The sequence below is a fragment of the Podarcis melisellensis genome (assembly GCF_964234715.1).
Source record: "Podarcis melisellensis genome assembly, chromosome: 15".
NCBI classification, from domain to species: domain Eukaryota; kingdom Metazoa; phylum Chordata; class Lepidosauria; order Squamata; family Lacertidae; genus Podarcis; species Podarcis melisellensis.
The window spans coordinates 12,586,699-12,728,802 of NC_138532.1; the positions used below are offsets into that span (position 1 = coordinate 12,586,699).

At 44.9% G+C, this 142,104-nt stretch overlaps 6 protein-coding genes across 7 annotated transcripts in view; 3 read left to right on the plus strand and 3 right to left on the minus strand.

Annotated features, from left to right (window-relative positions):
• Positions 1-1,372: 1,372 nt before the first annotated feature.
• PANX3 (pannexin 3) lies at positions 1,373-19,109 on the minus strand. The gene is made up of 5 exons (XM_081891076.1): positions 17,948-19,109; positions 14,424-14,566; positions 12,290-12,504; positions 8,947-9,602; positions 1,373-1,668 (listed from the first exon to the last, which is right to left on the minus strand). Exons 1-5 carry the CDS (start codon positions 18,126-18,128, stop codon positions 1,634-1,636), a joined length of 1,230 nt encoding a protein of 409 aa, XP_081747202.1. The 5' UTR covers positions 18,129-19,109; the 3' UTR covers positions 1,373-1,633.
• Positions 19,110-20,892: 1,783 nt separating this feature from the next.
• On the minus strand, positions 20,893-34,020 carry RPUSD4 (RNA pseudouridine synthase D4). The gene is made up of 7 exons (XM_081889700.1): positions 33,819-34,020; positions 30,532-30,697; positions 29,244-29,445; positions 28,927-29,020; positions 27,776-27,926; positions 27,024-27,121; positions 20,893-21,988 (listed from the first exon to the last, which is right to left on the minus strand). Exons 1-7 carry the CDS (start codon positions 33,981-33,983, stop codon positions 21,767-21,769), a joined length of 1,098 nt encoding a protein of 365 aa, XP_081745826.1. The 5' UTR covers positions 33,984-34,020; the 3' UTR covers positions 20,893-21,766.
• Positions 34,021-34,155: 135 nt separating this feature from the next.
• On the plus strand, positions 34,156-42,867 carry HYLS1 (HYLS1 centriolar and ciliogenesis associated). Its single transcript, XM_081889699.1, has 2 exons — positions 34,156-34,379; positions 41,492-42,867. The coding sequence occupies exons 1-2, from the start codon at positions 34,171-34,173 to the stop codon at positions 42,426-42,428; spliced, it is 1,146 nt and encodes a 381-aa protein (XP_081745825.1). The 5' UTR covers positions 34,156-34,170; the 3' UTR covers positions 42,429-42,867.
• On the minus strand, positions 36,977-48,015 carry PUS3 (pseudouridine synthase 3). 2 transcript variants are annotated; one of them, XM_081889697.1, is made up of 6 exons: positions 47,938-48,015; positions 46,749-46,837; positions 40,083-40,471; positions 38,477-39,045; positions 37,634-37,824; positions 36,977-37,438 (listed from the first exon to the last, which is right to left on the minus strand). In XM_081889697.1, exons 3-6 carry the CDS (start codon positions 40,458-40,460, stop codon positions 37,122-37,124), a joined length of 1,455 nt encoding a protein of 484 aa, XP_081745823.1. In that variant the 5' UTR covers positions 40,461-40,471; positions 46,749-46,837; positions 47,938-48,015; the 3' UTR covers positions 36,977-37,121. The 2 variants fall into 2 exon arrangements, with proteins under 2 accessions (XP_081745823.1, XP_081745824.1); XM_081889698.1 differs by lacking the exons at positions 46,749-46,837; positions 47,938-48,015 and adding an exon at positions 41,197-41,471.
• Positions 48,016-51,395: 3,380 nt separating this feature from the next.
• On the plus strand, positions 51,396-73,883 carry DDX25 (DEAD-box helicase 25). The gene is made up of 13 exons (XM_081890993.1): positions 51,396-51,618; positions 54,263-54,307; positions 55,300-55,360; positions 59,530-59,592; positions 59,997-60,132; positions 62,574-62,666; positions 64,057-64,159; positions 66,307-66,421; positions 68,383-68,560; positions 70,349-70,586; positions 71,921-72,083; positions 72,164-72,352; positions 73,594-73,883. The coding sequence occupies exons 1-13, from the start codon at positions 51,508-51,510 to the stop codon at positions 73,653-73,655; spliced, it is 1,557 nt and encodes a 518-aa protein (XP_081747119.1). The 5' UTR covers positions 51,396-51,507; the 3' UTR covers positions 73,656-73,883.
• Positions 73,884-89,855: 15,972 nt separating this feature from the next.
• Positions 89,856-142,104, plus strand: part of VSIG10L2 (V-set and immunoglobulin domain containing 10 like 2) — a 67,706-nt gene continuing 15,457 nt past the window's right edge. The window contains exons 1-9 of the mRNA XM_081890895.1: positions 89,856-89,963; positions 105,922-105,994; positions 123,580-124,022; positions 127,716-128,063; positions 130,963-131,238; positions 134,392-134,667; positions 137,717-137,977; positions 139,622-139,882; positions 141,241-141,531. Of these exons, the coding sequence (XP_081747021.1) occupies positions 123,944-124,022; positions 127,716-128,063; positions 130,963-131,238; positions 134,392-134,667; positions 137,717-137,977; positions 139,622-139,882; positions 141,241-141,531 (1,792 nt within the window). The 5' untranslated portion in view covers positions 89,856-89,963; positions 105,922-105,994; positions 123,580-123,943. The remainder of the gene's footprint in view (positions 89,964-105,921; positions 105,995-123,579; positions 124,023-127,715; positions 128,064-130,962; positions 131,239-134,391; positions 134,668-137,716; positions 137,978-139,621; positions 139,883-141,240; positions 141,532-142,104) is intronic.

The window sequence follows — 142,104 nt, forward strand, 5'->3', positions numbered from 1 at the left end:
TAAATGTGTAGAGTGACTCTGTTCCTTTTGGGTTGTATTGCGTATTGCAATACCCTAATTTGTCACTGGGCTTCAACTTCAAAAAGGGAACATTAGGATGTACATCCCTTTCTGTCACCATGGGGGGGAAACCTGGCTGCAGCCAAAAGCTGTAGAAGTTTCTCCAGTAGCAGATCCTGAGTAACTTGACTTCACCACTGAAGTAGAAGTGATTGCATGTCTGCTTTGCAGGAGCAGAGAGCCAGCCTTTTGCACGCCAAAGAACTGTGACTGTTCCTGTTGTGCTAACCAGAGCAGAAAAGAAGGAACAGCTTGCTCTTGTTGCTGGGTTCATTGGATTTGAGCACATACACGGACTGCTGCTGAGTAAGGTGTTTGGAGGAGCAGATGCACAGCTTAAGGATAGCATGCAAGCAAATATGCTTTGGTTTATTTCCCTTCCGCTGTCTGCTCTTGAGATCAGCGTAAGTCTTGTGATTGTGCGTGTGAAACAATCTTTCAGATTTTATACTTGAAATCCCCCCCAAAAAAAGTCCTCTTGGTTATTTACCAGGGATAGGCTATTAGTTATGTTTTTTTAAAATAATGTTTAAAAACATTATAATTTTTTTTTCCGCACCCTAAAACAACTGTCTTATAAATTATTAAACTTTCCTAGATATATTTCTGGTTCTGTTTATAACAAGTCATGAGATAATGGATTCTCAGCTACAGTGGTACCTCAGGTTAAGTACTTAATTTGTTCCAGAGGTCCGTTCTTAACCTGAAACTGTTCTTAACCTGAAGCACCACTTTAGCTAATGGGGCCTCCTGCTGCCGCTGCGCCGCCGGAGCACAATTTCTGTTCTCATCCTGAAGCAAAGTTCTTAACCTGAAGCACTATTTCTGGGTTAGCGGAGTCTGTAACCTCAAGCATATGTAACCTGAAGCATATGTAACTTGAGGTACCACTGTATAGACTGGACTAGTGTTTAAGATGGAATATATGGATTACTTTGTGTCCAGGTTGATGTGATCCAGCTGGTAGCATGGTTTCTACATCAGAACCAGGTCAGACAGGAGCACGGTCCCCCACTGATCAGTGTGACATTAAATTTAATGATTAGTTTGCAGAACGAACACAGCAAGGGAGACAAATCGGCTGTAGGTAAGGTGAACATTAGCATACAACATAAGAAAGCCACTATATTTTTTTTCATGGACACGCTGTTACACCTTCAGCAGGTTTGTAGCATATATTAAACAGGTGAATCACACTTCCTATGGTGGAAAAATTTGATCTGTCTGCAGCGCAACCTAAAAGGCCCAGGACAACTGGCAGCCTAACCTTATGAGTACATTAAGCCTCAAACAATACAAAGACATTTGCCAGCAGCTTATAGCCAGCGTGCAAGAATCGTATTCCAAATATTAAATTCTATGGACTTTGTACCCAATAAGCAAGCAAGCACTTAGGATGGTGCAGTCCTGTACCAGGAAAACATGATACAACTTAGAATCGCGATGAAAGCACACAGCACATTGCTGTAATAGGATGGGGGCACCGGCTGTCTTTGTGTTCTAGCACTGTTCATCAGTCCCATTTCCTCTGCCATTTGCTGCCCTGCCTACAGTCCGCTGCCAGTTGGGCGTGTCAGTCTTCTTTAGATTCCAAGGCAGGCTTCATTTCTAGATGCAGGAAAGAAAAGATTGTGTCAGAATGATGCTGTATCTTACAGACAATGGACAATCGACAGGTGCCATCCCTGGAGAGGAAGAGGAGGAAGGCAAGTGGGCTCGGTCAGAGCACAAAGTTAGAGCCATGCTCTTGTCTGCCTCTTCTTTGCACCTGATCAGCTCAGGAGACCACAGATGAAACCAAAGCCAAGCAGGATCTTCTAAATATGGAAGTGCGCAGTACAAGAGCACCCTCTTTTTACAGTATATGTACTGTGCATGCAAGTAAATACACAAATATCAAGGAACCAGGTAGCACAGGGGTAATAATAGATAATAATAAATTTTTATTTATACCCCGCCCTTCCCGGTTCAAAAACCGGAGGCTAACAACAAATTTAAAACACTTAATTGATGCAACAAAAAACAGCATAAAATACCATATAAAACGTGAATAACAATAAATTCAGAATTCAAAAATCAATTTAGGGGGGAAATCCATCCAATAAACATTAGATGATCACCAGGGCTAGATGGCTAAATTAGTCCTATTTGGGCCAGCGTGGAGACCAGGGGAGAATTAGTTGTGGGATCCCAGAGTGGGCAATCTTCATAAAAAGGGGAGAGGGAGGGAAGGAAGGCGAATAAAAGATCAGGCTAAGTTCAAGCTGAAAGCCAGGCGGAATAGCTCTGCCTTACAGGCCCTGCGGTAGAGAAATTTGGATGTTTGACGGCATCTCCCATCACCCATAGCATGTCAAGGATGGTGAGAATGGTAGTCTGGAGGTTCACAGGTTCTCCACTAATGATGTAGCACATAGCCTGCCATTTCCCATGTTACAGCAGTATAGTAACATGTGCTCAGGTGCACATGGTTCCCTTGCCTGCCTCCTTCATCCATTGTACAGTGGTACCTTTGTACTCAAAAGACTTGGTTCTCAAACACCTAAAACCCGGAAGTACTGTAAGTGTTCCAGTTTCTGAACGTTTTTCAGAAGCCGAACATCCAATGCAGCTGTCGGCTATTGTTTCCGTGGCGCCTGCACCAGTCAGAAGCTGCGCCTTGGTTTTCAAACATTTCGGAAGTCAAACGGACTTCTGGAATAGTTTAAGTTTGGCGCTTTTGTTTTTGCTATTTATTTTGCATATTATTATTTTTTGAGGCTTTTTCGGTTAATTTATTTTTGTGACTGTGTGGAACCCAGTTCAGCTACTGATTGACTGATGATGTGACTGTGAAAATGGATAAAAAAAACCCATCCAAACAATGACTATCATCAGTGCAGTTATGAAAAAAAATTAATTTTAATTTTAATCATCTATGATACTGTCTTATTTATTTTATAGTACAGTACATTGATTCTTGCTTTCATTCTTTGGATCAGTGGTTTTGTCAGATAGTAAAATTAATGTTAAATTGCTGTTTGAGGGATTGTTTTTAAAAGTCTGGAACGGATTAATCTGATTTGCAATACTTTCTGTGGAAAAACGCACCTTGGTTTTGGAATGCTTTGGTCTGGGAACAGACTTCCGGAACAGATAAAGTTTGAGAACCAAGGTACCACTGCCTACTTGTAGCGCTCCTGTGAGGAAGGTTAAGTAGACAGAGAAACACTGGCCCCAGATCACCCAGTGAGCTTCATGGGTGGAAATCTGAACCTGGGTCTTCCTAGCCCTAGCCTGATAGTCTAAACAAGGGCTGGATCATCTTTTTCAGCTGCCTTCTCTTATGGGAACCTTCGGAAGAATTCGTGCCAGTGGTAGAGAGAAAAGCCAAACAGGGTGTCCTGAAAAGCATGTTATGGGAGTCAGGGACTATCTATTCTTCCAACAAGCTGGCAAAGCACTAACTGCTCAGCTTTTCAATTGCTTAAAGAAGCCAGAACGACCTTCGCTTAGCCAAGCCTTTTCATTTTTTAAAAAAAGATATTTATTAGAGTTTTCAATTTTAATACAATAAAAGTCAAAAAGAAAAAAAGAAAAAGATAACAAAAATACAAAAAATTAAAAATAATTAAAAACACACAAATTTTCCATAACTTATTTTCCTTTAACTTATTTCCCAGACTTCCTCATACCTCCCTTTTTTGTATTCCAATTCAAATTGTTAGTTCAGCAAAGCCTTATCAATAAGCTTTAACCTACTTCTAAACCTTTTTTCCATATTCTCTTAAACATTACAGCTGGAAACCACTTCATTTCTACCCGACATCATTCTAACATTCATTGATTTTGCAATATTTCTGTAAATAGTCTTTGAATTTCTTCCAATCTTCTTCTGCCGACTCTTCTCCCTGGTCTCGGATTCTGCCAGTCATTTCTGCCAATCCCATATAGTCCATCACCTTCATCTGCCATTCTTCCAGAGCGGGTAGATCCTGTGTCTTCCAGTACTTTGCAATGAGTATTCTTGCTGCTTTTGTAGCATACATAAAGAAAGTTCTATCCTTCTTTGACGCCTTTTCAGCCTGCACACCCTACCAGGGAGAGGCAACTAGCCTTAAAAAAATAAAAATAAACCTCTGTCACAAGTCCCAGAGAAATAGCAGAAAAAGATTCTCCTCAGTTGGCATTTGCTTTGCTGCTGGCAGAATCTTGCCTTCAGCACGGCAGCAGGCGGCTACTGGCGTAAGCTTTTCAGTGACACATTTGTTCACGCTACGCTGTTCGTCAACAAGACATCTCTCTCCCACTAAGAGCTACCGTGAGAGTGATGCTTTTTTTAAAAAAAAGTCTGTATATTTAATGTATAATACAATGCAGAAATACATATACTGTGATTTTTGTAAGGTTACAGCAGACTAAGCCCATCACATGGATGTGCATTGTCTTGATATTTATCATTCCAAAACATAAGAAACATTTCCCCATTCATCTGTTTGGCTGATTCGTATGTGTCCTTTGAAGGTACTATGTTAATTTTATCATTGTTCCAATAGGCCATACCTTATCAGTCCAATCAAATAAAGATGGTGTATTGCTCTCTTTCCAGTTTTTTGCTGTTATCACCACTGTTCCAGCTATTACTAAATTGATAACTACTTCCAGATTGTGGTTTTTAAGAGGCCTAAAAGTTCAACATTGGGATGGATCCAGTTAATAATGAACGATTTCATATCCTCTCCTTTTCCTCCCTGTATCTTGCTGCTCACCAGTGATCTGTTCTCCTGGTGTTCCAGGAGGGTTTCCTGAGCAGGTACAAGTTTTTAATTTGTTCTTCATGTTTAACACTCATATTCATAGCTGTGTTAGCAGTTTTATCTATTGCATCTAATAGGGTTGTCGTGTGTCCTCTTTTTCCAGGACATGTCTTCTTTTTCATAGGTATGCAAGATGAGAGTCGTCATAGGGATCCATTGTTAAGTAGAAGTCGCCAAATGTGTCCTCTTTTTTGGTCTTCAAAATGCTCTACTTTTTCCCTCCAGGGTTTAAAAGCTTTATCAAACTTATCTGCGAGCTCTGGCATAAATTGCTGAAGATGCTTCATAAACCCTTCAGCACTCAGGGGGTGGGGGGACAGTCATTCACACCTCCAGCACCAACTAGCAAATTTTGAAAAGCTAGTATCATTAGATCAAGTTCATCACTTTTGTGGAACTAATCAATCTAAATTGTGTCAATTGGATTTTGAATAAATTGTTAATGTTGTTAAAAGAATTCTAAGGTCTCAAATATAGAATAAAGGTAAAGGTACCCCTGTCAGTTAAGTCCAGTCACGGACAACTCTGGGGTTATGGCGCTCATCTCGTTTCAGGACGAGGGAGCCGGCGTTTGTCCACAGACAGTTTCTGGGTCATGTGGCCAGCATGACTAAGCTGCTTTTGACAAACCAGAGCAGCGCATTGAAACACCGTTTACCTTTCCGCCAGAGCAGTACCTATTTATCTACTTGCACTTTGACGTGCTTTCGAACTGCTAGGTTGGCAGGAGCAGGGACCAAGCAATGGGAGCTCACCCCGTCGCAGGGATTCGAACCGCCAACCTTCTGATTGCAAAGTCCTAGGCTCTGTGGTTTAACCCACAGCGCTACCCGCGTCCCGTAGCAAACATAGACAAGGTGGTAAACAAAGGATTTTGCACACTTAAACGCGCTGTTGCTAGCTGGATTGCTTGTGTTCAGCAGAACAAGGTTTTTAATAATAACGGGGACTAGCAGTGTGCCTTCCCTCATTCATAAAGTGGTACCTCGGATTAAGTACTAAATTCGTTCCGGAGGTCTGTTCTTAACCTGAAACTGTTCTTAACCTGAAGCACCACTTTAGCTAATGGGGCCTCCTGCTGCTGCCGTGCTGCCGGAGCACGATTTCTGTTCTCATCCTGAAGCAAAGTTCTTAACCCGAGGTACTATTTCTGGGTTAGCGGAGTCTGTAACCTGAAGCGTATGTAACCCGAGGCACCACTGTATTTCTCTTTAAAGATGAGGTGGGGCATTGCTGCATCCAGGGATCATGCTGTTGCTCTGTGCTTTGCTGCACGTAGCCTTGGAGCTGCACTCTGAAAGGAAACTGTTTCCCCCAGTTTACGAAAAGCATGGCAAGCAGTCACACTGCACTGGGTTTTTCCCCTTCCTTGGCACTTGCCATGCAAAGTAAATTTCCACAGCTTTCCACAAATTCAGGAGGGCTTGAAACACCCTGAATCCTCTCTTATACTCAACTTCTTTTTTTAAAACAGCAACAACAAACAGTAGCTGATTATGAAGCAGTTGGGATACACACTGTGGGCCCCTATTGCACGAGTTTACACAAGCAAAGTCAAACAGTATACTTATGTAATTATCATGTGGCACAGAAGAACGTCTCTTCAAGGCCAAAAGGCAAGACTTACCCTGAGCTAAAGGCAGTGCTTTTTTCTTTAAAAAATAATGTTTAGGGCTACTCTCATTTTGACTCAAGAAAATCGCCATTTTATAGTTCAAATCGGGGGGAAATAAATACAGTGGTACCTCGGGTTACATACACTCAGTGGCATAGCGTGGGGGGTGCAGGGGGGGCCGGCCGCACCGGCCGCAACATCTGGGGGTTAGGGGGCGCAAATCCACGGGTTAGGGGGTGCAAATTACTTGCTTTGCCCCGGGTGCTGACAACCCACGCTACGCCACTGCATACACTTCAGGTTTCAGACTCTGCTAACCCAGAAATATTACCTCAGATTAAGAACTTTGCTTCAGGATGAGAACAGAAATCGTGCGGCGGCAGCAGGAGGCCCCATTAGTTAAAGTGGTGCTTCTGCTTAAGAACAGTTTCAGGCTAAGAACAGACCTCCAGAACGAATTAAGTACTTAACCCGAGGTACCACTGTATAGCAAATGGACAAAAGTACAAAGATCCACAAAATGTTTAGGGATATGTGTACCCCTGCGTGCCCCCAGGAAAAAAAAGCATGGGCTACAGGCAGGTCCCAGCATAAGCTTTAAAATAAGAAAGCAGTCCACATTGTTTGCCAATGTTTAAACCCACATGGTGCAACACAAATAGAGGAATTTGGCAACTTGGGCAAATGATGCACATAGACTTGCTGATTTTGCACATAATACATTCGTGATGTAAAATTGTGCCCTCTTTTTGTCAATCTCTCTTAAATTTCTAACTGAGGGACATGTGGAGCTGCAAATAAGGATGAATGGGTGAATTTCCCTTTCTCATTTTTCCAGTCTTAAATTCAGTGCTGAACATTTCCATGTCATTTTTTTCAAAGTCCTCACTGAAATTCATCGGTGAATCTCTCCTAATAGTTTGCATGCAGTTTTGTGTGAAGTTAACTTTGTATAGCATTTAAAGGTGCCCACAGCTAAGTCACGCTTTCAAAAATGTTATGTGAACCAAAACATAACCATCTTTTGTAATTTGTGTTTCTCTAAATTTTGCATTTCTCCAGTCCAGTAATGTGTACAAAAATGTACATACAAGGGTAAATTGTGCAGATACTAGTGAACATAACATTAAAATATGCAATATCTTCTGCAGAATTGCATATGGCAAAAATGTCTATATTTGAATAAACCTGCTGATGAATTTTCATGACTACTTTTTTCACAAATTGCAAACAGATGTGAATATGTGGAGAACTGAATTTAAAAATGGAAAGATGAGAAACTGAAATGGACAGATTTGTCCATCTCTAATAAATCTATCTGGTCACTCCTTTCTTTTCTTTCTAAATTGCTAGCAAAAACTGCTCTGTTTACCCTGACTTTTGATGGTTAGCAGAAATGTTTTGTTTACTTGGTGCCTGTTTTGGTTGGGAAATAAAAGTGTTTCAGCTGTCTAATTTGTGGCAACTTGTTTTATGAGAAACTTGCTGCTGCACAGATGGCATGTGTATCTTTTGGTCTTAGTGATTTCTTCTTAGCTGCCCCATTCAGGGGAGAAAGTATGCAAATATTTTCATAAAGTAATGACTAAATAAAGCAGTGTGCTAAATTAGACTTCCTTCATAGTAAACAAAGAATGCTAGCAGACAGGGCTTTATATCACAAAAGGGTCGTTCAGATCCATTTTTTCTGCATGCAAAATTAATTTCCTAGTTCCCATGCATTCTGTTTTGTTCAGGCTATAGCTATGGCTATTATTCCACCGCTTGTTATCAACTCCAGTCTGGGCCAGCCCACCTATTGGGCAAGGTGAGTTAACTTGAGCGGGAAAATCCACAGGGGCAGCAGAGAGCTAACAGACTCTCACTGGAGACTGTCAAGCCTATTAGTCCAAGGACATGTAGAGCTAATAATAATAATAATAATAATAATAATAATAATAAATTATTTATACTCCGCCCTTCCTGGTTCAAAAACCGGGCTCAGGGCGGCTAACAACAAATTTAAAACACTTTAAAACACTTAATTATAAAAGCAGCATAAAATGCAGTATAAAAACATGAATAACAATAAAAATCAATTAGATAATCCCCAGGGCTAGCTGGCTGAATTGATCCTACTTGGGCCAGCGAGGAGGCCAGGGGAGAATTAGCTGTGGGGCTAAGGTGGCTACACAAAAAGCACAATGGTTGCAAGATCAGCTTGCAAGTTGCAAAAGTGACCAGGGGGAAAAGTTGGTGGAAACCTTAATTGGGAACACCTTCATTCCGAGAATGGCTGCTTTGTTCTTTTGCTGTGATCATTAAAGACTCTTTAAATGGTAAGGGACTCTTTTCGCTTTGTCCTGCTTATCTACGGCCAAAGGAGGGGAGGAAGCTGAGTCCCCGATGCCTGACAAGATATGAACAAATCTGAGTTGTGCTGTGGTCTTTGTCCACAAATGTTAGAAGGCTTGGCTTTCTGCTGGTATCACTTACCAATAATTTCACTGTTGTGATGAGGCGAGTTTCCATTGGCACAGAGATTGTGCTTAGGCTTCGACATCTCCAGACCAGCCAAGAGGGTCATAAAATCCACCACCGTGTCAATGTCTTCCTTATCTGCCCTGACATCCCTCAGAGTGCACAGCACGCTCAGCCTGCTGAAGGACTTGACCTCCGAGATGTTGGCGCGCAGGAACAGCAAAATGATGTTCAGGTCGTTCAGAGGGCAGGTCAGCATCTTCCTGCTGAGGAGGTCAAAAGCTGGCAGCATCTCGTAGATGGATAGGAGCCGCTTGTCCCACTGGCACAACTGAAGCAGGTGGTAGATGACGACGGGCCCCAGAAGGACGTACACGCACCCGATGCAGATGCTGGTCACCTGGAAGACGGTGAAGAAGACGAGCTTGCAGGGAACTGAGCCTGGGATGTGAAGCTCATCTCTAAGCAGGCCCACCTTGATGGTGCAGCTGAACTCATCTTGGAAAAAGACACCCACATGGAAGTAGGCCAAGTAGAAGCAGGTGGCAGCGAGGAGGAAGAGGAGGAGGAGGTTCCTTAGCACGTAGACCCCAACGAGGTAGTAAGAGCGCTGCTTGCAGGTGAGGTATCTCTCCAGTAATGGGAATTCAAAATAGCGTTCCCTGCGAGCCCTTGGTGAGAGAGAAACAAGGACTGTTTACCGTTATAGCTGGAAAAGAGCTTGGATCTATAGATCTGGTCAATCAGTGGGGCTCTGCCTTACAGGGGAGAGAACATGATCGAGGAGAGGCTGCAATGGTTAGACAGGTAATTTTAGGCTCTGGAGTTTGGACTTTAATGGTTTTACCAGGCGGGTGGTGGTGGAATTCTTTAAATCAGTGGTTCTCAAAAGTTTTCCCCCACAGACTACTTGAAAATTGCTGAGGGTCTTTGTGGACTACTTAATGTGTCATCCCCCCCTTTGGAAGTTGCAGCAATTGTAATTCACTGTGCTCAATGCTGTATGTTTTTCCATTGTATTTTGTTGCTTCTTTTGCTTCCTATGTTGCATTTTATTAAACAGTGATACCTTGGTTCTCGAACTTAATCCGTTCCGGGAGTCTGGAACGTTCAACTCCCGAAACCGTTCAAAAATGTTCGACTCCTAAAACCGTTCAGAAACCAAGGCACAGCTTCCGATTGGCTGCAGGAACTTCCTGCACTCAATCGGAAGTCACATCAGATGTTCGGCTTCCAAAAAACGTTCGCAAACCAGAACACTCATGGTGTTCGGGAGCTGATTTGTTTGACAACTAAGCCATTCAGGAAGCAAGGTACCATTGTATTACCATCTGAATCCTAAGGATTTCGGATTGTAATACCATCAAATGCAATATAGGAAATAGAAGAAGCAATAAAAATACAATGCAAAATCAATCTGGATATTTAATGTGGACTCACTTAAATGAAACTTGCAAACCACCAGTGGTTCACAAGCCACAGTTTAGGAACTGCTGCTTTATATTGTTAATTACAATCCTATCATTATTGTTATTATTAAGCCAATATATTGTTATTAATATTAATCCAATTTCTTACCCACCATTCACCATAAGAGTCCAGGGTAGGTTACAACAATTTGAAAAATACAGTGTTAAAAACAGTTGAAAGTAAGTTACAGTCGCAAGAATAGCATGGTAATGTCTGCTGCTTCACTTATATTGCACATTCAGCCAGTTGAGGGACCTGAACTTCTGTCCAAAATCACTTCCGGCAATTGCTCTCTAGGAATTTCTCGGAGAGGGAGATGCCAGGGACTGAACCTGGAACCTTCTGCATGCAAAGTGGGTGCCCAACCACCTCGACTACAGGGGTGCCAACTTGAATAAAATATTGCGACGGTGGGGTGTGTCATTTTACATTTCTTAGTGCAAAAATTATTGATCTGATGTGTAAGAGATCTTTACTATTCTAATTAATTCAAGAGGGTTCTGGGTTCTTCTGGAAGCTTCTCTGTGTGAAAGAAAAAAGCAGAAGGTTCCTTATGTTTGGGTTATTCCTTCCGAGAAGCTGAGTACAGCTGGCTTAAACTAGTTCTGTTATCTCTCTCTGTCAAGGTCATGCTGACTATAATAGTAAGGCCAGAAGCAGCCTGGGTTTCACTTTCTTTTTCTATCTCTGTTTCCTTCTGGTGTGGTGTTCTGTATATAGTATGCTTAGTGTTAAGGTTTAATTATAAGTTATTGTAAGTTTAAGTTAAGTCTGCTGCAACTGGATTTCTTATGGAGAGGGCCAACCCTGAATGTATTGGATTTGTGACCATTTTGCTCATTTGCCTTCAGTAGCAGTAAAGCTCTGCTTGATGAAATACAATTGTCTCTGGTCTATTTTTTGGGAATCCTGCAACTTGTTTAAGTTTTTACTCTGCTAACTATACATTGGAATCTACTCTGGATCTATACTGAGTAGAATTCCATGACAGGGGGTCCACATACGCCATTTGAATGACAATGTCCATCAACTCTGGGGGCCCCTGGCACCCTCAGATATTTTATGGGGGGGCTGAAGAGTTCTTGGCCCCTGGGAGTTGGCCCCTGTGCTCGGCTACATCCCTTCTTCTCAGCCATCTGTTTGTCTATTTTTTTTATTGGAAATTTTATTTATAACATAACCCCCATACAGAAATCCACCCTCATTAAATGTAAAAAAAAAACATACAATAAGCATAACATACAACAATACAAACAACCAAATAAAAGGCTTACTTTATCCTGTATCTGGCCTCCTTATTTACATCTTATAAGCTGTTTCCTTTATGAATAATTATTAAGATTTTTCTAATTATAACTTAAATATCCACAAAGTCTCCTGCAGACATTAATCGAAACAAGTCCAGGTATGTATTTTAGGGCACTGTTTTGTGAAGTATTCTCTGCATTTTCCCCATACTTTTTGAAATTCTTGTCTAGTGCGACCTCTAATTGCCTCTGTTAATCTAGCCAGTTCAATATACTCTAACAGTTGTCTTGCCATTCCTTTTTTGCTGGCACAATTTCCTTTTTCCAGTTTTTAGCAATTAGGATCCTTGCCGCTCCTGTGGCATAGAGGAATATTTTCTGATCTTCTTTTGCTATACCTATGTCCATTAACCCTAGTAGAAATGCTTTTGTATTTTTCATAAAGTTATACTTAAACATTTTTTTAAGCTCGTCATATACTATGTTCCAGAAGCTTTTGATTTTTTCACAGGTCCACCAAACATGTATAAGTGTCCCCTCTGTTTTACCACACCTCCAGCACAGATTTGTTTTTGTCTTATACATTTTAGCTATTTTGGTAGGTGTTAAGTACCATCTCTCAGCCATCATTTTGAGCTTACTTGTCATATTCCTCCCATAGCTCTTCTGGGTCGGTACCAGACTGTTGTAGTTTCACCATGTGCTGCACTAGGCGGATGGAACGGTTGTAGGATTTGTCCAGCTCATCAATGATGAAGAGCAGGTCGCAGTTCAGCGATGAGGCAGCTGCATATCTCCAGAGCAGAGAAGGCAGGTACATGGCGACTGCAATCACCAGCAAGGAATATGGGAAGACCTAGGTGAAAAGAGAAAAGTACAGTAAGAACTGATGAGGAATCGGGGGTGTGGGAGAAAGAAATACGTGGTATTGGCCCAACTTATTTTTCTAGAATACTCTTCTCCAGGAGTTCTTTACATCTTGAAAAGGGAAAAAGAAGAAGCTTGAAATATACTCGGAGTCGAGAGTGGATTTCATGCTCTTTATTCAGCTCATAGTGGTGAGGAGGAATGGAAGTTCCCCCATGTAAAAATATACATTATTTACACAATGGGCCCCACGTGATTGGCTAATTCCGGGATTCACCTGTAGGCCAATCAGGTTGCAGATTCACTTCCACCTGGAGCTGGATTGGGTGGCTCCTGTGGACCAATTAGACTGCTGCATTCTGGACCCTATTGTTCTAGGACCAATCAGACTGCTGCATTCTGAATCCTATTGTTCTAGGACCAATCAGACTGCTGCCTTTTGGATCCTATTCAACTCAGTACATAACAAATCTAATTGCATAGAGAAAGGGGCAGGGCCCAAAAAAACAAGAAGAACATACGTTTTAAAGAAGATTGGAAAACGTTTATTGAATATATGGAGGGAAATTGTGTGCACTTGAAAACACTGGCAGCATTCAGATAAATTCAAGAGTGTAAATACGTTTTGATGGATGTAATAATGGAATACTGAATGGCTTGGTTTTTATAAAATATGCAGGGATTTATGAGATGTAAAATGAACCATGGAAAGAGCAGAAGGGAAGTCATGGATATTTTAGGGATGTTTAAATGAGTATTCTAAATTGTAAAACAGAAAATGTAATAAAAATTATATATATTTATATAAAAGAGAAAAGGGTAGGGCCATACTGCTGGCCCCCACCACAGTCTTGTATTGACAGTCTTGCCTTGCCTCCAGCCCCCATGTGATGAGTCCACACCTTTTGCAAGGTACCCCTACGTGTGAGCAGCAAAGATGCTTCCTTTTCAGATATCTGCACTTAGTGTAAATAATGGAACCTTACAAAAAATATACTGAGAGTGTGCTAGAACCATGTTATTCAACCTTGGGTCCCCAGATGTTGGCCAATGTTGTGCCCTCCAGATGTTGTGCATCAGCTCCCATCATCCCTCTCTATATAAGATTCCTGGTAAGATCCCTTCTTGTCCCTCTTAAAAAGAATAGACATGGCAATCTTATTAAAGTGAATATAAAAGTAGTTTACTCACATTCATTCAGTTCACATTTTGATCCCTGAAGGCAGACTTACGTTACAAAAGTATATTCATATGTGGAACTAACAAGGGAGTTAGTTCCTAAGTGACTGCATAGAGAATAACAAAAAATGGAGAAGAGAGGAGCACAAAAAATATGGTGTGCTCCTCTTCCTTGCTCTTGTTACCCAGGCGGACTAGGCCAGATTAGACCATGCTCACATCTAGTCACATGCAGAGGAAGTTTGTTCCAGCTCAGGAATGTTGTACTTGACTGCAATGTGTTTTACATCCCACAAATAGGACCCTCATGGGGAGGATGGGAGTCCAGAAGATTTCTTGGAATCTTGTTTTTATGATTTATGTTTGATATATCACTGTGAAATTTTAAGTTGAAAAACCATTTTTTTTAAAAAATATATAGTAAATATATCATATTTTTGCTGTATAAAACTCACTTTTTCCCTCCTAAAAAGTAAGGGAAAATGTGTGTGCATCTTATGGAGCGAATGCAGGCTGCGCAGCTATCCCAGAAGCCAGAAGAGCAAGAGGGATTCCTGCTTTCACTGCGCAACGATCCCTCTTGTTGTTCTGGCTTCTGTGATTCAGATTTTTTTTTCTTGTTTTCCTCCTCCAAAAACTAGGTGCCTCTTATGGTCTGGTGTGTCTTATAGAGCAAAAAATACAGTAATAACCCTTCCTTTGAAACACTAAGGTGCCCCACCCTGATACCTTGAGGACCCAGAGAGATCTGGATTGAGAGACTCCCATAGTATCGTAGTCATGGTGAAGCAAGGAGTCCCAGCACACAGCGTCAACGTAGGCCGATTGCTTCCCTGTGAAGTTGGCGGGAGAGAAGCAACTGATCTGGGAGCCTGGAGGGGAGAACAAGGGGGAAACAGAGCCATTAGCCTCCAGGGCCGTTTCTGCAGGTACTTCATCCAGCTGTTCCATCAAACTGCAGGGAAGGTGGATGCTGCTTCATTCCAGCAGTAGCAGCCTTGTGACTCAAGCAAGCAGATGGTCTTCCTGGTCAATGAGGAGAATGAGTCTGGTTCTCCCAGCTAATACTCCTCCTGATCAAACTGCTCCCCATCATGTAACCCCCACTGTGTTTTTTTCCTTTTAAAAATGTTTGACTCAAGGAAACCACCATTTTATAGTTCAATTGGGGAAAATAAATACAGTGGTACCTCGGGTTAAGTACTTAATTCGTTCCAGAGGTCCGTACTTAACCAGAAACTGTTCTTAACCTGAAGCACCACTTTAGCTAATGGGGCCTCCTGCTGCTGCCGCACCGCTGGAGCAAAATTTCTGTTCTCATCCTGAAGCAAAGTTCTTAACCTGAAGCAATATTTCTGGGTTAGCGGAGTCTGTAACCTGAAGTGTATGTAACCTGAAGTGTATGTAACCCGAGGTACCACTGTACAGTAAATGGACAAAAGTACAGTGGACTCTCGGGTTGCGAACGTGACCTGTGTAGGATGCACGTTCGCAACCCACAATGTCCACAACCTGCAGTAGTGTGTCTGCGCACGCGTGGGTTGCAATTTGGCACTTCTGCACATGCGCAAAGCGCAATTTAGCACTTCTGTGCATGCACGACCGCCAGCACCTGGAAGTTACTCGTTCCGGTACTTCCGGGTTTCAGAGGTCCGTAACCCAAAAAAACACAACCTGAAGCTTCTGTAACCCGAGGTATGACAGTACAGTGGTACCTCAGGTTAAGTACTTAATTTGTTCTGGAGGTCTGTTCTTAACCTGAAACTGTTCTTAACCTGAAGCACCACTTTAGCTAATGGGGCCTCCCGCTGCCGCTGCACCGCCAGAGCACGATTTCTGTTCTCATCCTGAAGCAAATTTCTTAACCTGAGATACTATTTCTGGGTTAGGGGAGTCTGTAACCTGAAGCGTCTGTAACCTGAAGCGTATGTAACCCAAGGTACCACTGTACAAAGATTCACAAAATGTTTAGGGGTATGTGTACCCCTGCGTAACCCACAGAAAAAAAAGCAGTGGCTGTGTTACATTAGCACAACCAGCCTTTGGTGACGGCCAGCCCATGGAGCGACAGTTCACATGCTGAAGTTCAACACTTTGAGATTTTATCCAGGCCATTTCAAAGGGCGAAAAGTGGGGGTCATGCTGGGGCAGAAAGAGAGAGCTTGCTGGATTTAGGGAAGCAGGGGCAGCAACCTCAGGCGAAACAGCAATGTGCCGCACGCACCCAACCCTTCTGCCGCCACTGTAATGGTCTGCTCTCGCCACACTCGGCGAGAGGGGGAGCGTTCTGCAAGGCCTTCCTGCTCATCTTCTCCGCTACAGGGGCCCTGCAGATGTGCTTTTACAGCAGAGTAAGGAGAGGAATTAAGGTTGCTAGTATTTCCGCATGCTAAACGAGAACCTACAAAATCTGCAGTTCCCATACCAATACATGAACTGAGACAAAGCACTGTCACACAATTTGCACTTCTAATTTTGAAATGCAATTTTTCCAGCCATAGAATGTGTTCCATCCATAGAAAGGTGCATGTGAAAATATATTGATTGATTGAATTTATATAGCCGGAATTTATATACCCGAAGGTTTCAGAGCAGTTCACACAAAAAATCACAATATATAAAGTCAAAATAAGAACAATAACCCCCGAAAGAGCCACTATATAGGATATAGTGAAAAATAACACAAAAGTGTGTTCTATTGGGGAAAATTCTGAGTAAACATGTATGCCATTGCATCATTAATCTTTCTGAACTCTGGGCTCCCCTTCTGAATGTATGCTACCTTTTTCACATACAAACCCTTGCTGCAACAAATTGTCAACCATCTGTTCCCCATGCAACAGGGAATTGCAAGGTATTACTCAGCCTAAAAATTGGGAAATTGCTTTAGAATTTATACAGAACGTCTCATTGGTCCTGAAATTGATACTGAATCAGCAAAAAATAATATTTTTGAGTATAATGGATTCTTCAACATCTGTATAGGAAGGCAGTGTCTAACACATATAGATGTTGGGGTGTAATGTTGAGAGTCCCCTTTGAGGCATATGATGTAGGCTTTTCCAGCGATATATTCCTTTTGGGATTGAAGCGGTATTGGCAAAATCCTTTATATTTGCAGGTGCCTGTGTGCCTTTAAATGATGCCTCTGTGGTACAGGGCTTAACAGATGGAAAACAAAAGTGGATTTTGCAAGCCCTTGTGGTGGCTAAGACACTTATACTTCCAGCCTGGAATAGTACATATCCATTATCTCTTACATAGTGGTCCGAGAACCTTACTAGACTGGCTACATTTGAACATATTTCATATACAGGAATAAATTCCATGTGGATTCCTATTTGAATACCTGGAGCTTTTACATTAACTTGCATGCTTCATTTAAGATTTGTGTTCTGGTGGTCACTGCATTCACAATGTGAAATGATGGTCTATTATTATTACGGTAGTATTATTTTCTTATTGTTTCTCTTTTTCCTTTGTCTCTTTTTCTTCTTTTATTTCTATTTTTATAAAAAAAATCTTATTAAATTCGCAAAAAAAATTTAAAAAAGGTTTTAAATTGGAATTGGACCAGAGTCCTAAGGAAGAGAGATGTATAAATATTTATACAAATGTTTTCTTAATTATCATCTGGTGGAGCCAAAATTTATTGGCTGAAGTTTCCAAAATTTGCACGTAAAATTTCAGAATAAAGTTCGTAGTTCAGTTATGAATTTTTATTTTCAAATTTGAGTGCTTTAGGCTTCTTGACATAACTCTGGCAAGTGCTGAATACAGAAGCACACAAGACATGAATAACTAAATAGTATTGCACCCCAACTAACAAATACTAAAATCAAGTATCCCAGTGCATATATAGTCCATAAACAATTTAGTGAATTATCTAGCAAACATCTGAGTGCAGAAAGAGCATCTAAAGGTGTTCAACTTCAATTTATTGCATAAAAGTTTTTGGAACAAATGAATTTCAGCTTGAGAACAGAGCAGGTTAGATTATGAATATTCAGAATCTTATATATTCATATGAATATTCATAATCTATGGTTCAAAGGCATTTTGGACTAGAGACAGACTAGGGTGCATTTAGTTCCCGTTGTAATCAATGCCACTAAATTTTTCACATCGATTTTAATTCATAGGCCCAAAGTGCAACTAACGCAGAGTGGATACAGCCCAGTGAGACTATATTTTAAGTCGCTTTAACTAGGACCCTGGAAGAAATAGTAGTAATAGTAAAGAAGTTAACGTACCCGATGAAAATTCCCGTGCAAATGACAGGGACACGAGCAGCAAGGGCAGCCCCACAGTGACAAACTTCACAATGCGGTCACACGAGAGCTCCAAGCGAAGCCCCTTTGCCCTGGAGCCATTCGGATCCGGAAGCAAAGCATCTGAGAGCATATACTCGCCCGCCGTGTGTGCGATCGACATGGTACTTTTTGGCTGGGCCAAGCACAGGCAAGAGGAGAAGAGGCAGCTGCTGCTATCGCACTGCTCACAAACGGCATCTAAAAGCTTGACGTTTGCCTTTGCCAAACTGAAAGCTTTATTTGCAGAGAATTAAGCACCGGACAGCTGCAAATGACAGCCTTGGATGTTTGCGAAAGGGAAGGGTAATTACAAGGCAAGCCGGTTTCTTACAAAGCAGCGACTGCCATCGGCCCCAGAAATAGCGCAAGCAGCATCGGAGCGTTGCGATTGCCGGGGACACCATGTACCTCCGTCTACCACAGGCATAGCATGGCAAGGCTGGGTCCTTGTGGTTTTACATCTCTCTCTCATAAGCAGATGTTATTTCCAGCAAGCATCTGCAGGAATGTGGGGCTGTGGATTTGGTTTTACATGCAGGAACACGCAGGGGTGGGCTTTCGGGGTTAGCTGACTAGTGGGAATCGTGGACCACGCTTGCATTTTCAGAGCACAGCAGTGGCTTAATCACACGCAGAACACCTGCATTCAGGGAGTATTTTTAGCCCTGTGGGGTATGCAGTGGGATTGGCAAAGCCCTTTCCATACTTGATATTAAAAGGCACACTTTGTGGATTTTGCAAACCCTATAGCTTCAGGTCTTCAGTAGTAAATTGAAAGCAGGTGATCTGGAGAATTGATCCTTGGGTGGAGAAGATCAGGGGAACAAATGCAGCCTTCCATCCTCTCTAACTGATCTGTGGGACTCTACCACAAACACTCTCTTCTCAGACCTCCCTCTGCTTTGCAGGCTCCTTGACTGTTTTTGCCTGGCTGGAATGAGCCTTTTGATGGCTGGATGGGAGGGTTTAAAGGGGGGATGTTTGAATATGAAGAAATGAGCTTACTGTGCAGAGACAAAATTCATATTTGTCCCACCCACCACTTGTGCATATGGATGCTGGGTGATTGTTCAGATGTGGCTCTCAGGCTGAAAAGGGTTCCCCATCCCTGGGACAGCAGGATAAAATGATATTTTTGAAGAAGAGTTTGGATTTGATATCCCACCTTTCACTCCCTTTAAGGAGTCTCAAAGCGGCTAACACACACCTGAAGAGAAGAAGAAAAGGAGTTTGAATTTGATATCCCGCTTTATCACTACCCTAAGGAGTCTCAAAGTGGCTAACATTCTCCTTTCCCTTCCTTCCCCACAGCCAACACTCTGTGAGGTGAGTGGGGCTGAGAGACCTCAAAGAAGTGTTACTAGCCCAAGGTCACCCAGCAGCTGCAGGTGGAGGAGCGGAGACGCGAACCCAGTTCACCAGATTACGAGACTATCGCTCTTAACCACTACACCACACTGGCTCTCTCAATCAATTTCGATTGATTGAAATATTAGAAAGCAGCTCAGTTTCAAACCTTTGCTCTAGCCTGAGGCAGCACTAAGCACTACTACTTAGCATTTCTCATTATCATCCTAGCTACCACCCTGTAAGGTGCCAGAATTATTATTCCACCCTGTTGCAAATGGGGAGACTGAAGCTGAGAAAAGGTGACTTGCCTGTAGCCATGGCAGAGGAAACAACTGGGAACTTCCAGATTTCTAGCTTAGTCTCTTAACTGTTCTACCAGCAACTACCAAAGCTAAAGCAATGTCCCAACCTACCCAAACGTCTCTCTTTACCAGTAGAAGTCAATGATGGGCCAGGTGGCTCTAATGCAATATTTCAACACTTGCAATACCCTGTCAAAACATTTGGAGAGCTCAGCCACTGCCAGCTACATCCAAGCTACACAGGCAGAGATTCATAAGGCTAAGCCATTTGCATAGCTGGCTTCTTGCAATGAGTACAAAGGCATCCATCCCTTCTGAAATATCTACCACCTCCCAGTTCTGGTTAAGACACTGGTTTTCAACCTGATATTTGCAGCATGTTTCAGTGTCCTACCAAATCTAACCCTCCTGCAAAACTCTCAAGTGTGGAATACCTTTTCCCTAACCTATGCTCTCCCCCCTGGTAATCTTTGTCCTGGACATGTACACTGTAGGGTATGAGATGAAGCATGTCCTTGATTTAATCAGGACACTGAATTACATGCCTAATATCAGCACCAGCAGAGATTTTCATAGGAAGCCACAACTGCTGATATTCAAAAACTACTATTAAAAACACATCTCTTAGAACACTGTTCATCAACTGGTGGGTTGCAGCAGGAACACTACCATTCTGTAAATGGATGCTAGAAGATTAAGAGATGAATTAAAGTTTGGGTTAAAAGTCAGTCCTGGGTCTGAAAAGGTTGAAGATACATTTTTTGAGAAGACCAAATCCAAGAACCCTTCAAGGTGCCTTGTAGTTTTAAGAGTTGCATTTTCTGTCCATCCATTAGAACATGTTGCTATTGTTCAACATATCACTGAAAACACTCTTAAGGTTTTTCTTTCTTTTCAGAATTACAGCTAACACTTCATTGATGGATTCTGCAGTTCCATGGAACGGTTCTGTGTTACTACAGAATATGTCAGTCATCAATATGTCACCTTGCCCCTCCCACCTAAAACAAGAAAGCTATGTAAAATTATGCAAGTGGCTGGGATGCTAATTGCTTGAATCTGGTAGCTGCCACCAGAAAGGCATCTTTTGTCTTTGTATTTACAGCCTTAAATGCTACAATTTCTTATTATGTTTGCAACTGCATTGTAGCCACAGGTATCCTATATTTTGTGGTAAACAAAGCACCAGCATGCAAACGTGAACTTAGAAAAAACATTTGGAATACTTAGGGCTTTGGGAATTTTTTTTATTGAATTAAACAGCAGTTTAGGAGGAAATGCAAGAATCGAAGAGGCTAGACATGGTGCAGCAGCCAGTTTCCATATTGCACTAGGGCAGAGGTTGGAAATTTGTGCCGCCCCCTCCCCCCAGCTCTTATTGGTTCCATATAGTATAGTCATAGATGATGCGAGCTGTCGTCCAGCAAACATCTAGAGGCCCACAGGTTACCCACAAACCACAGGTTGTAGGTTTGGATGCTCAAATCTGGACACAACACTAAACCAAAATATAGCTTAGTTCCAATAGTACACAGCAGCAGGAGCAGGAGCAGCACTTCTGTCCCAGAACCCACTCATTTGTATTAAGCCATGGTCTGGCTGAGTGTTACATGTGAGAAAGTCTAGCTGTCTAAAGCCAGCACAGGCATGATTTGAACCCAAGGGCTTCTCAACGTGTAGCCGACTTCCATCACTATTACAGCAGCAGAACAAACTCCAGACTGAGTCTTTCTTCAAAAACCCCGTTACAATTACATCATGCCCATTCTGTCAATTTCTTCAAGCAAGAAAGTTGTTTGTGCTGGGCTGGGTTTCAGATGCCTCGACTGCTGTCTCCATCACCATGTCTGTCACAGGACTACTGAATCTTCAAAAACCCCTGTCTGAAACCTACTGGGACCCCCGTCTTCACTTCCCATGGCAGCTGAATACAGAGCCTCAGCACTTGCCACAAAGATTCTCTGGACCGATGTAGGCTTCTAGGAGAAGCAAATCTTGCAGTTCCATGGTTGGCCACTTCAGAGTCCAAAAAGCTCCGCACTTAGTGGAATTCCAGGAACTAGGAGGTCAAGGAAATCAAGTTTCTCCAATAAAGCTACACAGGCCGTCATTGCTTTGGTTCACTATTTCGTATTTCTGGGAACTCCAGCTTCAGTCGCTGTAAGGAGCGAATGAAGAACAGGGGTGGCTTGCAAACCAAGTGGATTTTATCTTCTTCGCTGCTGTTTTTTGCAGGCAGAGTGAGTTGGCAGGCATGGAGGTGAAGTGGCAGGTGGCGAGCTTTGACTTGTTCCAAGCCCAGCCTCTTCAATGCAGCCTTTGGAAGCTTCTGCAAAAAAAGGAGGAAAGAAATGGTTAAATGGTGAATTCCAGGGGCAAGGACTTCTTAATTTTCCACTTTAGATCTCCAAGTGTTGGGAGGTGGAAATGCTCTCTTGAAAAGGGCAAATGATGTAACAAAGTTTTTTTCTCAATTTTCTGAGAGATGTTGTTAGAAATCGACCTGGCAAGGGACCAGAATAATGGGTCTTAATGCTTTCTTGGAGATTTTGAGGATCAGGAATGATAAAAAAGAAAAAGGGTGTGCTTAGCCATGATTAGTGGTTGGCCGCTGGGGAGAACTGGACAATTACAAACAGTTGATTTGTTCACATGGATGCATGGAGTAGAATGTAATGAACATTCTGTGCATTTGGCAAGAGATTCTCTTCAAAATTTGCAAGTACAGTGGTACCTCGGGTTACATACGCTTCAGGTTACATACGCTTCAGGTACGGACTCTGCTAACCCAGAAATAGTGCTTCAGGTTAAGAAATTTGCTTCAGGATGAGAACAGAAATCGTGCTCCGGCGGCACGGCAGCAGCAGGAGGCTACATTAGCTAAAGTGGTGCTTCGGTTATGAACAGTTTCAGGTTAAGAACAGACCTCCAGAATGGGACTTCCGGGTCGGCGCCATCGCCGAATGGCGGGCTCCCTCCGAGCTCCGGAGGGAGCCTGCTCGGCAGGGGCTGGGTCCTACCGCACCGGCGATGCGGGGACCCTTAAAAACCACGGCCACGGAGGCCGTGGACATGGAGACTCGGCTGGCACCGTCAGCGCCCTCTCGATTCGTGAAGGAGCCTTTTTAAAGGCTACGGATCGGGTGCCGGGGAGGAGCGTGGTGCTTTGAGTCCTCTGCTATCCCTGCCGAGCGCAGCCGCATGCCATCCGGCGGAGAGCGCTGACTTCTTCTATTGAAAATCTGGACCCAAAAGAAGAACCCGTGAGTAATTGGAATATGGACTAAAAAGAGGGATAAATTTTTAGAATTTGGAGCGAACGGGGGAGGTGGAAAAAAGGAAGTCAGCCCCCCCCCCCAAATTGTAGAAGAGCCAAAACAAAGGACTGGATAACTAAGATCGAGAGGAACCTTATCTTGCCGAACTAGCAACTTCGCGAGGGAAATTTATAAGATTGAGCCGGAGGAGAAAAGTGGAATTCGGATTAAAAAGCAACCCCCCCGGAATCCCTGGAGCGATTCGTGAAAATGCCTGGAGAAGAATAACGGAGGTTTTGACAGCTGTCAAAGAGCTGTCAAAACGGAAGAATGAAATTGAGACTTTGTTATGAGGACTTTGCCGGTTACATTTGTTATAAATTGGAGATAAATTGTTTCAAACAAGGATTTATAAGTTATTTGGACTGGCGGATGTGATCTGGAAGGGAACTTTGTTATTGTAATCCACCTAGAGGAGTTGAGGGACATTGCATGTGTTTTCGACGGGAAACTTGAACAGTTGGATAGAACTTTTAATCTGGGAAACTGCAGAAATGGAACATTATTTTGTCTACAGAGGCCTACACTTTACTGGAAACAATGGATTAATCTGTTGAAAAATGAAAGGAACATGATGTAATGTTTTGCTCCTGAATAACAAGCCTCTGTAGAGACACTAGAAGCTTTTGGAAAAAGAACATTTCTGTGAGGGAACAGGGAAGTAAAAAGGAGGAGAGTGATTGACAAGAACAAGGAAACAACAAGAACTGGACAGAACTGGAGTGGGAACATTAGGGATATCCAGATTTGACAAGCTTGTGGATATAAAATTGGAGTTTATACTCCTGGATATAAAAATCTGGATAGAAGAAATGGGCCCCCTTTGATAGACTCCTTCTATGATTGGACATCTGTAATTTAAAAAAAAAGACCGGTAAAGAACCAGAGGGATGTGGGTTTAGTGAAATGTGGGTTCATCAGGAAGACATTAGAAGTGGAGGGATAGGAGGAACGCAACAGGGAAAGAGGGGAGGGAAATTTGGAATCCAAAGGTTGTAAAATTATTGTTTGTTTTTATTCTATTTTCATCTGTATTATATTTGAAAGGGGGGAACTCGTGGAAGGGAATAGGTCGACCTTAGGGGATGGAAATTTGGATAAATTGAGTTATTGATGATGAGTGTATTTTGGGAATAAGAATTTGTTGAATATTATTGCTTTTTTGGAAGATTTGGAACACAAGAGGGGGTGGGGAGGGGAAGTCCTAGATATTGGAAAAAGTTTATGAATTGGATTTTATTTGTTTTAATTTGGAAAACCTTAATAAAAATTATTTAAAAAAAAAAAGAACAGACCTCCAGAATGAATTAAGTAATTAACCCAAGGTACCACTGTATGCAGCAGATACTTTTCAGATTATACAATGTATAAAAGGAAATAGTTTATGGTTGAAGTGAATTAAAAAAGAACTAGGTTTTTGCAATAACGGTCTGCTCTGTTCTAGCTATTAGTGCTACTCTGTATTTGATTTGTAATAATAGCAAAATTAATATTAATATCATAAATGGTACTGCTCCCTCTTCAAACAGATCAATAAATATGCACCTTGACAATTCTAGAAGCACTAGAGCCTGCAGCATGCAGCAGGCACATGCCAAAGGATGCAGTGAATGCCCAGTTGGATTAGTGCTTCACAACAACTCAGACTAAAAGCTCTTTTTGATTCAGCCATAGCAGTGCTCTACAGATTCCAAGTCGGGATGGCAGCATCTCATCCAAACTCCATGCGGGAAATCTACGGCTACAGAATCTCCAAGAGTCGACAGTCAAACCTCTATATGACGACTACCAGCAATTACCCTTCAGGTAACTGGTTCCAGAGATGAACTGCTCTTCCTGTCAATACATTTCTCCTGATGTTCAACCAAGATCTACCCTCCCGTAATTTAAGGAGCCTTGTGGAATGGTCCCTCCCTGATGGGTGTCCTGGCAGGTTTCAATGTGTTTTAGTGGATTGTTATTCTGTTGCACGCCCCCTGGATAAAGGCGGCATATAAATAATTTTTTAAAATAGCTAAATAGCTCCATCAGGCCTCCTCTCCTACAACTGTCACCTGGTTGCAGTCATTCCATCAGGCTGCCTCAGTGGGAAAGGTGGGAAGCAGGGCTCATTCCATCAGCTTTGCCGAAAGATCAGCTCCATCAGTCACTTCCTGACCCTCATCTATTTCTATGCCAGCTGGTCATTATAACTACTATTTAAGAATTGTGAGATCTGGCTTTTAAAAAAAGAATATAAGTCTGAAGGCAGGGACTGTCTTGTTTTAATGTAAGCCGCTCTGGCAAGCTTTTTGATTGAAAAGCTGGGTACATATGCTCTAAATAAGTGAATAATACACTCCTTAGATCTCGCCCCAACTTCTTGGGCAGCAGAGAGCAAGCCCCTGCAGTCTTCTGTGTGACAGCCGTTCATGTAGACCAGGGGTGAACACCTGGCAGCCTATGAATTTTTATCTGCATCCAAGTGGTCCTTTCAAAACATCATTGATACACAGTAAAAATTCAGCCAGGTTTATGTAGCCAGTAGCCTGAGGCTACTAGTTCCTGGTACTCTCCCTACCTAAAGCATTTAGCAGCAGGTGCAAAGGGAGTGGTTCTTTGGAATGGACTGGAATTTGAAGCAGATGACAACCACCTCAGGGCAGGAGATCAGTCTACCAAATTGAGACCCCTCCCACCATGTTTTGAAATGGATAAGAATGCAAGCCAGGTTCCTTTCTAGAACTTGGCTGAGGCTTGAATCCTGAGCAAACTTACTTGTGGTTTAAGGACCTTTGGCCATTATGAGCCATACTTCCAAGTAGGGTTCGAGATTCAACCAGTCCACTATTTGTAAAAACCTAATGTTTTCACAGCACTCAAAAGATCATACATAAACTAATTTGATACTTATGAGAAGTTTAAAAACTGATAATTGTTCACAATAATAGTTCATCCAAAGTAAAACATTGCATGTAATTCTTAGAACATTACCACGTATTTTAAGTCATTTCTGATTTAATACAGTGGTACCTATGGTTACAAACTTAATTCGTTCAGGAGATCCGTTCTTAACCTGAAACCGTTCTTAACCTGAAGCACCACTTTAGCTAATGGGGACTCCCGCTGCCGCCGTGCGGCCACTGCACAATTTCTGTTCTCATCCTGAGGTAAAGTTCTTAACCCGAGGTACTACTTTTGGGTTAGCGGAGTCTGTAACCCGAAGTGTTTGTAACCCAAGGTACCACTGTAGCTAGCTTTTAACTGATTTAATCTGTTGTATGGGTTGATCTTGCTGAACAACACTTGGAGACAACTATAATTAAGCAGTATATAATTGAAATAAGTTAAACACATAGTAATACTACATAAGGTTTTTTTTTTTAAAAAAAATGTGAACAATTTGCTGAACAGTTCTTCTCTTTCACTTTGAACTTGAAATGCCAGGGTCAGCCTACATTTGTCCAAAAAAGGGGTAGGGGAGGAAAGTGAAAACAGAAAATTGTTAAAAACAGTCCTGATAAGTAGGCAGGACTGTTCAAGGATCAAGGAACACCTGCCAATATCTGACCAGTGTGCCAATCTAATTTTCAAGTAAGCAACATAGGGACGTGGGTGGCGCTGTGGGTAAAACCTCAGTGCCTAGGGCTTGCCGATCGCATGGTCGGTGGTTCGAATCCCCGCGGCGGGGTGAGCTCCCGTCTTTCGGTCCCAGCTCCTGTCCACCTAGCAGTTCGAAAGCACATCAAAGTGCAAGTAGATAAATAGGTACCGCTTTATAGCGGGAAGGTAAACAGCGTTTCCATGTGCTGCGCTGGTGCTGGCTTGCCAGAGCAGCTTCGTTACGCTGGTCACGTGACCCGGAAGTGTCTCCGGACAGCGCTGGCCCCCGGCCTCTTAAGTGAGATGGGCGCACAACCCTAGAGTTGGACATGACTGGCCCGTACGGGCAGGGGTACCTTTACCTTTAAGCATAGGTGTAAATTGACAGCAGAGGCATAAGAGGCCCTTATTTCATTCTACTGTCTTCTTTCACTGAAGAAGCTCCGTTCATCATGCTTCTCTTACCTGTGGTGCAAGCTTGTTCCAATGGGAGTATTTATGGTCTCCAAGGACTGGACAGCCTAAGCCATAGGCCAAGTGGACTCTGATTTGATGCTTCACTCCTACGTACAGGGGGAAGGCAAAGAGAAAAAATTAAGCACACATGCATACAAAGCCACAACCACCAATACACCCGTCTGCTCATTCTTAGCAATGGGCTCCCATACTAAGTTCCATTTGCAGTTTGCTAGAAATGGCGGAGGAAGGAGGAGAGAAAGGGCGGCTGCACTCATCTACCTCTGACATTAAGCCCCCAAAGGGAATGCCATTCCTGCACCACTATCATAGTATGAACAAATCGCTGGTCGTTAAATTAAAAGCTTATAATTCAAGTGGCACATTCATGCCTTCCTTTTTCAAACAGCAGCCTGTATTTCCTACATGTACTTCAGCAGTGATATGCTTTTCTGTTTGCACAATCTCTCAAAGAACAGCAGGGCTTCACCCTGAAAAGCAACACGAGTCATTTCAATAAATAAAATAAAATATACTCCTGCATGGGTAAACACTACTGTATGCTCCACCAAAAGATTTCAAGATGACCAAACTTGCTCTGCACTCAATTGCACAGAACAAGGGGCAAATAATAATAATAATAATAATAATAATTTTTAAATGCCCAAATAAGAAAAACTGCCAGGCTTAGAGATGCTCAGGAAGGCTTTTAAGTACTCAGTGCTGATGGCATCACTCTGCAGAAGTTCCTGAGGCCTTACCTGTGACTGGGTGCAGTTCAAGGAGGGAACAAGAGGAGGAGCTACTCAGCACTCGGTACTGGGTCACTGCCATACTGGCATCTCTGTGCTTGCGGACTTTGAACATATTCCCATCCTCAGAGGACACACGATAGTTTGGCGCAAGTGTCATCTAAGCCAAAGAGAGATAAATAGATGTATCACGCCGTAGAGGTCCATCACTCATTATCCACCTTCCAGCACTTGGTCACTTAAGGATCAGGCAGCATCAGTGAATAGAAGTGCCTTTTACCAGTTGTAGCTGGTACAAAGTTATGGCTGCTCCTGGACTGGGAGAGTATGACCCTAGTAGTTCAGGCACTGGTGACTTCAAGACTGGTTTACTGGCATGTGGAGCTTCCCTTGCTCTTGAGATGGAGTGCAGAATGCTGCAGCACAGTTGCTGACAGAAGTGAGGCCCTGTAAGCGCAGACACCTCTGCGCAGAGAGCTGCACTGGTTGTGCATTTGCTACTGGCCAAATTCAAGGTGTAACTATTACCATATAAAACTCTTAACAGCTTGGGAATTTGCAGGATCCCTTTACTACTCTATATAAAAAGGTAAAAGGTAAAGGACCCCTGGACAGTTAAATCCAGTCAAAGGTGAGTATGGGGTTGCGGTGCTCATCTTGCTTTCAGGCCGAAGGAGCCAGTGTTTGTCCACAGACAGCTTTCCGGGTCATGTGGCTAGCATGACTAAACCATGATGGAAACCAGAGTGCACAGAAACACCATTTACCTTCCTGCCACAGCGGTACCTATTTATCTATTTGCACTGGTATGCTTTTGAACTGCTAGACTGGCAGAAGCTGGGACAGAGCAACGGGAGCTCACCCCATTGTGGGGATTTGAACCGCCACCCTTCTGATCGGCAAGCCCAAGAGGCAGTGGTTTAGACCACAACGCCACCCGTGTCCCTATATGTGCCCACCTGACTGCCATGATTTGTGGAACCGGCACTGGAAAGCTGTTGCAAATCCAACTCACGCACTGTGTTGAATTTCCCAGGAATAAAGCTTAAATAATAAATCAGTGCCTTGGTGCTTGAGAGAACTGGAAAGCATCAGAAAGCCCTCCTGTGAAATAGTGTGGTTAGAAGAGTCAATACACTGCTGACAGGAAGCAAACTCACTTTATAGTGCAATTGGTTGCCCTCGGCTTCCTTCTCCATTATGGGAATATCCACCACTCCCTCTGCTGGCTTTGGTTCTCCAATGCAGATTGCCCTACCAAGATAACAAGTGATGAACAGTGCCATATATCAGCTTGTTACAGCCATTAACTCTTCTTTCAAGTGGGAAAGAAAATGAATTCAGCACTTCATTAACAGGCATTGTCCCAGAGATGCAGTTCTGAAGGGGCTACTGGCTTATAAGAAGTCGAAGTTTCTTATAAAGCTGAAGGTGGGAGTGGGGAAGAGTATATGAACCCCAGTAATGTGTCTCATACCAGTATTTTTTCTCCACCTGTCGGGTTTTGAAGAGCTGTTGGATCTGGTGTGCGGTGTCCTCATCGCGGGCAAGCACCATCACTCCAGTTGTTTCTTTATCCAGCCGGTGACAGAGATGAAGGGGTTCAGCTTTCATGCCATCCAACATCTTTGCCAGTACTGGCAGCACATCAGTGATGCACATTTTTACCTTGGGGCCACCTGGAAGGAAAGCAGAAACAGCCTTGATCACATTACCTCCAAAGAGCAATTTCTTTTCCCTTCGCAACTTCACCTGCAATGTGTGAACACACCAATATCACAGATCTAAAAGGATAATTTTCCTGAAGCCCAGATTCTCACAAGCATCTCCTAACCAAATTGGAAAGACTGCTGGATGTCCACATAATTACACACTCATCTGTTCAATTATAGCCAGAAGCCAAAAGCTGTTACTTGAATACCAAGAAAGAGTGTGCAAAAACAGCAACTGTATATGGGGAAATTGAGACGTGCTGTATTTGCTTTGTTCTCCTTTGTCTCTCTTCCCTAATAGAAAAAAATAGATTTTTTTGTGTGGGGGGATGGATTAACCCCACACCCAATTGCATTTCCCCAGGAAGGAGATAGTCACATACCACAGTTGCTGCCTCTGTAGTGTGTACCTTTCCAGTAGAAGTAGAAAAGACTTACACAAGAGAAACACCTCCTGAATTATTATTTGCAAGCTGGTCTGTGTAGCACTCAGAACACAGGTGACAATGGCAGAGGCAGCTCCAACATGTGCATGGAGCATTGAGGTTTCATTGTTTATAATGTAGAAGGAATGACTCTCTGGGAAGACTAAAGTTAATAAGACACTAGTCCGGCAATCTGGGAATCTCTTAAGCAGAGGACGATGAGAGAAAACTATCCTTTTGTCATCCCCTCACCCACAACATCTAATTCAGAAGGTTATACTGCCTCTCAGTATCACTGAGAGTAGGGTAACTAGGATTCTGCTCCACAGGATGAATTCATATTTAACCTGTCAAAAAGCCAGTACAGATCTCAAAAACAAAAGCAATGACTCTGGTTAAGTCATAGAGGAGATATCTGGATAGTTAGCAGGGCTCTTTGCAATGAGGAACCTGTGGTCCTCTAGATATTTCTGGATGACAACCTCTGACCATTTGCCATGCTGACTGAGGCTGATGGGAGCTGAAGCCCAACAACATCTGAAGGGCCATAGCTCCTCCATCCTCTCTTTATAACTACCAATCCACTATAACAGTCTTTCAGTAACATCACACTGCTCATTCTTCTCACCATGAACAGGAAGGCCATAAGGTTTGTTAATCACCACAATCTCTTTGTTCTGGTAGAGCATTCCATTTTTTAGTGCCTTGGCCAACACATTAGGATGAACCCGCTGCAACTGCTTCGTTAGCTGAGCAAGTTCTTGCACTCGCCGTGATACTCTATCTTTAGGAACCTTTGAAAGAACAGGGAAGAAAGAACAGAGCAGTTCATTAATCCTTTATTGTATCATTTCTGGTGTCACAAAATATGTATAGGCATGCATGTGCAAAAAGAAATAAATGGTTTTTAAAAAGGTAAGAATGGAAACTACTGATAATAATAATTTTTATTTATACCCCGCCCTCCCCAGCCAAGGCCGGGCTCAGAGCTTACAAGCAATAATAAAAATAAGTTAAATGATTACAACTTAAAAACAAAATAAAAAATACAACATTAAAATACTGAAACATTAAAATATTAAAATGTAGCCTCATCACAGGAGAAGGAAAAGAAAAAAGAAAGAGAGGGAGGGAGGGAATCAAATTGGCTCCAAGCCAAAGGCCAGGCGGAACAACTCTGTCTTACAAGCCCTGCGGAAAGAAATCAGATCCTGCAGGGCCCTGGTCTCATGAGGCAGAGCATTCCACCAGACCGGAGCCAGAGTTGAAAAGGCCCTGGCTCTGGTTGAAGCCAATCTAACCTCTTAGGGCCCGTGCAGCTTGAAAAGCACTGGGTGAATATGCTCCCATGCCAGAGACCCTGTGAGGAGCCTCGCTGCAGCATTCTGCACCCGCTGGAGTTTCTGGGACAGCTTCAAGGGCAGCCCCGCGTAGAGCGAATTACAGTAGTCAAGCCTGGAGATGACCGTTGCATGGATCACTGTGGCCAGGTCGGGGCGGGAAAGGTAAGGGACCAACTGCTTGATGCGGCGAAGGTGGAAAAATGTTGCCTTGGCTGTTGCTGTAACTTGCGCCTCCATGGAAAGGGAGGCGTCAAGGATTACACCCAAACTCTTAACGGAAGGCAATGGTACTAATTGGGCCCCTGCAAGAGAAGGGAGTTGGCCCCTCATCCCCATGCCATCCCGACCTAGCCATAGGACCTCTGTCTTCGAAGGATTTAGTTTCAATCGGCTCCCACAAAACCATCCAGCCACAGCTTCCAAGCATCTGGTCAGTGTGTTCGGAGCCGAGTCGGTGTGGCCATCCATCAGCAGATAGAGCTGAGTGTCATCAGCATATTGGTGACAACCCAGCCCAAAGCTCCGGATAATCTGGGCAAGGGGGCGCATAAAGATGTTAAAAAGCATTGGGGAGAGGATTGCGCCTCTGGACACTCCCTAATCAGCCAAGACAGGCACGGATCAAGGAGGCAGGTGGTGGGCCTACCAACTTGGAGGAATCTATCCACATCAGCAGGGAGTATTCGATCGAAATGGTCCAACACTGGACCTGAAGTCAGTTGAGGGGCCTCCAGTTCAGTCACTGAATCTAAATTGGCAGGGAGGTCACGGCGGAGCAACAGGACTTTCTCCGCAAAGAAGCTCGCGAATGCCTCACAGCTGTGGGTCGAATTTGTGCTTAAATTTGGTTGTCCTCCTAAGGACGTTATTGATCTAATTATTCTAAAAAGTTGTGCCAGGCGAGAGCTAGCGGATGCAATGGAAGCTGCAAAGTAAGATTTCTTAGCAGCTTTCATAGCCATGTCATAGGCTTTCATAAGCATCCTATAAGATGTTCTTGAGGCTCCATCACGAGTCCGTCGCCATACTCACTCTAGCCGTCTAAGATCCCGCTTCATTTTCCGGAGCTCCTCAGTAAACCAAGGGGCCCAGTTTCGACGGGGTCGCAGAGGGCGCTTAAGCGCGATCTCATCAATGATGATATACAATAGAATTCTCTCTCTCTACACACACACACACACACACACACACACACACACACTAATTGCTAGGAAAATAGAACCACAACTGGAAAACATAAATCTCTGCCACCAACTTGCAACAAGCAAGTCAATTAAAGCTGTGGAAGAAGAGGTGGAATGTTTGTTTATTTTCCCTCTGGCCATTTCCCCACAACAAAACTCCTCCCTGTAAGGTGCTTTCCCCATGTGGGTGGAAAAGCATGGGGGTGGTCTTTCAGAAAAGCAGGCACTGCAGGAAAGGAAAAACAGCCTTCCACCACTCAAAAAAATAAATAAAAATAAAACAGATTCCACCACTCAAACTAATTCAGGTTACTATCAGGCTACAGCAGCAGGAGTTCAGACCTCTCCACTAAAATTGTTGGAAGATCAGCTCTATTAGGCTCCTCCTCTCCATGAGCATTTTAAGAAACAATATCTAACTTTAACAAAAACCATAAGAAGCTGTCTTTATGAAGATAACACCAGACATATGCCAACTTGGTCCCTGGTCACTGTACGCTTATGCCACGATGAACTTGTGTGACTTTTAGCTGGAACACAGGAAGCTGCTTTATATAGAATCAGGCCATTGCCAGCATTGCCTGCACCGACTGGCAGCGGCTCCCAGGAGTTTCGGACAGGGTACATTCTCAGCAGCCACAATGACCTAAGTAGAACTGGATTTTTTTTTAAGAGAAAGGATATGCTACCCCAAGCAATACCATGTTGGAAGGTATAAAACTGGAGTCTGCATGCAGTCACATCGTATTATTTTACGAAAGTTGCCTTCAGCTTAAAATAATTTACTTTGTTAGCTATATATTTTGCTTCCCCCATGCCCCATCAAGGCAACAATAAGGCGGGGTGTGTGTGATAAATGATGACATAAATTATCATACATAACAATTTAACTACAAAAGTTAAATTCAATGTTACAAACAAAACCTATGTTTAGGTTTTGCCAAGAGCTTGAGTGTTTACACGATACAGAAGTATAAAGGTTGAATATTTAGGAGACCACTGTAAGCAGATGAAAACATTAGCAGGAGTTTAATATGGAGAGATACAAAATATGGTCATGAAATAATACGCAGTTGAAAATGTTGACAAAAAGACCCATGGAGGGGGTGCTGGGAAGTCTCGATATTCAGAGAAATCTCTAAATGTGGATATGTACTTGGTATTGTTATAACTTTACGCCTGTAAAATCAAATAAAAAAGACTTTCAAAAGAAAGAATAGAAGTAAAGGTTGGGAGTTCCAACCTCAAATTGCACACAAGTGCATAAGGAACAAAACCGCAACCCCTTTAAGTGCTGCTGAAGAAAGCTGCATGCTGGGAAGTGTAGTCTTTCCTTCCCGGAGCAATGCACTCTGGGAAATAGAGTCCCAACTGACCAACGGACTCACCTCGGCCTGCTTTTTTTTCTGCTCCTGCTTCTCGGCTCGTATTTTCTCCGCCAGCTGCTGGGCGCTGAGAGGGGCGGCCGCGCCCTGGCTGTGAGAAAAGGCCCGCCGGCCTGCTTTCAAAACGAGTCGCAGAGCGCGGCGAGGGGCGCCACCCTGAGCCGCCATCTTGTTTAGGGCTGTCCGAAAAAGGCAAACGGAGCCCGGATGTGGGCGTGGCCTGCGCCGCCCTCTCCTTTCGCTCGCGCGCTACCACGGCGGCAAACCAAGCAGGGCAGGGCATTAGAAGAGGTTCCGGCTAATCTCGAGCAAGGGTATCTCCAATGAGATAGCCGTGCGGCGTTCTCCGTATCCAATGAAAAGCAGTCCTTACGTGCAGTGGGTGGGAGAAGAATGTTGGCGCACCAATGAAAGATGGCGGAACGGGAGCGGACCAATCATGGAAAGAGGGCGGACCTTGCTATTTCCTTTTCGGTTTGAACAACGGCAGTTGTGCGGCGGAGTAACCGTCGCCGCGCGAGGGGAGAAGGAGTCGGAGCCGGCGGCAGCAGCAGCAGCGATCAGGTATTAAGCGAAGGGCGCAGGCCGGCGGAAAGCGCACGTGGCCGGTCGTGGAAGATGCGCGCGCATCCGCTTCTGGCCAAGCCTTGTCCTCTCTCATTCCCCCCCCCTTCCTTTTTAAAATTCTCACAAGAACTTTGTGAGGTAGGTTAGGCCGAAAGATACAGTGGTTGGTTCAAGGGTGGTCCACTGAGCTTCGTTGCGAAGGGGGGCTTGAACGGTAGCTTCCTATGCCTGCCTCTGGTAAGTCAGGGTGGGGAATCTGTGGTTCTGCAGTTGTTGGTACTCCAGCCATGGGGATGGGGGGGGGGAGCTGACCCCCTCCCCCCTGAATCAAGTCAATAAAAATATATATGCTTAACTAAAAGTCGAAATAAATCAGAATATTTGAAATCGAAATGATCTCTGGGGTCACTGGGAGGATGTTGGGAATCCCAGCCAAATGGGTGGGGTATAAATAATAAATTATTATTATTATTATTATTATTATTATTATATTAGTAGTAGTAGTGGAAGACAGGAGTGCCTGGCGTGCTCTGGTCCATGGGGTCACAAAGAGTCAGAAACGACTAAACAACAAGTAGTATTTATTATTACATTGGTTCCCAGTACATTTCCGAGCACAATTCAAATTTTGATGCTGACCTTTAAAGCCCTTAGTGGCCCTGTCCCAGTATATGTAAAGGAGCATCTTCACCTCCATCGTTCAGCCCAGACACTGAGGTCCAGCTCCGAGGGCTTTCTGGTGGTTCCCTTGCTGTGAGAAGTGAGGTTACAGGGAACCAGGCAGAGGGCCTTCTCGGTAGTAGCGCCCACCCTGTGGAACGCCCTCACAGCAGATGTCAAGGAATTAAACAACTATCTGACTTTTTGAAGGCAGCCCTGATTAGGGAAGTTTTTAAAGTTTGGAGTTTTATTCTGTTTTTAGTGTTCTGCTGGGAGCTGCCCAGAGTGGCTGGAGAAACCCAGCCAGATGGTCAGGGTATAAATAATAAAATTATTATTACTACAGTGGTACCTCTGGTAACGTACTTAGTTCGTTCTGGAGGTCCGTTCTGAACCTGAAACTGTTCTTAACCTGAAGCACCACTTTAGATAATGTGGGCTGCCATTGCGCAATTTCTGTTCTCATCCTGAAGCAAAGTTCTTAAACCGAGGTACTATTTCTGGGTTAGTGGAGTCTGTAACCTGAAGCGTATGTAACCCGAGGTACCAATGTATTATTAGCAACCTGATTGAGTAGTAGACAAGGCAAACAGAGGAAGATGACAGGTGCCCCGCCCCCCCAATATAAATCATGGCTTTGCCCAGGACTCCAGCTGCCATAATCTTTGATGGGTGGATGAGATGGAGCACAGCATCACCCCAAGAGCCACAGGGTCCCCATCCTTTCTCTAGTACCACACTGACCGCAGCATTAGCTCTGTGCCTTTAAAAAAAAATAAAAAAGCCTTCCGTTTCCAACCTAGCATTGTACTGCTGTAAACACTCATTGCTTCTTCCAAAAAAGCCTCTCCTGGGAACTGTAGTTTGACAAGGGTGCCGAGAAGCTGCTAGGAGACGCTGGTTCCCCTCAAAGAGCAACATTGCTCAGAATAACTTGGGAAGAGAAGCCCAACACTGCAAGCTGGAACAAACCCTATGCTCTCAGATTTTACACACGCTAACTATTTAAAGGGATGTCAAAAGAGGATTAGTGGTTCTTTTAAGACCCACTAAAAGTAGAAGCAGTGGGTTTAAATTACAGTAAGGTAAGCTTTAAACTAAAGCTGCAATCTTAAAATATATTTCCTTACGAACAACTTCCACTAAATTCAATGGGGCTTAGCTCCAATTAAACTTCTGTAGGATTGTGGCCCCAATGTAAACTGGCATAAGGTATACTGGTAAACTGCAGTAGAAAGGGATTGACTAGATGGTATGGTGTCAAATCAATTAATGCAAAATTAATAATAATAATAATAATACCAATACCTTTATTGTCATTGTACAACCTGTGTACGATGAAGTAATACATGCAAATGATCTTTTTCAAGTGAATTTTAACTAAAGTAACTATTGAATGGCTGCTATGCTTTCTAATAGGCCACAGCGTATCTGTTCATCACATCCCTGACTAGACGAACTGTTCTTTCTCTTTTTCTGAGGTCCTAGTAACCTAGTTAGTCCAGCTTTTCCTAGTTTTTATTTTGCTCCTTTGTTCCTATCACTTCATCCATATGGAAGAGCAGGATGAAGCTGAACATAAGGAAGTGTAGAAAGAGGTGAGTCCCAACCTAAAGACGCTACTACTTGTTTATTCTTGTAAATAAAAAAAGGCAGAACACCCAGCTCCGTTGATATGACAAGGCTGATTCACATATCCAGTTTGTGATGTTGTGGCCATATAAGAAGACCCTAATCTGGGCCACTTACTCCTCTCCATATAGTTACCCACTTGGTTTATAGATCTGTTTTGGCAATGATAAATTGCTTACAACAGTTCTAAGAGCTATAAACGCTTTCAGTGGTTGTAGCAGTAGGAAGAGAATGTGGAGCTAATGAAGAGATTTGCCTGTATTTTGAAAACAATTTCACACCTGCTTTATGCTATTATTTAAAAAAAATGTTTATTTCTTAAATGCAAAGCATTTAGTGGTATGCCTGTGTTCTTAAAAAGAACAAAAGTAAATAAGGACCCCAATAGGTTTGCATGAAAAGAGATCTGGAGATAGCTGCTTGGAGATAAGAGATGGTGTGGAAACTTCAGTCTGAACTCGTACAGACTCTCTTTGCAGCATGTTCTGGAACATCTTTGTCTGTCTCCACACTTTTGCTGTGGCTGCTCCTAGCTTCCATCTCTTCATCTGATTCCTTTTCAGAGTGCTTTGTTTTCTTAAGGTGTGGAAGTTCAATGCGTCCTCTACGCACAAAGTAACTGATGCGAGACTCCAACCCTTCACATTTGGGGCGATCCATTAATGGCTTGTAGTTTCGGGCTTTTGCTCCCTCGATTAAGGCACTGATCTGATTGTTGACCGGGGGCTTCAGCTCTCCCCACCGAATTGTGCTGTTGCTTGAACCTGAAAACATGACAAGTGCCAACAGGTCAACAAGTCCTGTGTAGCATATTATTATTCACCAGTTGCTTCTATCCACTTTTAAATTACCCAGTTCTGTACCCATATATGTAATCACTAGAATAGTGCCTTAGAGCCACACTCATACCTAGCAACAGTGAATACTGTTAGAATTCTACAGAACTATGCATCTCCTACCTGTCTCTGTAGGCATCTCAGCAAAATCAAGCCCTTTTAACATGCTACGCAGCATATGAGTTTTAACAGCATGGTTGGCCCAAAGCTGCTGTAAATGAGTGACATTAAATTCCTGGACATTGCGATCATAGAGCCACTGGATATTTTCAAATTCACAGTCATACAAAACCAGAGGAAATTCCACTGCCATGCTGCAAGAAAAGGAGAAGATAAGGTGTTAAGGAGCTTAAATCAGATGCCTGTGACTTAAAACAGGGAAGTACATGCATAAGACTGAGTAACAATCTGATGTGAAACAAAGCAGTGATTAATCTTTATAGTGTTAGATTCCCATACACATAAGGCAATTGGTGTTGATCTTTCTGTGCCAGTAATGGGAGTGCAGTTTTTAATGCACATCTATAGCTTCCCTTTCCACCCACTTTTCAGCATCTTGATGTGGTTTTGCCTGCAGTCCAATTGTATTATGGAGCAGTGGCACTGGAAGAGCTGTACTTAAGAGCTACAGAAATCCCAATTATGTTTGCCAGGGCTTTGCTAAAGACTGGCATGCGTTTTCATAGGCAAGACTATGTCATTGGGAGTGATGCAGCAATACACTGGTTAGACTTTAAGGTACCACAGGGGTATGGTGATGGCTCAGAGCTCAGTGGCAGAACACAGGCCTTGCATACAAAAGGTCCCAGGTTCAATCGCTATAACCTCTGATTAAAAACGGCTCTCTGGTATTAGGTCTAGCAAAGACCTCTGTCCAAGATTTGCATCCACTGCTAAGCTTGTTTCACGTCTAACAAATATTATAAAGGTTATATAATATATATTAATTTCTTTGCAAATATATACCTGTATTGTGGTTTTCGAGGGTTGTTCTCTACATCTAGCAGCACATCAATAATCTCTGGCTTTTCCATCCTTTGTCCAATCAGGAAGAGAATAGCCATCATGCAACGGACCTGGTGGTAGAGGAATGCTTGGCCTGTCACTTCAAACAAGTACATTTGGAAAGGGTTGTGCAGCTCTGCATCCTCTGCTCTAGCCACGGGCTTCACCTCTGCAGTAAGAATTGTCCGTTGAAAGTTGGTCACACCGTTGGCTACATCCATCTTGCATAGATTACGAAAATCATGGGTCCCCACGAGCTTCTGAGCTGCAGTATTCATGAGAGCTACATCTAGATCAGCACGAGGGAAGAAATAGCGATAGGTCCTTTTGAGGCAACTAAACCTAGCACTGAAGCTGGGATCTACTGGGGCCCAAGCCAGTACCCGTATGTCATGAGGGAGCACTTGATTCAATATGTGTGTGTAGCGGATCTCCTCTGCAGTATTTGTGGCTGTGTCCTTCGTTGCACCCTCGGGTTTATTTACTGCTTTATCCTTTGACAGGTTTGAGCGGAGATCTAGGGAGATAACCTGAAACATTGGAGAAGGATAATATGGAGTAAAATATGCAAAAACAACACTATAGACAGTATCTGATGCCCTCATTCCGTGACACCCCCCCCCATGGGCACCTTGCACCGTCCACAATCCTTGTGCAAACTGTACAACTGACTTAGCGCTACTTTGGATACAAACCTAAGGGGGTAGATCCCAAGTTAGCCATATTTGGAGTAGACCCATTGAAATTAATGGGCATGAATAAATTACCGTATTTTCCCCTCTCTGCACAGCGCCCCTACAGCGAAGCGGGAGGAGAAATGGAAGGGGCTCTGTTTCTCCTGCCGCTTTGCTTAAGGGGTGCTGCGCAGAGAAGGAGAGAATAATTTGTTTCTTGTTCTCCCCCTCTAAAACTAGGTGCGTCTTATGGTAGGGTGCGTCCTATATAGCGAAAAATACGGTAGGTCCATTAATTTCAGTGTGTCTGCTCTGAGTAAAACATAGTTGGATACACCACTAATATTTATTTTATTTTTCATGGAATCCATGAGAATTCTCCAAATATGATGGTGTTGGTGTAGCTTCCTCAACCCTAAACCTGAAATGATCTGGTGGTAGGTTTTATCTTGCAGTCCAGGATAACTCAGGCAACAATCTTTTACACCAGGCATGTCCAAAGTCTGTCTTGGGGGGGCCTAATCCGGACCGCCAGAAAAAGCTCAACAACTTTGGTCAGCCCTCACACATGTTCACTTTATCAAATCTGGCCCTCTTTGAAAAAAGTTTGGGCACCCCTGTTTTACACACTTTCCTGGGAGGAAGCCTCATTGAATGAGTTTTGATATCAGCATATCTAATACCCAGTATTCAGCACCACACCACACCTAAGAACTATTTGCTAAGTGGGAATATCACAGAAGGTAATGCTGCTGCCCCCGCTTTAATTCACATTCTGTTATAGTGCTGAATCCAAATCCCCCCCTCCCTCACCCTCTGAGCAGGTTCCCTTATTTTCTGCTGTGAGCTGAGCAAGGTTGGTTTCATAAAAATGGAGGTTAGACTGAACTCACCTGTCCAAAGGCACTGACTCCCTTGTCAGTGCGCCCACAGCGGTGATAGTTGGAAGTCTGTCTGCTGGCCACCAGCCGGGTTTTGCTGAGAGCCTCAAACAGCTTTTCTTCAATAGTATTGTTGGTGTTCTCCTGGCTAGCAAAGCCCTGATATCCCCAGCCCAGGTAGGCTATCTTCAGTGCCACGTGTCTCTGGCCATAAGCGCTAAAATCAAATGGCCTCTGCTGCCGTTTCTTAGTCTTCCCTGCTGCTGAGAGGTCGCCTTCTGTGCCTGCAGTCTGCTTGCTCTCCAGCTTTTCTTGCAGCCTCTGCACCATGTCTTCCAGTTCCTGGACTCTCTTCAGTAGCTTCTCTGTTTCTGCTCCATCTCTGGCCATAGTGAGAGTCCCTGGGAAGGGAAAACGAGTTTCCACAATTCAAACTTTTGTATTTGCTGCTAAAGGAGAGGCTATTCAGCTGGGGACTGTCAACTTGCTATCCAGCTTTATGCTTTTATTTTCTACCTATACTGTGTTGCATATTTGAACGTAATGAAATACTTCCAATATTGAATTGTGAGTGCATGCCTTTCTCCATTTACTGATAAATTCATACTAATTCCCAGGGGGCTTTCGGGACATGTTTTTTGTTTACATGGAATGCAAGGTGTAGGGGACAGAAAGGGTTTGCTCTTGACACCCATGGGCTACTCCTGCATAAGGAAACCCTGCATATAACACAGGATTCTGGGGTTTTGTTCTGAAGTTCACATATTTCATGTGAGATACTGATCCACCCTGTTGGGTCTCGCAGTTCCCAGTGTGAACTGAATGTGCACCATAAAGCATACTTAACCTCTGGGAAGAAGATTTCAAGTTGTGGGCAAACTGCCTTTCAGGGATTCAGATCCACCATGATTGATTCTCATTGTAGAATCTCTGATACATTACTAAGCAGCCTCATTTGAAACCCACTAGTATAGCTAATAACTGTAAGACTTAACACGTTCTCCAATGTAACGCAGCAGTATTCAGGATTTTTATTGTATCCTAAGCTGACTTAAGTGAAAGCAAATTCTTGCTAGAAATAGGTAAATGACTATTCAATCAGTGAATAAATTTAGTACAGTGGTACCTCGGTTTTTGAATGTAATCCGTTCCGGAATACCGTTCAGCTTCAAAAATGTTTGGAAACGGAGGTGCAAAGGGTGGCCTGCAATTTCAATAGAGAAAATTGGGAAAAACTCAGCGGAAGCCGTTCAACTTCTGAGGTGCATTTGAAAAGAGAAGCATTTACTTCCGGGTTTTTGGCGCTCGAAAACCAAAACGTTCAGCTTCCGAGATGCTCAAAAACCAAGGTACCACTGTACTTAAACTTGTTTTGGGTAGATATAGCACACTGTGTGAGAATTAACACCTCTCTCTTTCAGAACCAGTGACTGCACCAAGCCAAGAGAAGCAATGGAAACATTCATGGGACTTGATCGTCCCCGCTGGGCCTCCATGAGCCATGAAGATCGGCTCAAAGAAGCTGCAATGGCATTCATCCGCCTCTGCGCAGAACAGGGAGAAGGTGATAGCCCAAGGAAGATGTGTTTTGCACCTCAGCTGGACCCCTACACAAGAGCCTCAGTGGCCTCTTTGGTCAGACCCACACTTCCTGTGAAGATTAGGCATCTTAATTCAGGACCCACCTTGCAAGCAAAGACTCCCGAGGAACCCAGAGTTGCCAGGAAGCCTATAATAAAAAGGAAAGTTCTGAGGCGAAGGCCTGATGGAGAAGTAGAGGTGACGGATGAGTCCATCACCAGCACACCAGAGACCAGCAGTCAGAGTGACCCCGAGTATGGGGAGTTGAGTCAAAGAATGCACAGTCTGAAGACTCAGCAAGAGGAAGAAGAGTCAGAAGAGGAGAGTGAGCCAAGCATTTGCCCAGAGTCTGAGACGGCTTATTCCTGGAGAACTACAGAGAGCCAGAGCCAGAGCTCGCAAAGAGAGAGCCAGAGCCGCAGCAGCACATCCTATGAGCAGGACTTGATTGTTGCTGGCCACCCAAAATCCTTCATATTACCAAGATTTGATCAGCTAAGCCGGAACAGAATGAAGACCGACCGGGTAGCCCGTTACTTGGAGCATAAGCATGACTGGGAATCTCTGCGGCTACCAGGGGAAGATCCCAGGAAAGGGGTGCGCTGGAGCATCCGGGAACAGATGCTCTGCAAGTCAGAATTGCCTCCTAGGGCTCAGCACATTTATATTCCCAACAACTACCTGGTGCCTACAGAGAAGAAGAGGTCTGCCCTGCGCTGGGGAATACGCTGTGACCTGGCAAATGGCGTGATGCCTAGGAATACCTACTCCTCCTAGAAATGCAGAGGTCTCTATAGCGTCATCCACAGGAGCATGCCTTGCTTAGCACAGCCCAAATATCCAGCTGCTCCAGGCAATCAGCTAAGCTATTCTGTTTCCTTTGAAACCCTTTCAAATCCTTATTGGTTTTAAATCTGGCTTTCAGAATGAGTGTTCCCACAACACAAAAGGATTTTACTTATTTGTGCTTCTTGAATAGTTGTCCCATATAGGATCATTTAGAGATTGATATTGCCTCCTCAGAAGCCAGGCAGAAGATGAACCAAAGTTTACTGAAGTATATGTCAATGAAAATAATCTTTATTTTTATTGCAAGATCTTTTAAACCCACTTCCTCTTACTAACGCAATCATCATACTTCTGTATGATGTTGTTATTTTTAAAGAAAGTTTAGCTTCTAGATGTATGGATTAAATTAAAAGTGTGTGGTATAAAAGGATTGCCTCTAATTTCTCTATTGACTGGTTAATTTGTTGAGAAAGTAATATTTTATCCAGAACAGAAGGCAGGTCAAAAGCTTCACCTCACTTATCAATTGTTTGGAACTGCTGTGCTACATTGTAAACAACTCTTCGCTTTCAAGTAGGTACAGTGGTGCCTCGCAAGACGAAAAACCCGCAAGACGAAAGGGTTTTTCGGTTTTTGCGACGCTTCGCTAGACGATTTTCCCTATGGGCTTGCATCGCAAGACGAAAGCCCATAGGGAAATCTCGGGGACCTTTTTTTTAAATGCTGGCGGTGGGGAGCAAAGCCTTTTCCCCCCCTCCGGACTTCAGAAGAGGTCCAGGAAGGCCGGCGGGGGCGAAAGGCTTTGCTCCCCACCACCAGCATTTTAAAAGCGGTCCGGGATAGCAGGGAAGCGCTTCCCGCTATCCCGGACGGCTTTTGAAGGCAGGCAGGGGGGGCAAAGACTTTTGCCCCCCCGCCCGCCTTGGGAAGAGGTCCTGGACCTCTTCCGAAGGCGGGCGGGGGGCAAAAGTCTTTGCTCCCCCCTGCCTGCCTTTCCGGGAGACTGGGAAGGCAGCGCTGCCTTTTCCGCTCTCCCGGAAAGGCAGGCAGGGGGGAGCAAAGACTTTTGCCCCCCGCCCGCCTTCGGAAGAGGTCCAGGACCTCTTCCCAAGGCGGGCGGGGGACAAAAGTCTTTGCCTCCCCTGCCTGCCTAACCGGGGGCTTTTAAATCGCCCCGGGACTGTCCGGGGCGATTTAAAAGCTCCTGGACGGCTTTTGAAGCCTCCCCCCGCCGCCCGGCATCGGGGCAGGAACGCCTCCCCCCGCCGCCCGGCTTCGGGGCATCGTCCCGATGCCGGGTGGCGGGGCAGGAACGCCTCCCCCCGCCGCCCGGCATCGGAACGATGTCCCGAAGCCCGGCGGCGGGGCGGGAAAGCCTCCCCCCGCCGCCCGGCTTCGGAACGATGTCCCGAAGCCCGGCGGCGGGGCCGCGAAGCCTGGGCGCGCTGGCAACTCTCCGCAAGGAGCGCTCCCGCTGCTTGCGGAGAGGTCCGCGAAGCCTGTCCTGGACCTCTTCTGAAGGCAGGCGGGGGGCAAAAGTCTTTGTCCCCCCTGCCTGCCTTCCCAGGGGCTTTTAAATCGCCCCAGACAGCGGAGAAGTCCTCCGCTGTCCCGGGCGATTTTAAAATGCCGCCCGCCAGAAGAGGTGGGGGAAGGCGGTTTCCATAGGAACGCATTAATTGATTTTCAATGCATTCCTATGGAAAACCGTGCATCGCAAGACGAAGAGACTTGCGGAACGAATTAATTTCGTCTTGCGAGGCACCACTGTATGTGGTTCTTATTCCATTGAGAATATTGTCTTGGTTCGTATTTATTTATTTTTTAAAACAATTTTATTGAAGGTTTTTAACATGTTAAGCAATAAAATCCAACACATTTATAAAACAATAAAAATATATCAAAAAAGAGAGTAATAATGAAATACCTATATACAGGCAACTCCCAATTTAGGCGCCAAACCACTGATAGTGGAGGGATGTAGCACAGTGGGCATCCACATGCTCCCCTATAAACCAGAATTACTTGTACTAAGGTTCTCATGCAAAGTGCTTTTCTTCTGTTCTAAGTTTCTTTCCCCACTTGGAAACACTACGGATATAATGAAATATGGGTTGCATATTGGAGAAGACAATGGACAATTGGAGAAGATTTTAATTATGGCTTGCTGCAAGCATAAGCACCAGTGAACACACTGAAACGTCTGAGTACAGTGGACGCTCAGGTTGTGAATGTGATCCGTGCGGGATGCACGTTCGCAACCTGCAGTCGTGCGTCTGCGCATGTGCGGGTTGCAATTCGGCGCTTCTGTGCATGCGTGACTGCCGAAACCCAGAAGTATCCCGTTCCAGTACTTCCAGGTTTCAGCATGTCTGTAACCCCAAAAAAGCAACCTGAAGCGTCTGTAACCTGAGGTATGACTGTATAGTGGAACGAGGAAACTGCTTTAGCCAGAAGGCTGCTTTTCCTTCTGGATAATATACCAGTGGTGGGTAGGGCTGAAGGGGAGAAATGGGCAGAACAACTAGTCCAAATTCTATCTTTGTACAATGGGCTAATTTCTACACACACCTGCACACACCTCTGTCCTTTATTCAGACTAGAGATGGGAAGGCCTGGAAAACGGGGGGGGGGGGGAGAGCCCGGGTTTTTCCCAGGCCTTCCTATCAGTATTGTGGCATGATTTTCATGGGTAATAACTCGTTGGGTACATGAACTGCCAGAATCTGTAAAACTTGAGCTAGTTAACACTTTTTCTTCCCCTTAATGTGAAATTACAGCCTGTTAGCTTAATGTTTTTTCCTGGTAAACAGGTGGAAACTGTTAACAATAAAATTACCAACCGTATAGAAGTCTTGCTGATAGCTTCTGTAAGGGTAAGTCTTGTCTACCTAACCATTTTAGAGTTCTGCGAGAGTATTATGCAAATGGGGTAATCTTGGATGTGTACCTGGACTTAACTGGTTAAAGAACACTAAGCGGAGAGTAGGACTTATTGACAGTTCTAACAATGGAAGGATTTAGTAAGCAAGGTTCTCCCAAGATCTGTAATGAAACTTCTTCATAACTCTGGAATCAGGGAGCAGTGAGGTGGCCAAGTTTGCTGATGACACCAAATGGTTTAAGGCAGAGCTTTCCAAACTTTTCACACTGGCGACACACTTTTTAGGCATGCATCATTTCATGACACAGCAATTCAGTTTTGCATCATTTCGCGACACAGTAATTCAGTTTTACTAGCAAACCAAAGGTTAAACTAAGCCCTTTCCCAGCCCGGGAGGAGCATTTGTGGGACCCACCTACACACAGCAGCCGACACACTAACATGTCACAACACACAGTTTGGAAAGCTCTGGTTTAAGGTGATTAAAACCAAAAGGGATTGCCTGGAGCACCGGAAGAATATCTCCCTATTGGGTGAAGGATCATTAAAAATGCATAAAATCTTAGTTGGAAGGGATCCCCTAAAGGTCCAATCCCCTGTAATACAGGAATCTCAACTAGATTATGACAAGAGTCCACCACATCTTGCGGGAGTCCATTCCACTGTCAAACAATTCTGTCAGAAAGTTCTTCCTGATGCTTAGTCAAAACCATACTGCATGTGTCAGCCCTTGAGATATCTGAAGATAGTTATCACCTCTCAGTCTCCTCTTTACCAGGATAAACATACAGTGGTACCCCGCAAGACGAACGCCTCGGAAGATGAACTCGCTAGACGAAGGAGTTTTTCGTTTTCTTAGCCGCTTCGCAAGATGCATTTCCCTATGGGCTTGCTTCGCAAAACGAAGCTTGCCCCGCAAGCTCCGGGGATAGCGGGGAAGTGCAGCGCGCCTTCCCCTCTCTCCCCGGACCCCTTCTGAACCAAGGGGCGGCAACGGGGAGAAGCGATCTTCTCCCCGCCACCCCTTGCTTTAAACAGGTCCGGGGACAGAGGGGAAGGCGTGCGGCGCTTCCCCTCTGTCCCCGGATGGTCTCCATAGGAACGCATTGATTGATTTTCAATGCATTCCTATGGGAAACCGTGCTTCGCAAGAAGAAAAAACTTGCGGAACGAATTAATTTCACCACTGTACCCAATTCCCTCAACCATTCTTCATAAGGCTTGGTTTCCAGACTCTCTTATCATCTTGGTCGCCCTCCTCCGCACATATTCCAGCTTGTCAATATCCTTCTTAACAGAACTGGATACAGTACTCCAGGTATAGTCAGACCAGGGCAGAATATAGTGGGACTATTACTTCCCTTGATTGGTGGAAAGTGATGCATACTGATGCAAAAAACCCCAATAACTTCACATGTACTCACAGTGTCTGAACTGGTGTTAACTGGCCAGGAAGGAGATTTGAGAGTTGTGGCAGATAGCTTGAGAAAGATGTTTTCCTATCATGCAGTAGCTATGAAAAAGGCAAATTCCATGTTAGGGATAGTTAGGAAAGCGATTGAAACCACTAACAGGAGGCCCTTATACAAATCCATGCCCCAACCACACTTGGAATAGTGTATGATTCTGGTTGCCATACCTCAAAAAGGCTCCTGCAGATCATGAAAATGGCAACCAAAACGATTAAGGGAGTAGAACAACTCTACCATGAGGAAATGTTACAGCATTCCAGGGTTTCTAGCTTATAAAATGTGGGCATGATAGAGGTGCTAAGATTCTGCAAGGTGTGGGTAAAGCAGTTTTTTCTTTCTACTATGTCAAGACGATACTAGAACACAAAGTCAACTGACACCAATTCTCTACTGACTTTTTTTAATTAAAGAAAACAAGTATACTATAAAAACATTAAAATATACAGTAATTGGACAATTGGACACACTGGCCCATGAGAATAGACATGCATTTTAGTGATTTTAGCATTGGTGAATCGAGCAGCCTGACCCTGTGTACTTTTATTCGGAAGTAACTGCTATTGAGGTCAACGAAGCTAACCTGTTAAGGATTACAGCAACATCCTAGATGCATCTTTAATCGATGGGATTTCAAACCCTGCACCCAGTGAGTGTGTGTGGCAGAAGATGAGCCCTGTTGGATCAGGCCGATGGCCCGTCCAGCCCAGCATCCTGTTCTCACAGTGGCCATCCACCTGCCTACGAAACGTCAGCAAGCAGGACCTGCGTGCTCCCCACGTGCGGTTCTCAGTACTTCGAACACGGGTAATCGTGGCTCAGGGTTTGAAGTCGGGCCACTAATTTCGTACAGAAACGCCCAGTGCAAGAGCTAATCACGGAAGGCTAATCAGAACAGGCCAACTAGTAACACCCCCCTCCAAAAAAACCCCCCATATATAGTCTAAGGGTTCAGAATTGTTATATGTTACAGCGGTGGGGGAGAGACGGGCGATCCAACCATCACCGCCTTAAGGCTGCCTGTGAAGGCGATCAGCTTCACTAAAGGAGCGATCCTAAAGGCACTTACTCGAGAGTAAGCCCATCGAACACTGTGGGATTTGCTCCCGTGTTAAAACATGCGCCGCGACCCCCGTGTTCCTACCTCGGCAGCTTTTACGCAGACGTTCGTTGAGAGCAAAAGCCTCTGAGCACAGGCATGCCGCCCCGTCCACGATTTCTCCGCAGGAAATGACGTAAAGGCTTCCCTTTCCCCAACACATGACACAGAGATTTGTGGGAAATGTAGTCTTTCTCTAGAAAGCGGCCGGATTAGCCTTTTACTTCCAACAGCAGGCAGCCAAATGTTTTTGGAAGGTTACAGAAGGTTATCCAGAACGGGATAGCCCTCCCCTCCTTGTTTGACCCCATGCCTCTGACATGGAGGCTCCATTTAGTTATCATGGCTATGAATCATTGAAAGCTTTATCCGCCATAGTATGTAAAGTCATGAGCTACTGAATTGAGATGTTAGGCAAAATATTACTATTTTAATTCCCGCCTCAGGGGTTGCTTCTATTTCAACAATAATTTAGAGTGTCCAGGGTGCTTCTTTAGAAGGGTTCACCACAGCTTATTGCCATACCACCCTGAACATGCGCAATCTCGGACCATCATTATACCCTCACAGAAAAGTGCTTGGAGTTTATTCATTTATTTAAAAATAACTAGTAATAGATACCAAAGCACTGTATTCATAAAGGTAAAGGTAAAGGTACCCCTGCCTGTACGGGCCAGTCGTGACCGACTCTAGGGTTGCGCGCTCATCTCGCTCAAGAGGCCGGGAGCCGGCGCCGTCTGAAGACACTTCCGGGTCACATGGCCAGCGTGATGAAGCTGCACTGGCGAGCCAGCACCGGTGCCGCACACGGAAACGCCATTTACCTTCCCGCTATAAAGCGGTACCTATTTATCTACTTGCACTTAGGGGTGCTTTCAAACTGCTAGGTGGGCAGGTGCTGGGACCGAACGACGGGAGCTCACCCCGTCGCGGGGGTTCGAACCTCCGACCTTACAATCGGCAAGTTCTAGGCACTGAGGTTTTACCCACAGCGCCACCCGCGTCCAACTGTATTCATAGCCAACATCTAAATGTTCAAAATATTCCAGACCAGGCCAATTATCAGGTTCATGTGTAAGGCCCATTAATTTCAATGGTTGTGAGTAGAAGTATGTTGAATACAACCCTTGGAATATGAAGTATGGTGTAGAAATTTCATAACAATATCAACGTTTTTGGGTTTTTTTAAAAGGAAAACCACCATCACCACATAGAATCACTGAGTTGGAAGGGAGCCTGAGGGTCATTTAGTCCAACCCTCAACAATGCAGGAATCTCAAATAAAGCATCCATGACAGGCCATCCTGTTAATCCGACCTCTGCTTAAAAACCTTCAAGGAAGGAGGGTCTACCATCTCATGTGGGAGTCTTGTGGGAGGCTCTTACTGCCAGAAAGTTTTCCTTATGTTTAGTCGGAATCTCCTTTCTTATAATTTGAAGCCATTGGTTCAAATTAATGACATCAATGTTCCTATTTTATTTTTCAAGCTTATGTTTGTCTGTCTGTTTGCCGATGCCTTGGGCAGGCTTGGTCTAGAAAGGGGTGGGTGGGTGTTTCTAAATATATACATTTAACTATTACATCTACTCAAAAGTATTATTGTTTATTAAATTTCTATACCACCCTTCATCCGAAGACTACAGGGGTGGTTGATAATAATAATTTATTATTCACACCCCTGTCCATCTGGCTGGGTTTCCCCAGCCACTCTGGGTGGCTCCCAACAGAATATCAAAAACACGATAAAACATCAAACATTAAAAACTTCCCTACACAGGGCTGTTTACAATACAGGCAACCAGTCAGAGGGCCTTCTCAGTAGCGGCGCTCGCCCTTTGGAAAGCCCTCCCATCCGATGTCAAGGAAACAAACAACTACAGGTGAAACTCGAAAAACTAGAATATCGTGGAAAAGTTCATTTATTTCAGTAATTCAGCTTAAAACGTGAAACTAATATATGAGATAGACTCATGACATGCAAAGCAAGATATGTCAAGCCTTTATTTGTTATAATTGTGATGATTATGGCGTACAGCTGATGAAAACTCCAAATCAACAATCTCAGAAAATTAGAATATTGTGAAAAGGTGCAGTAGCTATTCAATCCATAGCACTTGCAATGGGTTTCTGAGTCTTTAAATGGTCTCTCAGTCTGGTTCAGTAGGAAGCACAATCATGGGGAAGGCTGCTGACCTGACAGTTGGGCAGAAAGCAATCATTGAGACCCTCCATGAGGAGGGAAAGCCTCAAAAGGTAATTGCAGAAGAAGTTGGATGTTCCCAAAGTGCTGTAGCAAAGCACATTAATGGAAAGCTATATGGAAGGGGAAAGTGTGGGAGAAAAAGGTGCACAAGCAGCAGGGATGCCAGATGCTTGAAGTCCAGTGTGACATTTCCACAGTCTGTGTTGATTTGGGGAGCCATGCCATCAGCTGGTGTTAGTCCACTGTGCTTCATTAAGTCCAGGGTCAATGCAGCTGTCTACCAGGAGATTTTGGAACACTTCATGCTTCCTTCCACAGACGAGCTTTATGGGGATGCCAACTTCATTTTCCAGCAGGACTTTGGAACCTGCCCACACTGCCCAAAGTACCAAAACCTGGTTCAATGCCCATGGGATTACTGCGCTTGATTGGCCAGCAAACTCGCCTGACCTGAGCCCCATAGAGAATCTATGGGGCATTGCCAAGAGACAGATGAGAGACATGAGACCGAGCAAGGCAGAAGAGCTGAAGGCTGCTACTGAAGCATCCTGGTCTTCCATAACACCTCAGCAGTGCCACAGGCTGATAGCATCCATGCCACGCCACATTGAGGCAGTAATTGATGCAAAAGGGGCCCAAACCAAGTACTTGAGTACATATGCATGCTTCTACTTCTCAGAGGTCCAATATTTCTGTATTTGCAATCCTTGTTTTGCTGATTTCATTTAATATTCTAATTTTCTGAGATTGTTAATTTGGGGTTTCATCAGCTGTACTCCATAATCATCACAATTATAACAAATAAAGGCTTGACATATCTCACTTTGCATGTCATAAATCTACCTCATATTAGTTCCACCTTTGAAGTTGAATTACTGAAATAAATGAACTTTCCCACTATATTCAAGTTTCACCTGTATCTGACTTTTAGAAGACATCCCTGTTTAGGGAAGTTTTTTTGTTGTTATCGCATTGTTAATATTCTGTTGGGAGCCGTTCAGAGTAGCTGGGGAAACGGGGTATAAATAAATTCATGATTACCAATTATAAAAGCACAAAAAATACATCCCACTGAAGCTCCATGGGGCGGGGAGGGAACCTACACTCAAATAAGTGCGAATATGTCTTTAAAACGCGTCTCTAACTAGAGATCAAACGGACGCGCGGGCGTTCTAGAACGCCCGCGGGCCCATCAAACGACCCCCTTCGAACGCCCGTTTCTCCTCCGCCTCCTCACTTTCCCTGTCTCCATGGCAACCCCGGCCCCGCCCCGCCGGGTATAAATATTTACCAGTTTCCCATCTCCCCCGCCCCTTTCCCTGCCTTCACGCGAGGCTCCCGCGTCTCAGGGCCTCGTGCTGCTGCGGCGACGCCTCGCACGGCCGGCGCACTGAGATTGCCCGGCGGGCGGATGGACCAGTGGGCAGAACGGCGGCTGGGCGAGATGTGGCCGAGGCGGAGCAGCTTGGGGAAGGGGCAGGAAGCGAGTTCCCGCGGGGTCGCCGAATCTCTGCCTCAGAAAGTAAGGGAAGACGCCAGGGACTAGCGCCTTGAGTTCCTTTTAAGTTCTCCTAACAGCGTCTTGGAGCCCTCGTTCTTCCCCCTCCGCCTTTTTTTGCGTGTTCTGCCCCGCAGTCCTTCCTTCCTCCCTCCCTCCTCCTCTCTCACACATGCTTGCTGGAGATGGAAGCCAAAGCTGACCCCCAGTTTTATATAGGGGCTGGTTTGCTGCAGAGAACGAAGAGGGCTCTCTGCAAACGCTGGAAGGTCCCTTTTTAAAAATTATTTCCTCACGTGTTAAGGCTGTGCTTCCTGCTAGCTCCCACAAAGAGCTCTTGTTGCAGGGTCTCAATTTGCAGGTTTTTAGGGACAGACGTAGCTGCCCTGTGTCATTAGCTCAGGTCATTTGCACACATACCTCAGTATTGTCTACACTGACTGGCAGCATGCTCCAGGGTTTCAGGCAGGGGACATTCCTAGCTTTACCTCCTCAACCACTGAACTATGGCCCTTCCAGTTTGAAGTTGTTGGCATTATATATCAGATGTCTGGTTGTGGACACTGACCTGGAAGGGCTTTTGTCCTAAAACGCAGGATATAACCCATATGTGTGTGTAAAAATAAGGTAAAGGACCCCTGGACTTTTAGCACCTAGCCCACCATCACTCTCCCCCCCCCCCAATGTATCAACTCAGTTATGTGACCCCTGAGCTAAGGAGATAAGTACCAGTAACTCTACAACCTTTAGAATACATCTGAAGGCAGCCCTGTATAGGGAAGTTCTTTAATGTTTTATTAGGTTTTTATATGTGTTGAAAGGAGCCCAGAGTGGCTGGGGCAACTCAGCCTGGTGGGTGGAGTATAAATAATAAAAAATATTATTATTTATAATAATAATAGGACATTAATAATAGGACATCATTGGGGAAATGTTGGAGGATATGCAACCAGAAACCCAATGGAAGTCAGCAATTCTGCTGCTGTTTGCTTCCTAGCTACTGCTTGTTGTGTCTGAAGACTTGACTTGGCTATGCTGATCAGTAGCTACTGACTAACCCAGGGGTAGGCAACCTAAGGGCCGTGGGCTGGATCCGGCCCAAATGCCTTCTCAATCCAGCCCACAGACAGTACAGGAATCGGCGTGTTTTTACATGAGTAGAATGTGTCCTTTTATTTAAAATGAACCTCTGGGTTATTTGTGGGGCAGAGGAATGTGTTCACTCCCCCCCCCCAAAAAATGGTCCGGCTCTCCACATGGTCTGAGGGACGGTGGACCAGCCCACGACTGAAAAAGGTTGCTGACCCTTGGACTAACCTATCATTTATTGCATTTATATCGTACCTTTTCCTCCAAAGAGCTCAAGGTGATGTTTAGGGAAGCTTTTAATGTTTAATACACCCTAGAAGTCCTGGGCCCTAAGGAAGTCAGATTAGCTTCAACCAGAGCCAGGGCCTTTTCAACTCTGGCTCCGGTCTGGTGGGAACGCTCTGCCTCATGAGACCAGGGCCCTGCGGGATCTGATTTCTTTCCGCAGGGCCTGCAAGACAGAGTTGTTCTGCCTGGCCTTTGGCTTGGAGCCAATTTGATTCCCTCCCCCTTTCTTTTTCCTTTCTCCTCCTGTGATGAGGCTGCATTTTAACATTTAATATTTTACTGTTTCAGTATTTTAATGTTGTATTTTAATCTTGTTTTTAAGTTGTACTCATTCAACTTGTTTTTATTATTGCTTGTTAGCCGCCCTGAGCTCGGCCTTGGCTGGGGAGGGCGGGGTATAAATAAAAATTATTATTATTAATAATAGGTTATTGTATTTTAGTGTTCTGTTGGAAGCCGCCCAGAGTGGCTGGGGAAACCCAGCCAGATGGGCGGCTTATAAATAATAAGTTATTATTATTATTATATTACATGGTTTTCCTATTTTATCCTCGCAAAACCTCAATGGTAGTATATAGACCAAGAGACAGTGGCTTCTCCGAGGTCCCACAGTGAGCTTCATGGCTGTGTGCTGATTTTAACCCTGGTCACCGCCAGCACTTTGACTTCTGCATCATATTGGCTCCATTAAACTCCCACCCCTTATTCTCCTAGCCTAGCCTTTATAATGCCTGTTTCGTCTGTTCTTCCACCCCACCCACCTTACTGTACTTCTCTTTAAAAGCTTTGCCCCACTTTTTTTATTCACGTTATTTTATTTATACCCTGCCTTGTGGGGGGCAGTGGGGGGATTATTCAGCAGCACAAAATCAAATACAGTGGTACCTTCGTTCTTGAACTTAATCCGTTCAGGGAGTCTGTTCAACTCCCAAAACGGTTTGAAAACCAAGGCGCGGCTTCCGCTTGGCTGCAGGAGCTTCCTGCACTCAATTGGAAGCCACATTGAACACTCACTTCTGGGTTTGCGGCGTTCGGGAGCCACTTTGTTCGGGAGCCAAGCCGTTCGATTCCCAAGCTGCCAACGTACATTTATAAAACGCCATAGCTAAGGCAAACAGACACATTTCAGACTTGCTTGTTACCCCCCCTTGTTTCATTTGGGGGGCTTATTTCTTTCTCTTCCCCCCTCCCCACTCCTCTCTAATGCTTTAAATGGCACTGAAATGGTCTTCTAACATGTGATGAGTTTGCTGTAGTTTTTACTGTTTCTTTCGATCTTTTGCTTTGCGAGGTGCCCAGAGAAGTCCTCACGGAGGCCCGTGGAGATCATCCCCAGGTAAGTGTGCATTGCAGCCCCTCTGGCCCAGTCTTTTCTTTAGCTTGCCTCTAGTATCACAGAATTAAAGATTTGGAAGGGGCCGCAAAGGGTCATCCACTCTAATCCCTTGCAATGCAGAAATATGCAGGTGGCCCATATAGGGATCAAACCAGCGACCTTAACATTATCAGCACCACACTCTAACCAGCTGAGCGCTAACCATCAATTCCTTCCCACACCTTAATCTAGAAACTTTTAGAAGTTTTAAACTGTTTGAGAAGGCTATTTTTAACTGTTTTTAGAGGCTTTAATTTTATTCTTTTTAATATTGACTAAAATGTAAATTTAAGGGACACAGGTGGCGCTGTGAGTTAAACCACAGAGCCTAGGACTTGCCAATCAGAAGGTCAGTGGTTCAAATTCCCGTGATGGAGTGAGCTCCCGTTGCTTGGTCCCTGCTCCTGCCAACCTAGCAGTTTGAAAGCATGCCAGTGCAAGTAGATAAATAGGTACTGCTCCGGCGGGAAGGTAAGCGGCGTTTCTGTGCGCTGCTCTGGTTCGCCAGAAGCGGCTTAGTCATGCTGGCCACATGATCCGGAAGCTGTACGCCAGCTCCCTCGGCCAATAAAGCGAGATGAGTGCCGCAACCCCAGAGTCGGCCACGACTAGACCTAATGGTCAGGGGTCCCTTTACCTTTACTAAATGTAAATTTAATTAATATTGTCTCTGCTGGCCCCTCTCCGTTGCCCAAGACTTTTTATTTCTCACATTCCTCCTACACCTTTTTAACTTTTCTCTTGTTGCCTTCCCCCCATTTCACTATTTTCCCCACAAGTTTCCTTTGCAATACTCCAAATTATTTTTTAAAAAGCCATATGTTGTGACCTACCCTTAATTTTTCTTGCGTGTGCCTTGCCTGGGTGTGTCACAGGTTGGCTGTGCTAGACCAAAAAGTCTCAAAAAGCTTATGATCTGTTTGGCTCATACTTGTAACCATTCCTTCTCCTAGCTGAATAGATCGTTATCCTGTGGGAAAAATCTTGGGTGTTTTCCGCATCGCCCTGTTTCAGGTAAGGGGATCCTTGAGGGTGCTTTGCTTGCATGTTTAGCGCAACAGGTTTGTTTTCTGATCTTACCTGCCCTAAATCTTTGGCCACAAATTTACCGTATTTTTCGTCCCATAGGATGCACCTAGTTTTTTTGGGGGGAAATAAAGGAATTTTTTCCCCCTTTATTTCCCCCCCAAAAGCTGGTCGGGGAAACTGAACCAGGTCGAGGAACAGCGGGATGGCGGCGCTGCGCCTCCCTGCTGTCCCCCGAGCTTGTGGGGCTGGCCAGTGTCTGTGCAGCGCGCGGGGTGCTCTGCTTCAGGGTGCCCCGCGTGCGGGCAGCAGGCTGCTATCCGCAGCGTGGGGAGCCCTGCGGGGAACTCCTGCAGGGCTCCCCACGCTGCGGATGACCATCCGGCAGGCGGGGCGCTCTGCTTCAGGGTGCCCCGCCGGGCAGCAGGCTGCTATCTGCAGCGTGGGGAGCCCTGCGGGGAATTCCTGCAGGACTCCCCACGCTGCGGATGTCTGTCCGGCGCGCGGGGCGCTGTGTTTTAGGGCGCTCCGCCGGGGCGCTGTGTTTTAGGGCGCTCCGCCCGCCGGGTGGCAGGCTGCTACCTGCAGCGTGGGGAGACCTGTGGGGAACTCCCGCAGGGCTGCCTAGGCTGCGGATTTGTTCCCGAAGCACCGGGTGCTCTGCTTTCAGCGCACCTGGCGCTCCGGGAAGCAGGCTGCTATCTGCAGCCTAGACATCCCTGCAGGACCTCCCGCAGGGCTGCCTAGGCTGCGGATGTCTTCCTGAAGCCTGTAGAGAGAGAGGGGTCGGTGCACACCGACCCCTCTCGCTCTCCAAGCTTCAGCGAAAGCCTGCATTCACCCCATAGGACGCACCCAGATTTCCCCTTCATTTTTGGAGGGGGAAAAGAGCGTCCTATAGGGCGAAAAATACGGTAAGTACAATGCTCCTGGTATCATGTCCTGAAACATATCACATTGGAGGGAGTGTGGATGTGTTACCTTAAAGTCAAAGAGCCTACCATCACTCATAGTAAGAGAAAGCAAGGTATGTTTCATGATACAGATTTTTAAGCACATTGTCCAGAATCTTATACAGTGGTACCTCGGGTTAAGAACTTAATTCGTTCCGGAGGTCCTTTTTTAACCTGAAACTGTTCTTAACCTGAAGCACCACTTTAGCTAATGAGGCCTCCTGCTGCCGCCGCGCGATTTCTGTTCTCATCCTGAAGCAGAGTTCTTAACCCGAGGTACTATTTCTGAGTTAGCAGAGTCTGTAACCTGAAGCGTCAGTAACCTGAGGTAGCACTGTATGTTTATTTTCTACGTTCCGCTTTTCAGACATTTGTCTCCCCGAGCAGATCACCTCAAAAAAGTGACATAGCTTGTCATCTGGTTTTTTAAAAAATAGGACATGGCACACAAACGAAGGGAAGTTGAGGGCCAAGGTTGTGGGATGTAATGTAAGCAGTCAAGTACAGCACTTCCTGTTTGCCTAGAGTGGACACAGATGGGGATTTTGATCCAGCCAGCTGAACATCCTGTTGCACCTGGTCTGGAGCATTACCAGGAATATACAGCCATACCTCGGGTTACAGAAGCATCAGGTTGCGTTTTTTTGGGTTACGGACCCCCGAAACCTGGAAGTACTGAAACAGGTTACTTCCGGGTGTCGGCGGTCGTGCATGCGCAGAAGCATTAAACCATGCTTTGCGCAGAAACGCCGAATCACAACCTGCGCGTGTGCAGACGCACTACTGCGAGTTGCGAACATGCATCCTGCACAGATCATGTTCGCAACCTGAGCGTCCACTGTACTCCAATCTGAACAAAGCCAGATTGGATTGCTTAAGTAAAGAGATTCAAACGAATCTACCAACTAGTTTCCTTCTATATATTGAGGAATACACTCTGCTGCTAGCTCACAAGTGTGACTTAGGAAGGATACTATTAAATCAATATATCCTCTCCTAGTATCGACAGCGTTCCCACAAAGGTAGATGGTGGAGACAATTTTTTCAAGGCCAGACCCAAGTGGTGAACCATAAGTAGGGATGGAGGAGGAGGAATTTGGTTTGGTTGGAATTTTAATGCAATTGTAGCTAATTTGCACTTCTCGAAGCAATTACGTGAAGCCAAACACTGCTGTCTTTCAAAATGTGCACTTCTCCAGTTCTCCAGATGCAGTTCTCCAAGAGAATGTGTGGAAAAAGGTTTAGATTAGGGGAGAGTGCATGCAAATAAATTAGAATCATAGAACTGAAGAGTTGGAAGGGACCCTGAGGGTCATCTGGTCCAACCCCCTGAAATGCAGGGATCTCAACCAAAGCATCCATGTCAGATGGCCACCCAACCTCTGCTTAAAAACCTCCAATGAAAATAGTGCAGTAGTGAAATAATGTGGTAGTGAAAATAATATAAAAATGCCTAACTAGAGAAAAATGCACCAAAGGGCTTTTGAATTTTCATTAGAACTTAAAAAATCGCAAGCTGATGCACTAATGCTGAGAACTGAGAAAAGGAGAGGATCTGAAATTGATAGAGCCACCCCTTACCTATAAACAGGAATTTTGTGTCTCATTCAGCCTACCGTGACCTCCCCTTTGTGGTGATGGGGCTTGGGTAGCAGGTGGTGCCTTCCTTTGACCAATAGGTAGGGCCAGATGATCCTGTCCCCTTGCCCTAGGGCAATTGTTAGGTGGGACAAAATGGTTCTTCATGGGAGGAAAGGAAGCTCCCTGCAGCTGCTCCTTCTCTGCCCAGTAAATGGGACCAAAGGCAGAGGCTGCAGCATGCTTCACTTTAGCTCTGCGTCTCTGCCCGCAATGCAAAAGCATCCCCAAAGTGTTCTCTCTCTCTCTCTCTCTCTCTCTCTCTCTCTCTCTCTCTCTCTCTCACACACACACACACACACACACACACAGTGCATTTTCCCCTCAAAAATGTTTAGGGGTACTCTCATTTTGACTCAAGAAAATTCATTTTATAATTCAAATTGGGGGAAAATAAATACAGCAAATGGACAAAAGGCCGCCACCAGGGGTAGCCACGGAACTGACGATTCACTGTGCTAGAGAAGAAACTAATTTAAAAAGATGTTTTAGTTTCTTCTGTTAGATTCGCAAAATGTTTAGGGGTATGCGTCCCCCTGTGTCCCCACAGAAAAAAGCACTGTGTGTGTGTGTGTGTGTGTGTGCGCGCGCGCACACACACACACACACACACAGAGTGCTACCTCAGGTTACAGACGCTTCAGGTTACAAACTCTGCTAACCCAGAAATAGTATGTTGGGTTAAGAACTTTGCTTCAGGATGAGAACAGAAATCGTGTAGTGGTGGCAGCGGGAGGCCCCATTAGCTAAAGTGGTTAAGAACTTCAGGTTAAGAACAGTTTCAGGTTAAGAACGGACCTCTGGAACAAATTAAGTTATTAACCCGAGGTATCGTAATTAAATTTTCTGTTTTACAAATTAGATTATTCATTTATACAACCTTAAAATATCCATGACTTTCCTCCTTCTTTTTCCATGGTTCATTTTACATAGCATAAATCCCTGCATATTTTACATAAACTAAACCATTCAGTATTCCATTATTATCAAAACTTCTATCAAAACTTATTTACACTGTTGAATTTATCTTAATGCTGCCAACCTTTTCAAGCGTGCACAATTCCCCTCCCTATATATTCAATAAATATTTGCCAATCTTCTTTCAACAAATGTTCTTCTTGTTCTCTTATTCTATATGTTAGGTCTGCAAGCTGCGTGTATCACATCAGTTTAAATTGCCATTCTTCTTTAAGGTTACCAGATTTTTTTGAATGAATCCGGGGACACTTTTCAACTTCGGTAGGAATGATAGGATTTTGTATGGGGACTGATTTGTAAATCCGGGACTGTCCCCGGGAAACGGGGACATCTGGTAACCTTACTTTGGTTGGGTCCTTTTTGTTTTCCATTTTGGGGCTAAGCAAACATGGGCCGCCCCCAAAGTTCTGATATGATTCAGAGTTGCCTTGCACATTGTCTGATAAGGCAAACTTTTAGCCAGCTGGATATCTGCACTTGTGCCTTGGAATGTTTCTTCGCTATATTTTCTGCAAGGCGCTAGTTTGTGGTGCCTTTAATTAAAAACATGTAGGCCTGTTGTCTAACGTTCTGAAAACTTTTTTAAAGAGAGCAGCGAAGGGAAGAGCGATGCAGATATAAAAAAGTTGGAGGACGATGATTGCGACCGAGGTAAGATGACAGGCAGCTTCTAGCTGTCGCCCTTGTTAAAAATTGTGGTAGTAACTCTGAGCTTCCGGCTGCTTGTAGGGAGACATGATTGAGTATTCCTCCATACCAAAAATACCCCAAACGTCTCACTGCCTATAGAAATCTTATTGTGTAAGGAAGAAGGCTAAGCTAGAGGCTTTTTCCCTGACATGCTAGCTCTCTGCTTTCAAGGATTTTTGTGAATGGAGGGGCTTTCAGTTGCATAAACCCTCTATGTCTCTCTTTAGTTTTTATTGTTTTCATATTAAATGTTGTCAGCTTTATGGGTTGCCTGTATTAATCAATAAATTATACAGTATACTAAATTTATACTGTGTATATTTAGTAAATAAATAACTGATGCCTTTTTTCTTCATGCAACACAGTACCTGCAGCAGAAACTTCTCTCTTAAACAAGCTGATTAGAAAATCTTTAGTGGAGTCCTACCACCACGTAGAGGTTTTGCAGCGTGATCCCAGCTCACCGCTGTTTTCCGTGAAAACCTTTGAGGAACTGCATTTGTGAGTATCTAGAATCAATTGACGTTTGCATTTTGTTCGTAAGTTTTGTTCACTCAGTGACTGCTCTTCTCCGGGTTGTGGGTCTACTCAGAATGGATAATTATATATCGGACACTGGATCAGCCCATGCCCGCTCACCAGAAAGTGCTCATCCACCCTGTGGTCTGATGCTCATTATGGGTTTTGCATTTCCCAGAGCTCAGGTTCAGATCCTGCATTTCGCAAAAGCTCATTTAGTTTACGAACCTAATGTGCTGCATTTCAGTATGAGTCCATTGTCTTCTATTCCTATTGACCTTGCTCTTGGTTTCAGAGCGCCATTTGCTTTCATAGCACTTATTATCCTTCCTTAGAGCTATGTTGACTTTTTCAGGATTGTAGCCTTGGTGAAATATTTAGATGTGCTCTGGTCTGAGGCACAAGTCGTAGATTGTGGTTTGAGGATCCGACCCCCGCTTGGAGGAATAAAGACACGTGGACACAGTGTATAATAATAATAATAATAATAATAATAATAATAATAATAATAATAATAATAATTTATTATTTGTACCCCGCCCATTTGTACCACTCTGGGCGGCTTCCAACAAAGATGAAAGATACACTAAAATGTCACATATTAAAAACTTCCCTGAACAGGGCTGCCTTCAGATGTCTTCTGAATGTCAGGTAGACGTTTATCGCTTTGACATCTGATGGGAGGGCATTCCACAGGGCGGGCGCCACTACCGAGAAGGCCCTCTGTCTGGTTCCCTGTAACTTGGCATCTCGCAGTGAGGGAACCGCCAGAAGGCCCTCGGAGCTGGACCTCAGTGTCCGGGCAGAACGATGGGGGAGGAGACGCTCCGCTCCTTCAGATATACTGGACCGAGGCCGTTTAGGGCTTTAAAGGTCAGCACCAACACTTTGAATTGTGCTCGGAAACATACTGGGAGGTTAATGGGCAAGAAAAGGCCACAACTTTATTGATTACAGCAAGTGAGAAGGTATTGGCTTAGGCATTGGACCACAGAAGATTGACTCCACCCACTCAGTGAGGGGTGAGTCTGAAGAGGGGTTAACCACCAGTAGGGGGAGCCTGTTGATGCTAATACAACCATAAGCTCTCCCCTGATGTCACCGGGGGTCGTGCCATGGCCCCCCGCCACACAGGCATCGGACAGGATCCACGACCGCCGGATTCCTTTAACGGAATAGCCAAATTTGAAGGGGTAGGCGATGGCCACACCTTGCCCTTCCACACACCAACAACACATTCCAATGCCAAACCACCAAATACCAAGAAAGTTATGGCGATTGCTACGAGGTAGGCGAAAAAAAACGAAAAGGCCGGTACCAATTTGCCAGTTGGAAAAAAATCCTACCAGGCCCCCTGGGCAACCTGGGCGACCAACCAGAGGTCCATAGCAAGGTCAAGAGAAAAGCTAAGCCCTAAGCCCTAAGGGAGTGGTGGGTGGGTGACTCGCGGTGAGAAGGTGAAGAAATGGGCGGAATGGCTGGCGCGGCTGCGTCTTGAGCAGCAAACCACGCCCCCACCAAGCCGCCTGATTGGGTGCTTAACCAGGGGTGTGGCGCGCCAGCCATGGGAGTGGGGCAGGGGCATAACGACCCCGGTGTGACATGGGAATCGGGTCCGGTCCACAACACCTCCCCTCCAGAAGGAGGAGAGGCCCTGTAACACAACAGAGTGGCTGGGGCTGACGCCTTTCAAACCAGTAATTTCACAGGAAGCTGCCTTATACTGAATCTGATCACCTTACACTGGTCCATGTGGTTCAGTAATGTCTACACTGACTGGTAGCAGCTCTCCCGGGTTTCAGGTAGGAGTCTCTCCCCTGCCTGCAGAAGCTAGGGATTGACCTTCTGCTTGAATGTGCTGTACCACTGAGCTACAGAAAATACATTATTGAAGAATATATTCTGATAACCTATATGCTTATGTTAGACAAGGGAAAGTTTGAGAATGGTGGGTCTGAAAATTACACTCCTAATACTTAAGAAATGTTGGGATAGACCCGCAATATGCTGTTCTATGGGCCTCTCTTGCTGTTATTAATAAGCCACTTTTTGCACTAGCTGATTCCTACTTTTTGCATCTTGTTGAAGGAGTTGATGGGAATGCAACATCTTTGTAGCAGGCTGTTATTCTGGTTTTCAGGGCTTTTCATTTTGCTACTGCCCAAATCTATTGGTTCGAGACCAAATCGTATTGTTTATCTTGACGTCATTTTGTGTGAAAGTGAGCCTAGCGATTTGCAACGTGTTCCGCCATCTGTCCACATTTCTCAGTTATGGCAGCTCTTGATTCTCTAAAATCATGACAGCAGTACATGGAGGTCAGGGGATCTTATTTACCAGACTGCTAGCATCCTCCAGTTTCACTCAGAAGTACCAGAGCTGCTTACGTGTAAAACTGTTAACTTTTATTCTCATTTTAACAGGAAGGATGAACTCTTGCAAGGCATCTATGCCATGGGCTTTAACAGACCTTCCAAGATCCAAGAAACGGCACTTCCAATGATGTTAGCTGACCCGTGAGTTGGTTTCAAACAAATTGAAAGATATTCTTGTGTGTTGCAGCCAGCATGAGACACACCTGTGCCAAATAACCAGCAAACTGTTGAGCTAATTCATGTTAGATTTCTGGTAGACGCTGGAGTTTCATCTATGTAGAATGGGTAACATAACTTTTGTCCCCAACTGACACACAGGTTTAGGGAAGGGATATTTTCCCTCTGATTACTATTCCGTTGCCTAATAGTTTTTGCATCCTGTTATCAAATGAAAATCTGGATAAAGATATCTTTTCAGTCTGGTTATCAACCACCTTTGATTTTTCGTTCTGGTTGATCTGTGCTTTAGAAGGTTGTCACTCACTGTTTTCTGTTCTTTTCAACCTCCTTATTCCCAGTTCATGTGCTTAAAAGACTCATTCTCCCAATGAAACTTGAAGTATAAAATATTATTAACACTCTGAAAAGCAAATACCAAAAGTTTGCTAAACCATACTTCTATGTAAAACATTCTTCCCACTATGCCTTTTGTGTGCCTCTCAAGTATCCTTGTTGTATCTGAAGAAGTGTGCATGCACACGAAAGCTCATACCAATAGCAAACTTGGTCTCTAAGGTGTAGGGACGCGGGTGGCGCTGTGGGTTAAGCCACAGAGCCTACGACTTGCTGATCAGAAAGTCGGCCATTCGAATCCCCACAACGGGGTGAGCTCCCGTTGCTTGGTCACTGCTCCTGCCAACCTAGCAGTTCGAAAGCATATCAAAGTGCAAGTAGATAAATAGGTACCACTCCGGCGGGAAGGTAAACGGCGTTTCCGTGCACTGCTCTGGTTCATGAGAAGTGGCTTAGTCATGCTGGCCACATGACCCAGAAGCTGTATGCCGGCTCCCTCAGCCAATAAAACAAGATGAGCGCCGCAACCCCAGAGTCGGCCACAACTGGACCTAATGGTCAGGGGTCCCTTTACCTTTACCTTTATCTTTAAGGTGCTACTGGAAGGAATTTTTTTATTTTGTTTTGACTACGGCAGAACAACATGGCTATCTATCTGTAACTTGTTTCAGTTACACATATCCTTCCTCATTATTATTTCGTTGAAACAGGATCACTCCTTAGGACCCCCGGCTTATTAACTCTGTAGCCCAAAAGCTGGGATCCCCTCCAAAACTGTGCCAAAGTTTCGCAGCCGTTTTGCGACAAAAACGCCACATTTTGCTGTGCCCCCCAAACTGAGTAATTGATAAATCAACTTGGGGCTCGAAGTTAACGCCCAAAATTCCAACAGTGAGTCACTTCAAACCGGTGCCAAAGTTTGGTGATAGTTTTGCAGCACTCCACAAACTTGATAAGCCCAGACCACTGGATTATTGTTCTCTGTTTGCATTAATCCCAGCTTGATTCTCTGTTTCAGACCCCAAAATCTTATCGCACAAAGTCAGTCGGGGACAGGCAAAACAGCTGCTTTTGTTCTGGCTATGCTGAGCAGAGTGAACCCACAGGACAGATTTCCACAGGTAAAATAAACTCCGCGATACAGCCTCTGGCTGCAGAGTCATCCTCAGTTCACTAACGCCAACAAGAAATTGAAATCTTTGCTATTAACCTGAGTAAGGGCTGCTTCCCTGGGGTTTGTGCCTTTTCTGTCTGGTCCACTGCTTCTGTAGAACGGCCGTTTTCAATGCTGGGAGTTTCCTAAAAACCTGGAAGCTGGCTGGCGGAAGCAAACTGCCGTAAAATTGACACACAGACTAATCTTGCAGAAGTGGAATTAAGCCTCAACATGGTAACAAAGTAATGTTGGCACCAGGGTGGATTTTATGTAAATCAAATCGATCTAAATCACGATTTAAATCACTAGTCAGTAAGACTTGATTTAAATCACTAGTCAGTCACTTTTTTTACAGAAAGACTCATTCTTCCTGGTATAATCTTAATATTTACAACCAGGTTTCATTTTTGGAATAATAACTTTTCAGAGTAGTTTTTACAGTTATATCAAATATTACTGATTTGGTTATACTATTAGAAATACAGTGGTAGATAATTATGAAATTATTGTGAGGTTTAATAAGTTAACTGTTTATATTTGGGCAACTTTTCTGCTGTACTTTATTGGAAGGAGGAAAAATAATAATTTCCTTAATAACAATTTCAACAATTTATTTAACTAAAACAATAACAGTAACATTATAGCATATGTATCCATTTTATTTAAAAAATCCGATTTAAATAAAAAAAATCCAATTTTTTGATTATTATTATTTTTAAAAACCATTGATTTTTATCCACCCGGGTTGGCACAATCATCAAGCAACCATCCCACTGTGATCATCCGTGCTCGTAGCTGTGACATATTGCATAGGGAAGGGACATTTAACCAGGTTTTTTAAAAAATAAATAAATCCCATGATTCATTTGCTTAAAATCACTTTTAACATTTGTGCTGATGCACTTAAAAAACCCCCAAAAACCCAGTGCCATTGTGTGATTGCTTCAGTGTTCAAAACTGCAAGACAAAAACTAACACGTTGATAAACTTGCACTGAACGGAACTTCTGTTTGCTCTAAAACACTTTTTCATGTGGGTGCTAAATTGAGCAGATATTTCAATTTTTAAAAACAGGCAAAGAAGCCCAAACCCAAAGATAGATTAAAAAGAATATGCTAAAATGAAGCCAGCCATAAAGTGTTATGGTGGAGGTTTGTGAAGGTAAAGGAGCATGGTCAAAACTAGCTTATTTAAAAAGACAAAAGACTAGTACTGAGGCGATCAACATCCAGTGGCGTTTGCACTTATTCTCCCTTCCTTTTAAAATAAAAACAAAGTTTTCTGCAGTTTGAGAAAAGATAGGAGGAGCTTAAGGGAAACAGGAGAGCAGTGTTTTCAGGACTGTGTTGTGTAGATGCCCCATAAAAAGTAAATGAACAAATTGTATCTATTCCACATCAAAGTGCCAGATAAACGCTTCTCTTTCTCCGCAGGCTGTAAGGTGATATTGTTAGGTAGCTACTGTGCTGCCAAAACCTTCCTGTGGCTGTTACGGGCGGCGTTTGGTTCTGTTTTTATGCTGCAATGTATTCACATTTATGTTTTAAATATTCTGCAAGTCTGCTGGAGACTCTTTAGTGAACAAGCGAAGAAGACATCTAATAAATAATAGTAATAGCCTAATGCTAAAGTGAAAAGGAAAGGGACGCGTGGGTGGCGCTGTGGGTTAAACCACAGAGCCTAGGACTTGCAGATCAGAAGGTTGGCGGTTCGAATCCCCGCGACGGGCTGAGCTCCCGTTGCTTGGCCCCTGCTCCTGCCAACCTAGCAGTTCAAAAGCACGTCAAAGTGCAAGTAGATAAATAGGTACCACTCCGGCGGGAAGGTAAACGGTGTTTCCGTGCGCTGCTCTGGTTCTCCAGGAGCTGCTTAGTCATGCTGGCCACATGACCCGGAAGCTGTACGCTGGCTCCGTTGGCCAATAAAGCGAGATGAGCGCCACAACCCCAGAGTCAGCCATGACTGGACCTAATGGTCAGGGGTCCCTTTACCTTTAAAGTGAAAAGGAAACATGGCCTGTATGTCATATTGGGAAAGCACCGCACCATTTCTGAAGGCTAAACTGACCTCCATCTTTCTGTTTCCTTCTCCCTCTGTTGCCTCCTCCCAAAGTGTCTCTGCTTGTCTCCCACCTTCGAACTGGCATTGCAGACGGGGCGAGTGATTGAGAAGATGGGAAAGTTTTGCGTCAACATAAAGGTTGCGTTTGCCATTCGAGGGAACAGACGTAAGGCTCTCTCTTGTTGCGTTTTTTTCTGCCTACGTTTGTCTTGCTGCCTAACGCTTTTTGTCAGAAGTACTTTTGTTATAAAATCCAGATGTTACAGAGCACCACCCACCCACCCCCAAACCTGTTGGTGCTGTGAAATGCATACTAAATACTGCATGCCTTTCGTAGATTAGATTTGGCGGCAGCTTCCATCTTTGGTAGCAGTCCTTTGTCATTAGGTGAATGAAATATCCTTGGAGTCGAGTGTGGATTTCATGCTCTTTATTCAGCTCATAGTAGCGAGGAATAGAAGTTTCCCCAAACTGTCTGCTTTATATACTTTATTTACACAATGGGCCCCACATGATTGGCTAATTCCGTGATTCTCCTGTAGGCCAATCAGGTTGCGGATTCACTTCCACCTGGAGCTGGATTGGGTGGCTCCTGCGGACCAATCAGACTGCTGCATTCTGGATCCTATTGTTCTAGGACCAATCAGACTGCTGCATTCTGGATCCTATTGTTCTAGGACCAATCAGACTGCTGCATTTTGAATCCTATTGTTCTAGGACCAATCAGACTGCTGTGTTTTGGATCCTATTCAACTCAGTACATAACAGTGAACTAAGTATCCACCTTTTAAATTTGCTTCCTCCGTTAAAAACAAAAAAAAGATTTCTAACTTACCGAGATGTTTATGCCATGAAATAACTCCCCCCTCCCAAACCACCACTCTAGAAATGAGTGTAAACCAGGGTAGCCATTGTTGTTGCCTGCAGGTATTGTTTGGGCTGTAGCACCCATCAGCCTCTTGGATCGCAGCCATTGTAGCAGATGATGGGAGTTGAAGCCCCAACAACTTTTGGATGGCATCATGCTGGTTATCCCTTGTCTTGGCTGCTGTGTCCGGACTCAACGGCGTGCTTCCTTCTTGCCCCTTCCTAAATTTTTAAACCTGGTTTCTCTCTTTCAATGGTGAGGTTTTCCTGGAAGAGTGTGTTCCAGCTGGGCACGTTAACAGGGCATTTGTTTATGGCTTGCATGTACTGCTTAAGTGGGGCACTGGTCTAAACCACTGAGCCTCTTGGGCTTGCCAATCGGAAGGTCGGCGGTTCAAATTCCCACGGTGGGGTGAGCTCCCATTGCTCTGTCGCAGCTCCTGCCAACCTAGCAGTTCGAAAGCACGCCAGTGCAAGCAGATAAATAGGTACCACTGTGGCGGGAAGGTAAACAACGTTTCCATACGCTCTGGTTTCCGTCGCAGTGTTCCGTTGCACCAGAAGTGGTTTAGTCATGCTGGCCACATGACCCGGAAAGCTGTCTGTGGACAAACAGCGGCTCCCTCGGCCTGAAAACAAGATGAGCACCGCAACCCTATAGTCGCCTTTTACTGCTTAAGTAAAGTGGAGAAAGAACTGCAGGGGATAAACCTCCATGTTACTTCTCGGCACTTGGTTTTCTGCAAAATGATGGAGATCCTTTAAGCCAGGAATGGGCAGGGGGGGGGACACCTGTAGCCTTCCAGATCTTGTCAGACTCCTACTCCCATCAGCCCCAGCTAGCATCCAGGAGGACAGTACTAGCAGTTGGACAGCCCTGTCTCTGATTTAAGCCTCAGGCCAAGCTTGTGCAATTGCAGTAAGCATCTCAACATCAGTTTCATATATTTAGCCCTGGCTCTCGTGCTTATTGTTATTGTAAGTGTGTCGAGGAGCTGGGAGTGCGTCTTGCATCCTTGCACCAGACACAACGTCCACACACACTGTTTACCTGTGCAGTTGTTCCTCCCCCCCCCCCCCCCAATTGCACGTGGTTAACAAGCTGCTGGTTTGGGGAGCCAAGGCTAGCACCGTGATAACAAGAAGGGGGGAAACAGCAGCTGTTATTCTCCAAAAATTAATTGCAATAACCCAAAATCTTTTTAGTTTAGCAAATGTGCACTGGCTGACGTAGCGAAAGTAACTCAATCTCTCTCCCAGTTCCAAGAGGGACTGTAGTGGAAGAACAGATAGTAATTGGAACCCCAGGCACCCTGTTAGATTGGTGTTTCAAGCTAAACCTTTTGAATCCGAAGAAGATCAGAGTATGTGTGCTGGATGAAGCAGATGTCATGATCGACAAACAGAATTACTCAGACCAGAGTGTCCGAATTCAGAGGTAAACGTGTGTTTGTTTGTTTTTTGGTAAGATCTTGGAATAGTAACTTACTTCTTGCTGAAAGTCCTGCATGTAGAACTTTTCTAGACACGCTCATCCGTGTTGGAGCATCTGGGAAGGTTTTTAACCACTTAATTAGTATTGATAGAACTTGCTTTTCCACTAATTTATTATTACTTTGGAGAAGGCATGCCCTATTGAAGACCTGTCTGTGCCGAAAGCGGCTTCAAATGTAGACCTAAGGGCTTTTGTACTGTCATATTGCTGCCATGTAGAAACAATAGCATTCTTGCCTTTCTTCTTGTATGTGTGGAAGATTGTTATTAACAGCCTAAGTTCCCCGCGTGGGTTACAACAATTTAAAAATACAATATTAAAAACAGTTTAAAACCAATGACAGTCACAAGTTAGGATGGGACCTAAAAATATTTACCTCAGGTGTCAAAAAGGCCAGGGTAAAGAGGTGCTTCTTCAGTATACGATGGAAGCTGTACAATGCCACGATTGCACAAATCAGTCTCATCATTTGACCCTCATGTCCCTACACTGGCTTCCTGTCTGCTCAGCACAAGCTCCTTGTCCCTGACTTGAGAGCCTCACAAGGCTCCCTGCCTCCCTTTCTGCTTTTATATCCTGATAATGTTCCTTAATGCGTCCTCTGCTTATCCAACTCCTCTCTCAAAGCCTTACCCTTTCTCAAGCATTCTGGTGTCCCTCCTTTCCTGCCCCTAGTGTCCTAGGATGCCTCTACAAGGCCACCACACTCTCTGTTTTCCCCATCCCTGCCCTCCCGTAACAAACCCTAAGCATTTACAACTGAAACAATCACCTCTGCCCTTCCTCTGTTCTTCCCCCGTGCTGTAAGCGCCTGGGCAGAGAGCTTTCCCCTTGTGTTCTGCAAAGCGCCATGTACCTGGACATTTAAGAAGATGATTTGGCTTTTATAATTGGTTTGTTACCCAGTTGGAAGACACATAGGTAGGCAGTCTTTTTCCAAGTTCATTGAAGTGCCTGAGAGATATTCGATCAAGACCTTATTAATTGTAAATACTTCTATCTAGGAACGGAGTCTGTGGAATATGGTGTCAGGGGAGAAATTTGAGGGAGGCAGGCGGGCAATGACAACCTCAGAGCCTGCTCCCTTCCCCTCCTCCCAAGTCCCAAGAAATTCATATCACTTCCCTCTTAGAAGAAACATCTTTCAGTGGGGCTGGTGCTTTGGTTTTGTGTATATGTGGATCTGGCCTGTATCTTACATATGTTTTATATATATATAGAAATAGCTGATTTGAATTCTCTAGTTGAAAACTGAGAGGTAAACCTACTTATTAGGAATGAGTAGAAATACACTGCAAAGTCTCCCTTCTTACCTGGTAACAAGTGAGAATGAAGAGGGTTAGATGCTGCCTTCTACCAGTTGGTCATGAAGCTCAGCTGCCTAAGATATGGGCCTCAAGGCTTTTAGGCAGGAGTCTTTCCCAACCCTTCCTGAAAATTGAACCTCGTACCTTCTGCATGCAAAGCACAGGCTGCATCGCTAGGCTGCAGCTGCTCCCCAGTGAGTTCAGTTCTAACAGGTAGGCAATCTTTGGCCTGCCTGATGTTTGCCAAACTCCCATCATCCCTGCCCATTGGCTGTGCATGCTGGGGCTGATGGGAGCTGTAGTTTGGCAACACCTGGAGGGCCCCAGTTCCCCCAAACCTGATTTATAAAGCGGCAAAAGATTCGTGGCCATGATTTCTCTTGAGAATGAAATGCTGGCTGCTTTTTGTTTTTCTTCCTTCCAGAGCTTTAGACCCCGGTTGTCAGATGCTTCTCTTTTCCGCCACCTTTGAAGACCCTGTGCTGCTCTTTGCCCAGCGCATCGTCCCCGAACCCAACGTTATTAAGCTCCGCCGAGAGGAGCTGACCCTGAACAATATCAGGCAGTACTATTTTGAGTGTGAGAACAAGGAGGACAAATACAAAGCCCTGTGCAATATCTATGGCAGCATCACAGTCGGCCAAGCGATCATCTTTTGTCAGGTAAGGCGCCCTTGCAACATCGAGGTAACCTGGGGCCCCAGAAAACGTCCGGAGAATATATTTGGGGTGAGGAGGAATGATGGGCCCATGGGCTTGGGATGAAGATTTCTGACTTCCAACCCAGTCTTACTAGTCAGTTACAGGTGGTAACCATTTTGTGCAGGGGTTCATTCCTGGACCCTGCGCCCATCAACACAGCACACGTTAGCCAGTCCCATCCCGCCCTCTTGCAGGTCCAAAAGGACCGTGGGTCGGCAGCCACGCTTCAATTGGACTAGTGCAAAACGGTCGCCACCTGTACTTTGGGGGGTCCAGAGTGGGAGGGTAAATGACTCAGGACTGCAATGAGTCAAGGACCGCCTCTTTCCATATGAACCTACCCGGACCCCGAGATCATCTTCTGAGGTCCTCCTTCATGTACCGCCACCTCGAGAGGGCCAGAGGGTGGCAACACGAGAACGGGCCTTCTCTGCAGTGGCTCCTCGTCTGTGGAATGCTCTCCCCAGAAAAATTTTCCTGGTGCCTTCATTATACGCTTTTAGGCACCAGGAAAAAGCATTCCTTTTTAACCAGGCCTTTGGTTGATCTGATTTACATACTATGCCCTTTTAAAGTGTTTTTTTTTTGTGGGGGACTATTGGGGTTTTTTTATTATGTATTTTGTGGTTTTATATCTTGATTTTATTCTGTGAACTGCCCTGAGACCCCCGCGTATAGGACGGTATATAAATTCAATTAATAATAATACAGTGGTATCTTGGCTTAAGAACAGCTTAGTTTATGAACAACTTGGATTAAGAACGCCGCAAACCCGGAAGTAGGTGTTTTGGTTTGTGAACTTTGCCTTGGAAGCAGAGCATGTTGAGATAGGTTTTAGGTTATGTTATGCCTTTAATAGGTTATGTTATATTCTGGATTATGTTTTCTTTTATAGATTATGTCTGAATAGGATGAGAGTGTTGGAGATACGTGCAAATGTGTATGTGGACCCGGTCTTTGGGTGTTTGATTTTCGTTGTTGTGTATACTGTGTATATACGGACAATGACAATAAATTTATCTTAATGTTTCGCTTCCTGTTGAGTGTGTTCCATTTGTAAATTGAGTCCCCCGCTGCTGTGGGAAAGCATGCCTTGGTTTAAGAACGCTTTGATTTAAGAACGGACTTCTGGAATGGATTAAGTTCATAAACCAAGGTACCACTGTAATAATAAATATAAATGGTTCAAGGCTAAATTCCTAAAAGCTGGACCTGCCAGAACAGAAATGTCGGTGTCATTGCAGGGAAGGCCATGACCTTGTATGTCTCTTGTTTTTCCTGTGTTCCTTTGGCAGACGCGTAAAAATGCCAAATGGCTTCACTGGGCTCTGTCGAATGATGGGCACCAAGTATCCCTGTTGAGTGGGGAGCTCTCTGTCGAAGAGCGTGCAGACGTGATCCAGAAGTTTCGCGATGGGAAAGATAAAGTCCTCATCACAACCAACGTCTGCGCCAGAGGTAACGACTTGGACGAGCAAAAGCAAGGTGGATACTTGCTCCTTCAGCAGGAAGTGACCTTGTTTTGTGTCGCCTCGTAGGCATCGACGTGAAGCAGGTCACGATCGTTGTCAACTTTAGCCTGCCTACAATGACGTCCTGGCTGCCTGACTACGAGACCTACCTGCACCGTATAGGCCGAGCAGGTCGCTTTGGAAAGAAGGGTCTGGCCTTCAATATGGTCGAAAGGCATAATCTACCGCTTGTCTATGCAATTCAAGACCACTTCAGTGAGCATGATATTTCCATGTGACTTAATAGTGCAGAAAGTTAGACATTGGGTTAGGGTAATCAGGGTTGGACTCTCTGCTCAGAAACATGCTCACTGGCTTTTAGCCTCTGAATTAGCTATAATTGGGAATTAAAAAGGTTGCACAGCAGTGGAAAAGAGAGAGAGAGAGAGGCTGAATTATAGTTGGGCATTTTTCCTGCCAGAAATGACTTGGTCTATTGCCTAGACAAATAACAGCATTTTAAAATAATTAAACTTTCAACATAGCAACAGAACTACATTTTTAACCATTTGATACATACTCGAATTAACAAGACCAAATTCTTTATTTCATGCATCACATGCCTTTTCTTCAGGATGGTTAAGGTAGTTATTTGTTTTTATTTAGTCAAAAGCATTTATAAACTGCCTAATAATTTTTTAAAAAATAAAACCTTCAGCAGTGTACTATATAAAAATAATTCAGTATCATTGAAACAAAAATACAGCCTGGAATCAGTAACAGGGTACCATACATGGCTGTCCCCTTTTTGCACACAACAGGTAAAACCACGAGCTGGTGTCTGGCCTGCTTTGCTTTGGTTAGGAGGCAGGCTCATGTTGCTTCCCAGTGAGCTTCATAGCTGCTTGGGGGCCTGAAATGCTTCATAGCTGTTTGGGAGCCAGTGTGGTGTAGTGGTTAAGAGTGGTGGACTCGTAATCTGCTGAACCGGGTTCGATTCCCCGTTCCTCCACATGCAGCTGCTGGGTGACCTTGGGCCAGTCACACTTCTCTGAAGTCTCTCAGCCCCACTCACCTCACAGAGTGTTTGTTGTGGGGGAGGAAGGGAAAGGAGAATGTTAGCTGCTTTGAGACTCCTTTGGGTAGTGATAAAGCGGGATATCAAATCCAAACTCCTCCTCTTCTTCTTCTTCTTCTTCCTGGTCCAACACCCTAACCTAATGAGTCCTCAAGCTGGCTAATTTCATGGGTTGAGAATATTAGGAGAAAATTCTACAGAGTTGCCCTTTTCTTTCCATGCCCGATATTTTCTCAGACAAAGAAATTTAGAAATGTTGTCCTAGCCGTATCACAAGCATCTGTTGATCTCTCCATCCACCGTGTGGAATTCTTGTGAGTCAGAGGAGAGCAGGCCCAGAGTGTTAGTCGCCCTCCCTGTGACCAGTGGCTTGTGAAGGGTTGAGTTCTTCTTTCTGCAATGGGATCCTCCTTTTAGCAAAAATGTCTTTCCTTTTCAGAGACTACCATCAAGTGCCTCGATCCAGAGGATATGGAAGCACTGGAAAAAATAGACGACTGAATTCTTCTATGGCTTGAAGGGGAAATGGTGGCTTTCCGGAATACGGCTGGGCTCAATCTCCCAATTTTCCCTAGCCTGCATGGCCAGGAGCAAGGGATGGTGGGAGTTGGAGTCGAGCACGTTTGGAGGCCTCAGGTTACCCATCCTAGAGAGTTCTGTAATGTTAAACCATTTTTCAGACGATGCTGATATTTGGTCAGAATAATAATAATTAAAAAACAAAACTCATTACTTGCCCTTGGTTTTCTTTCGCTTGCGCCAACTATTAAGACACATCAGATGTCTTGTGTGTTTGGAAGAGCTATCCCTGAGTGCCTTTAACACTGCCTCCAGGCCACGTATGTGCCCTTTGACGCTGTTATAGATATGAACTGCTGTGATTTGTAATCTCCCTTGAGAGAAATGGGATACAGCCTGCACGTGACACCTGGCTTGAGAGCAGTACATGTGAAAAGGATCTAGGAGTCTTGGTTGACCACAAACTTGACATGAGCCAACAGTGTGACGCGGCAGCTAAAAAAGCCAGTGCAATTCTGGGCTGCATCAATAGGAGTATAGCATCTAGATCAAGGGAAGTAATAGTGCCACTGTATTCTGCTCTGGTCAGACCTCACCTGGAGTACTGTGTCCAGTTCTGGGCACCACAGTTCAAGAAGGACACTGACAAACTGGAACGTGTCCAGAGGAGGGCAACCAAAATGGTCAAAGGCCTGGAAACAATGCCCTATGAGGAACGGCTAAGGGAGCTGGGCATGTTTAGCCTGGAGAAGAGGAGGTTAAGGGGTGATATGATAGCCATGCTCAAATATATAAAAGGATGTCACATAGAGGAGGGAGAAACGTTGTTTTCTGCTGCTCCAGAGAAGCGGACACGGAGCAATGGATCCAAACTACCAGAAAGAAGATTCCACCTAAACATTAGGAAGAACTTCCTGACAGTAAGAGCTGTTTGACAGTGGAATTTGCTGCTAAGGAGTGTGGTGGAGTCTCCTTCTTTGGAGGTCTTTAAGCAGAGGCTTGACAACCATATGTCAGGAGTGCTCTGATGGTGTTTCCTGCTTGGCAGGGGGTTGGACTCGATGGCCCTTGTGGTCTCTTCCAACTCTATGATTCTATGATTCTAATTCCATCTTGAGGGCTTCCCAATATGCAATATTAATTTGGGTCACTGGAGGTAAATTTAAAGATTAATGAAGTGAATAGACTTCCATATTTCAGTAAAAGGGGAATGAGCAAGTTTATTATTACTGGTGATTAAGCTACCAGCCTCTAGATGTCAGTGGCTCCTTTCACTTAATTTTGTGCCCTAGGCAAATCAGTTTTGACTTCAGAAATGTGTGATGTATGGAAGGAAGAAATTAAAGAAAGAGGGAGGGAGGGAGGAAGGAAGGAAGAAGTGACTCCTATCCCAGGCCCCCTAAAATATCCAATTTGACAAGAGTTTCAGCTTGTTTCAGTGATCAGTTGCCACCATAGTTTGGGAGCCTGGGGCAGGAATGTGACAATTCTTAGAGCTTTTCATATTGGGAACTAAATCCACAAAAGCAAAAAAGGGAATAAATTGGATCATGGGGCATAATTGAAGAAAGCAGCCCTCAGAATGCTTCTTTGGCCAGAGACTTCATTCACTCAGCAAGGTGGGACTTGCTCTTGAGTCAGCCTGTATGAAGATTAGGCAGGCAGGCTCATCCCAGCCGGCTGAAGACATTTTGCTGAATATGGTAGACAAGATGCTCCTTTCCTAATATGGCAGCCTAATTGCACCAGCAGTTGAATCTTCAGCGCTGGGGACAGAATAGCATCTTCCATGGCAACAGAGGACAGCTGGCTAGTGCTGGGGAGGCCCATGGCTTGTATGAATCTCTTGACCATCCTTCATGCTCACTGCCTCGGGAATCTGCCTCACCTTTATTCTAATACAGGGGTCAGCAAACTTTTTCAGCAGGGGGCCGGTCCACTGTCCCTCAGACCTTGTGGGGGGTCCGGACTATATTTTGAAAGGAAAAAAAGAATGAATTCCTATGCCCAACAAATAACCCAGAGATGCATTTTAAATAAAAGCACACATTCTGCTCATTTAAAAATGCCAGGCAGGCCCCACAAATCACCCAGAGATGCATTTTTAATAAAAGGACACATTCTACTCATGTAAAAACACGCTGATTCATGGACCATCTGCGGGCCGGATTTAGAAGGCGATTGGGCTGGATCCGGCCCCCGGGCCTTAGTTTGCCTAAAGGTAAAGGGACTCCTGACCATTAGGTCCAGTCATGGCCGACTCTGGGGTTGCGGTGCTCATTTCGCTTTATTAGCCGTGGGAGCCGGCGTACAGCTTCCAGGTCATGTGGCCAGCATGACTAAGCCACTTCTGGCGAACCAGAAGCAATGTGAGACTTAATAAAAAAAAGATTTGACATGATCCTAGAAAAGAAAAGAAAAAAAGAGGGACAAGACATGCAAACTTGCAATTCCTCTCCGGCTGCCTCTGATCTTCAGCTGCACAAAGTGGCAATCGTGGCAGTGGGTCTTCCGTGGGTCTTGGCGCCCTGGCAAATGCCCAGCCTTGCTATTCTCTAGATATAAGGCAGCTGCCTTGGGAGCCTCAGATTAATTCTCATGCTCTTTCCAGCATCACTTCCGTGTCCTTTGCAAAGCCATCCATTCTCCTGGCAGCACTGTAAATACGAGATGCCTCTCTGGCTATTTTCTGATCACTCCATGGTACTTATTTCAAAATACTGGAAGACACAAGATTTACCCACCCGGGAAGAATGGCAGATGAAAGTGATGGACTATATGGAACTGGCGGAGATGACTGGCAGAATCCGAGACCAGGGAGAAGAGCTGGTGGAAGGAGATTGGAAAAAAATTAAAATTTATTTACAGAAACATTGTAAGATCCAGGAATGTTAGAAGGATGTTGGAATGAAGTAATGTGGTTTTAGCAGAAACGATATAAAAGATTAGGTAAAAATTGATTTTTTTAATTGGTGAAATGAGAATGTAAAATTATAGTACACTAAGATAAATTATTAGGATAAAAACCAAGCTGGAAAGGATTTGCTGAAATATTTAATTGAACTAGAATATAAAAAAGGGAGGTGTGAGGAGGTCAGGGAAACAAGTAAATGAAAGACAAGACATGGAAAGAAGGAAATTGTTGTTTTTATTGTTTTTATTTTTCTGTATTTTGTATTTTCTGCTCTCTTTTATTTTTCTCTCCTTTTCTCATTTTTGTAACTTTTTTTGAAACTTTAATAAATATGATTTAAAATGAAATCAAGTAGTAAAATCTCATATCAGAAGCAGCCCTACATCTTAAAATGTGATTGTAATTAAAGGAGCATGAAAGAAATGCAACCACCAAATGTATTTGTGGAAACGAAGTACAAGCGCTTCCTTTGTGGCCCTCTTTTGCAGAAAAGTACAACATTCCCTTGTTTCCCAGCCCCATTTGACACATCATTATCCCTCTGCCATCTCTAGCCAAAACAGTCTGTAATAAAAGGGAATTAAGAATGATTATCAAGGAGTCACACTGCTTCTCGGCTGCCAAATTGTTTCTTACAAATTACAATGTATTATTTTGTTTTCTCACTGAAGTATTTTTATTAGGTCGGGCTCTTGACAATTTTGTCATTTGCTGGATTGGCCAGCACCCCTCACCCCACCCCACCAACTTCATCCTTGCTCATTTCTCTCCCGCCCCACACCCCTCAAAGACGGGTCTGTGCTCTATTGGAACAAATCTAGAAGGACCCCTTTGTGAAATGACTCTGCAGTGACTTTGGCTCCTATCTGCACTATGCATTTAAAACAGTATCAGGCCACTTTAAACCATCACGGTTTCCCCCAAAGCATCCTTGGAAGGGGCTGAAGGTTGTTAGGAGACCCCTGTTCCCAACAATTTCCAGAATTCCCTGGGAAAAGGGCTTTATAGTTTAACCGCTCTGAGAATTGTAGCTCTGTGAATAGGGGTTTCCTAACCACTCTGGGTTAATCCTGGGACACGGGCGGCCCTGGGATGTGGGTGGCGCTGTGGTGTAAACCACTGAACCTTGGGCTTGCCAACTGGAAGGTGGGCGGTTCGAATCCCCGCAATGGGGTGAGCTCCCGTTGCTCGGTCCCAGCTCCTGCCAACCTAGCAGTTTGAAAGCACGTCAAAGTGCAAGTAGATAAATAGGTACAGCTCTGCCGGGAAGGTAAATGGTGTTTCCGTGCGCTCCTCTGGTTTTGCCAGAAGTGGCTTAGTCATGCTGGCCACATGACCCGGAAAAACTGTGGACAAACGTCGGCTCCCTCGGCCAGTAAAGCAAGATGAGTCGTTTGCGACTGGACTTAACTGTCAGGGGTCCTTTACCTTTACCTTTTAACCACTTTCAGCACCATTAACACATTACAGTTCCAAATATCTTTTGGTGGAAGCCATGGGTTTTAAAGTCGGATGATAATGCTTTAAATGTATGGTGTTCCAAACTAGGATGGATATGTGACCTTTTTCCTGGTCTATATTGCAATATGCTCAGCCACAAATCCATTCCATCTTGTCTCTATATTGAGATTTAAAAAGGAGAACCTAAGGCTCATCTGCACTGACCTTTGCTGTGGATCAGAAGCTCCTTGCATCTAAATTAAATTGGCATTGTCTACATATTGTTGGCCTCAATCAGCACTCACCTCACTTCTTTTCAACAGTAAATTTGGATTTCTCCAGCTGTAAACATACCCCAAAACAGGCAGCGTTGTATAACCTCTGCACAATTTTTCAGGTGTGAACATATCAGTATGAATGCTCAGTAAGGACCCCATCTGGAAGTTCTCTGTGTATTTTATTGGTGTTGTTTAAAGCCTATTATGGTAAACCATCTTAAAATCATTTGTGGTGAAACCCTGTCAGGTTTTGCATCCCTGTTGCCTTCAGAAAATCGGTTGGTTGTATCCAGTGTTATATAGTGGTACCTCAGGTTAAGTACTTAATTCGTTCCAGAGGTCCTTACTTAACCTGAGACTGTTCTTAACCTGAAGCACCACTTTAGCTAATGGGGTCTCCTGCTGCTGCTGTGCCGCTGGAGCACGATTTCTGTTTTCATCCTGAAGCAAAGTTCTTAACCTGAAGCACTATTTCTGGGTTAGCGCAGTCTGTAACCTGAAGCGTATGTAACCTGAAGCGTATGTAACCCTTGGTACCACTGTACTAAGATCTGACTGACTTCAGTGAATGGACATGCTTCATTTAGGTCCATGAATGTCAGTGGGTCTAAATTGAGTAAAATGTAATCGATTAAGAACGTGGTTTGATTTCCTGTCTGAGTAAGAGGGAGCCTCTAATGAAAATACCTTTGAACCTTTGTGGCATTGCACCATGCTTGAGACAGCACAAAGAGTGGGCACATGATAGAGCCAGCTTGGTGAAGCTAACCAGGCCTTGCTCTGGTCAGTGTCTGAATGGCACCAAGCACAATTGCATGTATGCCACCTCAGGTTCTGTGATGGAAGGAAGGCAGACTAAATAAAGTAAATTACAGAAGAATGTTGGTCATGGAGAAAGACCTTGCCTGGATAATATAGTGCTATATTTGTTTTTGGGTGATGTAGGCAAACACTGGTCATAGTTGGCAACCTCTTGGAACAGATATTCCATTCTGCGCATGAGAGAAGGGAAAATACAGCTTTGAAGATGACATTTGCCATCTGCAGTTTTGCTAAGTAAACGTATTTTTAAATCCGCTGTCTGATTAATGGGGGGTGGGGAAGGATCTTTTCAGTTAAGCAAGAGGCTTTAAACCAATTAAACAAAGCAGCCCTTATTAAGAGCGCTAAGGCTGCAAAATGGGCTGGCACCAGAAGTCTGTGTCACTGGGAACCTGCCAAGACCCACACAGCCCAGAGATGGGGGTCACTGCTGAACTCTGGAGCTGCCTCCTCTCTGTTGCGGCCTGTTCAGCTGGTTTTTTTAAATTAATTAATTAATTAGGCTTTTCAAATTACAGTTTTACAATCACATATCCAACTTACAACCTAAAAACAAGATTCCGAAGAATCTCCTGGACTTCCCTCCTTCCCTTTGTGGGTCCTATTGTTAGTCATTTCCTCCTGCATCTTTTACATTAATTCAAATCTTTCATATCTCCATTATATCCAAAATTCACCTTTAAACTGCAAGTGTCATTCCAATCCTACTAATGATTTTAACTGTTTACAATGGTTTTTAAGATAAATTATAAATTTTCCCCATTCTTTATTAAGAAATTTGTCTTCCTGATTTCTTATTCTTCTGGTCATTTTTTGCCATTTCGGCATAATCCATCAACTTGATCTGCCATTCTTATCTGGTAGGGGCTTTATCCTCTTTCGATTTCTGGGCCCATAACATCTGCGCAGCCGTGGTCGCATACATAAATAGCATTTTCTGCTCCCTTGGGATGATTTTGGCACCTAAAATTCCTAAAAGAAAGGCTTCAGGTTTTTAAAAACATTTTTTTCAGCTCATTATATATCATTTCCCAAAATCCTTTTACTACCTGTTCTTTCTGAGTGTGCAAGCTGCAACCATTTTGAGAAAATGGAAGGGCACCCTTGGTTTGCCTTCCACTTCCCCTCTGCGTGGTTGTATGGATAGGGCAAGTAAATTGGCCCCCACTCAATATCACTTTGAAGGCAATGTACCTCTGCATACTTGTTGCTGAGAACTGGGAGCTGTTGCAGCCGGGTCCTGCTTATTGGCTTCCCCTAGACATCTGGTTGGCTGCTGCGAGAACAAGATCCTGGCGCAGACGGGCAATTCTTACATTCTTATACCTTGCCCAAGGTCTCCCCCAAAACCTGAAGCTGGCACTGCCTGCAAATGAAGGCGATGCTCATTTGAGAGCCGGTTCCGTCAACTCTGCAGGACTGACTTCCGAATAAACACGCCTAGGGACTGGGGGTTGCATCGCGTGTGTGTGTCATCGTGGCAGCGGAGTAGGAAATGGCATGGAAACCAGAGGAGAGTAATTTGAAATCCTGCAGAGACAGAGCCCTTTCCGGGGAATTGCATCACTGGCACTGTGGCACAGAGAAGTTTGTTCTGCAATTGCCTGCTACGTTGGTGGCCCAGGCATCAACAGGGTGAGTCAAGCCAACACCCCTCACCAAAACATTTCTTTTACTTCTTGTGGAACTCGGAAAGGAGATGCTCCCTTGGCCTGAGTTTCCCATGCTATCCCTTCTCCTGGCTCCTTTCCATTTGACCAGAATTCTTGACTATTGAAAGCATGCTGGGTTAGGAGGGAGGAAAAGTAGGAAGGATTATGTAGTAAACATGGCTTTGGGGAAAACAGTTCCCCCTGCAAACTCTTCCCCTGGGCACTCTCTGCCACCACTTGACCAAAATCTCTGGTTGATTGAAAGACTGTTGGGGAAGAGCTTCAGAGAAAAATCAGCAGTGGGTGCAAGGATTAAGCAGCCTTTGCATATTCTGTCCTCCCTACTGCTGCTTCACACCTTTTCAAATAAGCACTGGTTTGGGAATCCTGTGTTTACCCCACTAAACATTGCAGTTCTGCCCCTAGATAACTTCAGTTTCCAGAATAGTTTTCCAACGAGCCACAGTGCTGATGAAACCAGTTTCGAAAGGTATGCTGCAAAGAGTTGCCCCATGACCACCGTGTTCAACATTAACTTCGTTGGATTGGTCATGTTGTGTGGATGCCTGATTATCGTTTTCCAAAGTAAGTACTCCATTTGGAACTTAAAAATGGCGAGCGTAATGCTGGTGATCAACAAAAGAGGTTTAAAGACTCTCTCAAGGCAAATATAAAAAAAGTAGTATAAAAACCGACAGCTGGGAAACACTGGCCTGTGAGCACTCCAGTTGGAGAACAGCCTTTACCAAAGGTGTCATAGACTTTGAAGATGCTCAAACTCAGGACAAAAGGGAGAAATGTGCTAAGAGGAAGGCACGCTTGGCAAACCCTCACCGTGATCAAGTCCTGTCTGGAAATCTATGTCCCCACTGTGGAAGGACGTGTGGATCCAGAATTGGCCTCCACAGTCACTTACGGATTCCCTGTTAAAACCGTGTTCATGGAAGACAATCTTGGCTACAAGTGATTGTCAAGGAAGAAGAAGAAGAAGAGGCTAGGCATGAAGGAGAACTTTATTTCAATTCAATTACCCATTTCCTCACTTTCTGACACAGTACATGCACTGAAATGCAGTCACTCTGTGCACTTCTCTGAATTTTGCAGTCCACTTCTCCAGCCAAGTACCGACTAAAAAAATGCACCCACCAGGATGAAGTATGTGTAGAAATACATTATATTGTTTTAGGATTGGGGTTGGTTTGGATGAAGCCTGTGGGTCCCCATAAAGCTGGTGAATGAGTATCTGTGAGATGATACAGTGGTACCTAGGGTTACAGACGCTTCAGGTTACAGACTCTGCTAACCCAGAAATAATACCTCGGGTTAAGAACTTTGCTTCAGGATGAGAACAAAAATCATGCGGTGGCGGTGGCAGTGGGAGGCCCCATTAGCTAAAGTCGTACCTTAGGTTAAGAACAGTTTCAGGTTAAGAACAGACCTCTGGAACAAAGTAAGTTCTTAACCCGAGGTACCACTGTAGTTTGTAGTAGAAGGGAACCACTGAACTGGTCAAACCAGTCTCTTTGTTCAGATAATGACCCTAGCTCAGCCTTTAAGCATGACCAAGAATAGCCCCTGTTGCCATAGAGACAACTGGTAAAGGTAAAGGTAAAGGTACCCCTGCCCATACGGGCCAGTCTTGACAGACTCTAGGGTTGTGCGCTCATCTCACTCTAGAGGCTGGGAGCCAGCGCTGTCCGCAGACACTTCCGGGTCATGCGGCCAGCGTGACGAAGCTGCTCTGGCAAGCCAGAGCCGCACACGGAAACGCCGTTTACCTTCCCGCTAGTAAGCGGTCCCTATTTATCTACTTGCACCCGAGGGTGCTTTCGAACAGCTAGGTTAGCAGGCGCTGGGACCGAGCAACGGGAGCGCACCCTGCTGCGGGGATTCGAACCGCCGACCATGCGATCGGCAAGTCCTAGGCGCTGAGGTTTTACCCACAGCGCCACCCGCGTCCCATGAGACAACTGGAGGAAGACGTTATTTCAGGAAGGAACTCCTTTCCATCGCTCTCACCTGACTGGGTGTCACTAGAGATGGGGGAACAATTGGCCAAGGAGCTAGTCTTTGTGTTAGTCTTGTCTGTGGATGGAAAGACACAGAAATGCTTCTTGCTCTCTGTGGTGAACCAAAAGTTATGGCTTTGGGGTTCCCCTAGAAGCCTAATGATGAGCCTAGATCTGTTGGCGTGTTAATGCTGTGAGCCCTTCCATCTTATGTTGTATATATATATGTAAATAAAACCATATACCCTAAAGACGCCACAGGCTGCATTGACCTTTATTCTAAGGAAACTGAACCCTGGGAATGTGCTGGAACCCCATGAGTTTCTTACCACTCAGAGATTGGGCTGCATGAAACAATCTAGTTCAGGAATCCCCAATCTTGGGCCCTCCAGATGTTTTGGCCTACAACTCCCATGATCCCTAGCTAACAGGACCAGTTGTCAGGGATGGTGGGAATTGTAGCCCCAAACATCTGGAGGGCCCAATGTTGCGGATGCCTGATCTAGTATATTAGGGGAAATTGCTTTGCAAAAATGCATATGCTAGACAAAATTTCATTTTAAAATGTGTATTTTAAGGAGGCAAAATGCACTAAAATGCTGGTTAATTTTGATGAGGAGGTTTTGTGTTCAATGCAAATTGTAGTCAGAATGTGGAGAACTGACTCTGAAGTTGGGAAAATGAGAAACTGAAATGGACAGATCCATCCCTACTTGAGGCCTGCATCACTGACTCTCTGCATCCTCCCTCTGTTTGCTGGCATACTCTACCCTTTCCATGACTGGCCTGTGTCATATGTAGCTAATCAGTGGTGCTGCGGAGAAGCAGGAATGATAAACTGTTTTTACTATTATTATTTTAAAAAATTCAATCAAGTTAGTGGAGAACATTGGAAACAGCTGTAGGACTGAGTCTGGGAGCTTACTTGAAGTGGAAGTGGGGTGGCTAAGGCATCTTTGAGCCCTCATTGATGGAGTCACTTGTGTTGGGCAGCCTCACAAAGAGAGAGCCTGCACTTCCTCAACAGTACAGAGGATGGCAGGACAATATTCGGTTGATTTGAAATGTCCAGGAATTGTAGTAATGATCACTTTTCTTCTGGTCACAAACTGGCACTAAACACATGCAGACACAGCCTTTTAAGCAGAAAAACGGCTCATGAAACAGAGGGCTTGGTTGCAAATCAGGAAGAGACCAAGTTGCAAAGGAAGGTCCTGGTTTGAATCTTGTCTCCATCATGACTCACAAGGTAGTTTGTTTATTTATTTAGCTTTTTGTAGAAGTATTTCTGTACCTCCTTATGACAAAATGCCAGGGCAGTGAGTAACGTTGAAACAAGAAGCACCGTTTGAAAAGCAAAAACGGAAGCAAAACTGCAGGCGATCATTATTAAGGTGACCGGTTAATCAAAATATCAAATCAATTTTTATTACGGTCCAGAGACCCAACAAATCATTACAAAGCAATGCACAATTCAGATGGCCTACCTCCAGGTTAAACAAGCGTTTTGTTCAAAATATAGGGATCATTGATTCTTGCAACCACTAATAAAAACTTTGCCACTGCTAATGTTCTGGCGTTTGTCTGGTTTTCCAATAGGAACCTGACATAGTGAGCCTCTGATTTTCCCAGGAAAGGTACCAACAAGGGTAATATCAGTTCAGCCCTGGCTTGCTCGTATTTCGCACAGTGCTGCAAAATATGTTTTATAGAATCAATGTCTTGAGCACACGAGCAAAGTCTGTCCTGGTAGGGAACTCCTCTCAACCTGCCATCCAACACTGCAGAAGGAAAGACGTTTAGTCTGGCTTTGGTGAAAAGCCTTCGATAATTCGGTACAGTCAGGTTTTTAATGTAAGATGTTAACTTAAAGCCCATATTGTAAAAAATAAACATCTGCAAAGGACAGTCGGCATAAAAACGGTATTCAAGGGATGTCAGAAAGTAAAAAGTGAGGATGCCTGCTAAATCTCTGCTGGAAGAGTGGGCTGCAGCAGGGGTTCCCAATTGGTAAGCCACCCAGGGGGTCTGTGGCACCATTCATGTAACGAAAACTATTATTGAGGTATCAACATTTTCAAAAGTATGGGGTACATGGGTTGGCTTTTGAAAAACAGGGGGCCTGCAGTACTTGGGAGCCACTGTTCTACAGCGTGGGAGTGGTGGCTGAGGCCATCTGGGCATCTGTGACACAAGGGACAACTAATAGTGGATTCTCTCAGTGATGGAGTTGGGCTCAAGCAGTCCTTAAGATTCCCTGTGTCCAAGTTGTTGAGGGCTTTGTATATTAATGCATGGGCTCTGTCAGTGAACCTCCCCTGAAAAAAAGAAAGAAGCCAAGGAACCCAAAGCAATTAATGAAATACATATGGAAATTGGTTAATGTAGGGGTAGCCAAAGTGGTGCCCTCCAGCTATTTAATGTTTGATGCATTACAGTATTTTAATATTTTGTTGGAAGCCGCCCAGAGTGGCTGGGGAAGCCCAGCCAGACGGGCGGGGTATATTATTATTATTATTATTATTATTATTATTATTATTATTAGGGGCTAGCACCCATTAGGGCAGAAGGCAGGGAGGTGTTAGAGCCAAATGACAGGCAGAGCCACCCCTTGAGAGGTTATAAATAAGAAGGCTTGTAGGTGGTTATGGATATAACAGCAGCAGCAGCAGCAACAACAACTTGTTATTTATACCCCACCCATCTGGCTGGGTTTCCCCAGCCACTCCCAATAGAATATTAAAAACACAACAAATACATCAAACATTAAAAAGTTCCCTAAACAGGGCTGCCTTCAGATGTTTTCTAAAAGTCAGGTAGTTGTTTATTTCCTTGATAGGCGGGTGTTCCATAGGGTGGGCGCCACTACTGAGAAGGCCCTCTGCCTGGTTCCCTCTAACCTCACTTCTCTCAATGAGGGAACCGCTCGAAGGTCCTTGGTGCTGAACCTCAGTGTCCGGGCTGAATGATGGGAGTGGAGAAGACTCTCCTTCAGGTATATATAGGTACATTGGTACAGGAATTCAGGAAGGACTTGTGAGAGCAGTGTGGTCTGAGCTGGGGGCAAACCAGCTTCGCCTCTTCACACTCTGGGCTTCTCAGGTAGACTGGAGAGGAACAAAGGCTTGATTACCTAGTCCCTCCCACGGTGAGCTAAGCCTGGCAGGACAGCTTATTCTATGATCTTAACCCCTTCATACATTCATGTTGGTTATATGAGGCTGGTTAGCCCACACAGCTCCCATCATCCCTGACCGTTAGCCATGCAGGCTGGGACTGATAGAAGTTGTGGAGTCCACTGACATCCTGAGGGTACCACATTGTCTTCCCCTGGTCTAGTCCCCATGTTGTCCTCTCTGGGACAGCAGTGGCTCTTCATGGTAGCAGATAAGAGCCCTTTCCCAGTCATGCAACCTGAGAACCCATAACTCGAGATGGCAGGGATTGTACTTTTGGCTTCATGTGAGGAAAACAAAGATGCTTTATGGGCCCCTTGATGGTCTTTTGACTTGGAGCCCTCCTTGTCCTTGGCTCAGTAAACCCAACAAAAGCCCTCCCAAAAGACACACGACACTCTGCAAGCTCTGCTTGATAGATTCACGGGCAACAGATTAACTAGTTACTGTCAACCTCGTTCCGTTACGCCTATGTGTGTTGGGGGTGGGGGCTGTTTTTGTTTGTTACTATAGTATGCATTTTGTGTTTTTATATTGTAAACTGCCCTGTGATGCTCAGATAAAGGGCCATACAGAAATTTAATAAATAATAGTACTAATCATATACCAGAAGATATGCATCCATGCTGGCATTGACTTGGAAAATGTGTGTAAAGCACTATAAAACAAAGTAAAAAGTAAAGGACCCCTGGATGGTTAAGTCCAATCAAAGTGGACTATGGGGTTGCGATGCTCGTCTTGCTTTCAGGCCGAGGAAGCTGGTATTTGTCCAGGTCATGTGGCCAGCATGACTAAACCGCTTCTGGCACAACAGAACACCATGACGGAAACCAAAGCCCACAGAAACGCCATTCACCTTCCCACCGCAGTGGTACCTATTTATCTACTTGCACTGGCGTGCTTTCGAACTACTAGGTTGGCAGGAGCTGGGACAGAACAACGGGATTTCACCCCGTCGTGGGGATTCGAACCGCTGACCTTCTGATTGGCAAGCCCAAGAGGCTCAGTGGTTTAGACTGCAGTGCCACCCGATGCCACATTGAACAGCCATAGCTTCCTCCAAGGAATTTTGGGAGCTGTAGGTTGTTAAGGGGACTGAGAGTCCCCCTATTCCCTTCCCAGAGCTATCACTTGTCTGAATATTCAAGTCCATCCCTGCCACCGGGAGGGGACCAGGAATACCTAGAAACTTCAGGTCAGCCTTGGTGTCTTGGCGACCCTATAAGTTCATATCTGGTCTTGTTGACCTCCGTTAAGTGTCAGATGTTAGAAATGATCCTAGGCCCAAGAAAACCCAAGTACTTTGTGGGCTTTGTCAATACCCCCTCTCTATACACAATACACAGTAATACTCTTTAACGGTTTGCAACGCGGAGGTCCCTTTCCGGTCTCTACACAATAAGCAGACTGAGAACCAATCTTTCTGTAAGTCAAAAGAACCGGAGAGCAAATGATTAGCAAAGATGCGGGTTTCAGATTTCGAGGTGTTATTAAACCTAACAGAGTGAGGAAAGAAGGAATTTTCATAATTATAAAACTGCCTTGGCACTGTCCTTTTGCGGCTGGCTTCCTATCTGTACGATCTTGCGCAAGTCCCAATCGGAGACAAAATAAAGAACAGTCTCCAAACACTGACAGAGGCGCCTTTAGGGGAACAGACACACCTCAGCCAGGCAAAGAAATGGCTTGCCTTTTTGACTTAATTAATTCCACGGATATCGATCTGCCTGGATCTGATTTCATAGTATGTATGAGACACTGAGTGTGCATGCTATATATATATATATATATATATATATATATATATATATATATATATATATATGTATGTATGTATCATCTCCGTTGACAGAAAGATGAAATGCGTTTCCATTTCTTGCAAATCATCTGTGTCTCTACAAGGCCCTTCTCTGTTTGGAATCAGTCCAGCTACACAGACATAAATAAACATTGATTTGGGGACAGGATTAATAATGCTTTGCTGTAAGATCTATTTATTCTTTTGCACATATGTCCCACCCAAGAATAGGAAGGGGGGGCTCACATTCTATGTGGGGGCCCCATTGTGTTTGTTCTGGAAACTGCTGTTAGTGCAGAATGCTGCACCCAACTGTGGATGGAATGGAGATTCTGTCTGCATGCAATGTCCCTGTTCAAAGATATGCAATGGGTGCCCATTTATTACCGGGCCAGCTCCAAGATGGTAATATACTAATAGTAAAGGGACGCGGGTGGCGCTGTGGGTTAAACCACAGAGCCTAGGACTTGCCGATCAGAAGGTCGGCAGTTCGAATCCCCGCAACGGGGTGAGTTCCCATTGCTCGGTCCCTGCTCCTGCCAACCTAGCAGTTCGAAAGCACATCAAAGTGCAAGTAGATAAATAGGTACTGCTCCGGCAGGAAGGTAAACGGCGTTTCTGTGCGCTGCTCTGGTTCACCAGAAGCGGCTTAGTCATGCTGGCCACATGACCCGGAAGCTGTATGCCGGCTCCCTCAGCCAATAAAGCGATATGAGCGCCGCAACCCCAGAGTCGGCCATGACTGGACGTAATGGTCAGGGGTCCCTTTACCTTTACCTTTAAACATTAACAGTGATTAACTGCTTGGGACCTGTTTACTTGCAGGATCACCTTACCCATATGTGCCCACTTGGCTGCTTTATAGGTGCCACATAATATTTCTTCCATACTTGTAAGAACTCTGTACTTTAGGGTGACAGAACTTTGGAACTTCCTGCCTATTGACTTCAGACAGGTGCCTTCACTGTACAATTTCTGGTGCCTGCTGAAAAGTTTTTTTGTTTTTGTTTAGGCAAGGCAATCTAAACATGTTAAGCTACATGTTTATTTTTTCTTCTTAGCATCAGATGTTCAGGAACTTAAACAACTATCTGACTTTTAGAAGACATCTGAAAGCAGTCCTGTTTAGGGAAGTTTTTAATGTTTGATGTTTTATCGCTTTATTATTAATAATAATATTAATATTCTGTTGGGAGCCACCCAGAGTGGCTGGGGGGAAAACCAGCCAGATGGGCTGGGTATAAATAAATTATTATTATTATTATTATTATTATTATTATTATTATTATTATTATTACAGTGATACCTCGGGTTATATATGCTTCAGGTTACATATGCTTCAGTTTACAGTCTCCTCTAGCCCAGAAATAGTGCTTCAGGTTAAGAACTTTGCTTCAGGATGAGAACAGAAATCGTGCTCTGGTGGCACGGCAGTAGCTGGAGGCCACATTAGTTAATGTGGTGCTCCAGGTTAAGAACAGTTTCAGGCTAAGAATGGACCTCCGGAACGAATTAAGTACTTAACCCGAGGTACCACTGTATATAGATGAACCCTTGGCCTGATTCAGCAATATTTACAGATTCTGGTCGGGAAGAATTATTATTATTATTATTTGATAAATTTATTATCTGGCCTTCACCCTAAGGTGTGGAGGAGAGGACCTTCTTTTGAGTCAGAGCAAAAGGAAGAGAGCATGAAGAAGGGACCATGGGTCTACCCCAACCTTCCTCAACCTGGTTGCCGCTAAACGCTTGGAATTCCAATTCCCATCATCCCTGACCACTGGCCATGCTGGCTTGGAGCTGATGGGAGTTGTAGTCTTTAATGTTTGGAGAGCACCCAGTTGTGCAAGGCGGGATTATAGCGCTGGAGCATATGCTCAGCAGGGAACAAGCCGCTCAGCTTTCTGTCTCCGGCACTTACGTCTGGGTCAAAGGAGAGGCTGGCAAAGCTTCCCGTAAACCCAGCAAACCAGATTATAAAACTAGTTAAGCACAGCAGGAAGCCCGAGCTTCTCTCCCCCCCCCCCCGCCCTCCACGATGCACCACCTGTCTCACGATGCCTGCGGGATAGGCAATTGCAGCTCCCCCCCCTCCGCCTGAGGCGCGACAAGGTGAAAGGCAAATTGGGCCACGTCGTAAGACACAAGGGATGCTGTTTAGTTTGGCTGTTGCTTCATCTGCATGGGATTCCTGACAGGTACTCTCATGCTCTTTGCTCATGTAATTTTATTATTTTCTGCAGGGTGGGAGGAGGTACGGTAATAAGCAATTAATTTTAATTAAAAGATTGGCTGTGTGGTGGAGGGGGGCTGATGCGCGAGCGCTGGGGGTGAGGAATTGCAGGTAATTTCAAGTTGTTTGCCTTGGCTTGTTTCCCTGTGCTATTTCAGCTAATTGTCATTATTTAGTCATTTGTTGCTACGGCGACAGCAGATCACTTCAGGTTGCCAAGTCTCTTAGTACAGGCTCAAACAAGGCACTTGAGGCGGCGGGGGGGGGGGCGCTGCGATATTTCTCTTTCCCCTCCAGCTTGCCAAAGAAACCTGAGGCCCTTAGTATTGGGAAATCGTCCAACCTTCCCTTCTTGAGAGCTAACTCCTCGCCCTCTGCGACTCTTGGAAAGTTACAAGTTCCAGAACTGAGACCCAAAATTGCCAAAGAGCAGCCAGGCCATCCCATTTTAAGGGAACATGGGGATATTCATTTGAGGGGTGTGTCTGCAGCTCTCCAGATGTGGTCGGACTCCAACTCCCATCACCCCCAGCCAGCTCAGCCAATGGTCAGGGGCAAGGGGAGTCATAAACCAACATCTGGAGGCCTTGCTTTACCCAGACTTAGTCTTCATCAGGGCTGGGGAAGCTTGGGCCCTCCAGATGTTACTGGACTACCCCTCCCATCAACTCTAACCAGCCTAGCCAATACAGTGGTACCTCGGGTTAAGTACTTAATTCGTTCCGGAGGTCCGTTCTTAACCTGAAACTGTTCTTAACCTGAAGCACCACTTTAGCTAATGGGGCTTCCTGCTGCCACCATGCTGCCGGAGCACGATTTCTGTTCTCATCCTGAAGCAAAGTTCTTAACCCGAGGTACTATTTCTGGGGTAGCGGAGTCTGTAACCGGAAGCATATGTAACCTGAAGCGTATGTAACCCGAGGTACCACTGTACTCTCAAGGCTAATGGCCCAAGGATTCTCAACCCCTTATCCAGATGTTGGTTGGGGGGTTCTTATGTCTACACCCCCATATAGCCCACCCCTACTGGTGTTCGGATGGACATCTCCCCATTGCAAGGAAAATAAGAGGAAATTCATCACCAGGAAGAAGGATAATATTATTATTAATAATAATTTTTTATTTATACCCTGCCCTTCCCGGTTCAGAAAACCGGGCTCAGGACAGCTAACAACAAATTTAAAACACTTAATTGTGATACAACAAAAAACAGCATAAAATACAGTATAAAAGCATGAATAACAATAAATTCAAAGCAGGTATGATGTCTGGCAGATGCTAATTTATGTGTATCAAGGTAGAAATAAGTTTCAGCATCGTCCAGAGAAATGTGACCAGGAGGCTCGTGGGCCTGCTCTGTCTGCTGTCCGGGCGTTCTTTACAGGCAACTTCAAGGCCCCCTTTCACATTTATTTATAAACTTGACTCGGACCAGAATGCCCTTCAAATATAGGGCTGTACTCTGCAAAGTAAGACAGGTGAGATGAGACAATTCCATAGGCTTATCAAGGGCTGTTGGCTATGACCACCCCCTCCAACATTCCTCAGATGAAAACAGGGACATTTCTCACTCCCCCATAATTGATGCTCCTCGATCCCTCGACCCCCTCCCCCCGGAGAACATTGCTTCTCAGAAGAACGACGAGTACCACTGTCACTACACCGATGGGACATAGCACACCCCCTCCACCAAACTGAGCAAACCCCTTAATCCCAATTTTATTTTATTTTATTCTTTGGTAGATTTACAAAGGAAAGAAAAACACACATCAATACATAAATCTTAGTGCTTTAGTCCTTTTTCATGATGCATCCACGATGCTTTTGTACTTATCACGGTATGGGGTTGGTTATACACGATTCGACGCAGCTTTCGATACTGTTTGCACCTGAACATTTTTCAGGGGCAAACTTGCCACTTCGTTTCCCATCAGTGCATGCCCTGTAGCTTCCTGCTGAAATCCTGCAACTTTTTGCACCACAAATGACATCTTCTTGATGTTTTGCCCTGCTTTTGTTGAGCTCTAGTGCAATAGTACAGAGACGCAGGTGGCGCTGTGGGTAAAAGCCTCAGCGCCTAGGACTTGCCGATCGAAAGGTCGGTGGTTCGAATCCCCGCGGCGGGGTGCGCTCCCATCGCTCGGTCCCAGCGCCTGTCAACCTAGCAGAATGAAAGCACCCCCGGGTGCAAGTAGATAAATAGGAACCGCTTACCAGCGGGAAGGTAAACGGCGTTCCGTGTGCTGCGCTGGCTCGCCAGATGCAGCTTGTCATGCTGGCCACGTGACCCGGAAGTGTCTGCGGACAGCGCTGGCTCCCGGCCTCTAGAGTGAGGTGAGCGCACAACCCTAGAGTCTGTCAAGACTGGCCCGAACCTTTACCTTTACCTTTTAGTGCAATAGTGCCCAGAGTACAATAGTCATTGGGGAAGCACCACAGAAACCTGAGGCCCTGTGTATTGGGAAATCGTCCAATCTTCCCTTCTTGAGAGATAACTCCTTGCCCTCTGCGACTCCCAGGTAAAGGGACCCCTGACCATTAGGTCCAGTCGTGGCCGATTGGGGTTGTGGCGCTCATCTCGCTTTATTGGCCAAGGGAGCTGGCATACAGCATCCGGGTCATGTGGCCAGCATGATTAAGCCGCTTCTGGCAAACCAGAGCAGCGCACGGAAACGCCATTTACCTTCCCGCTGGAGTGCTACCTATTTATCTACTTGCACTTGACGTGCTTTCGAACTGCTAAGTTGGCAGGAGCAGGGACCGAGCAACGGGAGCTCACCTTCGCGGGGATTCGAACCACCGACCTTCTCATCGGCAAGTCCTAGGCTCTGTGGTTTAACCCACAGCACCACCTAGACTGAGCAACAAAGCAGAATGATGTTGGGATGGTGCAATAGAAATCCCAAACCCATGAACTATTATTGCATCCATTACATGTTGCAAAATATAGCCACAAATACTAACAACAACCCTCCAGTCTGGAAAGGCCATTCTGGGTGAGATCAGCCTTTCCCGCCTTAATGCTCTCCAACTGCTTTATGCTACAACTCCCTTTATATCTGACCATAGGCTGTGCTGCCTGGATCTCATGGGAGTTGTAGTTCAACAACACTAAAGTGTGTCAGGTTGGGGGAAGGCTGGACAAGATAAGCCTTTGGTTGGATCCACCATACATAGCTCCTGCATTCTAAAAATGCTCATATCGTTTTCTTACTTTTGAATCAATGCACAGTAGCTTTGAGGCAGCACCATACTTTTGTAAACTGCTATAATTATGCAGCTGGGGTTTATATGGGTCTAATTCCAGCCATTCAGATGTGTGTGGAGAGACCATTGCCCAGAGCACAGGCTCAGAAAGAGCTTGCTGTGACGTTCTGCGAAGCTCAGCCGAGAGTTGCATTTCTGTTGTTGTTGTTTGAAGGAAAATGACGACATTCGCAAAGGTGCTGCTTTAAATGGAAAAGAACCCCAGAGAGTTATAATTAGCGTCTGCTTGTTTTACTACCAATTAAATTTTTTTAAAGGAAAAAAAAACAACACAGCTCCCAGCTTATAAAAAGACATCTGGGCTGTAAAACTGTTGATATTTGCTATCATTGTCTTTGCCCTGTTTGCAGCTGGAACACCAGTGGGGCTTTAGTTTCATTCTGCAGTTCTCCAACTGCTTCCCTCTAAGTAATTCCATAAGCCTCATTGTGGCTACTCTGAAGTCAGTGGCTTGAGACACTTGCATGCTTTGGTGGGGGTAGATTTCTGCATTGCAGGGGGCTGGAACTACATAGCCCATAGGATCCCTTCCAACAATACAGTTCTATTATTCTGTTATTCTACCTCATTTCCTTACATTACATTACGCTGGCTTTTATTGTGTGTTATGATGCTTTTGGCTACAGTTGCTTTCAAACTGTTTCATTTCTGGCTTCTATTGTTTCCTTTCCTTTTTACACAGCTGTTTTTGTTTTGTTGTGCTTTAATATTTTGTAAGCTGCTTTGTACTATAGGAGGAATAGTTGGGATAAACACTTAACAAGCAATCAAGCACGCTCTTCGCTGTCTGCTGACTTTCATCACTAGAGGCCGCTGCAATGCCTGAGCAATGAGACAGGGACATGTTTGAACGTAGCAAGAGACCAGCAGTTAAAATGGGTTTTGCAGGCGAAGTGGTGGAGGAAGTTGCTTCAGGGTAACGGCTGCAGAACGACATCGAGAATTTCACAGATCAAAATGCAGACGTTGCTTTGTTACTGCAAGCCCCTTTCTTATTGCCCAAGCCCCACATTGTAATACATTAGAACAACCACCCCCAATATGTTTTTTTTAAAAAAATATTTATTAACAGTTTTATTTTGATTACAATACCGATAAACAATATGGTTCCCCTTCCTGTGGGCTTCTCCAGACTTACTTTTGTGCCATGTTTCTAGGCACAAGTCTGTGCTTTAAAGCTCTGTGTACAAGTGCTTTCCCCCCCTATAGCTCTACCACTTCCCCCGCAAAAACCCACTCTTTACTGCGGAATTGGAACAAACAGCAATCCGCAGAACACCCTAATTACCAATCTGTTCTGATTCAGTATTAAAGAGCATGTTTTCTTGGGGAAAGTGGCAGAGAAAAGAAAAAGAAAAAAGAACTCAGACACAGACCAGAAAAGCAAGGGCAAAATGTACGTATGGATGAACCCTGTGTTTTTGGACTCCCATCTCCCATCTTCCCTGACCATTGGCTATGTTTGCTGCAGGCGATGGAAGTTGCAGTCCGTCAATGTATTAAAGCCACAGGTTGGGGAAGTGTAATGTGGCCCTCTAGGCCTCTCCATATGGCCCCTGGAACTCTCAGAATATTTGTTCCTCTAACGTCCTTTACTATCACTGGCTCCCCGGCAGCGGCTGTCACTAGCTGAGAATGATTAAGTCCCCTGACCTATCTGCCAGGGCCCCAGTCTAGATCTGGCTTCCCATTCTTGCTATTCACTAAAAAAAAAAAAAATCTTTGCACAATTGCTAACTTGAGTAAATAGCATCACATTTAGTTTGGCTCTAATTCTCATGCAGAATAGATGCAGCTCTCAGCTGCATCACCTGCTGGTAGCACTTTGGCATGCTGTGCTGCCATTTTGAGTGAAGAGGGAGAGAGGAATGTATCACAGAGCTAGTTTGCTTCCTTGGGAAAGGGGCGCAGCTCAGGAGCAGAGCATGTGCTCTGCATGCAGAAGGACCCAGGTTCAATCCCTGGCATCTCCAAACAGGGCTGGAATCCTACCTGGAATCCTGGACAGCCTCTGCCAGTCACTGCAGACAATACTGAGCTAAGAGGACCAATCGCCTGGCTCTGTATAAGGCAGCATCTGATGTTCCTATTGGTGCTTCCGAACTGTCCCTATTTTGGAGTGGGATTCAACCACAGAAGGGCAAATTCAGGCTTGTGCAAGTGCAGTAGATTAGGAGGTCAAACCCACTATCCCAAAAGATAGGACTTTGTTACAATAAGGAAAGTAATGGGGGGGGGGGGAATGTATCAGAAAGTGTGGGATACCACTTGCAAGGTTGTCTAATCTCCCCACAAACAGGGGCAGATCTACTATGAAACTATTGAAGCTTAAGCCTCGGGGCCCTTAATCCCAGAGGGGCTCCAGAAGCAACTTTAGTTCATGTTGCTTAAAAGTTTGGGGTCTAGCAGACCAAATGTGAGTTGAAGAACTCACATTGATGTGTGTGTGTGTGTGTGTGTGTGTGTGTATGTGTGTTTGTGTGTGTTTCAACAATCTCAAAGTCTGAGAGTCAGTAGCACAGATGTTACACAGGTTTGGTGATCTGTCGTAGGACAACTCCACTGGAGAAGATGACAGCATTTACTCAGACCTTGTTGCTGGTTGTGAAGGGGCTTCCATAACAGTTCAACCTTCAGGGCCTCAAAAATGTAGGCCCACCAGAATGCCTGCTTATCAAAAAGACATTATCTAGCCTTCCTCTAAGCAAATCAATATGAATGCTCAATAAACATGAAGCACCCTATGCTCCCTCCGGAGGGCGTTTTCCTCGAAGTCATGGCGTTCCCTATGCCTCCGCTGGTACTCCCAGCTTTCCCCTCCACCCTGCTGCTGTTAAGACCCACTGACGAATATTTCTGACTCAGAAAACCCAGCTCTTTTTCCCCAGCTGTTCCAATCCTGGCACGGCACACCAAGTGACTTCATTTCCCGTGAGGATCTGCTTCTGCCATTGGAGCTCCTCTGTACGTAGCAACGAGTTCCACAACAAGAGGAGCTCAACGTGGGACCAGTCAATGGAGTCACCTGCCAGGTTTGGAAGGAGCCTGTGTGTAAACAGCGAGAGTTGCACGCTTGAGATCTGCCACAGACCCCTCTTTCTCAAGCTCAAGAGTTTCCTCCTGGCCCAGCCTCTCGACAAAAGCGCATGACTTACAGTTACATCGCTCCCTGCAGAATAGTTAATGCAGTTATTACTCTCTGGCTCCACGAAAGGAAGATTGAGCACCACACGAGGAAGGTCCAAGTTATCCTTCAATACGTGGGACTTGTGTATGTTTTTCAACTTGGAAATGTAAGGCTAGCAGTTGGACAGGTGCCCTGAGAGGCCAGCGATGGAGAGAGCCGGATAGATCAGCCAGATATTCTCATCATGGTAATAAAACAGGGGTTCTAATAAGCAGTTGATTCAGAGTGACAGGGAGGCCACCAGGGAATGGACAGAAGTGCAGAATGAGGGCATAAAAAGAGCCCAGTTAGCTAAAGGTAAAAGGACCCCTGACCATTAGGTCCAGTCTGGATGACTCTGGGGTTGCGGCTCTCATCTCGCTTTATTGGCTGAGGGAGCCGGCGTACAGCTTCCGGGTCATGTGGTCAGCATGACAAAGCCGCTTCTGGTGAACCAGAGCAGTGCACAGAAACACTGTTTACCTTCCCGCTGGAGTGGTACTTATTTAAGTTCTTGCACTTTGACGTGCTTTCGAACTGCTAGGTTGGCAGGAGCAGGGAGTGAGCGATGGGAGCTCACCCCATCGTGGGGATTCGAACCGCCGACCTTCTGATCAGCAAGCCCAAGGCTCAGTGGTCTAGAAAGCAGAATGTGAGTGCAGCAGCACTCTCCTCACCTGTGATTCTTAGCAACTGGTATGCAGCACAGAGGGATGTTGTCTCCCACAGTGGAGGAATGAGCATGAGGACCCCTGGACTCCGTGGAGGTGATTTACCACATGTTGAAGAAAGACATGCTGCTACCTAGAGAGGGGAATCCACGTAAGACCAGATAGTCCAGAGACTAAAACGACCTAAATGCAGAAAGGTGAGACTGTCTTATCATCCTTCTGTGCCCCACAGAAACACCTCTGGGCTGCAGAAGGCTCGGTTCAAGGTCATTCTTGATGTTGAGTCCATTTACACACACACACAACTGCCATGCAGTGACTCATGGCTCAATGTGTCTCTTGCCTCTGTAGAAATGCATTGCGTCCAAGGAGAGGTGAAGCGCTGCATGCGATACCCAAATGCTGCCTGTGGTGTTTCAGGTGTGCTGGCAGTTCCACATGTGCAAATCATCAACGTACAATACTACAATTGTGAAATGGAGAATGTATAAGCATGGACTTACCTTTAGAGTCAAAGTAGACTGGCCATGACCAGAACTTCTTTTTTTCATCGCTTAAAGGCTCTTGCAGTGGGAGGGGAGAACTGTGTTCGACTAGGACTGGTGTACTGGGGTGTACTGGGGATCTTTGCCCCTCCATCATTTCCCCATCTGAAATCTGCCCTCTAAAGCTGCTACTGTACTTGTTTCAAGGGAGGGGTGTCTGGGGCTACAATGTCAGTATGAAATGGGGGAAATATTTTTCCTTGGGGATGGGAGCTAATGGCAACTGGGGAGGGGGGTTTCTAATAGGGCTAGTCATGAGAGCTGCATGGCTCCGATCAAATGTGCCTTCCCAGTTTATTTCAAGGCAGCGAGATCAGAGAGAAGATAGCTTGCAAAATTCATCCAGCTCTGCATTTATGCAAAACTGATGATGTGGCTGCTTCTCCCTTGACTGGGAGTGGGTGTGGATGTCGCAGTGACATCGTCTGTCTGTTTACAGCATTGATGGGTTCCTCTTTGTGGTACGATGCCCTGCAGTGATGCTGGATTCCAAATCTACCCAAATTACAAATCCAAGTCATTTCATTTATTATGCCTCTCCACTGGATTCCTGCGGGCTTGCTGACTAACAGCTGAAAGTGTGAACTGGCTCCATCGAAAAGCTTTTGAATATTGCCTCTGGGGCAATATGACTGGTGGCCCACCATTCATACTTGTGAGTCCCAACTCGACGCTGCTGTCGTAGACCTCTGTGAAGCTGATTTTAAAGCAGATTTGGAACTGCTCTCCCAAGATCAAACTACCAGGGACACCTCAACATGGTGCCACCCACAGACCCTACCTGGCACTAAACTACACCATCACTTGGCACTGCTGCATGCTGCCATCATCAGAAGCTGCCACCAGGTGGGCAAAGGCTGTTTGCTGCTGCCAGTGGTGCCTTTGAATGGGAGCCAAGATAGCGCTTGACTTTGATCTGCAGCTGGCCTTCGCCACATTAGATTACTGAAATTGCAGTGCCTGACACAACTGATGTGACAAGTCGCAGCAGGGAGGGCTGTAGGAATTCTGAGCAGGGTCAGTTTAGCAATGGACTCTTCTGAGCCACCGGGACTTTGGCAGGGGTCCTGCTACATCCATCACTGACATCAGCCCTCTTGGTGTTGGACTCCAACTCCCATCAGTCTCAGCCAGCACAGCCAATGGCCAGGTGATTATGAGAATTGTAGTCCAACAGCATTTGGACTACACCCCCAACTTAAAGGCTGCACAGCTCCATCTCGCCCAAGACATCTGAACGCAATCATGCCGACAAGGCTGTCCTTCGCACTGTGCAGAGGACAACCCAAACTGCCCACCTGGCGTGTGCCTGTCAGCTTTGCGAAAACTGGCAGGAGCAAAGAGCAAAAGCTACTTAGCATTTTGCCTTTGCAACGTCAATGGCTCTGACACACCCAGAGGAGGGACCTGCCCTCACCACCAGGATCAGCACCCGCCACACACTCAAAAATATAACGATAATCCTTTAGCAGGTTAGAACTGCACTTTAATTGGAATAATGACCAAGCTGACACACCTGATGCTAAAATCCCCAAATAACTGTTGCCTCCGGAGGGCTTTTTGGATTAAGAACCAACTGGGATAGGAAAAAATGAAATAAAATAATAGTTGCTGACATGTTCTTCTTGGAGGGAGGCTGAGCAGACTCTGCTGAGTTTGCTAAGTGCATCTTGCAAGGATTGCCAGTCAAATACCTACATTGCCATTGTACTGCTCCTGCTCCTAACTGGGGGCCACCTTAAGCTCATGCAAGTGGTTTTACAGGCCTTTGGTTGCTTCATTTCTGCGCAAGGGACTGTCTGTGGTTGTACTAAGTAGTCTAAACTTTATATGGTCAAAAGTTGGCAAGGGACTTTATTCTAGTTCATCTGGAGATGGGTGGGAATACAGTGGATCAGCCTGTTTTCTGCTTTTCATGACTTTGGAACCAGAAGGCAGAGGTTTATCTCTTAGGGATCTGAGATAAAGCTGTTCCTGCTCCCACGACTTGAACTTTTAATCACCTGCTATCATACTGACCTGCGGAGACCTGTCACAAAGGTCCATGGAAGCAGAGCCAGCCTCTGGCCAGCTCCAGCTCCACTGCACCTCAAAGTATACTACTTCAACATGTGGTAATTTATGGATTTATGCCCCAAAATCTCATCCTGACAGCATCATTGCTAGTTCAGTATGGTCTACACTGGTAGAAACTAGCATTTCAGACAAAGGTGTTTCCCTGTCTTACCTAGAGGGGCCAGGGATTGAACCCAGGACTGGCTGTATGCAAACACATGCACTCTGCCACTTTTAATGTCTTTTTGCTTGCAGTGGCATAGTGTGGGTTGCCAGTGCCCAGGACTGTGCAGAGCAGAGGGGGGAGAAACAGAATACTCATGCACATTCCACTGCCTAATGGTGTCCATGCCGCCCAGGAAATTGTAGTCACAGAGATAAGAAAAGAAGAGCCATTCCATTGTCTGGAGAGATCACTTCCTGGTTAGCATGAAGAAGCCATTTTCAATGGAGACCAGCAATAGCAGCATGCAGCTGTATTCAGGCAGCATTAGGTGTTGAAATTTTGCACCCCCTAACAATTTTGCTCTCTGGTCAACCGCCCCTGTGAGGGCCTCCCTACACCATGCCACTGTTTGCTCAGACTTATATCTGGGTCTATGCTTTACCTTCTTTAACAATATTGCACTTGAGTAGATTTGGAACCCAGTTCAGTACAGATCTGGAACTGATCTTAAAGCAAATAATGCATCCATACAGAGTCACCAGACATCAGTGATATGATTCAAGTGTGTAATCAATCTTGAGTTTGTGTTGACAGCAGCAGCAGCAGCAGCTCAGCTCATTCTCACCCTGATGGAACATTTCTTGACTACTTCATGGATACTTCCAGGGATGAATCCCTCCTCTGCGTCTTGATCCGAAGCCATCAGAGAAGGACCCCCCCCCACTTGTTTTCTCTGTCAGGGAACAGCTGTGATGTTGCTGGGAAATCCTGGAGTATTATGGATGAGGTACTGGCGACTGAAGAAAACTGGAGCACCTTTTGCAGCACAGAGCCATAATGCAGGACTGGAATGCCAAGGCCTTCTCCATTTGAAATATACTTCTCAGAAGAAGACATAAACCAGAACTTGGGACTGGAATGAAAAACAGATCCCTGGGCTGGAATCCGATGAGGTCTGTTTTATGTTTGGAACTTGAGGTGAAGATGAATTCCTGTGTACCTCCCCCACCTGTGGGATGGGAGTCAGTCACCCCTTTTGCATGAGAGTCAACCTCTCTAAGCAGCAAGCAGATTTCTGAGGCCACAGAACTTCCCAGAACACTGCCTTTCCCCTGACTATGCACTTCTAGCTATGGAAGCTCTTCTCTCAAGAAAGTCCCTCTGCTGGTTAAGAACAGGTTTGAAACAACCAGATGAGGAGTGGCTCAGTGGTCCTACTGCTGTTGCTGCTGCTGCTGTATGGGTGGTCATGAGTATTGTCAGCAGTTGGAGGGACAAAGGTCTCCCATTCTTGATTTAGCCTGAGGGTTCAAGAGATGCCATCTGATGTGTAACACCTTATGGTTGTACTCAGCTAGGAGAGTGGTTTTCAGTCTTCTACCTGAAGGGAGCACTTTACTGTCAATGCATTTGCCCAGGGAGCCCCCTGTTTGCCTGTAACAGAATCCCTGAATGCTATAGAGCAGCCTGTTCCAACAGATGTTGCTCAACCACAGCTCCCATTATCCCTGATCACTGGGCATGCTAGCTACAGTATGCCTGATGGACGTGGGTGGTTCTGTGGTCTAAACCACTGAGCCTCTTGGGCTTGCCAATCAGAAGGTCAGCGGTTCGAATCCCCACAACGGTGTGAGCTCCCATTGCTCTGTCCCAGCTCCTGCCAGCCTAGCAGTTTGAAAGCATGCCAGTGAAAGTAGATAAATAGGTACCGCTGCAGCGGGAAGGTAAACAGTGTTTCCATGTGCTCTGGTTTCTGTCACGGTGTTCCATTGCGCTAGGAGTGGTTTAGTCATGCTGGCCACATGACCCGGAAAGCTGTCTGTGGACAAACGCCGGCTCCCTTGGTCTGAAATCGAGATGAGCTCCACAGCCCCATACTCACCTTTGGCTGGATTTAACCATCTAGGAGTCCTTTAGCTTTTATCTTTTACCTGCCTGATGGGAGTTGGAGTCTTCACAACATTTGGAAGCCACCAGCTTGGGAAAGGCGAGTGTAGATAGTTCTGGGTCTTTTCTAGGGTGGACAGTTGGTGAGGTCTACTAAGCCACATAACTGCACCAGCTCAATGGGAAAAGACCATGTTCACATGACTGCTTTTATTGTTAAGGAACCAATAGGCTTTGGAGGAATTGTACTGGCCAGTGCTAGACCAGGATGTCCATCTTGGCTGTTAGTGCTCAGCCTGCCTCCTTCTCCTCTTCCTCTCCTCATAGATCCTGCTCTGGCATCTGTGGGCACTGGGAAATTTGTAGGATGCTCTCTAAACTCCCAGAGTTGGTAAGAGTCTTCTTTGTTGGTCTATCTTTCCAATTTTATTCATTTATTCCCTCTTGTGGCTTGCACAGCACCATGGCTCTCAAGATGAACCCCTGCCTGACATGTCCCTGATTTGAGCCCAACCAGGCACCGTTTCCCTGTTCTAAGCACAACCGAAATTGGCTTCTCTTTGTTTGCTCCACCCAACTTTCCACATTCCCACATGCCACCTCCATCCTTGGCTGTGCAGGCAAACTGGCCCCCTGCCTTATGCCGAGGGCATGCAGGGTGGTAATAAACTGTCGCCATTCCACTCAGCCCCCTTAAACATCAAGCTCCCCTTCCTGTGATCCTGCAGCGTGTTCCCAAATGTTTCCTAGCTCAGTGCCTTAAAAATAGCTCTTACAGTGTTTCCACAGCTCCTGTCAAGCCAGCCTGGTTTGCAATTTCCGCTCACGTCCCCAGGCATCGTTATATAGAGTAATGGAATTGAGTTTGCTAGTCCGCCATCCTTGGGGATCGCTCTATAACAAGCCAGACCTTGGAAACGTCTCCAAAAAGCCTCCTCTGCTTCCACCCGGGTCTTCTTGCGTGGATGTAAATATATGTTCCTGTCCTTAGTTACTATGTCAGTTTTAAGAGCCTCTGACCCCTCTCCGAATCAATGTTTCCTGTGTTATCTGCACAAATCCTAATTCATCATCCGCTGTCTCCAGAAACATGATCCCCATTTTGGACAAATTGCTGCCGTCCCTGTCAGAGGAGCATGTGCAAAAGTCATTCTCTCATAACACTGCTGCCTCCTCTGACCCGGTTTGTGATTAAATGTAATCCATTCCCTTCTCCTCTCAGCAACAACACAGCTTCCACTGTGCTCTCCTGCCCTTGAACTGTTCATGGAGTGGCTCAAAACATTAACATGTTCAGGATCATGCCGCCCCCACAATATATAATGTCCAAAAAGCATGGAGGCGAAGCGTGGAGCCAAGCGTGGTGCAGCTCCAGTGGCCGGCTCCTTCAACTCCTCCTCCTACTGCCACAGAGGGCCAGGAGGACCAAAGCAGCCTCCCATCAGTGGAGGCACCAGGAGGAAGCAGAAGAGGAGCCATCAGCCATTGAAGCTACGTGGCTGCAGCATTCGGCTTCACCCCTGGCTCTTCCCCATGTCCTGACACAACATGCACGCAACATTGCCTCCCCTCCATCACCCTCGCAATCTGGCACCTTTGTCAATTCAAGTCAAGTCAAGTAACCTTTATTGGCATCACATAAGAACATTCAGAATACATTCAGAATAGAAAGGCCAGTGCGATCTCGTCGCCACCCCAACGGCACAGTCACCCGCCAAAGGGCAGAAGAGGCGAGCAATCCCTCATCTCTGTGGGTCTCCAGCAAGGGCAGGGTCCTGTAGCATAAATCAAATAGAGGAACTTAGCTACTGTCTTGGTGAGCTCCTGGTCTCTCCCCTGTAATAAGAAGCTCATAACCTCCGTCTCTGGTTTCCATGTTGGAATGCATAGATGGTCTAGAAATTGTTGGTGGAGATCATCATACATTTTACATTTAAGGGCCCTGTGAGCTAGAGTTTCCACCAGGTGGGCATTGTATGGGCAGATCCTATATCCTTCTGCTAAACCCGCAAACCTACCCCGAAGGAGGTTAGAAGGATTAGAATTGAACCTAGCCAGCGAAAAAGCCCTTCTTTCTTGTGGATTAAACAACAATTGTAAATAATTAAGATTAAATTCCTGTGCCCAAGAGAGTCGAAAATAAAGAGCGGAGCATGTTTTTTCCACAGCTGAGACTAGTTCCTGGTGATCTATGTCCCAGAGCCTAGTTTTTAACATGGTCTTGGTGACTGGGAGAGCCACAGCGCCCAGGAGATCCTGGGCAGAACTTCGCTGAGTAAGGTATCCTTGAGGCGCCTTTGTTTGGGATTGACTCCCATGGGTGGCGATCTATTGCATCTGAATAAGCTGTGGAAATGCAATGTTTCAATGCATATGGATGCATATTTCCCTTACACTTTTACATTCAAATAACAATGTCAGAAGAGATGGTTGGCAGGGGAAGCTAGCACCGTTGTGCTCATGTTGGCATCAGGTCAGTTATATGCAACTCTGCCCTTCCAGGCAGCAAGAATGTGGGGGAACATTAGAGAACAACTGACAAAGCAAAAAGAGGTGAGTGGATGGTACAGTAGAAATCCACCAGGGGACACAGGTGGTGCTGTGATCTAAACCACTGAGCCTCCTGGGCTCGTGGATCGGAAGGTAGGCGGTTCGAATCCACGTGATGGGGTGAGCTCTCATTGCTCTGCCCTAGCTCCTGCCAACCTAGCAGTTTGAAAGCACACCAGAGCAAGTAGATAAATAGGTACCACTGCGGTGGGAAGGTAAACGGCGTTTCCGTGTGCTCTGGCACTTGTCATGGTGTTCTGTTGCCCCAGAAGCGGTTTAGTCATGCTGACCACATGACCTGAAAAGCTGTCTGCAGACAAACGCCGGCTTGAAAGCGAGATGAGCGCCACAACCCCATAGTTGCCTTTGACTGGGCTTAACCATCCAGCAAATCCACCTTTTACAAATCCACCACTTATGAACTGTTACTGCATCAGGGTCATATTGCAGAATACATCCAGGAAAACACCAGCGTGGAGACCCCTCCAACAGGTCAACAGTGAAACCAACACTAGCTGCCATTCTGTGAATGCCCCAGTGCTTGCTGGGGTTTCACATCTGCACCCAATGCCATACTTCAAGGGGCGGGGCCTGAGGGGGGCTCTCCAGGCCTCTGTGTCTGGCCTCAGGACTTTCCCCAGACCACGCCCCATCTCCCCTGGCCACACCCTCACTGACCCTACTTCATAGAATGCTTTTGCCTGGCTGGACAGTGTCTTTGAACTCTGACAATGCCTCTTCCTTGGCTGGATGGAGTGTGTTTAGAAACCAGCCTACTGTACAAAGGTACACATTTCATACCCTCCAACGTTTCTCTGCTGAAAATAGGGACTTCCTATTCCATAGTAGTAGTAGTAGTAGTAGTAATTTGAATAAGAATACGAATTGTTTTATTTATACTGTGCTCATCTGACTGGGCTGCCCCAGCCACTCGGGACAGCTTCCAACATATATAGAAACATAATAAAACATTAAAAGATTTCCCTATACAGTGGTACCTCGGATTAAGAACTTAATTCGTTCTGGAGGTCTGTTCTTAACCAGAAACTGTTCTTAACCTGAGGTACCACTTTAGCTAATGGGGCCTCCCGCTGCCGCCGTGACACAATTTCTGTTCTCATCCTGAAGCAAAGTTCTTAACCTGAGGTACTATTTCTGGGTTAGTGGAGTCTGTAACCTGAAGCGTCTGTAACCTGAGGTTCCACTGTACAGCACTGCCTTCAGATGTCTTCTAAAGTTTGTAGAGTTATTTATCTCCTTGGCTCAGGGGTCGCATAACTCCATACACTCCAACATTTCTTCGATGAAAATAGGGACGTCCTAAGGAAAAGTGGGACATTCTGGGATCAAATCGGACAACTTCTGTAAACCCTGGACTGTTCTTGGAAAATAGGGACACTTGGAGGATCTGACATTTGTGTTTATTACTCCTCTCATTTTTGCCTTTGGCCCTGCCCGCCTCTGGCCTGTGACCTTGGAAGGCTCCCCAGAAGAGAATGTGGTGCTTGGACTGAAAAAAAGATTCCCAGCCTCTCCTATGAGCCTTGCAGAAGTCAGCAAAGTCCACGGGGACAGTGGTAATAAATTCACCTGTCACCTTCTCTGAAACATTTCAGGTTTCTTGAGATGGCCTTCACCAGATCAGGCATCTAGAGATTGGAGAGAAATTCATTCCGTAGGCACTTAAAGGTGAGCCTAACTATTCCACACTTTCAAAAACAGTGTGCTAACTTAAATGCAGCCCTCATTCAAAATTTGCACATCTTTGAATTTTGCAAGGCTGCTCGCCTGCCAAATAATGTGTTCAAAATGCATATGCTAAGGTAAGGTGTAAATAAAAACACACATATTGATGAAAATAGCATGCAGAAACACATTATGTTTGGGGGAAATTATTTGCAAAAATGTGTATACAAAAATTGCATACAAAAATTTGGACTGTTTGGAGAAATTTGTGCTAAAACACTGATTAATTTTCATGAGGGCTTTTAGAAAAGGTGTGGGGGGGGGAGAAAATGCAAAGTATTGTGGAAATGTGGAGAACTGAATTAAAGATTGGAAAAGGAGGAACCAAAGAAACTAAAGTTAACAGATTTGCTCATCCCTCCTGCCCTCTTCGCCTTCTGAAGGAGCTTGGTCTGAACCCAAAGGTCATGTACAGCACAGTCAATAAGTGGCAACTGGGCTTTGAAAACAATTCAAGTGGGCTGGAGCACATGCACATTTCAGAAGAATAGGATCAAAAAGAGGAAGAGATGGGTTTACTGCAGGGGAGAAGATGAATACTTGCTTGTCCTCTTAAGAAGAAGAAAACCCAGACTAGACATGCAGCAGTTGCATGCAATTAAACAATGATAGCACACCTCATTTTCTCTGTCAAATATCTGAAGGTACTGTTAGCACACTGAGCCTTGGCCCATGCTGGCAGGGCAAGTGTGCAAAGTTGCTTCTCCTGCATGCGATCTGTGGCTGCAGCGAGTCTGCCTGTCAATGCAGCACAACTCGTCGCCAGCATGAAATTCACTTAGGAGCAAACTGGAATAGCAGAATTCCCAGCTCCCAGCATGTGCTAAGTCAGCTTCCTGTTGGAAATCAGCTGTTTATAACATCTGCAGCAACACGTGGGATCTTAATGTGGAATAGTCCCCCTCTGTCCATTCAATTGATTAAAAGGCAGCTATTCTGTTGCAGTTCGAAAGCCTCTCTGGGACAGAAAGCCCAGAGAATCCTAAATTATGCTCTAAATCAGCACTTTTCAACTTCTTCAGACCTTTTACCCCAACCTGCAACATGAGACTTGCCTTTATTTATGTCTTCTTCTTCTTAAACCATCCCTCCCCACCATATATGTTGCTTTCTCCTTTTCCTTTTTTCTAGCAAGAGCCAAAAAAAGCTGGTGATTCTGGTGTGACTCCAGTGTAAGTCTGCTGCTCTAAATATGGTCAAACAACCTAGATCTAAGCAAGGACCAAATATTAGATTTGCTGTGTGTTATAAGAATACCAGAAGAGCCCTGAAGATTCAGGCCAAAAGCCTGTCTGGGCCAGCACTTTGTCTCACCAGATACCTCTAGGAAGCCCTTAAATAGAACTTGAGGCAATAGCACTTTTCCAGTTGGGCTCCCCAGAATCTGGTATTCAGAGGCATGCGCTGACTATCAAAGCTACACAAAAGGGCAGATTTACACAGAAGACTCAGATGGAACCTTCCTTCCTTCCTTCCTTCCTTCCTTCCTTCCTTCCTTCCTTCCTTCCTTCCTTCCTTCCTTCCTTCCTTCCTTTTTCAATTTTCAATTTTATTTTGACAAAGTAATAATCATAAATAAATAAGAATAAAAATGTGCACCCCACCACCAAGACCATTCCATTGTAACTATCCAACCTCCCAAAATTTCAACACCTCCTGCGATGGTTTGACCCCTTTCCGTTTTAACAGTATAGATTCTACAAACACCCTCCATATCTCCTCAAAATCATTTCTCCTACGTATTCCCCGTCTTACCTTAATGGCACATGTTAATTTATCATTAATAGCTATATCCCACACCTCTTTATACCATTCTTCCATATTATATTTCGCTTGCCCCATCTACTTTCTAGCTATAATAATTTGTGCAGCTGTCAATAAATTTGTGAGCAAGTCCTTCATAGCCTGCAAACCTTCCACTCCATTGTAGATTGATAATAATGCTGCCTCTGGACTTTCGGCCAGCTTTAACCCAGCGATTTCTGTTGAACACCCTTTGCCAAAAAAATTGTACATATTTACACCCCCACCACATGTGAAGATAATTCCCTGTTTGCTGGCAGAACTGGCTTTCTTGAGAATGTAATGCTGTAGCAGTTGAGAATGTGTGTGTGTGTGTGTGTGAGAGAGAGAGAGAGAGAAATCCCATCATTGATTACTCTCATGTTCCCTACATGTAGAAAACTTGCACATCAGAAAGGCTAGGCTTGAACTCTCATATATTGTTCTTCTGTCGGCACCGAAAAAAATAATAAGAGAGGGTTCAGTTTTCCAGTCCTCCATTTTCATCCTCAAGTGGCATAGTCCCAGGAGTGCTGTACTGTTTACTTTCGTCTGATTATCTAAATATGATTGTTGGTCCAATTTCATGCTCAGTGCAAGAGAAGAGATAGCGTTCTTGTTAACTCACTCATGCACAAAAAAGCATGGAAATTTGCCTTATTGTGGAATCAGAGACTCTCACTACAAAATCTGATCGACTAGGATTGCAATCCTATACACACTTACCTAGGAGTAAGTCCCACTGAATTCAAAGGGACTCGCCTTTGAACAGGCATGCATAGGATCACACTGTGGCTACCTAGATTTTTTAAAAAAAAGATATATACAGTGATCTCCCACAGTCATGGATATCTGGAGGATGCAATGAACGGATGAGCTTGTCAGCACCTCTACATTTTCAGCCTTGGCATCTTACAGACAGTGGCACTGCAGTTAAATTACTGGCAGTCATCTATATTGCATGGTCTCAGGCTAGACGGAGACTGAGGGATGAAATATCAAACCCAGCAGAAGTCCAAAGGCTACACACAGCAGGCAGCAACACAGAAGGCTTATGTAGCTTGAGCCTGTTGCAATCTTGAGTCTGATTTAAAGAAGGGAAAAGAGAGTTTTTATTACATGGAGACCTATGGCCTTCATGATTCATTTTGGCATAGCTGCTTTTTATTAACGATGGGCCCCTTCAGACCGGTGGTTTCTCCATCCCCCCAGGTTTATTGTGCAACGTGTCTTTGATAGAAGAAGAGTTTGGATTTGATATCCCGCTTTATCACTACTCTAAGGAGTCTCTGAGGGACGCAGGTGGCACTGTGGTCTAAACCACAGAGCCTAGGGCTTGCCAAACAGAAGGTTGGCGTTCGAATCCCAGTGGCGGGGTGACCTCCTGTTGCTCGGTCCCTGCTCCTGCCAACCTAGCAGTTTGAAAGCACGTCAAAGTGCAGGTAGATAAATAGGTACCGCTCCGGTGGGAAGGTAAACAGCGTTTCAGTGTGCTGCTCTGGTTCGCCAGAAGCGGCTTAGTCATGCGGGCCACATGACCGGGAAGCTGTACGCAGGCTCCCTCAGCCAATAAAGCAAGATGAGCGCCACAACCCCAGCGTCGTCCACGACTGGACCTAATCGTCAGGGGTCCCTTTACCTTTAAGGAGTCTCAAAGTGGCTAACCATCTCCTTTCCCTTCCTCCCCCACAACAAACACTGTGTGAGGTGAGTGAGGCTGAGAGACTTCAGAGAAGTGTGACTGGCCCAAGGTCACCCAGAAGCTGCATGTGGAGGAGCGGGGACGTGAACCTGGTTCCCCAGATTATGAGTCTACCGCTCTTAACCACTACGCCACACTGGCAATACAATACACAATGCACAAGTGCATTGGTCCTAGATTTATATTGGACTGTCCACACACCATTCTGTTTTATGAGTTGCTTCTGTGATGCTTCTCTTTTAACACATTGCTATCTGGAAGGGCTCTCTTGTGGCACAGTGCAACAAAAGCAGGGCAAGCAAACAAAGCTTGAAATATTTGTGGTATAAAGGGTTTATAGGATTTCAGCAGGAAATTACAGGATAAGCACTGATTGGAACAGAAGCTTTGTGACCACCCCAAAAACCTTTGCAGTTGTAGATGGTATTGAAAAGTGGATTGTATATGACTGTCCCAATACTGCCATGAGCAAAAGTAATCATGAATGCACAACAAAAAGGGCATCCTGAGAGACCCCATGAAAACTGTGGCCTACCAAAGATTGCTGTTGTTGCCATCGATCTGCCTTGAGGGAGAATGGAGTGCACCTCAGGGTGAAGTCAAAACACTGTGTTAGCAGCACTGATGTGATCTCCCCATGGTGCAAGATTGGGCTCTATGGAGGCCCTGGGTTGCCCAGACAACAAGACCCCACCCCTCCTGGCCTCCCTGATATGGTCCAAAGGAAAGCAGAGAATACGTTTGGCAGCAGCTTGGCTGCAGGAGTTGCTGGAAGGAGCTGCCAGGCTTCAGGGAATCGACTGCCTCTTCCCGTTGCAGTAGATAAGAAGCTCATATGAAAGGAACGTCTTACCAGTTAGAATCTTTAATAATCACAGTGAGAGAACAAAGAACACGTCTCCTCTAAATGACCGTGCTCCCAATTAATCTATGATACTCCTACATCTTGTAATCTGAGTTTATACCCTCTGCACTTTCTGTTCTGAGACTTTCTGAGCTCTTCTTGACCTTGGAGAGAGTGGAGGAATGCTGTCCAGCGACTATGAATCTGTTAACTCTCCGTCTCTCTCCGTCTTTCTTCTCCTAGCTGTTTCCCACCCAGTATTTCCCAGCTTCTGCCGTCTGAACTATGCCCCTCTGCAAACCACTATTCCAAATCTATACTGCCCTCCTGCTCCTGGGAAGATTCAGGATCCTGATCAGGAGCAGGGGGAGGGGAGGCTCCCACCATTCCTCCTCAGTGCAGCCCTCCTCAGCACGGATCCTGACAGGAGGCATACAAGGCCTGGAAATGATTGCATTAAGAGTTTCTCTTCAGGCATACCTACTACTTTGGGGATTTGGAATGGCCACACTGATTTTATTACAGTGGTACCTCTGGTTGCGAATGGGATCCGTTCCGGAGCCCCGTTCGCAACCTGAGCAGAACGCAACCCGCATCTGCATTTCTGCAGGTCGCAACTCATCGCTTCTGCGCATGCGCGTGACGTCATCTTGAGCGTCTGTGCATGCGCAAGTGGCGAAACCCAGAAGTAACCCTTTCCAGTCCTTCTGAGGTATGACTGTATAGGAAATGTTAGAAGTCATGTTCTAACAAAGGCATTGATCAAGTTAATTCTGCAGCAAAACACCCTCCTCCCAATGGTGGAGAAACACACATATATTACCCTTATAAGCTGATCATCACTAAGACTGCATGTTCCCTATGGAGAAACAGCATGAGGCCCGCCTTTCTGTGTGTACCATTATTAAATCCATGTCAGCACGATCCCACGATGGCATTCCCATTCCAAGTCAGAGCCTCGGACTCTAAACTAGAGCCACATGTTATTTTCACAAGGCAGCGTCCAGGTCTGTCTTCACACTTTCGCCCAGCTGTCCGAGGGAACCACATCAAAGCAGGCGAAGTGACGTGAGGGATACACGAGCACCAAGGGCCCCTGAGCCAGCCAAGTCCTGCCCCCACCCCTAAAATGAGACATCAGCAGGGTTGGATTGCAGCGCTAAAGACAAGCAGGCAGATGAGTCACGAAAGATGTGAGTACAGCTGAAATAAGTAAGGTCGTTTGCAGCCCTCTTCTGCTCGTAGAACATCCTGAGCAAGTATCAAAAGCCACATGGCACACTTGCAAAAGTACATGGAAAATAAGGAGACTGTCAGCTGAAAGCAGCAGTCTCAAGCATAGACACTGGGCAGCAACAAAACTAAACTGGAAATGTGCAGTCTTATAGGACATATGGACAGCAGAGCAAGCTGGCTTGCAGGGCATATGTGTTTCTCATTGTGGTGAAGATGCATTGTATTTCTATTTAAATTATAGCATATTAGTTTAGGCAAACTTTTTTGTTGTTGCTGCTGCTGCATTTTCTCTTTCTTTGGGATATGTAAGTGACCTCCAAGTCAACAGTGATGCTTCTATAAAGTTCCCAGTTTGGGTGCTATTCTTTAGAGCAAGATGGGGGCAGACTTCAGGCCTGTCAGATCGACTTTCTTTTTACTATAACCCCAAGATCTACCATATACTTAGAATGAAAGAAGAGGATGCATCTGAGCACATACAGAACCTAGGGGTGCCCCCAGTCTGTTGCTATTTTTAGAAGGAATTTGATCATATACCAGCAAATTCAGGATGCGCAGTTTACAGCAGCGGCAGACTTCAGGCTTTGAAATTTCAGTGGCGCCTCCTGTGATGCCAAAATTTTGCACCCCCTCCCACATCTCACATTCCATTGTTCAACATTGTTGTGGCACCACCTGCAGTGCCCTCTCACCTTGGCACCCTGCACAGGCGAACCGGTCGTGCTCCCCTAAATCTGCTTCCGTTGGGAGGTCTTGAGCAATAAAACTATTTCCCCCAAAGATCAGATGTTTTGTGAAAAGGGAGTAATAAAAAATTATTGGGAAATGATTTATAATGAAATGAAAAAGGATGTTTAAGACAACATTTGTATGCGACCACAGCTGTGCGGATGTTACTGGCCCAGAGATGGAAAGAAGATAAAGTTCCTACCAGAGAAGAATGGCAGATCAAGTTGATGGACTATGCCAAAATAGCTAAAATGACCAGAAGAATCAGAAATCAGGAAGACCAAAATTTTAATAAGGAACGGGGAAAATTTATAACTTATCTTAAAGACCATTGTAAACAGTTAAAATTGTTAGTAGGATTGGAATATCACTTGTAGTTTAAGGTTGAATTCTGGACATAATGGAAGAGGTAAAGGATTTGGAGTATTATAAAATATGTGGGATGAAATGATCAATAATAGGACCCACAAAGGGGAAGATGGAAGTCCAGGAGATTCCTTGGAGTCTTGTTTTTATGATTTATGTTTGATATATCTCTGTAAAATCTTAATTTGAAAAACCAAATAAATAAAGAAATTTTTTAAAAAAGAAATTCTCTGCTCCTCTTTCATCCATTCCATTCCATTTCATCCATCCATTAAGCTTCATTGCGCAGCCATGAGTTCCATTCTAGTTATACACTTACTTTCACACATCATCTGACCTCCCCACAAACAAATCAGAATGAATGCTGAATAAAGAGAATGTATGGAAGTGCCCTAGGAATTTTCTATTGAAGAGCTGAACTGAGCTCCCAAAGTCTGCTGTTGACTATTTTTTTCCCTTCCAGCAGCTGAATTCAAGTGAAAAATGTGGGGCTGTTATTGCGATTGCTGAACCACTAGGTGTTAGACACTCTTGCCATCAGAGCTGCTGCACATCGCCCAGAGATCTTCCAGGAGGTGCCCACCTGCCTTTGGCTCACCCCATCTGTATAGTTTATGTATCTGCCTGGTTTGCTTTTGTGTTTCGGGAACAAAATGTTCATTCCAGGAAGAAAAGAATATATCACTTGAATATGTTCTTACTCAGGATGACAGTTATGCTGAATTTGATAGCAAACTGGTTTCCACCAAAAATAGCTTCTTTTAAACAAGAAGAAATAGCTTCGCTGTTTTTCTCTGTGCTCATTAATGGAATGAAGAAGTGAACTGTGTAAGACAACACCCTGATGATTGTGTGATTGAAGGCATTTATTTTGTTTTTTAAAAGAAATATCGCAACATTCTCTTTGGCAGACAGACTTCAAACAATTTCCTGCAAAAAAAGGCTGTGTACATGGACTGTTGAGCACTATGACCCAGTGATCATTGTCAGTCGGGAATGAGAAAGGACCAACAGCTCCAGGGTTTCTCTCTGGAAGGTCAGCAGTGTTAAGGCTCCCATTAGTTCTTGTTTTCAAAAATCCCTGCACACTACGATCAGCTTCTCTGAGCATGTGCAAAGTTCCTCTGGGATAATAACTTGCAAAAGTGCATCTGGCACTGTGTGTGTGAATGGAGAAACCAACAAATGGGTCTAAGGCATTAGGACCTAAGAACAGCCTTCCCAGATCAGATATCAAAGGCTTGTCTAGTCCAGTATTCCACTTCCAACAGTGGACCAGCCAAATCCCTCTGGTAAGACTGCCCTGGAGAGCAGATCTACCATAAGAAAATAGGAAGAGTCCTGCTGGTTCAGTCCAGATCCCCATCTAATCCAGCATTCTGTTCTTACTGTAGCCAACTTGATGCCTATGGGAAGTTTGCGAGCAGGACCAGAGTTCAACAGCGCTCTCCCACTCACGATTCCCAGTGACTGTAATTCAGAGGAAGGGAGGACAGGTAGCCATTGTGGTTATTGGCCCCAATAGCCTTATCCTCTGCAAATGTGTCTGTTCCAAGTTGATGAGATACAATGGGCTGGAGGGTAGGTTTCAGCAGAACGTCAGGAGAAAACGTAGCAGAAGTTTGACACTGGAACCAACCAATCACCTAGAGGGGGCGGGTGGCCTCTCCCTCACTGAGGGTCTTCAGGCAGAGGCTCTAGCTAGGGAGTTCTTGCATCAAGCAGGGAGCTGTACTGCCTACAAGACTCCTTCCAACTCTATGATTCATGCACAAGACTGGTTCATCTGCCAAACCACAACTGTTGTATTTATGTTGGTCGACAACCCACCATATTAACCCAACCAACAATGAGAGGCAAGAGGCTATGTTTAGTACCAGCTGAAGCTTCTAAATCAGGGGTGGGGAAGCTCAGGCCTGGGGGCCGAGTGAAGTCTCTATATCTGGCCTCTGGGACTCTCCCCAAGCTAGAACCTCCTGAGTCATCTTCCTCACCACCTCTGCTTTGCGCTTTCTTTGAATGCTTTTGCCTGCCTGAGATGGGTTCTTGAACTGGAAAGTTGTCCAAAAGGGAACGTGGCTCTCAAACTGTAACAGGTTCTCCATCCCTGTTCAAAATAGTCATAACATGCAGCCAGATGGAGAGGAAGGCCAGCATTAGGTTGAAATCTGGTTTGGATGTAACGGTGAGTCAAGGTAGAGGGGAAAGCACAACACTAGGAGAAGTTAGTAAATTGAAATTGTTCAGCAGCCCCTCACCCTGGTGAGTGTTAGAGAAAAGAACATGTTGTTTGCTGATAAAGCAGCTCAATGCATCCTGCACTATTGAAAATCATAGCCATTTCTGGCTTCTTCTACAAAGGAAACCTCACCGGCTGCTTCAGCAGAGCAAACCATCACTCCTATTTGTTTACACAAATTTTAAGGTGCACCCAGTAGAAGGAAGTATCTTGGAAAAACCTTTCCCAATAGTTCTTTTCGCCTGCAAAATCCTTCCAACCCTGTAAATAGATAAACTTCTCACATGAATAAAGGAGGTCTAGGACAATGAATCCCAGAACTAAGGTATTTGCCATTTCAAAAGAATGGCCCAGACTGGCCAGGATAAGGCAATCATCAAGCATGATCAGGTATCTTGACAGACAGGTGACAAGCCACACTCTCAAATTTCTGTTGTAGACCGCCTCTTTCTGTGACGCTGGTTTGGCTTGTAGGTGGTCCTTGGCTAAGGGGTTGGGCAATTTCTTGCCTTTAAAAGTTGTTGCACACTTTTGTTCTGGGTCATCACCCCCTTGCAAGGTAGGGAGACTCTGTTGCAACAGAAAAATAAATATCTGCCTTGCTTTGGCTGGTTCTAACCTCCACCTATTCTTCTTTGACCGATCATGGACTTACGGGATATTTGGGGAGTCCCTTGGGGGAGCTGGGCTGTAAAAGTCAACCCCTAATTTTCTCATGGCACTATCTTGAAGCAAATCAAACAGTTGTTCAGTTCTGTATATGCTGTGTGGAGGAAGGCTGAGGGGAAAAGGTCATCAATGAGCTGATCAGTTAATGAAGTCAAGAATCTCCTGTCTGAACATACGGGAGGCAAGGTCTGTCTCAGACTGCATGCGACCAGATTGAAGATGCTTACTACTTGCCTCTGGGCAATATGTTTAGTGCCAAACTATAGTAACGGAGGGGAGACCTAATGAGATTCCTGGCTTTGGCAGGAACAGTGGAGCTGAGAGCCAAGGCAGCTTTAAAAGTGCGCTCTGCGGTTTCTGTCGCCGTCGAGAAAACAAACAACAGCAACGTCCCGTATTTACAGCACCCCCCCATCTCCAAGCAGTCCCTTTGTGCCTTTATTTTCATCTTTATTGAGTCAGGAGTCCCTGTTCCCCACCCCCACCCCCACCCCAAACTCAGAAAATTCAGACAGGGGACAGCCTCGGCGAAAGAATCAGCCTGGGCTGGGCGAGTAACCCAAGGAAAGCTGATAATTCAACGTGTGTTTTTCTGTACTCGCTGTGTGTGGTCTGTACCATGCTTCGTAATCGTATCTGTCCCTTGGGGAGTGACGTGCCTCCTTGCTGGAAAAAGAGGCCTTGTGGAGACGCTGGCATTTGTTGCCGCTCGTGGTAAATAGTAATCTGCACGTTGCTTAAGGAAGGCACTCCTTTTGGGCTCTCTCTTCTCTCCCCCCATTTAGAATCTGGGCTGCTTTTTGGAGGGATTCTATTTTTTGCCAAGTTCTCTGCAGCATCCCACTTTTAAATGTGTGTGAGGAAAAGAATAAAAAAACCCCAGCTCTGCAAAGAAATCTATTTTATGCCCTCAAGAGGAAACAAACCTGAGAAGTAATTCAAGTGTGCTTGTGAAGCAGAGTTATAGCCCTTTTAGAGGACAAGGGAGGCTTGGGCATAATTCTCAGGGTCTTAGGCCTTTTCATATGACTTTAAATGTCTCCCCACAAAGATTTCTGAGGCCTGTAGTTTGTTAAGGGTGCCGAGAGTTGTTAGGAGACTCCTATTCCCCTAACGGAGCTATGATTTTCAGAGTGGTTTGACAGCAAATTTGTCTTCACAAGGGACTCTGAGAATTGTAGGTGTGTGAGAGGAATAGGGGTCTCCCAACATCTCTCACTACTTTTAACAAGGGGTGAACTGCAGGGGAATGGAAACAGTGCTGCTTGGGATGAATAGAAAATGACACATTCATACGTTATGTTTCCTCCCAGGTATCCACAGCAAAAACTTTAGAGGACTTTGACTTGTGCAGAGAGGGGCACCATTTGCTGTTCTGATCCAAGCAGCAAATTGTCTTGGGACACATTTACCTCATATGTTTACAGTGCTATGATACCATAGCCATGGCATCCTGCTTCCAAATTTTGGGAGCTGTGACCTGTTAAGGGTGCCGAAAGTTGTTAGGAGACCCCTGTTCACCTCACGGAGCTTTGATTTCCTGAGTTCCCTGTGAAGAAGGGTTGACTGTTAAACTACTCTGGGAATTTTAGCTCTGTGAGGGGATTAATAGGGGTCTTCTAACAATACTCAGCACCCTTAGCAAACTACAGCTCCCAGAATTATTTGAAGGAAGCCATGTCTGTTTAAAGTGGTATCGCAGTGCTTTAAATGTATGGCAATGAATCTGGTCTAGGACCAGCTCCACAAAGTCTGCCAGCGCCTGACTTTGATGTATCTAAGAAATCTGTGAGCTGAAAAACGGGATATGACGTGTGTGTTTCAATGCAGCTGAAATGACAGGAAATGCCCTATGAGGTAATCTTATGTCATGTACTTGCCACAAGCTAGCTGTCTTTTCATGAGCCATCTGGGGAGGGGAGGGCGGCGGGTGAGAGGAAAGGCCACAAGGTTATTTTGTCTCTTTTTCATCTGAAATGCCCTTCTAGGACCGAACATGCCAATTTTGTTATGGCAGTTGGAACAGATTGTTGGGAAATGTGATGCTTTCTCAAGGGTGTTGGAGATGTTCTCTTCTGTATGACCAAGTCTGTTTTTTTGTTTTAAACCATTTCATCATGTCCTCCTGACTGAAATCCCAAGATATATATATTTTTTTCCTGGAAAGGTGACAAAACTTCCTGCACGATGCTTTAAAGGGAGGGGAAGCTGTCAGGAGGACTCTCTTTTGGTGTGAAGGGAGGAGAGTGAAATTTCTTTGGAAAGGACATGCGGAAAATATATAGGCATGAAGGAAAGGAGGCAGATAACCGTGGGAGGACAGGCAGCTTTATTGAATCCAAACAGGTTAAGTCACCCCAAACTCACAGCCAGACAAGTTTAAATTAGGTCTGAGTGACTGGGACTCTTAGCGGTTCTCCAAGATAAATAGTCCTCACCCTCCTGTCTCAGAAAGGCAAATACTGGAAATTTCCATCGCAACACTCCTGCCTCTGTCTAGCAGTGCATAATCCTGTAGTAATTAAACACACTAAACAGGCTAGGCCTAAAAGCATTGGTCCAGTTCACATGCAACATTAAGCCAAGCCATGGGTGAGCAAGCATTCAATTTTATTTAATGTTTCTGTATGCCTTTTCCCCAACAACCAGGCTGAGTTCATAGCAGCTCACAACAAGAAGAAAACATTAGCAGATAAAAACACCACTTCCTCATACACAACACGAGTACTGCACGAGTACAGCAAATATAAAATGGGAAAATCACAAAACAATCACACTGGAGATATGTTATGAATACCAGCCAACCGTGAAGCAAGAGAGAAGAAAAACCAAACCACCTCTCTCTCTCATCCAAGGTGTACATATTCCCTTCCCATCTCTTACCTGAAGTTAGGAATGGGGGAGAAAGTCATCGCAGTTTGAACTGAAAGGCAAATCTATCAAATTCGCATTTTCCAAGGCAACATGTGAACCGAAATCCAGCCATCCTGTGAAATTCACACTTATCTGAATTTTGCAGTGCAGTTCACCAAACAAACAATGTTTACGAAAATACATGTATTAGGGAAAGGTGTGCATAGAAATGAATATATTAGTGAACATAACATACAAATTTCCATTATATTAGGAGAAATTGCATGCATACATACGTAAGTCAAAATTGCATACAAAAATGTGTTTATTAACATAAATCTGGCACTAAAGTGCTGATGAATTTTCATGATTAAAAAAAAATATGAGAGAGAGACATTGCACACACTTTTGTAAATCAAGGAAATATTTAATAAATAATAATGCTAATAATCTGCTCTTATCCGATTATATGTGGTATTTTTACATTGTTGGCACTGCAGTCTTCATGAGAGCCATGTTTTTGGCTATTTAGCAAGATCTGAACGGTATAAACAAATAAAAATAAAAAGGTTGATGGCAAGAAAAATCAAATTGCTGCAGAAATGTGGAGAACTGAATTTAAGAAAATGAGAAGCCAAAAGAACTGAAAGTGACAGGTCCTGCCATCCCCATTGACTGCCAAATGGTTGGAATTGTATATGCAAATATCTCTGGACCAGATCCCATGGCCAGAGTGATGTGGGTGCCATCCGCTCCACTGCTCTTTCAACACCCACCTCTACAGGTCTTGGCCTGTTGTCTCCATAAGAAATGGATAGTGTTTCTAATATGTGGTACTAATCGAACACTGGGTCACTTGTGCAATGGCCAACATCTCAAGGCGAATGCTGCTATGTAACCTTCCAGGGTCCAAAGGCTGCTTGCTGCTCTGTTGTGAACAAAGACCTCGGCCGACCCAGATGGTGTTTGTGCTTGACTTATGCTTTGATCTTGAGCAGTGCTCAGTGGGGGAAGTTTGACCTTCCCTCCCCCGCCCTGTAAAAGCCTGGATGAAAATTAAAACCACTGACCATCCCTGCAATGAATAAGTAACGCACTGATACCTAACCTGGCTCCCACGTGAGCGAGATGCCCAAGGTGTCTTTCAACACTCCATTAAGAGCACGGAATCTTATTTCAGTAGCTGAATGGTAATAAATCTCTCCAAGGGACCTCTGCTATTCATAATAAAACAGGAGTGGGAAGCCTTTTTTTCACCTGAGGGCCGCATTCCTGCATGGGTAGCTTTCTGGGGGCCACGTGCTAGTGGTGGGCAGAATCTGAGGCAAAAATGAGTGGAGCAACAGATACGACTCTACATTCTAGCCATGCCAAATACAGATTTGTGCACCATATATTTGTTGTTGTTGTTTAGTCGTGTCTGACTCTTCATGACCCCATGGACCAGAGCACGCCAGGCACTCCTGTCTTCCACTGCCTCCCACAGTTTGGTCAAACTCATGCTGGTAGCTTCAAGAACACTGTCTAACCATCTCATCCTCTGTCGTCCCCTTCTCCTTGTGCCCTCCATCTTTCCCAACATCAGGGTCTTTACCAGGGAGTCTTCTCTTCTCACGAGGTGGCCAAAGTATTGGAGCCTCAGCTTCAGGATCTGTCCTTCCAGTGAGCACTCAGGACTGATTTCCTTCAGAATGGAGAGGTCTGATCTTCTTGCAGTCCATGGGACTCTCAAGCACTGGCGGAGGAAGAGGAGTGCGGGGGGAGCGCACTGCCCCCAGCAGTGCGACCCCCAGAGTGCCATCTTGGCTGGCCCTCTGCCCGCGCTGGGCGCCCCGCCCCCACAGGTGGCACACCACACCCCGGACGCACGCCAGCCCCACCCCCACCTGCTCTCCACCCCCAGTGCCAGAGCATGAAGTTCCACCACTGCTCTCAAGAGTCTCCTCCAGCACCTTAATTCAAAAGCATCAATTCTTTGGTGATCAGCCTTATTAATCCGTGCAAGCAATAACTGTTGCTACACTTCAGGACACGTTTCAGACCCTGCAAGTGCCCCTATTTTCCAGGGATGTCCCTGATTTAGAGAAGCTGCCCTGGTTTCTTATTTGATCCTGGAATGTTCTGCTTTTCCTTAGTATGTCAGAGAAATGTTGGAGGGTACGGAGTTATCTGACCCCCGAGCCGCCTGAAGGCAATCTTGTATAGGGAAGTGTTTTTTTAAATGTTTAATGTTCTATTCTGTTTTTACATATGTTGGAAGCTGCCCAGAATGGCTGGAGCAACCCAGTAAGATGTGTGGGGTATAAATAGTAAAATTATCATTATGGAATGGGACGACCCTATTTTCATCAGAGAAATGTTGGAGGGTATGACATTTCTGCCTGGCAAAAGCACCCAAAGGAAGGTGTGGAGCAAGAGTGATGTGGGGCATGACCTGGGGACAGCTTCCAGAGCTAGATAGAGAGGGCTGGAGACCCACATTAGATCCCTAGGCCAGAAGTTCCCAGATGAACTTATAGCATTCTGATGACACCCTCTGATTCATTATAAAACCACCTTTGTGACAATGACTATGTGAGAATGTTTTTGTTTTTTTAAAAGATTTTCTTGGTTTTCAAAAGTATGTGCAATGTCTCTCTCTCTCTCTCTCTCTCTCTCTTTCCCCCCCAAGTAACATTTTTTACAGATCAGTTTCATTTGTTGAGACATTAGGAAGAAGAGGGGGAAAGAGGTGGGGGGGAAGGTGAGTGGTGGTGGGGTCGGGAGGCGATGTTTCTATTACAGTGGTACCTTGGGTTAAGTACTTAATTCGTTCCGGAGGTCCGTTCTTAACCTGAAACTGTTCTTAACCAGAAGACCACTTTAGCTAATGGGGCCTCCTGCTGCCACCGTGCCACCGGAGCACGATTTCTGTTCTCATCCTGAAGCCACGTTCTTAACCTGAAGCATTCTTTCTGGGTTAGTGGAGTCTGTAACCTGAAGTGTATGTAACCTGAAGCTTATGTAACCTGAGGTACCACTGTATACTTAATATATGTGGGGTTTTGTGTCAGCGTCACTTGTGCAGGTTCTCTGCTGTTCACTTGTGTTTCTTTGGTGGTGAGAGAGGTTGGGGTTGGCCTTGTTTGTGGTTGCTTGTTTGTGGTTGGCTGTGGTGATCTTTGTTTTTGTGTGTGAGTGGGGTGGGTGGGTGTTTTGGATCAGGTTAGCCATACTGATTCGTATGCTGTTGGTGGATTTTTGTCGTTGTCTTGTTGGGCTGTGTATGTGATAAAGGGGAGCCATACCAGGGTGAAGGTGTCTTCTTCTATTTGTTCCTGTGTCAGTTTCAGTTTATTGGTTAATTTTTCTAGTAAGGCTGTTCCCATACTATTTGGTACCATTGATCCATGCTTACTCCTGACAGGTCTCTCCAGTGTCTGGCTGCTGAAAGTAGGTGGGTTATGAGTTCCTTGTGGTGTAAATGGGCATTGTTGTCTCGGAAGTTGTTTAGCAGGGCCAATTCTGGAGTGATTTCTAATACTACATGATAATGTTGAAGGATGAGCATTGAGAGGCAGGTGCCATCCAACATCATGGAGGCACAAGGAAGAACATCTTCCTCCTTTGTAACATCCAGAAGTTTCGGTGTTTTTATGATGATGTTGATGTGTTCACACAGAGTAGTTGGGTCTTGCTCTGTTCTGAAGGAAGGCGTTGTGTTGCAATTTCTTAGCTCTATTTGTTGCACAGCAAATTTGCTCTTTATCTCCTGGGTTTTTTGTTCTGGATAAAGGTTTCATTTCTGCTTTATAAGATATAGGGAGAGTTAACAGGGCATTGGCCACCCAGACACAGCTCCAGTATCCAGTTTGCATCATAGTTTACAGGAAGGGCTGCAGCTCAGTGGAAGAACGTCTTCTTTGCATGCATAAAGTCCCAAGTTCACTCGCTGGTATCAACAGGCAGGGCTGGAAATGGGCCCCTGCCTGAAAACCTGGAGAGACATTGTTGGTTAATATGATATGATATGATAATCTTTATTGTCCCATACAGAACAGCGAAATTGAAAAAATCTACACAAGACATTCAGAAACCAACAAGCCTGCTATCCCAGCTATCCCAACCTGGTTAACCCCCCTAAAAACTCTGACACCCCATTTTTAAATACAATATACCCCCATAGAGACTCCTTACATTGCATTTAAAACCAAAATCACATTTGGATAGAAACTGTTTCTCAGGTGGCTAGTCCTAGTCTTTATAACCCTGTACCTTCTTCCAGAAGGCAGAAGCTGAAAGAGATAATTTCCAGGGTGCACACTGTCCTGCGCTATCTCTGCAGCTTTTTTATGGCACATGGAAGCATAGATTTGATCCAAGGTGGGAAGAGTGCACCCAATTATTCTCTCCGCAGTCTTTACAACCCTGGACAGCATTGTTTTTCCCCTGACAATATAGACAATACTGAACTACACAGTCCAACAGACTAACTGTGTCTATTTTCTTATGGTTGTAAACTTAAGACATAAGCAGGCAAGTGCGAAAAATCTTCAAGCCCTACTGCTTTCAATAGGCGAGAGAGTCAAGCACATCCTTGAGGCTCCGATTTATGAATGCTTTCGCTGCAGTAAGCCATACTGAACTCAATGTCCTTAAGTGTGACTTCAGGGTTACCTCAGACAAAAAGAGAATTGGTGTGGCATAGTAGTTAAAGCAGAGGTTGGACTTCAGCTCCCATCACCCCCAGCTAGCATGGTCAATAGTCAGGGATGATGGGAGTTGTAGTCCAGCAACATCTGGAGGACACCAGGTTGGCTACCCTTGGGTTAGAGTGTCAGACTAGGACCTGAAGCTCACTGGGTGATCTTGGGCCAGTTGCCATCTGTCAGAATAACCTACCTCACAGAGTTGCTGAGAGGATAAAACTGGATAAAGTAGACTACACTACCTTGAGTGCCTTGGAGGAAAGATATGTATGCATTAAATCAATAAATGAAAAACCTGCTTTGTCTGCTTTTGGAAAACATGAAATAGATTTGACTCCTGGTTATGGTTTTAGAGTTGAAGCTCATGGCTTAGATTTTCCTAGGGAGAACCGAATATTCTCGATCTTTATCTCGTGCTAGAGGCCAAGATGCTAAAACCAAAGAAAGTTGACTCATCATATATGAAGAAGCTCCTGCATAATAGATCAAGGAAACGAGATTAAGGAGAAGAAATGAATAATTGAAGATTAATCAGGGGAGATTCAGAGTAACCTGAGACTGATGAGGGCTGCATTTTGATGGACGAGAGGCTGAAAGAGGACCCAGAGAGACTGGCTTTCTATGTCACGGAGGTTAACAAGGTCTGTGGAGTAAGCAGGAAGTCGAAAAAATTGGGGACAAAGTGGTGAGCACTTGCTTGAAGGCTAGAGAGATGTGCTGGTTCGGAAGGAGCTAGGAGGGTTCTCTGGATTCTGGTTCCTTCCTCACGCAGTGACATGGAGCAATGGATTATGGATTGACAAGGAACCTACAAATTAGGAGCCTGCTGAAAATAATCTACATCCTCCCAACAGTGGCTTATGGTGAGTAACATCCGTGCTTTTTATCTGGATGTACTGAAGTGTATGCAGTACTTCCACTTCCCACCCGCAAATGTTAAAAGTGTGGGTACTTCCTGTAACAACTTCATGGTGAGTACCGACATCTTTTTTTCTTAAAAAGAAGAAGAAGAAGCACTGAGTATCTTCTTCTTCTTCTTCTTCTTCTTCTTCTTCTTCTTCTTCTTCTTCTTCTTCTTCTTCTTCTTCTTCTTCTTCTTCTTCTTCTTCTTCTTCTTCTTCTTCTTCTTCTTCTTCTTCTTCTTCTCCTGCCTTTGCCCCAGGCTGGGACTCAAGGCAACTTTCACAAATTAAAACAAGGATATATATATATTAAAAGCGAAATATGATAGTTAAAAAGTATGTAAGCTCAAATAGAATTAAACCAATATTTAAAAATCAATGAAAATGCAGATAGCAACACAGTGCAGCACTATTAAAACCCCTTTTCTTAAAAAAAAAAAAAACAGATCCCCAAGGCCTCTCAGAATAAAACATTCACCTGCCAGTGGATGGGCAACAAGGAGGGAGCCAGTCTCGCCTCTCTAGGGAGGGAGTCCCAAAGTCTGGGAGCAGCCACTGAGAAGGCCCTCTCCCATGTCCCCATCAAGCATGCCTTGAGGGTGACGGTACCAAGGAAAGGGCCTCTACCTAAGATTTCAAAATATGGGTGGGTTCATATTGGAGAATATGTTCCTTCAGATAGCTTGGGCCTAAGCCGCATAGAAATTTTGCCAGGCCAGCTACCGTAGAAAAGCCTATATGTGTCTACACCAGGGTTTCCCAAACTTGACTCGCCCGCTGTTTTTGGACTACAACTCCCATCATCCCTAGGTAGCAGGACCAGTGGTCAGGGATTATGGAAATTGTAGTCCAAAAGCAACTGGAGACCAAAGTTTGGGGAACCCTGATCTACATTCTGGATGGGGAGATTGGTGGAGCGGGGGAGAAATTTATTCACTTCATATTTAAAGGTGAGCTTATCTAATTCACACTTTCCGAATCAACATGCAAGCCAAACCTCAGCCATCCTTGGAAATTCACACTTCTCCAAAGTATGCCATGCAGTTCTCCAGCCAGGTAATGTGTAGAAAAAACGTGCCTATGTTTAGTGAAAATAGCATACAAAACTACATGAGATTAAGGGAAATTGCACTGCAATTTTTTTGTCAAAATTGCCTACAAAAACACGTTTATTGGGAGGAACTCACACTAAAAGGCTAGCAAATTTTCATGATTAAAGAAAAAGAAGAAATGAACCATAAATTGCAGCAGAAATGTGGAGAACTGAATTTAATACAGGAAAATGAGAAACTGAGAGAACCTAGATGACAGATTCGTTCATTCCTAAGCAATAGTTGTCAGTGCTGTGGTCCATGACCAAGTATAGATAGCTATCCAGTTGTATATTATACGCCACCTAGGCTGGACTACTTTAATGTGCTGTGTCTGAGACTCTCTTTAAATATGATTTGGAGAGTTCAGCTGTTTCAGAATGTGGTCACCTCAGTCCTGAAAGGCTACACATTCAGAACACTTCGACACCATATATAGCTTTTGGACACAGAGGTTCCAGTTATTTGTAAGAACTTTATGAAAGATTGACTAAATCAGCCAGCTGGTACTGCTGGGAGTGCCAGGTCATTAAATAAAATTATTAAGAGCTCCTCAAACAAACATTAGCAGTGGGTCCTTCTTGGATGCCGGGCTCTGATGCCAGCCTTGGCAACAAAACTACCCCTCCTATTTCAAGTTAACAGGGTCCAATGAAGGTCTTTGCCTGAGATACATGGCTGATGTTTTGGAACATCATAAGAAGCATAGCTTGCTATTTTATATGTTATGAGGCTGATTTTGAACTGGTGACAGCAGATTGCAGTGCAGTTATATATCTATATTGATATCCAATCAATGCAGCGAACTGGGAAATGGCAGAGCAGATGGGTATCTGGCAGCCCAATGTTTAAAAGGTGGGTGGAGAGTATTCAGGGATTCATTGTTAGTATGAAAATAGAAGTGTCACTGGCATGTCCCAATTATGAAATATTGCAGGGTGCATTTGTATAAGCTGCCCACAGTTTTTGAGAAGGAGCAGGATATAAACTGGGAACTCAGTGCTTTGTGCACAGAAGATTGCAGGCCTTATTATCTTCTGTTAAAGGTCTAAAGCAGTGTTTCCCAACCTGTGGGTCCCCAGATGTTGTTGGACTACAACTCCCATCATTCCTAGCCAGCATGACCAGTGGTCAGGGATGATGTGAGTTGTAGTCCAACAACATCTGGGGACCCACAGGTTGAGAACCGCTGGGCTAAAGTAACTGGAATTTAGGATGGACAAATATGTTAATTTCGGTTTCTTTCCATTTTTTTCAATCTTAAATTCAGTTCTCCTCATTTCTTTACCAGTTTGGATGCTTAAATTAAAAAAAGAGAACTCCTCACGAAAAAGTAGTTAGCATTTTAATTCACATTCCTCCTAATATTTATATTTTTGTACAGTGGTACCTCGGGTTACAGACACTTCAGGTTACAGACGCTTCAGGTTACAGACTCCACTAACCCAGAAAAGTATCTCGGGTTAAGAACTTTGCTTCAGGATGAGAACAGAAATTGTGCAGCGGTGCCATGGCGGCAGCGGGAGGCCCCATTAGCTAAAGTAGTACCTCAGGTTAAGAACAGTTTCAGGTTAAGAACGGATTTCCAGAATGAATTAAGTTCTTAACCTGAGGTACCACTCTATATCTTTTTGCCCAAAGTATACATTTTTGGGAGGAAAGCAGTACATCCAAATAAAACACACTCTTGTATGTTATCCTCACTAATGTATACATCTTAATGCATACTTTTGCCTAATTTGCATGTTTTTGTATGCATTATTTGGCTGCAGAACTGCATTGCAAAATTCAGAAAAGTGCAGATTTAAAAAGAGAGATGATTGTTTTGGGAAGTCTGAATTAGGTACCGTATTTTTCGCTCTATAAGACGCACCAGACCACAAGATGCACCTAGTTTTTGGAGGAGGAAAACAAACAAACAAATATTCTGAATCTCAGAAGCCAGAACAGCAAGAGGGATCGCTGTGCAGTGAAAGCAGCAATCCCTCTTGCTGTTCTGGCTTCTGGGATAGCTGCGCAGCCTGCATTCGCTCCATAAGACGCACACACATTTCCCCTTACTTTTTAGGAGGGAAAAAGTGAGTCTTATAGAGCAAAAAATACGGTATATTCACATTTAGATGTGAACTGACTTCTTCCTCCCTATTGGGAAAGTCCTCTGGGCTATATGGTTCTGTATGGTAAAATAATCCATTGTGTTACAACGCCATTTCCTAATATCCTCAACTAAATGAATGAGCAAGACATAGAAAATACAGGTGTTGGCCAATGTAGCACTAAGCAGCTCCTTCCACCAGCACAAGGATTTATGCTTAGGTGACATAACTTACCCCACCTTCTCCCCCTGTGTGCCCCCTAAATCTATTATGGGGTTCTCTGAACCTCCTGGGCAGATTGGGGGAAGTTACAGATTTGCAGGAGGGAAAACATTCTATTGCACTAGCATAAATCCATATGCTAGTGGAATAAGTACTGGCGCCCCTTGAGTTGTGTCCATTGCGAAACCTGCTGATATCAATTGCCAATGGATTCCTGGAAAACTGAAGCTGCTTGTTTCCTCTAGGTCAACTGCTCCCTTTAAAAGAAACCAAGTATGAGGAACATGTGGTCAAAGGGGTGCGCGATCGCTCAGTGCTGCTGCCATGCGGCGATGCAGCTTCACCCATGGTTGTCTTCTGGAGTTTCACCAAGCTGGGCTCGGATATCCCCAGAGCTGTGGCAATCAGCAATGGCGTAGAGTCCAAAGTGGAGAGGGGCTCTGGTGTTCTGGGGAATGTGACGTTGGATAACAGCACCCTGGAGATCGAGAACCTGAAAACGGCAGCGGAAGGGCGCTTCCTGTGCCAGGCAATGTATGGCGAAGAAGATGAGATCAAAGTCGTTTATTTCTATATTGAGCTCATCGTTTTGGGTAAGTAGCTTTGCGCGCCTGAAATGCGGAAGGATTGTTCCTTGAGAGCCTCTGCGCTTCTCTGAAAATGCTGCTGAACTATACAACTCCTTGGCCAATGATCATGTTGGCTGAGGCCTCATTAATGTCATCTCCTCTTCATTTAGGGAAGGTGAGATTTAGAGCAGAGAAGCAGCAGTGGGGAGGGATGTTTTAACTCTTCGATCTCTTGTCACTTCTCAACACCAAATTGTGTAGCCCCAAAATTCCCCCTCTCGGGGTTCCACGTGTGTTTATCTTGAAATGTGTTTGGGAACCTACAAGGGGGAAAGGAGCCAAGGAGAGGAATGTGGAAAACAGGGAGAAAGGAAAGGGTTTCAGAAAGGACGACTGGCCCAATCTGTTTTGAATTTGTGTCGCTTTCGAATGTGCCCGTGTTCATAAGACCTTTCCATCTTGTTTCTATGTTGACTTGCATTTTAAAATCGGCATGAAAATCCAGAGTGAATTTTGTTCTGCTGCAAAGTATTTTGTAGCCTAAGTGAATGCTTCCATTGATGTGTCCATGGAGAACCCAAGGCCAGAGAGATTGTGGGAATTTTTTTGGTTTGGGTCTACACCTTTTCCAGGTTAAGTGGGCCTCACTGAGGACCTTTGCAAAGGTTTTCCCCCCTCCCCATCCTGGAGCCAGGACAGTCTGGCAGAATGCAACAGCTGGACTCGGGTCAATGGGCAAAATTGAAAACAATATACAGATGTGCTTGGGAGGTTCCTGAGCAAACAGCAGCCTGGCTCATCTTGATCAGAGCTGTCAAGGATCCTGTCTACTGAAAGCACCTTAGGAATGTCAGCCAGCACACTCTGGCCTCTTGAAATTTGTCCAGAGGTAAAAAACGGTTGCAGCCAAGTAATTGGATCTCCGCAAAAAGAGCTAACATTCCTGCCTCGGGTGTGCTGGTCAGAAGGCCTTTCTAAGAGGCACATTGGGGGAACGTGTATCCCAGGTTTCATGTGTGTCATCCAGACATCCGGTCCTCTTGTGTATGCAGAAGGATGCAGCTGGGCTTTCATGGTCCTGTATTTTGCTGCTGGTGGGGTTGGTTAAACTCAAGTTGTCAAATACTCTTCTTGTTGCTGGGGGATTATCTCTCAGAAGTATGTAGCTGCCATTCATTGCCAGCAGTTCAGTTGGAGTGGCTTGTGTTTGCTTTCCGACAGGGGATGATTTAATCCTTTTCTCATCTTAAGGCAGTCAGCCTTGTATTTCCCAGCACCAGCTGTAAATTAAGGGGAGGGAAACATACATTGCAATTTTCAGCTAAGAAAACGCATGTGAGGGTGATTGGGATCCCTTCTCTCAGTCTCTCATCCCAGGATAGTCACTATGATGGCTATATCCTCCCTTCAGGACCAGAGGCTAAGTTACAATATTCAAAGCTTTTCAGTTTAGAAAAAAGAGGCGAGCAAGGGAGGGGTCATTGTGCATGACAAAAGGGAATAGAGAAGTTCCTTCTCCCTTGTAATAGTAGAACCTGGGACAATCCAATGAATGGAAGTAGGTGAAAGTACTTCACAGGGTATAGTTACTTCTACAAGATGTGGCAACAGCCAAGAATGTACTGTAAATAGATTTTAAAGTGGGTGGGAGATAGACTGTTCTTGATGGGGTTACACTTCCTCTGAAGGAGAAGGTTTGTAGCTTGAGGGTCCTCCTGGATCCTTTGCTGTCGCTCGAGGCTCAAGTGGCCTCAGTGGCCCAGAATACCTTCCATCAGCTTCGGTTGGTGGCCCAGCTATGCCCCTATCTGGACAGGGATAGACTAACTATTGTTGTCTATGCTCTGGTAACCTCAAGGTTAGATTACTGCAATGCATTATATGTAGGGTATATGGTGGTATATAAATTCAATAAATACTACTACTGCTACTAATTTAGATCAATTCATGGATGATAAGTTTATCAGTGTCTAGTAGCTATGAAGGCTAATGACTCCATCCAAGATCAGAAGGAGCATGCCTTTAAATTACCAGTTGTTGGGAAACAATCATGAGAGATTATAATAATAACTGTTGTTGTTGTTGTTGTTGTTATTTACTTATACCCCACCCATCTGGCTGGGTTTCCCCAGCCACTCTGGGCGCCTTTCAACAAGAGATTAAAAATACATTAAAACATCAGTCATTAAAAACTTCCCTAAGCAAGGCTGCCTTCAGATGTCTTCTAAATGTCAGGTAGTTGTTTATTTCTTTGACATCTGATGGGAAGGAGTTCCACAGGGCAGGCGCCACTACCGAGAAGGCTCTCTGCCTGGTTCCCTGTAACCTCGTTTATCGCAGAGAGGGAACCACCAGAAGGTCCTCGGAGGTGGACCTCAGTGTCTGGGCAGAACGATGGGGGTGGAGATGCTCCTTCAGGTATACTGGGCTGAGGCCGTTTAGGGCTTTAAAGGTCAGCACCAACACTTTGAATTGTGCTTGGAAATGTACTGGGAGCCAAGGTAGGTCTTTCAAGACTGGTGTTATGTGGCTATTGCCCTTCTTTCTTGATTTCGGCCTTTGCAGAGGCATCTTGCTAGTCATTGTAGGAAAGACGAGGTTGGATTAGACAAGTTTTTGGTCCAACCCAGCAGGGTTCTTCTGCTCTTCTTATCCTGAAGTTTGCTCATCCTTGATCTACGTTCTGTTGCTGTCATAAGAACATAAGAAAAGTCTGCTGGATCAGGCCAATGACCCATCCAACCCAGGATCCTGTTCTCACAGTTCTCAACCAGGTCCCTATGGGAAGCTGCCAGGCAGGACGTGAGTGCAGGAGCAGTCTGCCCACCTGCGTTTCCAAACAACTGGCGTTCGGAGGCAGAGTGGAGGTAGAGCATAGTGCAAGGGCGTAGCTAAGCTCAAGTCTATGTTTGCTCTATTGCAGTTCCTGTTTCAAAGCCTTTCCTGCAGATGAACAATTCAACGCCCGTGGAAGGCATGCCTGTCGTGATGACATGCACAGTGAAGGAGGGGACGCCTCCTGTTACATATTCATGGCAGCGCTACACTAACCGGGATGGCACAGTATCCGTCACAGAAACAGTGGAGGGTCTATTGAACCTGACATCGTCTAACCGGACTCAGATGGGCTGGTATACCTGCACCACCCAAAATGAAGTCAATAGCCAAACCAGCGACAGGATGTACCTTGACGTTATCTGTAAGTAATCGGAGAAAGGAGCCAAATGTTCTGGTCTTTCCTCTTCATGTCTTTCCTCAGTGCTGGAAAGGTGCTAAAAAATACCGTATTTTTCGCCCCATAAGACGCACCTGATCATAAGATGCACCTAGCTTTTAGAGGAGGAAAACAAGAAAAAAAAATATTCTGAATGAAACAGTGGATGTATGATTTTTGTGGTTCATGCTGTGGCCACAGACATGATATGTGATTTGATGGTGAGTTTGGGGTAGCCCAATGCAAAAATCCTGGGAATCCATGTGGATCCATGCTTTGTAACCACGTTTTTGTGCCATTGCGGCCCCATGAAACCGTGGATGTGTGATTTTTTTTTTGGTGCAGGCTGTAGCCATGGACATGCTATGTGATCTGATGGTGAATTTGGGGTGACCCAATGCAAAAACCCTGAGGATCCATGTGCTTTTACCTGCCCGCTCCCAGGCAGCCTCCTTTATTGCTAGCGTCCCTTATCTCCCTCCTGATCGCTTGCCGATCAGCTGCTCAGCAGCTTTGGTTCAACACCCCCTTCCCTTATTTGCCTTAGTGTTTTTTCCTCAGCTGAAGCAGTTTTTTGCTCCTCCTTTTCTTCTAATTTCTCTCTTTATTGCTTGTTTTAGTATTCCTGTCTCCTCTCCTTGCAAGTTCACTGTCTTTATCTCCCCCTCTCCCCCGGCACCCTCCTTTACCCGCAGCCTTATTTCCCTCCCAATTGCTTGCCGATCAGCTGCTCAGCGGCTGCGTTTTAACACCCCCTTTTCTCTTTCTTAAAAAAAAAAAGCAGGATCTGTTTTTCGCCCCTGGGCAATTCGGCTCCAGGGACCACACATTCACTCCACAAGACGGACAGACATTTCCCCTTACTTTTTAGGAGGAAAAAAGTGCCTCTTGTGGAGCGAAAAATACAGTAAATCAACAGAGTCTTGCGACTTAAAGACACATTTATTATGGCATAAGCTTTCATTCACTTCATCGGATGCATGGAGGGCCTTTCCTGACATCCTTTTTATTGTGCATTCGTGATTGTTTGTGCTACTGATGCTACTGGGATGGTCACACACTTTCAATACGGTTTGCACCTGCAGAGGCTCTGGGGCAGTCACACAGCTTCATTTCCAATCAGTGCATAATCTGTAACATTCTGCTGAAACCCTGTAACTTTTTTTTATAATGCAAAATACCTGGTTTATTTTTGTCCCCCTACTTTGGTTGCACTGTAGCCCCTCTGGACAGCAATAATGTGGCAGCATCGGGGAAGCATCACAGAACAAACTTAAGCGGAATGAATCCATTGCTAATTCACTATTGTTGTGACATGTTGCAGAATACATGCACAATAAAAAAAACAACAGCAGCCTGGAGTGTCATCTTGAGTTTCTGGTCTATAGAAGAGATGGTTGGGGATTGTACACAGTGAGATCAGCGGAAAATGAAATGCAGACAGTGATAATTATGCCATTAATGGTGTAACCGATCTCAAAACGGACAGTCTTGGACAAAAGGACTTCAAAGGGAGACTGCAATGCAAAACCGTGCAATTCAAATTCATCAAGAGATTCAGCTATCCCAACAGAATGAGAGTGGTTTAATAACATTTGATACCTTGCAACAAGAAGAAAATTAATAGAAATGCTACCTTTTAAAGGAAAGCAAACAAAGAATCGAACAATTAAGTGCATGGAACAAGAGCGTCAGAATTACTTAAAGCGTTTCCCCTGCTGTCATATGGGTTAATTTATTAATTAAATGACAATTATGATGATTCCATTTATACTCATATTGAAGATAATTTTAATGCAGGGTGGTCTGGAACTAAGTTTACAGATGAGTGAATATTGGATTGTAAACTGTGTTTGTTTGTTTTCTCTCACTCTCTTATTCACTCTCAAGTTTCAGCTCTATAACCTGTGGATTGAATCAGGGCAAAGGTTGTGTGTATGTGTGTGTTTATCACAATATATCTATGAATTAGCTTACCAATGCCAGGATGTCTAGGTTGCATCTCCAACAACTGTTTTGGTAAAAGGTCATGTCTGTGCTTTCCTCATCTCATTTCTCTCTGAGTCAAATCTCTCAATGTTCTAATTTTAACTAGGTAGCAGCCTCAGACTCTCAGAATGGGTAGTATTGTGAAACTACTTACTGTATTTATTATGTATTGAATTTTATTGTTAGCTGCCTTGGACATTTTTTAGTGCAGATGAAGAGGACCTCTCCAAATCCCTGCTGTTCCGTGATCTAAAAATTGCTGTTTTCTCCATGAAGAAAAAACCTGTGAGGAAAAATGGGGAAATTTTGGGGGAAATTTTGATCAGGGAAAGAGAGAAGGGATACATCTAAATACATCTAAATCTCCCAAGACAGGGGTTGCCAACTTGGCAACGTGAAAGATCACGTCAAATATATCCTCAAAATATACACCCTGTAAGAGAAACTGCTTTCCCTGCTCAGCTCCTGTTTGCACTGGGTAGAAGCCCTGACAATGATACCAGTTTAACATTGCCACAAGTAAATACTGTAGATCTGGTCTGACTGTCATAAAGGTAAAGGTACCCCCTGACTGTTAGGTCCAGTTGCGGACAACTCTGGGATTGCGCACTCATCTCGCTCTATAGGCCGAGGGAGCCAGCGTTTGTCCACAGACAGCTTCCGGGTCATGTGGCCAGCATGACTAAGCTAAGCTTACCAGATTCTTTTCAATGAATCCGGGGACACTTTTCAACTTCAATGTATTTTGTGTGGGACTGATTTGTAAATCCGGGGACTGTCTCCAGGAAACGGGGATGTCTGGTAATCTTAGATTAAGCCACTTCCAGCAAACCAGAGCAGCATACGGAAACGCCATTTACCTTCCCGCTGGAGTGGTACCTATTTATCTACTTGTACTTTGACGTGCTTTCGAACTGCTAGGTTGGCAGGAGCTGGGAGAGAGCAACAGGAGCTCACCCTGTTGCGGGGATTCGAACCGCGAAACTTCTGATTGGCATGCCCTGGGCTCTGTGGTTTAGACCACAGCTCCACCCGCGTCCCTATCTGACTGTCATAATGATGGCTAAATATATTGGCTTCTAAAGTTCATCCCGAGCCCTTTCTCTGCAGCAGGTGCACCTCTAACTAACCTCATGGTCTCTTCCATAGATGGGCCTGATGAACCAGTGATCAGCGTGGAGCCGTTTGCTGTAAACCAACATGGCTTCTCAGCCAATGAGCAAGAAGAGGTGATCCTGACATGCCTGGCATTGTCTAATCCACCCAGCCACTATATTTGGTTCTACAATAGCTCCCAAGTCTACTCTGGTCAGAAGTATGTGATCACCAGGATCTCAAGGACCCAAACAGGAATCTATACTTGCCTTGCTCAGAACATGCATCTGAATACACGTACCCAGACCGCCATTATCTTAACAGTCTACTGTAAGTAATCCCTTCTTGTCTTGTTTGGGCATGAGGCTCTGGCATGTGCTGCTGCTCCTTCCTTCCCTCTGTCTTCTGGTTTTTATTTCCTTCTACCTTTCCAAATATTGCCATGGCTAAAGAGGAGACGGGGGGAGGGATTATTTGGCATGTAGAGCATCAGTAGGAAATGAAGACCATGGGTGCCTCTTCTAGAGATGTTTCCATCTTTTGATGAACCTCAACGACAGAGAAAGCAAAGCAGAATGTCACCTGTCACAGAACAAAGAACGCTGTCACTCATGACTTTCCTTTTTTAAAACAAAACAAATCAATGGACGGCAGAAGGGTGCTGATGTCTTACTCTTTAGCTACAGTATCTTATCTGGCTTCTTCTGCATATGAGCCAAGACAAACTTAATTTTGTTCTTTCTGGTCAGACGCTTCTAATTTGGCTTTGTTGTTGTTGTTGTTGCAAAAAAAGAATGAAAGAGAGCAAAGATTTATTTACATCTGCATTTATTTGGAAGTAACTAGTGGAGCGAATGGGGTTGACATTTTTTTAGGACTAAAAAGGGAGGATTGCTTTGTTTGATGTTCTTGTTATTATTTATGTAGCTAACAGCAGCAGTAAGTAGCCAAGGAGACTTTTTCAAGTGGGTTGAACGGGGTTCTTTGTTGTTTAATGTCTGATGCAACATTGGAAGAGGTGCTCGTTTACTCTGCAACCAGTGCACTCTCACTGCTGGTTTGGGAAGCCGTGTGCACACAACATTAACCACAATCTGTATCAAGCCGGTACCTATCTATCCTGTTGTTGTTTTTAAATGAAACACAGCATTTTGATGCATTTCCCACTAATCCAAAATAAGAAATGGAATGAGACAGTTGTGGTTTAAGCCAGTACAGTTGTACCTCACAAGTCGAATGCCTTGCGAGTCGAACGTTTTGGCTCCCGAGCGCCGCAAACCCAGAAGTGATTGTTCTGGTTTGCAAACGTTCTTTGGAACCCAAATGGCTTCTGCGGCTTCCGATTGGCTGCAGGAACTTCCTGCAGCCAATCAGATGCTGCACCTTGGTTTCTGAATGTTTTGGAAGTTGAATGGACTTCCGGAACGGATTCCATTCAGCTTCCGAGATACGCCTGTAATTTGGACATGGCCTTAGAATCCATCTAGGAATTCTTAAACCTTGGCCTTAAACCAGAGACCAAATTGCATGGTCTTGCATCCCCAGTAAGTTAATGTGGTGCCTCTTTACATGTGTAGCAGAAGCATTTTACCAATCGTCCTGTACTGTACCACCTAGAACTGTAGGGGGGTTTCTCCCTCTCTCTTTTCACACAGAAAACAACCCTGTCTGAGTTCATGGCTGACCTACAGGCAATATGTTGTTTTCATGTGGGAACCAGACAGGAGATCCCCCCCCAGCTGCATTCTCAAATGATGGGCAGTCTATGAAAGATGAGTCATGCAATTCTGCTGCACAGGTGCGTTGGCTTTTAAGGAGTACATTGGAACCAGCACTTATTTGTTGTAAGCTTGTGGACATTATTTTTTAAACACACACACACACACACACGAGGGAAAGAGGGAGAGAGAGAAGAGTGATAGAAATGAAGCCACAACAAGTGCATCCTGCAACAAAACATTGCAGCGTAATGTGCTTCTGTTCAATCCATGCCATCTCCAGGATTCTCTCTTCCACCCTACCCCACTATGGGTTTCCAACCCTATCTTGCCACAGTCAGACACCATCTGCACAATAATACCGTATTTTTCACTCTATAAGATGCACCAGACCACAAGACGCACCTAGTTTTTGGAGGAGGGAAACAAGAAAAAAAAAATATTCTGAATCTCAGAAGCCAGAACAACAAGAGGGATCGCTGCACAGCGAAAGCAGCGATCCCTCTTGCTGTTCTGGCTTCTGGGATAGCTGCACAGCCTGCATTCACTCCATAAGACGCACACACATTTCCCCTTACTTCTTAGGAGGGAAAAAGTGAGTCTTATAGAGCAAAAAATATGGTACATTTACAGCAGTGTCATACCACTTTTTAATATTAATTTTTAGTTGGTTTTTCCAATTAATGTTTACATTCAAACTCACATCTAAATCAAAAGAAATACAAGATTCATTTGAATCTATAGACTTCCCTCCACCCTTCCGTGGGTTCCACATTTATCCTTTGCTACTGCATTTTTTGAAGTCATCCAGTTGATTAATTATCCATTATGTCCAAAGTCTTTGTTACATTACAAGTGTCATTTGAGTCCTGCTAAAGAGTTCAGTTGTTTACACAGTGTTCTTCCAAGTACAATATAAATTTCCCCCATTATTTATTAAAATTTTGCTCTTTCTGATTTTCGTGGTCATTTTTGCCATCTCAGCGTAGTCCATCCATTTAGCCTGCCATTCCTCAGAGCATCATATCGCCTTAAACAGCCGTGACTTCCCGCCAAGATTCCTGGGGACTGTGGTTTGTTAAGAGTGCTGAGAGCTGCTAAGAGACCCCTATTCTCCTCACAGAGCTACAATTGTCAGAGTGGTATAACAATCAATCCCTCTTCCCAAGGATCTCTAGGAACTGTAATGCCACAAGCCCAGCCACTGGGGGGGGGGGAAGCCTGTGGAGATGTCAAAGGGAATCACCTTCACAGGTGCACTTGAGATGCCAAAGGGAATTGCCTACAATATGCATTTGACACACTCCAACATTCTGCTGATCCAAATGGGGACGCTTGTTTGTTTTTTGGCCTCAAGCTCTCTGACTTGCACAAGAGTGTGAGACCAAAAAAAGAGCATCTTTTGGTCTAGTGCCCTGGCGTGAACCAGCTGACTTGCTCCAGAGTGCCAAACCGAAGAACAGGACATTCCAGCATCCCACTAGAAGCCAGGATGGCTTCTGTAATTCAGGGATGTCCCGCTTATATTGGGACGGTTGAGCAGGATGGCTGTAAGTTGAATGGCAGTTCTCGCCTCTCACCATCCATTGAGCCAACAGGGATGTGCTGGGTGCCTGGAACTCCTCGTTGCTGTTGATACCATGTTTGCCCCCTACGCACAGATCTGCCCAAGGGGAAGCTCAGCTGCACTCCGCTGCCAGCCACCAATTTCCAAGACCTTGCCCTGCGCTGTTCGTGGCAGGGAGGGTTCCCCCCGGTGCGGCTGCGGTGGGTGAAATCCCGGTGGAGAGGAAACAGCACAGCGACCTACTCCAACGCCACCCAAATCCATCACGGCAAAGATGTTCGCAACGGGACCGTTTACACTTGCCTGGCTTCTCACCCAGCACTCAGAGACGAGACCATCTGCAGAACCACTGTGTGTGAGTAGTGACCCTCCTTCTTCACCCAGTAAAACCTTTGTCTATTATTATTATTATTATTATTATTATTATTATTATTATTATTATTATTATTATACCCCGCCCACCTGGCTGGGTTTCCCCAGCCATTCTGGGCGGCTTACAGCACATATAAAAACATAATAAAAACATCAAGCATTAAATACCTCCTGATACAGGGCTGCCTTCAGATGTCTTCTAAAAGTTGGGTAATCTTGAGGCTGAGGCTCATACGCAGCCCCGCCTTGCACTGAAGGGCTGTGATTGGATCATGGGGAGATATCAGTTTGTATAGAGAGTTCTCTACGTGCAGCGTGATTGGCGTTTAAACTTCCCCATGCCATTTTGGTCTGGGTTAACAGCAAATCACTCTGGGCAATGAGTGAGCCCCATCCTAATTTAAGGGCCCTTAGTACATGAGGCTCTTTGGCTTTGGTTTTTGTTCTTAAGTCCCCAGCTCTCATTGTTCCAGTGAAAAACTTGGGAACATGTGGCATGTAGTTTACACCAGGCATTTCAAGCACATTTGAAACACGTTTCCAAGGAAAATTCAAAGTGTTGGTGCTGACCTTTAAAGCCCTAAATGGCCTTGGCCCAGTATAGCTGGAGGAGAGTCTCCACCCCCATCGTCCAGCCTGGAGACTGAGGTTCAGCTCTGAGGGCCTTCTGGCGGTTCCCTCACTGGGAGAAGTGGGTTTACAGGGAACCAAGCGGAGGGCCTTCTCGGTAGTGGCACCCACCCTGTGGAACGCCATCCCATAAGATGCCAAGGAAATAAACAACTATCTGATGTTGTGGGTGGTGCTGTGGTTAAACCACAGAGCCTAGGGCTTGCAGATCAAAAGGTTGGTGGTTCGAATCCCCACGATGGGCTGGGCTCCCGGTGCTCGGTCCCTGCTCCTGCCAACCTAGCAGTTCGAAAACACATCAAAGTGCAAGTAGATAAATAGGTACCACTCCAGCAGAAAGGTAAACGGCGTTTCCGTGTGTTGCTCTGGTTTGCCAGAAGTGGCTTAGACATGCTGGCCACATGACCCCAAAGTTGTACGCTGGCTCCCTCGGCCAGTAAAGCGAGATGAGCGCCACAACCCCAGAGTCATCCGCGACTGGACGTAACGCTCAGGGGTCCCTTTACCTTTTAACAATGATTGAGTTTACTTATTATAAAAAAATATGTGCATCAACCAACCTAACAAGTTTGTGGAAAGATGGGTATTTTTGTAATATTTAGAATAACAAAGTTAATGAGAGCATTCAAACTTACGCTGCTTCCAACTTTTCAAATAATGCTATTAGAATTCATATACAGAAGTATTTATTTATTGAATATGATCTGATAGAATCCCTGAATTTGCTGTTTAAAAGCTTTAATTTCAATAAATAAATATATATATATATTAAAAAAACATATTCTTGCACGCATCACAAGAGCTGTGGAAGTGCATTGTTCGATCATTAAATGTGTTCTGATCAGTGCACTAAGTCTGCACATATTGCAATTTAGGTCAGTTTGCCCTGAAACGGGAGGGCCAGATGGAATTCTCCAGCAGAATTCTGAAGGCAGTGAGCCTTGGTGAGTTGTTAAGGCTAGAAATCTGCCTCTGAATTGTCCTGTTTGTGCCACAGGGGTCCCTGGTGGGAACCCGACCTGCAGCGCCGTAGCAACGAAGCAGAACGAATTCCTCATGCTGACCTGCGACTGGGCAGGCGGAGAACCCCGGGTGACTCTGTGGTGGAGAGACTGGAAGGAGCATGTGCTCGGAGGACTGAAACAATCCCACAACATCTTTGTCATGAAATCAAACGCCACCCTGGGGGGGAAGGAATTCACCTGCGTGGCAGCCCACCCACTTCTCACAAGAGCTACTGAGTGCCGGGTCCGTTTGGGTAAGCAGATGAGAACAGTACCTTTGGGATGGGGCCATAGCTCAGGGGCATAGTACACATGAAACTTGAAAAACTAGAATATCGTGGAAAAGTTCATTTATTTCAGTAATTCAACTTAAAAGGTGAAACTAATATATGTTATATACTCATGACATGCAAAGCGAGATATGTCAAGCCTTTATTTGTTATAATTGTGATGATCATGGCATACAGCTGATGAAAACCCCAAATTGTTAATCTCAGAAAATTAGAATATTAAATGAAATCAGGAAAACAAGGACTGCAAATAGAGCAATATTGGGCCTCTGAGAAGTAGAAGCATACACATGTACTCAGTACTTGGTTTGGGCCCCTTTTGCATCAATTACTGCCTCAATGCGGCGTGCAATGGATGCTATCAGCCTGTGGCACTGCTGAGGTGTTATGGAAGACCAGGAAGCTTCAATAGCAGCCTTCAGCTCTTCTGCATTCCTTGGTCTCATGTCTCTCTTCTGTCTCTTGGCAATGCCCCATAGATTCTCTATGGGGTTCAGTTCAGGCAAGTTTGCCGGCCAATCAAGCACAGTAATCCCATAATTTGGGGTTTTCATCAGCTGTACGCCATGAATAGGAGAGAAATTATGTCCACCTGTGTGACTGTGAACATTGCAAGTGACAGTGCTTGGGGACTGCCTCAGGTATACTTCCTGGTGTGACTCCACCTGCTAGAATGGGCCCTTATTTTTGGACTCTCTTCCATTGAGCAACAGGCAGAAAATCAACAAATTAACCAGGAGACTCAGAGACCAGGATGAGAAGTTTAAGTAAGACTGGGAAAAATTTACAACCTATTTAAGAGAACACTGTAAACAATTAAAAACTTTGGCAGGATTAGAGTAATACTTGTGATATAAAAAATACAAAGGAAAAGGTTAGTAATACAACTAACAAATTAGAAAAAAATGGATAAGCTGAATGAAAAAATGATTGATAATGAAAACTGGAGAAGGGTGGTGAGAAGTCAAAGGATTTGGAGAATCCTATATGTGAAGGTGAATGCTATGTTTTAATTGAAACTTGTTGTGTAAAACTCAATAAAAAATATTTATATAAAAAAAGAAAATCAGCAAGTGCAGTTCATTCTGCTGCAGCATTGATAAACATGCTATGGCCCTCCAGATGTTTCTAGACTACAGCTCCAATCATCCCTGACTACTGGCCAACAGATGGAAAGTCACTGGTTCCTCAGCACCTTCAAGATGGCAAAAGCTTCCCCTATCAAATTCCTGTCTGGCACACAAAGGGGGCGAAGGGGCACCTTTATTGCCGACTTTTCTCAGGCTCTTCCTTCCTTCTTTTCTTCTTCTTCTTCTTCACAGAACCTCCTAAGCTTGTGGTAGACAGATCCAAAGTGTCGCTGTTTGAAGGCAATGAGGTCGAGCTGGCCTGTTTGCTCGAAGGCGCCTACCTGGGATCAGAAGTCTTTTGGTACAACAACAAGAATCAGGTCGTCAGAACGGATGCTAGGAAATACCGGCTGCAGCAGGAGAATGCCTGGCTTAACTTGACCCTCCGGGACACAGAGTGGATGAAAGACAGCGGTACCTATCGCTGTGCTGCCATGAATGCTGTCGGAAACACCTCTGCCAGCATCAACCTGCTGGTTAAAAGTAAGCAGATGCGTGAAGGTAAAGTGAAAATGCTAAGGCTGCAATCCAAACCCAAGATCTGCTGGGATGTGTGGAGTTTGGAATACGCTGATCTGCGGCTGAGCCAGTTGAGCCTGGACTCAGCCAGGGTAGCACCAGTTGAAGTCCCTCATCCCAGCTCAGATGTGTTGACATAAGTCATCCATCCTGGCTCAACCAGGGCTCAGCTGGGGTAAGTTCTGAAAAAGGGGTGTTCCAGGGGAGCGTCAGGAGTAGGGTGGGGCTGGGGGAGACTTGCCCCTATTCCAAACTCCATTCTTGCTTTTTAAAAAAATCATTTTTACTGATTTTCCAATAAAAACAGCCAATCAGCATATCCGAATCATAATCCAATTAAAAATAATAAACTAAAATTAAAAAATGACCAATTATAGTCCAAATTGCAAATATTAATTTTTCCAGGCTCCCCATAGTCTGGACCTCTGAAGCATATCTCCAAATCTTCTATTCCAAACTCCATTCATATGTCACATGACTGAGTAACCCAGCAGAATTGATGCTGGGGAAAAGTGTGGTGTAAGTTTAACTCTGTTT

Bases quoted from the DNA above. Each gene is read 5' to 3' on its own strand.
- PANX3 (XM_081891076.1), bottom strand. From the start codon at position 18,128: ATGTCGATCGCACACACGGCGGGCGAGTATATGCTCTCAGATGCTTTG. The intron at 12,505-14,423 runs GTATCAGGGTGG...CTTTTCACCTAG, and splicing joins GATCTCTCTGGGTCCTCAAG to GTCTTCCCATATTCCTTGCT. The intron at 1,669-8,946 runs GTAAGTGATACC...TCCTGCATCTAG, and splicing joins TCACAACAGTGAAATTATTG to AAATGAAGCCTGCCTTGGAA.
- RPUSD4 (XM_081889700.1), bottom strand. From the start codon at position 33,983: ATGGCGGCTCAGGGTGGCGCCCCTCGCCGCGCTCTGCGACTCGTTTTG. The intron at 27,927-28,926 runs GTGAGTTTGCTT...TCTTTGGCTTAG, and splicing joins GCAACCAATTGCACTATAAA to ATGACACTTGCGCCAAACTA. The intron at 21,989-27,023 runs GTAAGAGAAGCA...CTTTTTTTGCAG, and splicing joins GGAACAAGCTTGCACCACAG to AAGCTTCCAAAGGCTGCATT.
- HYLS1 (XM_081889699.1), top strand. From the start codon at position 34,171: ATGAAAAGCAGTCCTTACGTGCAGTGGGTGGGAGAAGAATGTTGGCGC. The intron at 34,380-41,491 runs GTATTAAGCGAA...TCTCTCTTTCAG, and splicing joins GCAGCAGCAGCAGCGATCAG to AACCAGTGACTGCACCAAGC.
- PUS3 (XM_081889697.1), bottom strand. From the start codon at position 40,460: ATGGCCAGAGATGGAGCAGAAACAGAGAAGCTACTGAAGAGAGTCCAG. The intron at 39,046-40,082 runs GTGAGTTCAGTC...CCAATGTTTCAG, and splicing joins GAGTCAGTGCCTTTGGACAG to GTTATCTCCCTAGATCTCCG. The intron at 37,439-37,633 runs GTAGGAGATGCA...TCATGTTTTCAG, and splicing joins TGAGATGCCTACAGAGACAG to GTTCAAGCAACAGCACAATT.
- DDX25 (XM_081890993.1), top strand. From the start codon at position 51,508: ATGGACCAGTGGGCAGAACGGCGGCTGGGCGAGATGTGGCCGAGGCGG. The intron at 55,361-59,529 runs GTAAGGGGATCC...ACTTTTTTAAAG, and splicing joins TCCGCATCGCCCTGTTTCAG to AGAGCAGCGAAGGGAAGAGC. The intron at 64,160-66,306 runs GTAAAATAAACT...CTCCTCCCAAAG, and splicing joins CACAGGACAGATTTCCACAG to TGTCTCTGCTTGTCTCCCAC.